Consider the following 144179-nt stretch of genomic DNA (forward strand, 5'->3'; position numbering starts at 1 on the left):
TTTACCTAGAAGTGCCTCAGGATAGAGAGAAGCCTAGCAGGATTTTATTAAGCACCAAGGTCCAGATTCTTAAAAGATATTTAGACACCTAATTTCCACTGAAATCACTGGAAATTAGACACTTCAAATTCTTTTGAGTTGAAATAGATACAGAGCTTGCCCTTCTGTATCTTCAGGTACCCAAATCTCTTTAAATCCAGGCATCCAAATCTCATTTAAAAGTATTCCATGTTTGTTAATTACCCCGCCTCTTCAGCATGAAAGGTGCAAGTTCTTTGTTCCACCAGTTTAATTTCCTTCCAACCTCTTCCCATCCCTTGGAAGAATATCTTTCCCTCCCCTGCATCTGTTACCTTCTACTGCATCTATATTCTCTCCTACAATTCTCTCCCCTGCTCTTGATCCCACTGGTTCTTGGCTATTTAGGTAATAGTTCCATGGAACACAGGCATTGCTGGAGAGGATGTTCATAGGTAGGTTCCGCTTTTTCCTCTGACAGTACCCAGCCCATTTTTCATCCTAGTTATGAAGGGCACTACAAATAGGATCCTCCTCATTTTCTGTTGTATGAAGATATATCCTGCATTTAAGATGCACCACTCCTCACCCCTTCAAAATGGGTAATATTATGAGAGTTTTTAACATACATTTAATTGAATTTTGGTCAGGTTTTATTTCAGTGATGCTAATTATTGTTAACTACATATGCTGTGGTGTACAAGATGCACTTTAAACTCTTTTCAGGAGAAAAAACACATCCTATGCACAAGATAACATGGCATGTTGTTTCAGATAACATAACTAGCAACCTAATACCTGTATTGATTAAGGATTCCCTGTAAGAACCACTAGTTAATCATGATGTTCTGAGTTTTAGAATGCTAGATATTGCTGCTATGTTTCATCCAACAGCCACCAGCATCCAACCAAGAGGAAGCCATCATCAGAGCTGGCTGAAATCATCACAGCACAAATGTCAGGAAGTAAAAATCAGGATTTGTGAAGTGCTCAGATTTCCCTTCTGAAAGGAAGTGCAAAAATGTATTTACTATCATCTTTATGGGTCTCACCAGCATTGAAGAAATTATTGTATATGGAAGCAGTGGTAAAAGTGGCCTGGCTGTTCTGTTATTTCTGTTCCTTGGAGACCGCTAGCTGTAGTGTTGCTAAAATCCACAGCAAACAGATAAAGCAAATATGCACAAAGGAACTGATGCCTGGAACAATATTCCATGAGGTGAGCTGTGCTGCCTCCTAGGGCAAGGGGACATTTTATTGTTTGTATATCTGTAGTATTTAGGAGACCTAACCAGAGTTGGGCTTCATTCTTCTAGGCATCCTACAAACATAAAATGAGAGACAGTTTCTTCAAGATCTTACAAGCTAAAAAAAGAAGACAGACAGAAGTGACTGTCTGAAGTGCAGAACCACAGTCATCTAATTTTCCCATCATAACATATGGTCCCCCCTTTCAATGAGTTCAGCTACTAAAGCTAACATCCTTTTCTGCCATTGTTCACCACAGTCTCTCTTCTCATCCCCCTCATCCCAAGCTTCACTTAAGGAAGAGACAGGATAGTATTTATTTTTTTCTTAACTTTTTTTTCTTCTTGAAACACCTCTAAACATATCTCAGAACCACTTCTCTTTCAATGGTGCAGGATACTATGAATTCCCTGCCCCAAACGAAAATGCTAATTCTCATGAAGCTTCAAGAAAGTCCATGAAACATTTTCATTTAAGACATTTCAGATTTATTCGCAACACACTTGAAAACTTAAAAAGCTAAACCATATGTTCAAATATTTATGTCTGAGACTATTAAAATTCCCAAGGCTTTTCACAAAATAGGTCATCATAACACTGTCTGAACATACAGTAGGCTGGTGTAACTATTTATTGATACTCAACATCACAAGTGTTAGAAATTGTACCACTACAAAACTGTCTCACAGGCTTTGAAAGTGGATGAAAAACAACATTTTTTGAATATTTCTTCTGCATTTCCTGTATTATTTGTCTACTTGTAAAAGTCATACCACTGGATAGATGCACGGTAATTTTAACTGCTGAGGTTTGTTTTCAAAGCACCGTGATATTATTTTATGCGAACTACTTCCTCTGACAGGGGAAGCATAGATAGAAACAATTATTGCATTTATGGCTTATTAGTACTAATGTTTGTTGTTATCTCTGATCAATCTATGGAATGAACAGGAACACAGGAATAAATTCTATATTCCAGGTCATTTTCTTGTGGATTGTAAAGTCACTGCTGCCTATTTTAAGCTTTTTCTTAATAAAATGTCAAAAGAAGGCATAAGTTCTCTCACTGTAGGGATACCAAGATCTCTCAAACTATAGAAACTGCATTTGGGGGTGACTGAGTGTTCCAACTTTTCCTTCTTTAGATCTGCTCTATCCTACAAAATGAACATAAATAAACCATGTTTCTTTATTGAGTTTAGCAACAAAGTAATTTTGTCAAATTTACATGTATATAGGTATTTGCTTAAATTAATCTCCAAAATGGTAAGCTGTCTAAAAGAATCATACAAAGCAGTGAATCATATCCACTTGTGCAATCCATTCAGAACAGTTCGAGAAAAAAAAAAGGGGAGGGGGGGGAAGTCGTTTTACACTAGTCAAATGTTGTTCTTTACTTTCTCTTAAAGATCCCAAAGAGAGTCTTATAAAACTACTCTCAGGTTATATCTCACAAAAGCAACTGCCAGTTAGGAAATCTATGTTGAACGATGTCTTCTTTTTGAGGACTGACGCATCTTCACAGCCCAAAGATTAATGATATTTTTAGCTTGTAACAGAATGTATTCACCTTTCTTATCGTTTGCTCGATCTCTTTTCGTACTTCTCCTTTGTGTGCCGGTGCGTGTGTCGATGGCTGGAAGGAGAATAGCTGCCTCTTCTTCTAGCCTGAAAGCTGGGTTTGTAGGGATGAATTATGTGTTTCTTTGGTTTTTCTTCCTTCCTGCTTTTGCTTGGCTCGGGTTCTTTATCAACTTCCTTATGCTCACATTCTTGGTCTGGTTCTTTTTGGGTGGGTAATGTGTTCTTAATAGTATTAATGAGAAATCTTTTGTTTGTAGCAGCAAGAGGGCATTTCAACCTGAGAAAAAAAATTGAAAAGTAAGTGTAAGACCAGATGAAATACCCTGGTACTTACATAACAGTGTAAAAGGAAAACCCAAACTATTTTAAGAGGGACACAAGTTTATGATTTTGGCTTTCCTTGCATGCCACCTAGTGTAAACTCTGAGTACAGAAAAAGACATTCAGATGTTCCCATTCCCTTTTGTCTTAGTCTTAAGATTAGAAACAAAACAGCTGTGTTATTTTAGTAGGGGGGAAAAAGCAGATTTGGAGTGGCCCATGTTGGAGTCCTCTATAACTGCATAGATCATTTTAATAATTTACGCACTGACAAATTTCTAAATAGCTGATTCTTGAATAGTTATAAATATTCCACTTCTGTTGACAAAAGGCTGCATGATCTTGTCTCATTGTAGTTGGAGTTGTCCTTTATTTTTTAAAATGTTCAGCTCATTAAATAAACATTTTGCCTCAGGAACACCAAGTACTTATAGTAATAACACACACAGGCATTTTCCAACTCGCATTTAAATTTTTTATTCCCAGCCTACAAGATTTTATTTAAATTGAGAAGAGACTCATCCCGTTTTTTCACTTCCCTCATTTGTCTTTTCCTGGGTTTTTCCCTCTCTTGCTTTTTATGCAGCAATCTATATCATACTCTAGCACAATCAGTTCTTTCTGGTAACCAAATATTTTATACTCATTTAACTTTTCCCACTAGGAATAAAATCTCAAAAAATCTTTATTCCCTACCTGTGTTATCTATTAACAAAATAAATCCAAGACTTGTTTAGAATCTGATTTAGTCCTTTTTTCTCTGTTTAGAGAGGAAATAACATCTGGAGATTGTTTACTCTAGTGAGTGCACTGACATTTTTATTTGTTTGCATTGGGTTTATGTGCAGGTGGTCAACTTTCAAAGAATTTCTCTAAAAGGCAGAAGTGCTGATTCAGTAGGTGGAACTCTACCCTCCAAGTACTGAGTCAATGAATGACATGCCAGGGACCAAATGGTGCTGGAGGCAGTGTCTTTTGCACAAATGTAAAAGCTACATCAGCTACTTCTGCAAAATTTTGACCATTAAACCCCAGCTTAGTAGGTGAATTTTAACCATATAATTACACTGCTCGTTTGGCATCCTCCATTAGTTTTGGTTCATTATTCATTTATCCTAAAGGAATTTGCACAGTTATTGCTAAACAGGTATCAAGCTGCAGCCCAATAGAAGCTGCCAAAATAATTTAAGCAGCACAGTTTTTTTAGCAATATCTTTTACTGGCCCAAACACAACTTGCTTCTTGCATATTCCCTGGACTATCATGGCTGCTATTCAAATTATTTTATAGCTTTAGAGCATAAAAGAAACATGGAGCAGGAAGCGTCCTCCTGGACTAGAGTCCAGTTCTCTGTGTTTGCAGTCAATCATTAATTCTAGGAATCTCTCAAATCACCATTTCAAACTCTCACTCACAATGACAATGAGCACTTATTCATGAAAGCTTGTGCACCTCTGATTCAGTATGTCTATAAGATGCATCTCTATCCTGCCTTCCACCTGATTTCAGACTAACATGGTTAACTACCTTTTACAATGACAAGCCACAGTCTGTGACACATCAAGAATACCCTAACATGCCATACGTAAAAGCAAGGAAGAAAAGAGCACTACCAATGTCCTGCCAGTGCATAAACAGGGAAGGGGTTCATAAATCCATAGAAGTTAGGGACTGGAAGGGACCTCAAAAGAGCATTAGGTCCAGCACCCCTGCTCTTATGCAGATTAATATATGCTCAGGGGATCCTAGGAAAAGGTCCATACTTCATGCTGTTAAAAGGTAAAAACCCCCTGCAGTCTGTGCCAGCTTGACCTAGAGAAAAATTTATTTCTAACCCTAAATTTGGTGATCGGTGTAACCCTGACCAAATGAGCAAGATCTTCTAGCTAGGAACCTCTGTGTTTTTTAACTAGCAAGAACATAACTGTACCCACTGAAAACCACCCAACCTTGTGTGTCTATGTCCCAATACCTCAAAGAAACAGGAAATAAAAACCAGCAGCTAACAGCACTCACAAGGGGGAAAAAAAATCCTTCCTGGTTCCAACTGTAACCATAGCCTGTAAGTCACAGGACTACCAGACACCTTCCATACAGAAAGAGCTGTCTTTATACCCCAACCTGAGCACTGGAACACATGACTCTTAAGCTAAAACTACCTGTCCTAGTAAAACATCCCTTCCAAAAACTTAGTTAGTTCTGTCTTAAAATAATTTGGGTTCCTTGCTCTACCAATTTGCTTGGGAGGACAATGCAAACTTTCAGCTGAAAAAATAACTGCCAAAGATCTAGAGCAGATGATAGTATGTGGTGGCATACTGATTGGATTTGCAAGAGCTATGGACAGTTACTCATGTATTGAGCCTCAGAGGAATTTTGTTACTGTAGAAGGGTGCATCTCTATCCTGCCAATAAGGCAGTCAGACCATCATGTTTATTTTAATGTGGGTTCTCAGAATAGCAAACTTTAGAATTTTAAAATTTTCTTAGAAAATTATGAGGGGCAAGAATCTCTTAGGGTGATATCTTTTACAGGATCAACTGTCTCTTTTTAGGTTGTGAATTTTCCACTGTAAGCAATGGATTCTAGTATCTTTCATGTTATGGTATAGTAGTATAAGAGTGATGTTGTAGCTGTGATGGTCCAGGAATAATACAAGGGGGATAATTTCTTTAGGGTGAGATCTTATTAGACTGACTGCGACCACAGTTGGTCCAGTAAGGTTCTCACCCTAAGAAATCCTTGCCTCTTGAATAACTTCTGGATCACCATGGCTACAAGATCACTGTTACCCTACTCTTAGAAAAATAATTATTTTTGCATCCCTCTGCAGGTCAATACCAATCGTTTAAGCGGGCTGCATTCAGATGAAATAGAAAAGAGTATAAAACCCCTAAACAGTGGTTCCATAAATGAAGACCATAAGATTTACACATTTAATGCTAAGTGACTGAAAAGATGGGATTATCTGTTTTCCAATGAGATAGTGCTTTCATTTCAAGAGCCCTCAGTTAGGGAACATGTTGACAAATATGTTGGGGACATAAAATATGTTAAAACACGTAATACAGCACTGTACGCATTTACTCTCAGTAATCCATGCTTCTGTCCTGACCCAACAGTTGAGAGAGTTGGATAAGTTTAACCAGACTTCTTGGGTGCTTACAGACTTAGGGAAAAACAAAACGAAACAAAACAAAACACAAAACAAAACAAAACAAAACGGTGCTTTACTTTCAGCTTGGTGCACACCCATGCTGAGCACAGTGCATGTCCAGAAGAGGAATCGCATCAGTTTGACCCGGTTCACCCAGCTTCTATATAGCTCATGTGCTTCAACGTGGCTTTTTGGTCTATGGCAGTTTCTCAACCCATGGATCACAAGAATATATGAAAGGGCCACAAACAAACTTAAAAAATGTATCAACAAACTTTAAAAATGGATTCTCCTTTAAAGGAAAAAAATGTGGGAAGCCATGGTTTTTCCTCTGCAGGCTGTCAGAGTTCCAGCTTGCAACGGGCTGCTTGGGGCCACCCATACCTCACACATCCCTCCTGCCCCACACACTGGGAGACTGGGGCCTCAGGGATGGGGGCAGTGGGTTGGAAGTGAAGGGTACAGGGTCAGGACTAGCCACTGATGTTTACAAATGGGTCCTGGTACAAAAAAGGTTGAGAATCACTGGTTTATGGAGCCCAAGCCCAGATTTATTAAACTGCTGACTGCTGGTGAGATGGACAAGTGCAAAGTCCTTTTCAACACTCCAAACTCCTGCTTCAAGTAGTTTTATCATCTCCCTCAAAACAAGAACTTCTCACACCAGCCAAAACAGCACTGGGAGTTTAAAGTCAATCTTCAGTCTTGAACAGTGACTGTTAAATAGTGTCCTATAACCTCATAAACTTAAAAAATGAAGGTTGGAAGATTTATACGAGGGGCGTCAAACTTGACCAACATCCTGTGTTCTTTGCAGCCTGGACTCAGATTATGGGTCTCTTCATAGGCCAGATCCAGACCAAGTGATAGGGCAAACAGTGGCAGCACAGGGGTTAACACAGTTGTTGCTCACCCTTCCACTGACAACACATTCCCAATGGGGCTCTGCACCTGGAAATTCAGTCGCAGGTACCATCCCCACTCACTCCGCCCTTGAATTTCCAGTCCCTCCAGGAGCCCCGTGGACTGGCTAAAATGGCTCCTCAAGGCAGATCCAACCCATGGTTCATATTTTTGACATCCCTGCTTTATACCACCAGGAGAAATAATTTTTACACAGAAACTGGCTTCTAGTACTAGAAAATTCCAAAACACCAGATTTTTAAAGTCGTGACGTTCTTGCTTAGAAAGAGCTTTTTGCTTGTTGTAAAGAGGCATTAAGTGAACTAGTTAATTTTTTTCCTGCCTTGCTTCAGAGGAAAACAGAATAACAGAGCTGTATTTATAACTAGAGGATCTGCATAGGTCAGTGCAATGGGCAACTGACAATGGACTGGAAGGAGCTGGGCTTGATCCCAGGTGAGTGGTGGGCTTCTACTCATCATTTCCACTTTTAGCATGACCCCTGAAGCCCACCCAGCCTCCTATCCAATTAGTAGCAGGAGCTCCACATGGGTAAGGGTGGCTGGAGCGTGTGTTGAATACAACACCTCCTCCTCATGCCAACGTTAAAGACGCAGAGAAGCCCTGCCACCAATGGGCCTCAATGGCCTGTAAATAGCAAACCTTTACATTTACTCACAACTAAACAACATGGTCTGATAGACTGAAGAAAAATATAGAAATAGTTCCAGGAATGCTACTAAAAGCTTTTAGCAAGATATGCGGCAAGTACAAATGCACATCCCTCCATGTTTACACCATACAGGCAATGTGGTTCAAAGGTTTTTAAAAAATAATTATGCATGCTCCCCAGAGCCAAAAATGAATATATTTTATAAATCCACAAATAAGCTATCTTATACACAAGGATACATATCATATATATCTAAGTTTCTTGATTGAAATTTCATATATTGGCCGTTTTGACAAAAACCTGTGCGTAAAACAAACAACACCAATTCTCCAGCTGGGAATATCATCAATTCAGTGCTTGGTACAGCAATCTTCAGTCAGAACTTTAATTTCAGTTATGAAGATACAAATTAAAGAAAGATTTTGCACCTCCAGTTAATGAATAAGATATATTTTAATGTGATGCTATTAAATCAAACATTAGAAGTGAAAACGTTACCCTGCTTTATATATAATTTTTTATCATTTAATTTGTTTACACAGGGTTTGGTGTCTATTTTTTCCTTCCAATAATACCAGTATTTAAAAGGTAAAATAGGCTTTGTATTTCATTTGCATCATAACTTACCAACCCATAGCTCCCATTGTTTCAGCTCTAGTTCTCCCACGTTTTGCCTCTTTAAGAAGCTCTTCTACTGCCTTCCTAGACATGAAGAGAGGAAAATATATTAAACTTGAACATTAAGATACAAAACAGAACACCTGGAAATTTAGAAAAGTTGGTTCACCTGATAAGTACCAAAACCAATCATTTGTTTAACCAAGCACTTCACGTGGAGGATGGGCAACTGAATGTATTATGACATTTGGACTATAGTCATAGTCCAAATTTCTACCTAATAAGGTGGGGGGAAAAAGAAATAAAAGCATGAAGATAAGCAGCTGTACAAAACATATATTTTACATCATTCCTATTAAAAGCCACCAGTCATTAAAGAAACATAAACACGTTTATTTAAAATTCTTGGTTCAATTTCCAGAGCAGACAGCAAGGTTGCTCTGGAACATTAAACTGAAAAGTACAGATCCCATTTCCAGTTATACAGAGCACCATATTTACATGGATCAGCATGCGTTGGTCCTTCAGTATCTTAGGATGCTTCGTTTCTTGCTCCCCCCTCTTTCCATGGCTGCAGGGAGTTTGTCTGGCACCCCAAATTCTACTGCCCCAGGGAGCTGGAACTGGTTATAGACTGAAAGAACAGCACAGGACTCCACCTCCTAGGCCCTCCTGCTATGCAAAAAAGAGCTATTCCCATCAGGTCAGCATCTCTGGTGTTATCTATAAGCCAGGCTGGAGGAAGGGCACTGAGCAGAAACCTGTGTGTAGTTAAAGTTGTGTCTGGATCCCTTAAAAGTTGGGTACTGGGTTTTACAAGTGGCAAAGGGGAGACTCTTCAGCACCTCTCCAGAAATGGAGGCAACATCAGACTCCTACAGGGTAGAAACATGGCCAGGAGTTCCATGTGTGCATGGTGCAGAGAGTGGCTGGTGTAAGTTGTCTGTAACATAAAAACTTAAAAAGGGGTATGCACCCAAGAAAAGAGAAGAGAGTCCTTGTAGGTGCCCCTCCTGAAGTGAAGCCAAAGTCAGAGCTTTCACCTATCACTGACCTCTTGCAGGTTGATGAGGCAGGTGGATGATCATGCCAACAACAACTGGATAGTCAGGCACACTTCCTGCACTGGCTCTCCCACTGTGGACATGCCTAGACCAGACTCGTTGGTGAACTGGAGGTAATATGACCAAAGCCTTGGCTGCATCTGTATCTGTCCATGGTGCTGCACACCAGCCCTCACAGGAACTGAATGAGCTCTTAAAAGAAGTAGTGGCAAACTGACTGTGCTGGCAGGAGTATGGCATAGGACTTGCCAACACTAGTTTTAAAGAAATTCTAGGTCTTCTCTGCATACATTTCCCATAATTCCTCATTCCAGATGACTTCACTTAGTTTGTCAAAATGAAAAAAAGGTTGGAAACCACTGCTCTAGGACTTCTATCTTTTTGCTACTAGTAGTTAAACTGCATCAACTGTAGTGCAACAGTGGAAGAAAAAGCTCACTGATACAACTGTGACCTGTTGTATCTCCAAATAACTGTTTGATTTCAGTTTAGATACATAGGTCCTAGAACAAGAGTGACCAGGCTAAGGATAAACTATTTAAGGATTTCTCACATCATAGCTCTGTCCTTGTTCTGCAAGCAAGATTAGTATGTGGAAGTTATCAATTATAATTTATGTCATTTCAAATTAGATTTGCTATTATTAAGTCAAGATAACTTTAGTTCAGTTAATTTTAGTCATAGGTTACAATAAGGTAACTGTTCCCATTAGTAGGAAAATAATATATGGGTGATACAAGCCACTCTCCCATCTTCTATTATAGATCAGTCAAGTACAGTGCTTTCCAACATTTTTGGGTGTATTTTGGATACACCTTTCCTAAGTCTGTCATACCATGGTATACCTCTATGATTATGTTACAGACAGTAAATATGTCACTATAACTCATCTGCAATCACTGCAACAACCTAAGAGCTCTTCGTGTTTTCCTTTTTTCTTCCCTTTCCTCAATGTATATTTTTCCCCCACCCTTTTCTAGTCCTTCCTCTTGTGCAGCCACAAAGATTGATGCATATCCTAGCTATATGCATACTCCAGTTTGAAAACCATTAATCTAGTATAAGCTTAACAAGTTTGCTCCTTACAGAGGACTGCCTTACTATTCTGGGGTGTGAGCCAGTTATGTACAGGGAGGGTGCAGGTGTGTCTGCAGGGGGTGGATAGGTGTGGAGGGTGCGGTTGTGGGGTGAGGGAGCATGCGCGCGTGCGTGTGTGGATACGTGGGGTGTGGGGTTTGTAGCAGGCTGTGTATGGTGGGGAGGGTGGCTGGTGTGTGTGAGGGAGCATGGGTGTAGGAGTCTATGCATATGGCAGTACGGGGGTGTGTGGGTGCACATGTATGGTGGGGTGTGTGGGGTTCACCCTCCCCCTCACTCCACATGCCCACAAACCCACAGCCCCCCACAACATACAAGAATAAGACTTCATTTTAAGATATTATATATAAACACCTCTATGTACACTACACAAATATATGTAAATCAGGACAAAAATATTTTTTTGAAATCAAATTAATTAATGTTGTAGATGTTCAATTTTTAGAATATAATTTGATATTTTCTGGTTCCAAGATAGCAAAACCCCTTGCTGAAAGGTGTACTTCCAGGGGCAAGAGGAGGGACTTCTCATGGCAGAGGTTAGGGGGTGGGATTACCAGTCACAAGATAGCAACGAGGGGGCAAGGCACCTGTCAAGGGGCAGGGCTACCCATGCAGCCCTTGGCAGCTTGCCAAAACTCAGTAAGCAGCCCTCCACCTGAAATAAATTGCTTGCCCCTATGATAGTCAGTCCTAATAACTGCATTTCCTTCCGTGCCACATTTGCACAGCAGGATGCACAATTCTGGGATCAGGGATTGGATGCCAACTGCACCATTAGGATCTTGGGCTTCTCCTGCACTAGCAAGTTGAAAGCTGGGTCAGCTGATTGTCCACCCTAGCCGTGGGACACAGAGCCTCAAGCCCTGGGATGTTAGCAAAACATGTGATCAACCCAGCTTTTTTAAGGTCCCAGTGTGCCAGGATCCTGGAATTAGGAGGAGGTTCCTCATCCCAAGGTCCCTGTGGCTGGGATGTCAACTGCTTTGCTCTTTAGCTCCCGTGGGATCTGCAAAGTCAGTCAAGCACTATGCTAGGTCACAGGTAGCCTCACAGCTCTCCACAACCCAACATCTTGGCCTAACTGATATGCCTGCTAACATGGAGCAGCTGCCACCACGCCCTGCCATGCAACTACCATTAAGCTGCATGGCAGGGCTACCTGACACAGATTCAATTTAAGATGCAATGAAAACCAGCCACAAAAATATTATACGTTTTGTGGAATATTTTTGTGGCTAGTTTCCTGTTTTGTTATGCTATTAATTCCTTGAATGTGTGGTAGGGTTACCATTTATAGCGAGATTAACAGGTTAATCATGTCTTAAATGTAATGTCTCCCAGGGGCCTCAGGGGCCTACAGTAAGTCTTTACTATTTCCCTTTAGACTATTTATAAAAAAAAACAAATTTGTTCCTCTATAGATTTTCATCTGCTAAGCTCGTCTTCCTTTTCTCAGTTTGTTTTATCAGGATTTTTCAACATACATAACCTTTGCTCTCTATACTCAGGATACCTTCTTTACTTGTTTTTTTTAGTGATAGAAAAAGTTGGATCTTGCTGCTAAACAGAGTCTGTTAGAATAAATTACATTAATCAGTTACGTCCTGGTTTAAAGAGCACCAAGAAAGTTTATTTTCCTTAAGATTCAGGATTTTGCTATGCCCTCTGATATAGTAATCACTGAACCATTTCACCACAGACTCATTTCCACCAAGCAATGTTCTCATAGATTTCACAGACATTAGGCCTGGAAGGGACCTTGTAAGATCACTGGGCCCAGCCCCCTGCCCAAGGGACAGGAAGTCAGCTAGGGTCAAAGAATCCCAGCAAGATAAGCATCCAAATGTTTCTTAGAAGAGTCCAAAGTAGATGCTTGCACCACTGCTGGGGGGAGTCTGTTCCAGGTGCTAGGGGCTCAAACAGTAAAGAAGTTTTTCCTTATGTCCAGCCTAAAAGGGCCTTGTAGGAGTTTGTGACTGTTGGACCTTGTCATCTCTTGGGGTGCTCTGGTGAACAGCCATTTCCACAAATCCTGATGCACATCCCTCATGTACTTAGACTAATAAGGTCTTCAGATTCAGTCACTAGTATTTAATTTTTTATCACTGCGTTCTCTTGGACTGAACAGTACACTATGGAAAACAATTCCTACCACAAAGCTTATTGTGATATATGTCAGACTGGTAACCTGGGAGAAAAAAGGTTCATTTTTCAGGCTTAGGTTGCATGTAGAACCACAGACTCCAAGAAACGCTGGAATGGAAGGGACTTCAGGAAGTCATCTAGTTTAGCCCTATGGCTCAAGGCAGGATCAAAACTATCCAAACATTTGTCTATCCCAGGGGTGCTCAACCTTCCAGCCCTGAAAACCAGAGGAGTGCCAGATCCAGTGTAGGCTCAGAGTGCAGCCCTTTAAGCCAGTAGCTATCGAGCAGGGGAGCTGTGGATACAGCCTCTGAATTAGAACTTCTTTGACCTTAAATGCTGGAGGCTGAGAGTGAGAGAGGAACAGTGGGGAAAAAAATCTGGTCATACCCTGTTCACTCTCCCTTTCATCATCTACTCTCTGCCCCCGTGACACAGACCTTCTGATATGCCATTCCAGAATGTAGGCCAAAGCCCACCAAATAGAGCTATACACCCCCCTTGATTGGGGGGGGGCACCAAGGATTTATCATTGGTTGCTTGGGACAAATAAAAAATAAATTAGAGACAGGAGTGAAGGTCAAAGGTTCAAAACAAGTGCAACAAGGAGGGACCCTTGTGTGACAGGATACTGGGCAAGATGGGCCGATGCTCTGACCCAGCAAATGGCAATTTTTATGCCTTCTGCAAACTGCAACAATTAACACTGCCACTACTCTGCCACTGGCAATCTTCCAGACTTGTGAGGCATGAGGAGCTCCCTCCTCACCCCTTCACGTTATGTGGAAACTGTAAAATACGTGACATCAGAACATTCTCGTTTATATCTATAAGTTATATTGGTTGCCTCTACACAAGACACTGACTGCATAGTAAGCCACAAATACTGCACAGTAGCGTCACATGTCAGGAAGCATGATGTGACACTACTGTGCATTAGTCAGCGTCACAAAAGAGCCGTTTCTTGGCACAACTGCACAGTAACTCTGATTACCATGCAATCATTTAGTACTTTGTTTATACAAGTACTAAATGACTGTGCAGTAGCAACTGCACAGTCAGCGTCTTGTGTAGATGCAGCCACTGTAAATCAGATTTGTTACAAGTAGGGATTCTTCTCTCTCTCATTCTCGCATTTCACCACATCCTTGTATCCTTTTGTAATATATCAACCTGTATTGCACACCTTTAAAAAGCTGTCCTAATTTGCAAGGATTAGGAAAAGCCAATTGCACAAGAGTAGCATAAAAACGAAAGGAAAACACTTAGGAATGTCTGCTTATTGTTTTTCCACACACTAAACATATACTCCCTAAACAAATCAGACAAAAGCTTTACAACTATGCAAACAAGGTTTTTACATGTGCTTTTAAAAGACACTTGGGACTTAGCACTCTTAGTTGTCTTTGCTTTTATAGCTTGAGTACAAAACAAGCTCTCTTGCAACTGCTAAATTCTAGGATTGGAAGAGCAACAGCAGAATATGAGAAAAAGGAATTGGCTAGAGTATAACGGTCAAGGCCTCTACACAAAAGGGCGAAAGCACATATAATCAGCAGATCTGATGCTCAATTCAGTCTCAAAGGAAAACTACACTGAGACAACCACCCAGTAGTTCTGGTGTCACTTATACCTTGAGTAGCAAGTGGCTTTCCAAACCTGCTGTGGCCATGCTTCAGAACAAGCAGAGAATCCCCCCCCCCCAAAAGAAACCCACCCAAAAAAACAAAAAACCCTGCAATGAAAGCAAGTTACAAGAAAACATATTTTTATCTTTACAAGAAAGAATAGTCTGGAGTCTAATTATATTTGTGAATGACAGGGGCTCTGTATTCTTCATTATCATCAAGTAAATGTATCATATAAAGAACCTCTCAAACTTCCATTTATATGATGCAAAATAGATTGCTAAAAGCATGTTGATGCTATGAAGTCAAGCAAAACTTCCTAAAATATTAAGCTTGGCACGCACAAAAAATTAGTCTGAATGTGTTTGGCAAACTGTTAAGCAACTGGAAACTGGGAAGGGAAGCAATTAGGTTACTAATTACAGGTGTTGCTGCTGGCTCCTATAATATCATCTTTCATCAGAGAGGGTCTTAAAGTGAATTGAGTAACAACACACAGGAATTGTTCCATGGCTGCAATGCAGCTGGACAGGGTGAAATGCCCTAGTCAGATTTTTGAAAAAACAAAAACAAACAAACAAACAAGCAAACAAACAAAACAATGAGTGCAGTATCCTGCACAATGAGATGTTTCATCCAGGAACAAAGGAACAATGATCAGATATGATCAGAACAATTTGTCTTCTGAAAAACTCTGCTGCTGAGATGCTATGTTCTCCAGCATCAACTGTAGTATTAGCTTGATATTTGCAGAAATATTTTCATCATTGGATCACCCAAACCACTTCCCACCTGCACTCTAGATGAATTCAAATACTGACCAAGATCTAGCCTGTATTTTTTAGCCAGAGCAGAACTCAAGATGATAGGGCTACAGATTCTATGGTTACATGAGGGCAACTGGAAATGAAGACAGTTGTTTTGAACACATCCAAGAATTTTGACATCTGATTTGACAATCTGGTCATGTACTGAGTAGTCTTAAAACTGTCAGTTCTGGAGTCAGCAGGAAAAAATAGATACCTGAAAATCAAAAATATTAACAAGAAAAATCAGGATATAATATGAAATTAAAGACATTTATATGGAAACTGATGAAAACAAATGTAAAAAATGGAGCCTGAATCAGGATTAAAAAACAAACAAACCCATGCACACCACCACACAAGAATCTTATGGAAGTAAAGTAGGGTTGGAGTGATGCTGCAGTTGCGATAGTCCAGGAAATATGAGGGGCAAGGATATTTTGTTGTTATCTTTTACTGGACCACTACATAGATGTTCCAGTAGAACATAATACCAAGAATCCTTGCCTTTTGTTTGATTTAGATTTCTATCATGTCTGAATAGCCAGGGTTTGGGGGCTGTGACAAAGAGCCCCCATTTTAAAAGATCGTTAAAAAAACATATCACATACTAATTCCACCTGCAGTCTGATTAATAGGGACTTCACACCTATGGCCATGCTCAAATTTTGACCATCCAAAAATTCATCATCTCTATATAAGGTGACTTGGTATGTAACATTGGCAAGGTTACCTACAGAGTGATTCTGTGATTTCTAGGACAATATTAAGGGCTTTTTTCCCCATTGGTTTTAATGACTAAACTATGCTTCTACTCTGACATATGATTTTTATACCTTAAAGAATTATTAATTTAAATTAAACATGTACATTGCAAGTTAGACTCCATTCTCAAAACTCTATTGTTTTTACAATCAAATAAAGTGTTTATTCCAAATAAGGGCCTTAATTCCTTAGGACACCAAGCAATTTCCCAATAGTGGAGTCTCCAAATTAGGCTTGGAAGACCATTCTAGTAAGTGACAGTACTCCCAGATCATATATTTGCTATTTTGTTATTATAAGACCGTCCTGCTTACATTCCCCATAAATGGCACCTCATATTATTTGCTTTATAACCATCTACTCAAGATCCCTTGGAACATAACTTAAACTTGCATTATTCATCAGGGGCGAGCAATTATTTCGGGCAGAGGGCCGCTTACTGAGTTTTGGTAAGCCATTGAGGGCCACAGCCAGGGGCAGATAAATATTGATTTTCTAAATTTTTTAGGGGACCCACAGCCAGATAGAATGGCCTGGTGGGCAGCATCCAGCCCGCCAGACCATTTTGCCCACCCCTGCATTAGAAATAACGGTCACAAGCTGGCAGAGGGTAGATTCAGACTAGACATCAGGAGGCGCTACTTCACAGTCAGGGTGGCTAGGACCTGGAACCAACTTCCAAGCGAAGTGGTGCTGGCTCCTACCCTGGGGGTCTTTAAGAGGAGGTTAGATGAACACCTTGCTGGGGTCGTTTGACCCCAGTACTTCTTCCTGCCGTGGCAGGGGGTCAGACTTGATGATCTGCTCAGGTCCCTTCTGACCCTACCAACTATGAAACTATATGCATTACATTATATTTGAATTTGGGCTAGTATCTTAACAAGGATGTGAAAGGTTTCAGATTTATATTCTTGATTTTCTCCTATGCAATTAATAGCCAAATGTTATTGGAGAAATGCCAGGCTGTAATTTTCAGCAAAAAAGATTTACTAGGGGAAAAGGATGGGGAAATTCACCGGATCTTTGCTACAGATAGTAGCAGAGGTGAATGGGAAATCTGAGTTAGTTACTACCTGGGGCACCGACTGTTGTCTTTCCAGCTTTTATTGCTTTAAATGTGCACAACAGTCTCATAACAGGAAGTGTACAATTCAGCATCCAGCTTTAGTGGTGACAGTGGAACTTTAATTTATGTTAAAATGAGCAAAATAATGAGACCAACTGAGAATCAGACAGAACAACAGGAAAATAAAAAAAGATAAAACCTGGCACAATAGAACAGAACAGAACAAGCAGAATGTAGAAAACTATCCTTAGGTGACCACAGCAGCGACACTATTTCAATTTAATTTGCTTGAAAGAATGAGATCACAACCAGAAAATTGGAACAACTAAGTTTTCTCATCAAAACACCAGACTGAAAACTTAACTGCCTGTGGACAAACAATCAGAACTCTTTGCTCCCTCCCTTCCTTCTCCTCACACTGAGATTTCCAGTTTCCCAACAGGATTCATCATTTACCCTAGACCCAAGAGAAGTGCGTATCACAGACTTAAGTTAATATTTAAAGATATTGAAGAAACACATTAAGTCATTTTAGAAATTTGTGCAGTTGGACTCTAAGACACCTGGCTTCAAAGGTAGAAAATATTTAAAATACTCTTTCAAAACATTCCTAGAACAGCTTTTCTATAACATATGTGGTATACAAAACAAAACTCAGGATGATGCAACTTGTATCCACTACTGCTAAATAGTACAGCCATCCCAAACTCAGACTATTAAGGTTTTTATATTACCATAATGCATTTTTTATCCATATGTATAGTTTGACATTTCAAACCTATTTTTTTCAAAATCACGACAGAGAAAAGTCTTACTGAAGAACTATAAAGCTCAATGGATCAATAAATTCTCTTGGTTGCAATTACCCTCTCAGAGCTATCACCACAACACTGTTAACTTTCTCCCGCCTATATTACTGTATCTATTGGAGGCAGATGGTAGGAGCAACAAGTTATTTTCTATAGTGGAATCACGAAGGCCTTCAAGTGCAAGTTGTGCTTGCAGGGCAGTGAAGGAAGCCTGCATTGCCCCGGACCATGCTGTAATTGTTTTATGACGGTTAACAGGAATATCATTAGACTGTCATCTCAGATATGATTCTATCATATTCTGCATAGCTGTAGTGTTGATAACTTGCTGTAAACTATGTAGTCTTTCTTCCCAGGCAATCTCACAATAAAGTGTGTAATGCCAACAAGATTCACCAAGGAGGTAAGCGCATGCAGGCTGCTTCCAAACCAAAAAGTAAGAGACCTATTATGACTGGATAGTCAAATAAACATACATTTATATTCAGTGCACTCTCTTGGAAGTGCCATAATTCAATATGTAAAGCAGAATGAATATCTCATCCCAACCAAATGCAGAATAGCAGTCACTTTATTCTCTGATAAAATGACTGCAGTCAATTTTGCCACAACACTATGACAGGGTGACATTAACTATCTATTAGCGCATCCATCAATAAAAAGTCAGGGTATTAGGCTTTTTTTTTTTTATTTGAACTAAAAAACCCGAAGCTTATTTTCAATCTGCATTATGATCAATTAGATTTCCAAAGCTTGGCTAGAACAGCTATCAGTATGCATCACTAGTATTTTACAGTGAACAGAGAAGACATCCTTTCCCCGTTTTTCTTCATTCTGTATGGAGGTTTGATTTTTATTTATTCATTGTACAGGAGTACATTTCCTCAACGGACTAAAAATCTCTCTCTGCGCTGTATTCTTAATGCACACATGTTTCTTCATAGACCCCTCAAGAATAATATTGCCAAGACTAGTCTCCTGTGCATACCTCTCTCACCTTTGATGGTTGTGTTATTTTTGCTAGATCACAGAGAGGTACTTGTACTTAGACATGTTACTGTTAAGTCAGGTAGATGGCAGAGTAGAGCTAATTACACCAGAGATGCATAAGCTTTCATAAGCTTGAGCATACTTCATTAGGTGCTGTGAAAGGACATGCACACAGCAGTCTATGTAAAAATAGTGAGAGTGATTTGAATACAAAAGGCAGGGTAGATTTGCACCTTATAGACTAGAACAGTTAGTCTATGAAGTGCAAATCTACCTTGTCTTCTGCCTGACTTCAAACTAACACGGCTAATTACCTCACTATTCACAGGATACAAGACAGAGAATGGATAGAGTAAAGTGGGGGTAGATAATAGCTAGGGACCTACTGAATTTGTGGCAGTTGTTATCTGATTTTGCAGTTTGAGTACAGGGCCAGGCGCCATTTCTGCAGTGCCACCCTCCACCCCGTATTCCTCTGATTGGCCAAGGGGCCCTGGAAGTCCTCTTGCTCCTGAAAATTGATAGATGGCAATCTGTTAGTCTCCAGGACTGCCAAGACTTCCAGGGCCCCCTCAGTCAATCAGAGGCATGTAGGGGGCAGCAGCCCACCACACTCCACTGCAAAAATTTCCCCCTGCCCCCCCACCCTGCTTCAGGATGCCAGGGCTTCCCGCCCTTTTCTGGTTTTGCAACCGCCCTCCCCCCCACCCCGCCCAACTTGCTGCTGATTTTGTACCTTTTCTCAGTCCCTGTGCTTTTTCACGGGGACCAACTGAATTTGCGGTTTTCTTGAAAATCCCGAATTCAATAGGTGCCTAATCATAGCCAAGCCAGGGAATCAGGATCAGGTAGGTGGAGTGAAACAGCCCTCCAGGTAACACAGGTCACTTCTACAGTCAAGTTCAGAATTCAGCAATATCTTTTTCTCATTAAAAACCTGAATGCCCTCTCCAATACACTGCTCTCCAGAATGCAGCAGGATAGATAACAAGCGGGCTGCCTACAGCGAACTCACTTTTAGGGTCAGGACACCTGAAGCAGCAGCTCTCAACCTTTTTAGACGCAAAGAATCTCTCAGAAAATGCCAACGCTTATGTTCGCATTCTTTGACTACAAAAAATAACAGAGCCATTTTTCTACTGCAAAGACCATGATGACAGGGCAGAACATTTCCTTTCATTGTGGACAGCTGGATAAAAACATCAGCTTGGTGCCATCAAGAAGGCAGACAAAATGCGAGGGATTATTAAGAAGGGAATTGTAAACAAAACAGAAAGTGTCCTTATGCCGCTTTATAAATCCGTGGTGCATCTACACCTTGAATGCAGTGCCCAGTTCTGGTTTTCACACCTCAAAACGGAGGCAGAAGAACTAGAGATGGCCCAGAGAAGAGCAATAAGGATGGTTAGCGTATGGAGGGGCTCTCCCAAGGGGGGAGACTACAGAGCCTAGGCCTATTCAATTTAGAAAAGAGCTGGTTGCAGCAGGGGGCACGAGAAGGATTTACAGACCAGTAAATGGTGAACAGACAGTACCAGGGACAGATCATCGACTCTCCCGAGACAGGAACTAGACAGTCACAGAATGAAGCTAGCAGGTTGCGAGTTCAAAACCAATTAAACCAAGTTTCTTTTCACACAGCAAGTCATGCAAGTGGGAACCTGCTGCCCTCACACGCGGGGGAAGCCGACAGTTCAGCCACATTCACAAAGGGCCTGGACAAATTGTGGGAGGAAAGCAAAGGGCACCAGGACCAGGGAGCGCGGGGCCCGGCCCGGAGGCTGCAAGGGCGACAGGAGCAACCTCGGGCAGACGCGGCCCGCGAGCCTGTGCCGGCCAGGCCGCTCCGCACTCCCCTGAGGGAACCTCCACCTCCCCTCGTGCCCTCCACGCCCAGCCGCGCCCGCGCGCAGCAGGCCTCGCTGGTCTGCGGAAGACACAAACAGACAGGAGAAGGCCTCACTCGCCCGGCGGCACAGGCCGCGGAGCCGCCGGCCCCGAGCTGCGGCAGGCCCCCGCGTCCGCGGCGGGCCACACGGGGAAGGGGAAGGGGAAGAGGACGGGGCCCCGCGCCAGCAGGAGCAAGGCCCGCGCCCGCCCGCCCCCAACGCCGCCTCTCACCGCTCCAGCTCCGGGTCCTCGTCCATGGCGGCCCTTCCCCCCGCGGACGGTTGCAGCACCGCGAGGCCGGCCGGGGAAGGGGCGGGGTGCCGCCGGGCCACGCCCCCTTCCGCGGGCGGGGCGACGCTGCCACGTGCGCCGATGGGGGCGGGGCCCGGCTGTCCCCGCCCCCCGGTGCCGCCCCCGGCCCGTCGGCTCCTGCCCGGGGTTCGCTGGTGGCCGGGGCTCGGCGGCGGCGGCTCCTCCCCCCCACGCCCTGGGGCCGGGGCCGGGGCCGGGGCGGCCGCGCAGTGCGGGACAGCTGCCCCCGGGCCCGGGGCGGACGAGCCATCCGTGGCGGTGAGTAACTTCCCGGCTCGGCTTAGGGCGTCTTCTCCCGCCCGGCCCCCAGCAAGGGCATCGCCCTGGCCCGCGCGGGGAGGCCGGAGCTGCCGGAGGACCGCGGGCGCTGCAACAAGTGTGGGGCGGGCAGGAGCATGGGGCGGGCTCGGGCGCAGCCAAGTTTGCTCTGGAGACCGCGGTGCGGGCAGGGGCAGGCGGCTGCCGCCGGCGGGGGGAGGGCGAGTCCCCTCTAGGCACCTCCGCATGTGCTCCCCGAGCCGGAACCCTTCCCACGCTGGGCTCCGGTCAGGGGGAGAAGCCCTGAATAAACAGGACTGCCTCCCTGTTGTTTGCCAGTCTGACATTTAATATTGTGCCGGGAATAAAAAAAAAAAAAAAAAGTCCCCCCCCTTTATTTTGCATCCCTGACCATTGCTCCAGGCGCAGTCAGCATCATGGTTGCAGAGGTGTGAGGAGAAAAAAGGGTTCATCCTTTTTTTCCTAGCCTATTGCCATTCCTCCTTTCCAGCACAGAAATGAGGTTTCTTCATGGTGGTTCTGGTCCTGCACTTGCTCAGAGGGAGGGGAGTGGGTATTTGCTGGCTGCAGCTGCAGGCTGGAAGAGCTACAGCTATTCTTTTCCCAAACCTGAGCTGTCATTATATGCTGAAGGCTGCACTGAAACCTAAATTGCATATGCAACAAAACTGATATTTGTGTTTCGGCTTGTGTACGAGGGATTGACTGCGGATGTATTTATTCAGCCTGTTACTGAAATACGTGTATGCCGCTCGGATGTAATTTTATGAAAGAGTTCTAAGGGCTGAGGAGGAGTTGAATTACTGTGTGTGTGGGAGGAAGAAAGAACAGCTGCAAGCAAGCCCCTGTTATAGGAGTTGGGTTCAGGTTATGTGTTTCACAACCCTACCATAGCAAATCATAGCTAAATGTACACCTCGAAGCATCTATAATAGACAGTTATTTCAGAAGAGTAAATTTCACTCTCTCTTCTCTAACAAAGGCCCTATTTTTTATTCATTAGTTTCTATCTGTGAAAAATCTGTAATAAGGGATACTTCAGAGTCATTCTTGCTCTTGATGAAAAGTTAGTAATCAGCAGTGTAGCGAACTGGTAATTTTGGATGTGCCCATGGCAAATATGACAGTCCTCTGTGACTTTTTTTACTGTGTTGCTAATGTATATACCATTGGATTGTTTACTTCAGTAGAAATCCACTATTAAGCAGTTCTGAGCCTTGTTTAATTCCTTTTTTAATTACATTACAATGTGGGTTTATTTTTGTCTTTCTACAAAGTAAAAATGTCTGTTACGGATTAACCCCAGGATATGGTTGATGATAGTGTCTGAAAATAAATGTGTGTGTTTGGCCTTCTGTTAAAAAGGGAAATTATTCTGAGCTAGACTCTTCATCTCATTAAATAAGTTGATTGATTGATGCTTATGCCTCTTCCCACTTCTTTTTGGCTTGCTGATGTTTTACCCTAAGCATGTAATCTGACAGCAGATAAGGAGGCTTAGGAAGAAACATCAGATGGTTTGAGTTAGCATCCCTACCCACTTTCAAAATAAAGATGCTGGTGCCATATGTTGCTGTGCTTTGTTAAAACAAATTTCCTCAAAATGGAGCCAAGGTGTATACATCTCCTTTCAGGAACATTAGTGTGGCTTAATAAAGCACTACTACCATAACTTTTCTGAGGAGTAGTAGTGGGAGTCCTGTCTCCCTCTACTTGGTGCTGTATTAGCTGATGAAGTATTTCAGGAAAAGAAGGATTGGAATAGGCTTACAAGCAATTATGGAGGAAGTCAGCTGGTTAGCACAGAACTGTTAGATAAGAAAACATTGCATGGTGAACTGGAATGATTTATAAAAATAACCTATTTGCCTTTTTAAAATTACTACAGCCCACTGATATAATTAGTAATTACAAATAAATTATTTAAAATCAATGCATCTAGTAATACCTTCCTAACTTGCTGAACAGTTCATCCTTTTTTAGGCTTTAGTTGCATCAACTCAAGCAGGCCAAACCTTGACCCTTGAATTCAGCCCCAGCTAGAGAAGTCAATAGAATACTTTCACATGTCCTGTCAATAATTTACAAGCCTAATGTCCATTTAAAATGAATCAATGTGTTTTTCAGTGAAACGGTAACAATTTTGCAAGAGGATTAGGCACCACATACTGGTGTTTGTTGCGGAAAGATGCATTATGTTATTTAAATATGAACATCTTAATTTTCATTTTTCAAAAACACGGACTCTGATACTGCTGACTGTTCTCACAGGTGCAGGGGTCTGCTCAGAGAAGTCCGGTTGATGTCAGTGAAGGTTTACCTGCCCAGAGCAGCCTGTGCCAAGACCCTGATGCACATACTTGTATATTTATATCATGAACTTATTTGCTAACCCCACCCCATCCCCAAGTTGATTAGCTTCTGGTGTAAGCATCATTGTCTAACTGAAATATAATATGCTTCAGAAAGCAAGCAAAGTAGGTCAGGTCCCTAAGTCCCCTGCTAATTTTTATGGCTTCATTTTCTCACACTTTTAAGAAATGTCTTCCATTGTTTGAACCTGACAGTGCAGAAGGGAGAGCAGTATTGATAATCTCCCTCCTAAACTAGAAGTGGAACATATGGAGATTGTCTGTTTAGTCACTGGATAAAGCTAAATTAATTTCAGGAATCTGTAAAATGTAGCTCTTGTTAGGAGTTATTAGATGTTAACATCTGTAACTAAAAGGAAAGCAGCACTCACTTAAAGCAATGCTCCCATACTTGGTGTAGAAGATGAGAGGAAGCAAAAATTCCAGCCTTGTAACCAGTGAATTGCCTTTGATATTTGAAAGCTTCATAATGATTGTAAAGCAATTTGTTAATATGATATCATTGAATTATATGCTGCTTAATTGCTTTATTAGGCCAATAGAGCTTGTTGTTTAGAAAGTCTACTACCTTTTTTAAGATGCAATCTGTTTAAATGCCACTATGTAATTGTTGGGTCATGCTTTCTACAGTGCGATAGAGAACTATAAAGTTGTAATGCAGGATTTTTATGGCTTTAACTATAAATATTTATATATGCACTTAAATTTAACTGCATTTTTTGTTGCAGTCGGTGGGACTATTTTTGCATTTCATTTTAAGTTTGTGCATACATATTTGCAGATCAGGATTTATATCTGTAAAGTTTGAGATTAAACACTTGCGTGTTTTGGTATTAAACATTTCATGTTTTTTATGAAGTGTGCGTTCTCTGGTAGGGATATGATATGGATATATAACTTCTGGTTTGGAATCGCATTGGTTAATGTGAATGCCAGTGCCTAGATCAGTGCTTCCCAGACTCTTCCTCAGCATGACCCCACTCATGGCCCCATTTCCTCAACATGGCCTTTCACTCTCAACCCACAGCCCCCCACCCTCATGACCCCATCTGATGATGTTGCAACCCCATTTGGGGTTGTGATCCGCAGTTTGGGAACTGCTGGCCTAGACGCTTTTCCAACTTGCAGCTATGCTCTGGGTGGTATTAGCTTAATTCAGGCAACATTCTGGCATATGAGCTGACATGGTACTTTCAGGACTTTTCTCAATAATATGAATGTCCTGCTCTTTACTTCAAGTGTTTTTGATATGATCTAGCTTACGTTAGAAATAGTTACAATGCTTTATTTTTACATATATTTTAATTAATACCATTATTTCCCCAGATAATGGTGGTTGGTGTTAATCCACGTTTTCCTTACAGGAGTTTTGGTGAAAAAAAGATGTGCGGTTGTTTCTTTCAAGGAAGTAGCATATTGATCTGGGGTGCTCAGTTTGCTCCATCCAGCTAATTACACAGTAGAAGAACTAGGCATTTTTAAAAGTTTTTATGGTAATCTATATTTCTATATGTCAAACACACATAGTAAGGTTCTAAATTTTCATATAACTTGTACATTAGATAGTAAAAAATGATATCTGTATGGGTATAATTATGCAGGCTGGTGAGGAGAAGCGTATAGCATGTGAGGCTTCAGATGTAAGCTATACTTTGCATTTCTGTAACTTCAGTTCACAGAACTTCATGTTTCTGTAAAAACACTTTAATGACATCTTGTACTACCACTCTTAAGTAGTTGTTTCTCTCTCTCTTTTTTTGGTCAATATTTTAAGAAAGTGAGACCAAAACAAGTTGCAATTCTGTTCTCTACCTATTGTAGTCTGGTTAGGGGAGCCTGAATTTTCTTATTGTGACGTTGAAGGTAAGATGGTAAAATAAAATATATTTGAAGCAAGAATCTAGAACCGATTCTTGTACACAGTGATTTGCTCTACGTTTCATAAAACGTAAACTTATTACTTCTTTACTGTACCTGAAAAGACTGATTATGTATTGGTCTCCAGTGTCAATTGGATCTGTTTCATTTATTAAGGAATACTTTGTTTTACTCTTTCATGATAAAGAAAAATTTAACTTTTCCTTTGAAGACAAAAGGGGGAAGCTGTATGGAAACTTGAGGTTTTAAATAACTGCTGGTACTCTCATTTAAATGATATTTTTAATCTTTAGGTCACCTTCTCAACTTTACTTGGCAAACATTTTTTTCAAGATGCAGTAAAAAAAGATTCCTAATTCACAGAATAGAAGTTGTCACAATCACTAAATCACTATATCCTGTTTAGACAGAAAGTTGTCTAGGATGGAAAGGCTTTAGGAAACAGGCTAACATAAATAAGAGGCTATCTAACCTGCAATTTGGTACATTTCATCTTTGCCCAGGGGGTAAAGTTAATTGAATTTGGGATAGTAAGGTAAGCAATTGATTTTTGCCTAACAGCTCTTTGTTTCTTCTCCTTCCCCTAGAGAAGACCAAGCTACTTACACTTCAGTGCTGAGATTTGTGAACACTTAACTAATGATAGAAGTGGACTGTTGAATGTAGTGCAGAAATAAAGACTGCATCTTTTGCATGACCAAATACCATTTAGAGGTCTAAAACTGAATGTTTATAAATGATTGGACACCAGAAAATAACAAGGATACATGCTTTTTATGATGTGCTTGTGCTGACCAGACTTGTAGCACAAAGCTGCAACTGAAAAGGGGTGGGCATTAAGTGTAAAAGTGTAATAACTGTGGTGAGAGAGAGAAAAAGTAGCAGTTGCAGAAGGGCAAAGCGGTGCCTTTGGTTTATGCTGGCTCAGGTGATTTGGGTTTGTCAGATATTCTCCTTTCTGTATTAAATTAGGAAAAATGAATAGTGTTCTACAGATTTGTACGCTCATGTACAGAGAGGAACATTTATACTGGGAGTAATTTTGAAGTATCTTATGATGGTGCTGTTGTTCCTAAAGATAGCTGTGAAAATATGAAACCTCAGTGTGTTATCTTCCAAGAACTTGTAAAAAAAACCAACCCCAAAAACCCAACAGAATCTGTCAGAATGTCTGTTATACCTCTCCCTGTACTGCTTGATCAGAAGACAGTCCTGGAAAAGGAACATTACTGCTACTGACTATATGATGTTCAAGTCAATTTTATTCTTTATCCTAGTCCACTTTTGCAGCATCTTTCAGTATTGCTCTACTTTGGTTCCTTCTTTGCAGATATGCTTTGCACTACTCCAGCTTGTATGCACAATGTTGAGCCCTCAGACTCCTTAGGTATGGACAGATATAACAATAGAAATGTTTCATATGCCTTTCAAGAGTTTCTAAAAGCCAGCTGTACAAATGTATAAGCCCTTTTTGAAAAGGTCCAAAAACAGCTGAAATGTTTCAAACTAGTACTTCCTGAAATCAATTACTGTATTTACTCAAACCCAAGATGCATTCTCCCTGCCTCCTTCCTCTCCCCCGCCCCCATCATTTAATTTGTGGAAAATGCCCTGTCTTGCATTTGGGTGCAAAGGTGGTGGAGCAGTTGCGGCCCTGACCTGGACTTGCTTGCAGCTGCATTCGCTGCCACTAGGTCATCTGCCCTCTCCACACTGCTTCTGCTTCCCCCTGTGGCTATTCCTCCCCCGCCCCCAACTGCTTACCCAGCTCCAGCTTCAGGCTAGGGCATGGAGCACTTGGTTGCTGTGGCCCCTGCCCAGTCATGCGGTAGTGACTTCTGGCTCTGGGGCTGGGGCCAGAGCTGCTGGTTCTGCAACAACTGCTGCATGACTGGGCGAGGGTTGGAGCAACCATGTGCTCCATGACCCAGGCCAGAGCCGTGCTTTGCATGGGGGTGGGGCAGACAGCAGGAGGGGTCAAGTGGGGAAGGGAAGCAGAGTCTTGGGAGGGTAAGAAGGGGGAGGGCAAGTGGCAGGGGGCAAGGTACAGAGGGACACAGGTAATGAAGATTCATGCACTGCAAGGAGGCAAATGTTGGGGGGGTGGCATCAGGGCATGCATGCAGCTTGGGGGAGACAAACAGGACAGGGGCAAATGGTGGGAGGGACAGGTCACTTGTCTTCCCCACTGCCTTCCCCCCTACAGCAGGTGGGAAGGACAAATTTAAGATCTCTCTCCAATAATTAGATTTTATACATGAAAAATCATAACACACATCATTTGTCTTAAATTTGAAGTTGTCTTGCATTTGGGTAAATACAGTTCTACTTTGGAGTTCTACTTTTTATGTCTGCACAGAGGGAGGGACAGAGAGCAGGACTGACAGCTTGCCATCAGGTCCTGGGGCACTGCTTTCTGCTGGGACTTCCACCCCCATCAAGTGCAAGCCAGGCTCCCCCTGTAACCCCTGGCAAATCCTAAGGCCCCCACTGGAGTTCTCCCCTTCAGTGAGAGAAGAAAAAGAGAGGGTTGGGGCTCTAGTATTAGAAGTCTAGCAGGGGGATTTGGGAATACAGGTAAACCCAACTAGTTCGGGTAAAGTACTGCTGATGTGATACTGATATGTATGCTAAGACCAATTCATGAAAATCAATTGGTGATGGATGTTGCATTGTGCTTGATATCATGTGTTCTATGAAAGGAATTAATAATTGAATTAGAAAGGGAAGCAGAGCCCTGGGAGGGTAAGAATGGGGAGGGCAAGTGGCAGGGGGCAAGGTACAGAGGTAGTGAAGATTCATGCACTGCAAGGGGAGCTTTTCTCACGTGTAAGTGAAATAATGGTGTCTAATTTCTGTAAGCTGTAGTTGAGATCCTGAAGTAAAGTCCAGTCCCCACTAGAAAAGGTTTACTGGTGTAGCATACCCATAAACAATATTCATGTCAATGCAGTCTGCGCTGGCATATGCGTGCTGTTTATTGTCCCTTCGTGAAATAAGCTGTAACCCCAAAAACATGCTTATGTTGGTAGAACAGCACCTATTTTAGGGATTTTACTGGTATAGTAGTGACACCAAAAATCTCTCCCTTAACCTGCATTGCTGTGCCAAAAGAGGTTTCTTAATATAGGCCTGGACAGTCTCTTCCTTGTTTCTCAGCTAGACTGTTTCTCACTTAAACTGGCTGCATTTTGCTTTTGAGGCAGACACTCCTTCCCACTTTATTCACAAGTAATATGTGCACAGACCAATACTTTGAAAGCACTGTTATGCCTTTATTTTTCTTCCAAGCAATGTGTTATGTGATGACTTTCCCAGTCAAAGAATAGATGCTGCAAGGTGATTGTGCAGTAATGGTACGTGAGTCAGCTTCTGGCTCTGTAGATAGAGTAAATCAGATTTCAGGGAGGCCTTCAGTGTGAATAGGGCATTGAATAACCACAGTACGTTAGATGCTTAAGTAAGGACTATATTAAGCTATTTCTAGCCAATAAGAAAAATCAAAGAAACAGCTATTGAGCGAGTGGCACTTAGTCCTGATGGTTTTTTATCTTCATTTCAGACTTACTGTAAATTTATCTATAGCCCATTCTTCTATGGGCTCTCATACCTACTTAATAGCTATTTCCCTACAGTAACCATGTTGTTCTTCTGTCTTAGGAAAATTTTATTTACTTACCAACTTTTTGAGACTTGAATCAAACTAACATCATCGGAAGAGGCGAGGGTTTCTTAGGGTGGTATCTTTTATTAAAGCTCATGAAGCATGCGCTGCATTCGAAAGCTTATCTAACTCCATTCCAACTATGCAGTTGGTCCAATATATCACCCCAAGAAATCCTTGCCCCTCACATAGTTTCTGGACCGTTACTGCTACAATAGCACTTACACTACTAATTTATTATTATTTATTTAGCGAGTGTAAATCCGCGGTGCCAAGCAATAGCCTAGATCAATGTGGGAAGCTTCAGCCACAGCACTCCAGACTTCATCTCTTGCCCTGTCATACTCAGCAGCAGAGTATTGTGCACCTGACTGGTGAAAATCATCACATTCACATCTTGTTGACACTCAGCTGAATGCAACCATGCATATTATAACTGGAACCCTCTGCTCAATTCCCCTCCCCTCCTTGCAAATATAATTCCCCCTACACATCTGTCGTATGACGATGACCCAAAAGTTGGTTGAAACCATTCATGCTACACCTTATCTACCACTTTATGGTGACCTGTTTAATCAATCCAAGGCCTGCTTTCCTTTGCAATGCCCTTTATGGAGCAACCTTCCTGACCAGGATCTGTTTACAGAAGCCCTCTGGATCAAGGAATGGGAATTGCGGGAAGTCACAGACACTACTTATATCAATGTAAATTAAAAGTAGATGGGCATCCCAAGACCCCTGTAAGATGCTGGCAAAGGTGCAATGGGATCTGAGGTATGATCCACATGGTCACTCTACTTGCCATGCCGTGAGTGCATGGCAGGAGGCATGGTTGTGGGATCTAGCATCAGATCCCATCACGCCTTATTGCCAGTGCAGAGGGAGCCCGGGATCACCAAGCAGCAGGCTTCTGTGGCTAGGAGTCATCAGCTGTCAGGGTTCCCAGGGGCAAGGACACACCATGTGCTCCTGCAGCTGGGAGCCTCATGGTGTGCCCCGACAGCTGGGAGCTCCATCAACTGACAGGGCTCCCAGCCATTAGGGGTGCACCTAGCCACACGTTCAATTAATGACATGATGGGAACTGGCCACAAAGATATTACACTTTTTTTGTGGAATACATTTGTGGCTTATTCTGTATTTTATGATGACAATTGCTTTACTGTGTGGCTGCATTATAATTTAAGATGTGATTACCTTGTTAATCAAGTCCTAAGGGTAGTGTGTGATAGGAGCCTGCTATGCAACAATTTAAGATTCTTCTACAGGAATTTTTTGCTTAAGGTGACATTTTCAGAGTTATCTATGAATAGGGACGTGCTCAAATCATAGAGCTAGGGGCCAAATTGCACAGGCTTGCTGTGGTCTCCAATTTCACAGGGAAATCATGGCTGTCCCCCACTGCCTCCCTCCCAGCCCATGCCTGGCAGATGTGGGGTGCCACTGCCCAACTGCCCCCTGGCCTGGCTCTGCTCCCTTTCCAGTCCTGGCCTGCATGGGGAGAGAGGAGGGGGATTAAGTCCCCCAGCCCTTCCCCAGCCCCTCCCAAGCATGGGGACAGGCTGCCCCCTCCCTTCCCCAGTTGCCGTGGCCCAGCTTTGCTCCCCTTGGCTGTGTCTCCCATCTTCTGCAGAGCCTGCTTACTGCAGGATGGGCCCAGCTGGACAACTGGCTGCCAAGTGAAAAAGCAGGGCTGGGCCTGGCCCTGTCTGCCCAGACTGCAGGGTTGAGAGGCTGAATGAGGGCAGCCCTCTTGCACAATCAGCAGCCAGGGCAGAGACACTAGCCATTTTGGCTGCTGCCCAGCGGGGGAGAAAAAAGAAAAACCTTTTGTTTTTATACAGAGCCCCGCTTTTCCCACTTTTTTTGTGGGGCTCCTTTTTACGCAGATTTATTTGACAGAAAATGCCTGATTTTGCAAAAATTGCAGAATTGTTGTACATTTGAATGCAGGAAAATTTCTGCGCAATTTTTGGTACATCCCTACCAATAAACCTTGGTCCTCTATAGGCATGTAGATTCAAACTCCACACTTAATACATTGTGTGTATGCACTGACTATGGTTCATACGTGTTTCCCTTCTTGAGGTTACCTTTGCCTGCCGTTGAGGGAACAACTTCTAAGACGCTACTGTACTCACGAATGCAGGTTCAGTCCCCAGGCTTCTTTCTGGGAAGGCTGATCTATGTTTTTCCTTTCAGAGCCTTTCTTCCCATCTTTATTTGTTTTTTGCCCAAAAAGAGCTTTTTGGTCTTTTAGGTTAATGAATGCAGCTAAAGAAGCCTGCCTATTCTGTTTGAGTGAGTTAGGAGTACTGGTCTGTATCCCTGAACAAGATTTTGGTCATGTGTTTCATTTATATTGTCCAGTATTTAGCATACAGTAATTACAAGGTAACTTCCCTGAATTAGTCATCATTAAGCTCTCCTACCTGTTCATACATTAAGCATGTCTTTTGCAAATCTAACATAATTTTCTGGCTTGTAGTAAGGATGCTGAAAACATTGTTTCTTTAGTCTGTAATCCTTCAGCATTTCCTTAACTATTTAAATGGCACTACAATGCTAATACCATCCAATAATTTAATAGGTGCAAATGCTTATTTTGATTTTGCAGACTATTTTCTATGCACTTGAATATCTTTCTGCCACAAAAGAGGTTCAATTGTAGCAAAAGATATGCATGTTAAATCTATGTTTTTATAACTATTGATGCTCTTTTATTTACAGTGCTGTTTTATTTATGGCTTCTTGGGCTTTGGTACAAACACTTGGTAGAAAGAAAATAATTTGAATAAAGAACTGAATTTGTTTGCTTTAACCTCATAGATACAAAGATAAAAAATACCGTTTTATTTAGCCTGGCAAAATAATGACCAGGGAGCACCTGATACTTGCACATTGTCTCAGAGTGCCTATTCAGCTGTTATATATTCTATTGCACCTGGTGCGGGTGACTACTTTTACATGAAAACTTAGTAACAGAAGTAGTCTTTACTGCATGTGCAGCATAAACTGTCTTGGAATACTTGTATATTTGTAGGTATGGTACTGCATTAATAGTATTTTAGGGTTTTTTTCACTTTGTTCTCTTTTAACTGATTGCTGATGACTTGCATCTTTGGTCAGGCTCTTCTACTTGATGTAGGAAAAATAGCTTTCCACTAGAGCAAAACCATAGGTGATATATTAGTTGCAAAAGGGGGAATCAGCAACACAGCTTGTCTATGAATTTGACCTAGGATGTCTTGCCATGTAAGCAGAAAAAGAGAATCTGTGGGAAGATTAACACTGAAGTGGATAGTAATGCAGAATCTTGGATTACTAGTGTGTGAAATGAAGCAATGAATGGTATCAAGCTGTATGTGCCATTCTAATGGAGAAGTGCTATGAAAGTACAACACTTTGATAAACAGTAGAACTATTTGGAAAGTACTAAAGCCAGTAAATATTTTTTAGCAGAGTGCCACACCATCAAGGTGATTGAGGAACTGGCAGATGCAATTTGTTACAAACGCAAAATAATTCAGATAGTATGCTGGACAGCTATGAATCTTGAAAGCTAGTCCCAGGTTTATTAAAGGAAGTTTCTCAATGCTGTGATGATGTGAAGACCTAATGATGCCAACGTCGCTCTGAGTTTGGTCTTGCAGGACAAAAGAAGAGTTCATTTCAGTTGTTCATCTTGACCAGGATAATAACTTACACTTTTATATTTTAATATTAATACTTCATAATAACTGTTACAGATGAGGCAGTATTTATTTTAAAACCTTTTGAACTGGTTAGGTTGAAACTGGGGGGAGATGAGTATACACTAAAAGTGTGTGCATATGTGGTCCTGTCTATGGTAAATATTTTTAGAAACTGTCATCACATCCTTTATGTCCTAGTCAAGATAACCCTAATGCTTGAATGTGCAGTTTTATCTGCAGAGATTAGGATGTGTGACCTATCAGATTTACAAAGTTATTACATGTAAACTCCTCAGCAGGGATCTTGGTGTTCTCTGTTTAAAAATAGCAAATTCCCTGATTTAAAAAAACAAAAAACCCTCCGCTTTTTAAAAATCCCAAATTCACATTTCCCTGCGATTAAAATGATACACCATGACACACGTATGTATGTGTGTATAATATTTATCAATACTTTTGATTTTAGTTTTTATCATGGAAAATCAGAGCTCCCTGTGCCCTTTTTACTCACCGAGATGTGGGTCCAGCTGTGGCTGTCTCCCCCTTGTTGCTTTGTGGCAGTGAACAGCCCTGTTATGCCATGCCGTGCCGTGCCCTGCCGCTGCTGCTGCGCATGCCATTGCCCCTTATTCCCAAGCCTTAACTCTTGCAGCCCTGGTGATGCTCCTCACTCCCAATGGGTCCTCAACCCCCACCCCCTGTCCCCATCAGTGCTCCTCACTCCTGACCTGCAGACCCCAGCCCTGCTGGTGCCCCTCATCCTGATCCACAGCCTCCTGTCACCTCCGGTGCCCCTCTCTCCTGACCTGCAGTCCCCTGCCCGCCCCCCCCCCCCCCCCCAGTGCCCCTCTCCCAAGCCACAGCACGCCTGGCCCATCTACTGCCCTTCACTCCCAACCTGCAGTGCCCCCAGGCCTAGCCTGGCCCCACATGAACTACAGGATGGTGGTCTGTTGGGACATGGTGGGGACGGACTCCAGCATGAGGTTCATGCCGTGCACCTCATGCAGAACCACAGACAGCGGTGGCTGGGGCACCACAAGCTGCCCCGGCACTGCTGGCTGGGGCTGCGGGGTGACAGGGAGGACCAGTGCCACCATACTGTGAGGCAGCAGGAGGAGGGTGAGAGGCTCCAGTCCCCATCCTGCCTGTGCCAGAGTGCAGAGGCTGCTTGTGTGGCAGCAGCAGCGTGTGTGGGCTGCAGTGGATTGAGTCTGGCCTTGGCACAGGCTGGAGGAATGAGGGGATGCCTGTGGCACCCCTTCTTCCACCCTAGGTTGGGGCTCTGGAGCTGCGCCAGGCAGCCTGGCCACACAGCCTCCGCTCCCCACACCAGGCAGCATCTCTTAGCTGCCCTGCTCCTGAAAGCACAGGTGCTAGCCCCCGGTGCTGCCAGCCCAGCCACACAGATGCCCTCAACCCCCTTCCCTTGCTGGAGGGACAGGGGCCTCCAGTGGACCCTACTGGCAACAGCTCAGAGCTGGGCACAGTGGTAACACCAGGTGCTGCTTCAGCCCCCCTGCCCTGTTGCAGCCCTGGCATCTGGACACCTTCCTCTCCCCGCTTGCACTGCCCTCCCCCCCCCCCCCCCCCCCCCCCCCCCAGTTGCCTGTATCCAGATGCCAGGGCTGCTCCCACCCACCACCCTGCCTGGCTGTATGCCAGCCAGTCTTATTCCTCTAATCGCCCTTCTCTTCCTCCCTTTCCCACCCCCCCCTCCCCCCAGCAGCTCCTTGCAGCTAGCTGGAAGGCTGCCAGCTTGCAAGGGAAAACCTGCAGTTTCTCATAGTTTTCCCCCATTAAAGGGGACAATCCATGATTTTCTGCAGCTAACAGAAAACCTGGATCCTGGAGCTGCTTCCTGCTCCTCAGTTACCAATGTTGCCTATGCAGGTAAACAATGCAACTAATTCTGCATTGGTTTTCTTGTGTCAGGGAAAAAATGAAGAAAACATTAAATAGATATGAAAATTAAAATAATTTTATAACATTTGGTGTTAACTGAAATCTTTTCCTTTTTAAAAAAAGGTTAGATGGTTTCCCAGAATATGAAATAAAGCCATTTTAAAGAGAGATTTCTGCAAATCTCCACACTACTGAGGTGTCTGGCTTAAATGTGTTTTTTGAAATTCTTGAATGAAAAAAAAAAAAGAGTTCTTTTATAACAAATGAATTGGGAAAGGATTAAACTGATTACAGCATCTTTTTGAGAAACATGTTTTTAAACAAGCTTTTGATGTTAAAGTTTTCTTCTTTCTTCCTGAGCGTGTTTAAACATGCAAGCTGTATTGTGGAGCAACTGAAGCTGTTAATATGATTATCTCTAAACTTTGATTGTGTATAGGGGGATTTTCCAGATTATTACATCTTTTATACATAAATCCTACTCTGTGATGCATATTATCAATGCATATATTGCATGCTGTGGGTAAGGCCCCAAACTTAGTTGGCTGTCATAACGACATAGTAGTCACAGTGCCATGGCTGTTATGGTCCAGGCATATATGGGAAGCAAGATTTGTTTGAGAACATCTTTTGTACTTAGTCCAATGAAAGATATCACCGAACAAACCTTGTTTATAGCAACTTATGTCACATTTGAAGATCATTTAACTGTTGTCTTCAGGCTGTAGGATAACATGGTGTTTCATGTCTAAATAAGTTTTGGGTTCCTGAGACATAATGCTGTGAGGATGGGCTAGTGTGCCCTGAACTTTTGAGCTACTGTAATTGAAATACAGACAGATAACTTACTGGCGCGCACACAACCTCCAGGATATCAGGTCCAGCATGAAACTTAGGTAATACTGGATTGACACCTGGACCCCAGCTCCATGAAATTTAATTGACAAAATGTTTAAAATCTTGATGCTTATATCTCATCTTTTAGCAAGGCACTTAAGATCCAATGGTCAACCTTTAATCTGGCACTTTCCATCTCTGGAGCATTTAACTTTGCAATCTAAAAACTATTATTTAAACTTTTTGGCATGCAATTTTCTATAATAATTTTTTAAAATGAAAAGAGGAGAATATTCCAACGGTTACTAGTTACCTCCCTTGATGAATCATCAGTATGGTTTCAACCCTGAACTCCTAATGTTGTTTATACTAAATGACTTACTGTCAGAAGAAGATTTGTCTGAAAGAGAGAAATGAGCTTCTGGATCTAAAAGGTAGGATGGGTTGGATGAGTTGAACTTAGCTTGGTTTCTTCGCTGTGGCCACCTGGATATACCCAACACAGCCTGCTTGTGGTAGCGATGTTGCATACTGGTAGTTGTATGGACTTAGCCTAGAATATCATGCTCAGCTATTATCTTTACAAGCTGCCTAAACACTCCTCTGAGTTACACAAACAAGATAAATGAAATCTTCAGCAGTTTGTTGCTACAAAACCCAAGGAATTTCAAGGGATAGTGCAAACAGTGGGGGTGTTTAAATGTTCATAAAAAAGATTGCAAGAATCTTTTGTAATGCAAGATGTCAAACAATATAAATATAGCAGTTATTGCCATCTTCCCCTCTAATACTTCTTTCTTTTCTTTTTAAAAGGTCCTTATGCCACCATGACCCACATATGCATAAACTCCAATAAAAGTATAAAAAAGCAATAAGCAAAGCAAACATATCTTCTGATTACAAGCGAGTGCAGTGATAGCCCACTTTACTGGCAAGAACCTGAGTAAGCAGATGGGTTTGGCATTGGGCCCTGGAGGTTAATGTACTTGGTCTCCAAGCCACTGGGAAGAAGTTTAGACCAGAGTTCTGCTAATAACTGCAAGACACACATCACGTGGAGACTTCTGACAGCAGTTTGTCAGTTAATCTAAAGTTGTGGGGGAGAGAGGTGGTATGAAATAGCTAGAAGCAACATGAGGTAAGGTGAAAAAAGTCAATATGTTAATATTGAAATTGGATTTGGAAGCATATGGGTGCCAATGTAGGCTGTCTGTTGTGCTAGTGGCAGAGTTTTACTTAGTATTTGTATTGTGGTAATACTTAAAGGCCTCAAGGGGGAAGATGTTGGGGGGCAGTGGGGAGGCCCCACTCTGCTTGACTCTGTGCCAAAAAGCTCAGTCTAGTGCACTTCTTGCTAAGTAGCTGAGTTGCCCCTCTCCATACCAGATGAAGTCTCCTATTGGCTTTTGAGGGTATGATTGTAAGTAATTCCTGTACTGAAAAAGTATTGTTAAAATTTTTAGCACTAATGCAGGAAAAAAAAACAACAACCTGAGGGAGCAGAAACGGGCAGTGATATTCTTAATTTTCCAGGCTGTTGATATTTTATTCTCATCTGTCTCTAGGTACCCTTGCCATTTTATGTTTCCTCTCTAATGGTATGTACCAAGATGTCATAGTATCCAAAATCAAATGTACCAGAAAATATAATAAATTAGAGTCAAGCTAGTGGAGTAATTGAAGAATAAACTGAATTTTAAACAACACAGAACTGTGTTATGGGCTGATTGCTATGCACAAAATGTGCCAGAGGAGTGTGACTTCATGTGATTCTACTGTGGATGACAGCATTTCTTAGATTACCAGTGGTAATAAAGTAAAGAAATTATTTGAACTTTGAGTTAGTACCGCTACATGACACTGTAACAGGGAAGAAATATACTATCCCTGTTACACTGCAAATCAATTTTGAGATGGAAAATATTTCCGTAAACTTTTTTGGAGAGATGTAGTCTTTTGGAGTAATAATACTGAAATGTATAAAGCTTAAATGTGAATGCAGGATGGAGGGGCAGGGGGAGAGTCCAAATGTGTTCTTCACTCCTACACAGTTTTTATATAAATAGTTTTAACACATGTCAGTGCAGTGGATTTTTCTTATTTTGGAAAAGTAAACTTAAGGGAACTTGGTGTGGATATTGAGGTCTCCTAAAATTAATTTTAACTGTTTCCCTTACCATTAACATATTGCATCAGTTCATCAGTATTTGTATTTTTAGATTAATTATACATCTGTGTAGAAATCCTTTACATCAACTGTATTTTAAAATCTACAGAAATAGAGTCCAGACTTGTTCCAGCTAAAGTTGCTAACAGATTAGTCCAGTGACTTCAATGACAGCATTCTGTGTAGCCTAAGAGGGGGAAAAAAGTTGCTTTTTTATGAAGTGCCTTTCAAGAGCCAATATTTTGTGGCTTAAAAGTGGAGAAGTCTCAATATCTGTTATGTAGGTTTCATTTTAATGGAGAAGCTTAATGGAGAACCTCCCTCACATTCCTGATCCCATTCCTATGACATCTACAGCAGTTGCCTAGTATAAATAATATGAGACTATTTAATCTATTTTTATTTCTTTTCAAATATATTATAACATTTACTACTCTGATTTAACGTCTTATTGATTTTTAATGGTTTACCTATAGCTGCTTTTAATAAGACTATTGGGGGTTGTGTTAATGGATCAAGGCTCAGGTTTCAAAACAGTGGGTATCTTGAGCATGTCTAAGGTTTTTTACTAAACCCAGTCTGTGTACTTGCTCTGCAAAAGTGAAGGAAAATATTTATTTTAAGTATGTTTTTAAATCTTTAGCTTCTTGCGTCTTCAGGAGGTCAAAGGAAACCAATTATTTAAAATAAAAAATTAGTTTTAAAAAATTTAGATTTTTGTTGGTCTTTGGCTAGGTATTTACTTAAGGTATTGCCAGAAAATCAAAGCAGCTTAACAGTCAGCTCACTACAGGCCAACTAGAAACAAGGATCTTTTATTGGATATCTTTTTTGCCTAAAAGTTTGTCTAATGTCTCTCAAAGTTATATAGTCAGTCCAATAAAAGGTATCACTAGAAAGGCCCTTGGTGCTCATATTCCCTGGACCATCACAGCTACAACAACACTACCATCCCTACTTCAGAACAACTGACACTTGGTCATTGAAAATAAATGAGGGTAGCTTTTAGGGGTGCACTGATAGAGATTTTGGGGGCCTGATAGCTGATCTTTAAGGAGGCATATTGGTCGATACCGATCTGATTTCCAATACAGATGCATGCAGCTGGCATGTGGTGGAAGCGGGGAGAGGGAAGGGGCATGGGAGGGCAGATCAAAGCTCCTGTGGTGAGGGAGGGAATGGGCCTGGGGCTAGGGCAGGCGCTGCCGGGCTGAGATGGGGCGGGACACGGGACAGAGCTGCAGCTTGTCTGAGGGGCGTAGAGTGGCTCCCGCTGCTGTGCGCACCACAGGAGGGCACAGGGGGTGTGCGGCCCTGGATCTATGTAGGGCAGGGGTGGGGTGGGGTGGTCTACAGCTGTGGGCTGGGGCTAGGCCTCACCAGGCTCTTCCCAATGCGTGGGGGGGTGGGGATGGGCCGGGGCTGCACTCGGTGTGGGTGTCAGTGGCACTGGGAGGGGAGCTACAGGGGTGGCTGCAGTCACTCCAAATTTTGCTTTCCCTCCCCCCTTTTTCTTCCCCCCTACAGATGCAAAGAATGGAAACTAGGGGAATAGCAATAGTGGTGTCACGGTGGGCGTCTGTTAGACCACCAAGCCAGGCAGATGAAGAGAACAAGGCTTTTTTTTCAAAAAAGAAATGAAAGTCTCCAAATCACACGATCTTGTGCTAATGTAAAACTTTAATTGCTATGGCAGTTCGATTTTTGGTACTGATGGTGGAGAAGCCAAATATGGAGGAAGCTCTTTTTGACTTACTGCTCACAAATAGGAAAGAATCTGAAGGTGGAAGGTAACTTGACATTGACCGTGATATGATAGAATTCAAGACCCAAAGAAAGGGAGGAAGGACAGCAATAAAATGAAGACCCTGGACTTCAGAAAAGCAGAGTTTAGTAAACTTGGGGAACTGGTGAGCAGATCCATGGAGGCCAAGTCCTAAGGGAAAAGGAGTCCAGGAGAGCTGGTTGTACCTTAAGGAGATCATAGGGCACTAGAGCAGGCTATCCCAATGTGCATAAAGGATAGAAAGTACAGCAAAAGACTGGTTTAGCTACACAGTGAATTTATTAAAAAGTTCAAACTTAAAAGGCATCTTGCACAACTTGACAATTGGCTATATTACTAGAGATAAATATAAGAGTGTAGCATGGGCATGCAAAGAGAAAATCAGGAAAATGAAGTCACAAATTGAAATTCAGCTAGTAGGGGGCATTAAAAGGCAGCATAAAAGCGTTCTACAAGGATGTTTGAAGTAAGGGGAAGACCAAGTAAAGGAGCAGGCAATCTAGTAAGGGATGATGCAGAGATATCAGATATTAAATGTCTCTTTCTACTTCAGTCTTCATGAATAAGGTCAGCTTTCAGACAGTGAGTGCAATAGGCAGCAAGGATAGGAGGAGATAATTGGCCCAGAGTAGGGGAAGAACAGGTTAGATATTACTTAGAAAAACTGGATATTTTCAAATCATCAGGGTTAGATGAGATTCATCTTAGAGGACTCAAGGAGTTACCTCAGGTAGTTGCAGAGCCATTGGCTAGTCTGTCTGAGAAGTCATAGGCTGTGTCTGCATGAGCGTGGATATTAGTTTCCTCAGGGACACCTGTGCCACGTGTCCTCTGATGTGGGGTAGGGGAGGCTGGGGCCAGCACTGGCCTGGCCCCAGCAGCCTTACCTGGCATCCTGGGGGCCTCTTGGAATTGCAGCAGCATCTATTCTGCTGATCAGAGCTTGGCTGGCAACTGGAGAGGTGGCTCTGGCTGGCCAGGCTCTGGTTTTAGGTGGTGCGCGCTGCCCCCTTGTGTGCCACACTGCTCCTTTTTTTTTGTGCAGGTTTTTTTGACCCTGGGATTCCCCAAGATCAACCCCCCAACCCGCACCGCTATCTTGCAGTGTGGAGAACAGTTGAATGTGCGGTATGTGACATCTGCGGCAACACACACTGCACAGCTGCACTCATCTGGACATGGCCATAGAGGTTGTGAGGTCCTAGACAACTAGAAAAGGGCAAATAATAGTGCCAGTCTTTAAAAGGGAAGAAAGAGGATCCAGTGTCATATAGACCAGTCAGCCTGACCTTGATGCCTGGTAAGATTATGGAGCAGGTCCTCAAGGAATCTATTTCTAGGTATACAGAGGATAACAAGGTAACCAGGAACAGCCAACACAGATTTGTCAAGAGCAAATCATACTTGACTAATCTGATTTCCTTCTACAACAAGATGACAGGCTCTGTAGATGGGGATAGAACAATGGATGTGATGTACCTTTTTTTTTAGTGGGATTTTTGACACTCCCATGACATTCTCATTAGTAAGCTTAAGAAAATATAGGGTAGATGAAAGTAGTGCAAGGTGCATGTCTAGTTAGACCATCTTGTTCAGAGTAGTAGAGTGACCATTACTCTACAGTCACTAGTAGAGTGACTGTTTTTCCTGCGACAGTCCCAGATTTTGGAGGCTGATCCTGGGTGCAGGGTGCAGATTAAAATGAGCATCCTGGGAGCTGTCTGATAGGGAAGGGAAGTGGTGTGGTGCCCCAGGAAGGCAGCTTGGTACACTGCCTGTAACAGCATGCTGTTCCACCTCTGCCTTTCCCTACGGTGGTCTGCTGACTTAAGGAAGGGGTGGGCGACAGTGTCCTAGATGTCCTGTCTTTCAAACAGGGATGGATGGTCACCCTAGAAAGTAGCTGTCAATGGCTCAGTGTCTAATCAAAAGGAATTTTTGAGTGGGGTTCCTCAGGGACCTGTCCTGGTCCTGGTATTGCTTAATAGGCCTGTGCGAACTGGCTAGTATTTGCTTTGGATTCCGCTGATTCAGGGGACAGTGATTCGATTTGTTGATTCGAATCATTGTCCCGAATCGATTCGGCCAAATCTGATTCAGAGATACAGATGCTGTCAAATCTCTGAATCAGCCAGGCCCATTTCCTTCCCCCCCCCCCCCAGCCTGGCAGTGGCTGCCCTGCCTGCCAGAGCTCCTGGCACTTGTTAAAAAATAAAAATAAAAAAAATCCCCAACCCACCAGGTGCTGTTGGGGGGGGGGGGGAATATCCCTGCTGTCCCCGCATTGCCCCACGCTATGTGGGGGGCTCTGCATGAGCCCCCAGCCCCCCCATGGCTGTCCTGCCCACCATGGCTCCAGCCCTTTAAGAAAAAAAAACAAACAAGAAAACCCTGGACTCACTGCTCCTTTCGGCAGGGGGGTATCCCTGCATCACATGGGGGGCTCTACACGAGTCCCCCCCTCCCCCCCCAAGCCCCAAGGTCACTGCAGGAGCGGGGAGTCCCGGGGGGGAGGGGGGGTTGGGGGGGCTTGTGCAGAGCCCCCCCATGAAGCGTGGGGCAGTGGGGAGCACTAGGGATTGCTCCCCATGCCGGGCAGCACCCAGTGAACACGAGGCTTTTCTTAAAAGGGCTGGGAGCTGGGGAGGGCAGGGCACCACCCATGGGGGCCTGGGGGAGCGGGCGGGGGTTGAGGGGCTGGGGGAGCAGGCAGGGAGTCTTCTTCCCCCTGGCCCAGCCCCGCCTCCCCTGCCCCTAGTACTTACCAGCTCGTAGTGGCTGCAGCTCCCTGCTGCAGCCACTGGGGACTGCCCGAATCATCTAAGCTCTCCGAATCTTTTCCGAAGATTTGAAGATCTTTGAATCGATTCGGACCTTTTAATTGGTCCCCTGATTTGATTTGGAGTTTGGCCACCGAATCAAATCACCACCAAAGCTTCACACAGCCCTATTGTTTAGTATCTTTGTTAATGATTTGGGGGATGGCATTAAGTGCATGGTTAGCAAATTTGCAGATGACACCAACTTGGGTAGAGTTATAGACTCTGTGGACATGGGAGTTAGGATTCAGAATTTCCTGTACAGACTGGGAAAATGGTCTGAAATTAATTGAATTAAATTCAGTAAGGACAAATGCCAAGTCCTGCACTTTGGATAGAACAATCAAATGCACAAATACAATATGTTGGATATTAGGAAGTACTTCCTTACTATGAGGGTGGCTAAACATTGGAGCAGACTATCTAGAGAGGTTGTGGAATCTCCATCTCTGCAAAATGTTAAGGACAGGATAGATTGGTGTATACAGGGATGATCCTACCTTGAGCAGGTAGGATCTTTTCTATGATTCTGAATGGGGGGGGGGGGGGAGGGGGTGGAATGGCTAGGCTGCAATACTGCAGAAGAGGAGCTGGGGGTTATAGTGGACTGTGAACTCAGTATGAGTCAACAGTGTACTCCTGTTACATAAAAAGTCAATACAGAAGTGTCACCTGGAAGTCAAGGGCAATTATTTCTGGCATTCTGCCTAGCTGTGGTGAGGGCTCGCATGGAGATTGCTGTGTCCAATTTTGGGACCTGCATTTCCAGAAAGACCTAGGCGAATTGAAAAGGGTCCAGTGGAGATCAAAAACATGATTAGAGGTTTGGGAAACATGACTTAGGAGAAAAGGTTGAAAGAACTGAGATTGTTTTGTCTGAAGAAGAAAATATTGGGTGGGGAGAGGAGCAGGATTTGATAACGGTCTTAAAATTCCTGAAGGGCAGCCATAAAGAGGCTGATGACAGGCTATTTTCTGTGGCTGATGGGGACAGAGCAAGAAGTAATGATGTTAAATTGCAGCAAGGAAAATTTCGGTTGGCTGTTAGGAAGAACTTAGTACCTATAAGAGTGGCTAAGCATTGGAACAGATTATGTAGATGGATGGTTGATTCTCCATCCTTGTCTAATTTGGTCTTAAAATTTTCCAAACACTTGCATGAGATGGTTTAGACAGGGAGGATATTGCCTTGAGTAGAAGGTTGAACTTGATGACTAGATCTGTCAGGGCTTGCAGTATCTGGTGATGCTGTGGTTAAGTTATTTTCAAAAAGTATTTTGTGAGTACATGTATAAGTGTTATATATGTAGGACAGTGATTCCCAGCTAAGGTGCAATGGCACCTTGATATGCTTTTAAGTATGCTGTGTGGTGCTGAACAAACGTTAGCACTGTTGATTCAGAAGATTAATCCAAAGTTTTTAAATGCTGACATATTATGGTCTTTCGGAGTTCTCTGCAACAGAAGAGTTACTCTGTTATTTTCCTATAGTCAACAAGTGAGTGAAAACAACTCACATTTTCCAAGGAGTGACTTGAGTCTATAAAGGTTGAGAACACTGGCGTAGAGTGTGGGCCTACTGCATGCAGTACCAGAAGTACTGAGAAAAGCTGTTTGCTTTTATGACAGCATGACTTTTTTTTGTCCTGTTCACTTTATTACAGTTGGTAAGACTTAAAGTTGCAACTGTCCTGCAGTTTGTTTTGTGACACCCAGTATGAGTAGAATGAGAGCTTGCAAGAAAAATATCTATTCTGATGGAGTATTGTATGGCTGTTTTGCACAGCCTGCATTATTTTACAACAACCACTCTAGAGCCATCATACTGAAAAAGAACAGTGGCTGCATAATTGTCATCCTCACAGAGGAATGTTTCTAAAGTTAACCTGAAAGCTTGTTTGGGGGAGGTTAAGTTATTGTCAATCTGTAAAGAGTATAGACATCATTTTGACTCTTGTTTGTCTGGAGATTTGATATTGGTTCGAACTGGCATATAGAAGAATTATTCCCAGTATTTCAGCCCATAGCCATGGTACATGATTCTGTACAGAGGAATTCATGTTGAATGGCAAAAGCTACTAAAGTATAGGGAAAAATCTTGAAAACTTTGTATGATCATGCTTTATTAGCCTTGTTTTCTACTCTCACTTACTTTTGAATATACAAAAGAGATTTTTGCTGGAATGACATTTCTGTCAACAGTAACTCAACTGGAAGTCAAGTTGCTTCCAATTCAAAAGTCATATCTATTGAAATACTTAAAAATGGAACAACTATTCGATTTTTGGGGGATAGAAATATCTTATAAACATTGTATGAGGGGAGGGAAATAAAGGAATCATTTTAACACTGAAGGAGCTTTGCAGGGATGGATTTTGTGCCATTTGGAATTTACACATGAAAAGTTTCAAATAAAAGTATAATTTTAGTATTTATCTGCAGTATGGTTGTAACATTTAAATAAGGTAATATACCAGCAGTGGCAATACGTCAATTTTAAAATCAAATATATAAGTTAGTTGAAAAATGTTGCTTACTATTTTACATTAAAATTTGATCCTATGGTGCATCTGTATTAAACTTGTGTAAATCATTTTAAGTCACATAACTCAAATCACACCACCATTCCTTCTGCGATCTGCGGCTGGGAGACAGCAGTTGCTATGATAACTGCAGCTGGGAGATTGCATCAGTGCCCCATGGCTGTGGGGGTTGAGAATCCCTGCATCTGATGGGGCTCTTGGTCTTGGTTGCATCACATGTGCAGCTGAGTCCTGCACCTGGTGTGGGACACTGTCCTGGCTGCCCATGTGGTGCAGCTGGGACTGAGAGCCATGTCAGGTGTGGGACGCTCTGTCCCAGTTGCACATGGTCCCCACAGCTGAGATCCCCTTCTCCTGAGGGGGCTCCTACCTGTGGGAGCATGCTTCTTGCTAATGCAGGGTGTGCCCAAATTCAAGCTCCCCTTATAGCAGTCATAAAGTGCGATTGTATCTAATGCATGATCCCACAGTTGTGCCTCTTCCCATGCCACACCTGCAAGACGGGAAACATGATTGTGTGGATCACTCATTAGATCCAATGACGCATTTACCTAAACGTGTAGAGGGGGCCTGAAATTCAGTTTGGTGGGGTTTTTTTCTCTGAAGGAGGTGCTCTTGTTCATTTAACCTTGGGACACATCAGTTTAAGTAATTTTTAGATATTTGTAATCTTATACTTCATTATCTTGTAATTATTTTCAAGGAATAGTTAAATAAAATGACAGGGGGCAACTTTACCATTTTTAAAGAGATTTTTCTTCCTGGCTTCATGTGTAAGTTTTGTGGAAATGCTGTTAATACAATTGCTTCAGTTTAGTGGGCCAGATAAGCGCGCTTTGTAATGGGCAGTTATCTGACAATGTTACGAGATGTAACATTGTTAGTCCTTTAGCAATGAATATGAAGGACAGATAACTTCACTGTAAAGATTTCACTGTTACATCTGGAATAGTTGGATATAAACACTGCATGTAACCATTAGACGTAATGTACAATAACACTACTGGGAACAGCAGTTAGTTTTACAATTTGTATTGGGAAATGCCTTTTCCTGTAGTGGATAGGAAGAGTGCCAATTATATGTAAAGGTATTTATATAATCTCGGGGCTGCTGATAGAGGAGAACAGGTGGGACCCAAGATCCCTAGGCACTAATTTACAAGGCAGTAGCAGATGTCCTTGCATACCAGTGTTACTGCAGTGACAAGCCACAGAGGCTTCTCTTGATAGCCATGTCATAAAGACCTGTAAGGAAATGCTCACTAAACTACAAGCAACTTTTTGGTGGAGGCAGTTATGTCTGAAGTTCCCGCTCAGTCTGCTTTTTAAATTATGCATGCCCCATAGCAAGTATGAATGAATGTTTTGCATGAGGCTTTTAGAAAGAGAGATGGACAGCTTATAAATTGAGATGTTATTCTGTTTCATGTTCAGCCAAATTGATTTTGATAGCTGAACGTAGGAGCACAAAGTTATTGGAGTTTTCCAAATGCAAGGAGGAATGTCAATTGAAGGTTTGGTCTTATCACTGAGAAGTCAGAAGATGAAAAATGAGGTGGTGCCATGCACGTATTTTGTTACGTTATGTTCTAAGTGTGTTAAAACCCAGTTCTTTTCAGGTTTGCTGAAGAATGCAGGGGCTGCAAGGAAGTCTTTCCCACGAAAAGGAAAACATGGAGAGTATAAAAATGCATTTGAGCATTTCTATATCAGATTTAACAAAGTACCTTATTAGGGTATCATTTTGGATTAAGGCAGGAGATGGGTAAGGCTAAAGCAAATTTTTGGAGAATGCAACATTTTGTTTGAAGAAACATGATTTAAGAGTATATTTTGGTCTGGTTCTGTGAGCATGGTCTAATGCAGTGGTTTGCAAACTTCCAAAACATGCAAAACCCTTTCATAGCCTTTCTTCTGCCATGGAACCCCTACCCCTAGCTCCTCAGACTGTGAGAGCTGATGCAGAACCAGGCGACCCAGCCCTGAATTGGTGGCACACCACCTCCTGGTCTGCTCTGCCATTACCCCAAGTTTTTTGTTGAACCCCTGATGTCCTGCGGTAGAACCCCAGAGTTCCATGGAAAGCAGTTTAAAAACCATTGGTCTAATGATTAAAGCACAGGACTAGCAGGCAGGAAAATTTGGTCTTAGGTTTCTTCCTCTGATCTGATGGGAGCCTTTGGATAAGTCTCTAAACTTTTGTGTGTTAAAGTTATCCTTGTGTGTAACATAGCTGTCATCTGGGAGGCTTTATTTAAAAATTGCTAAGTGCACTGAGAGCCTTAGAATGAAGCAATATTGAAGTGCAAAGCATTATTAGTATATGATGCTCATTGCACTGTTCTTTGTGCTGTCTTTTGCTGCTGCTTCATGCTTCGCAGCATTTAAAATACAACAAGTTTAAAACATTTGCCTTGCGTTTAAACACCACATCCAACAATGGCACTGTTCCTCAGCTGAATAAACAGGACTTTGATTCAATTATAAGGTGCTGTTACCTTTGTGTGTTCTTGTCATTTATGAAATCAGCAAGCTCTTAATTGAATTGCCACTTTGGGCTCATTTAAAGGCTGTGTATTAATTATATTTTAATGATAGCATGCAAATCTCAACTTTTTAATGAGGGTAAATGTTCTTTACCTCTTTCCTCCCTTAGGAAACAGTTGCATTTCCTTGGGATTGGTACCATGTTATATGCTTTATAAATAGAGGCCTGTTCAAGCTGGACATTATTGCTTTTAATAACCTCTAGCTATGGGCAGGTATTACATTTGTTTTGAGAAAAGTGCCTTATTTTCTGGCACAAGTAGCAAACATACTGGCATCTAAGCTATTTATAGTGGGGAAAGCCTAGCTCCAAAATAACTTTTCTATTTTCTAGCACCATATGTAATGCCTTTTCAGTTACAGGTAGCTTGATGGAGGTCCCTAGGACCTCCAGTATCCCACAATCCTCTGCTCTCCCCCCCCCACAGGGGGAGAGGGAGGGAAAGTGGCTGGCTCTTTGCCGGTCTGCCCAGTGGGGAGCTCTCATGGAGCCCTGTAGAGACCTTGCAGCTGTGACTGCTTAAGCAGTCCCAGAGCTCTCTAGAGGCAAACACAGTTCCCAAGAATCCCGATTCCCACCACCACTCGAACAACCTTGGACAGTCCCAGGGCTGCTTAAGTGGTGTTGCCGATTCTTGCAACCCTTTTAACAGTCCTGGGACTGCTGGCTGCCCACTGCTACCTTTCCTGTCATGAGAGGAGAGGTTCTCAAAGATTGGGCTCCCCTAGGAGCAGGTGACCCAAAGAGAAACTCTGTCACCCCTGGCTGGAGAGCTCACCTTTGTGGCATCTATGTAGCTCTCCAGCCAGGGGCTTGGAATGCCTGTACCTCCTCTTTTCAATGTATTTCCCTAGTGCTAAGAATTCCTCAGAAAGGAAGCTTTATTGGATTAGCAGATGTTAGTTAGGAGTGTGATTACTTTCTGTTCGTTTTGTTTTCTTACTAGAAATTGTTAGCGCTGCAACAGAACATCTGTCCATAGTCTCTGATCAAGTGGGATGTTTGCTCTAAAATTAATTTTAACATCTTTCACATCTAGGCCAAAAAAGAATCGGTAGTACTGCATAATTCAGGTACTAAGCTCCATGCTGATGGAGAAAATTTTGTCACTTAATGCATCAGTCCTTTTGTCCAGCCAGGAATGTCTTGGAAGATAAAGCACTAAAAAAGAAGTTCTGGGATCAAAAACTATTTTTTGATCAGATTTAGGTTTAAAGAAATGCCCTGATCTTCAAGATTAAAACAAACTACCTCTCTGATAGCATCTGTTTATAATGGTAGTGGGTTTGTGGACACTGCTGTGTAATAAACTTTCCACAATATGTGTTCTCTCTAGAAGATTGAATTCAAGAGGCAGATGAACACAGACCCTGGAAAACAAAATGAGGGGCAAAAAATATGTGGCACCTTGGAAGGGAAAATGTTATAAACAAATGACTTTCTCCTATGCTTTCTGTTCTGGCAGTCTTTCTTTTATTTCCCCTGTAAACTCTCTGGTGGGGCTGAACTGCCTACAGATGTTGCTACAGTACTATTTTTATGGCTTAGCATTCTGTGAATAACCTCCACTGAAAGGCAGGAAGGGGAAGACAGATAAGTCCTACCTGTCTGTCTTTTGCCTCAAATGACGGAAAAAGAGCTCCCATGTTTCATTTGATATTTTTGAGGAAGTTTCTACCATAATTCTGCTTGCACGAGAGGAGGCAAACTTTTTAGTGGGGGATCACATATATTTTATTTTTTTTATGTGGGGGTGGGGGGGAAGAGGGGTTATACCAAGGTCCCAACTTCTGCTGGTGGCATCTGGTGTCCAGCAATGGTGGGCGATGTCTTACATGAGGGTGTTTTTGTGTGAGATTAGCTCTGTATTGGAAACTTTGCTAAATGAGTAGCAGCTAATTAGTTAAGTTTGTTGTTGCTTGGGTTTTTTGGGTTTTTTTTAAATGGCACTTTCCTAACAGAAGCCCAAACATAGAAGTGGCTTACGTTGACAAAAGCATGCTTCAGTTGATGTAGCTTTATACTGGCCCCCTGAGTGAAGTAAAGTAAACCAGGGAAGACTATACCTCGGTTGCTTGGGGCTGCAGGGGGGCGGTCAGGAAGGCCAAGGTGGAGATGGAACTGGGACTAGCTACCCGGGTCAAGGACAACAAGAAGTCCTTTTTTAAATGCATAGGGGGCAAAAAGAAGGTACCTGGTAACGTGGGGCCTCTGCAAGACACGCTAGGAAATCTGGTTGTCGCACCAGACGACAAGGCTAACCTATTTAACGATTCCTTGCCTCCATTTTCCTCAACAGGGACCAGATCAGCCCGTCCGCTGGGACCCCCGTAGGCCCCAGGGGAGGCGCACCCAGGCCTAGGATCAGTGAGGATCTAGTCAGGGAACTTCTGGAGCGACTGGACGTATTTAAATCAGCTGGTCCTGATGATCTCCACCCCAGGGTGCTGAGGGAATTAGCAGAGGTCATTGCAGGACCCCTGGCACGGCTTTACGAGCACTCGTGGTGCTCTAGTGTGGTGCCAGACGACTGGAAAAGGATCAGTGTGGTTCCCATTTTCAAAAAAAGGGAGGAAGGAGGACCCAGGGAACTATAGGCCAGTTAGTCTTACCTCAATCCTGGGTAAGCTTTTTGAGAGAGTTATCCTGGCGCATGTCCACGAGGGGCCAGCAGAGAAGACTATGCTTACGGGCAACCAACATGGGTTCATTAGAGGCAGGTCCTATCACACCAACTTGGTGGCCTTCTATGACCAGGTCACAAAATCCTTAGATGCAGGGGTAGCAGTGGACGTAGTCTTTCTGGACTTCAGGAAGGCCTTCGACAGTCTCTCTCACCCCATTCTCATTAAAAAAAAACTAGAGGACTGTGGCCTCGACACCTACACAGTCAAATGGGTCACTAACTGGCTGGAGGGCCGCACCCAGAGAGTGGTGGTGGACGGGTCATTTTCGACCTGGAGGAATGTGGGCAGTGGGGTCCCCCAGGGCTTGGTCCTTGGACCCACGCTGTTCAACATCTTCATCAGTGACTTGGAAGAGAGGGTAAAAAGCACCCTATTCAAATTTGCTGATAACACTAATATGCGGGGGGATGTGGGCACACTACAGGGGAGGGATAGGTTGCAATTGGACCTGGACAGGTTACAGGGGTGGGCAGATGAGAACAGGGTGGGTTTCAATACTGACAAGTGCAAGGTGCTGCACCTGGGGGGGGAGAACCAGCAGCAGACCTACAGGCTTGGGAACTCCCTTCTTGTCAGTGCAGAGGCAGAAAAGGATCTTGGAGTCATTATTGATGCCAAAATGAACATGGGCCGACAGTATGGGGACACGGTCAGGAAGGCCAACCGTACCTTGTCATGCATCCACAGATGCATCTCAAGCAGGTCCAAGGAGGTGATTCTCCCCCTCTATGCAGCACTGGTCAGGCTGCAGTTGGAGTACTGCGTCCAGTTCTGGGCACCGCACTTCAGGAGGGATGTGGACAACATGGAGAAGGTCCAGAGGAGGGCCACTCGCATGATCAGGGGTCAGCAGGGCAGGCCCTAGGAGGAGAGGCTAAGGGACCTGAACCTGTTCAGCCTCCACAAGAGAAGGCTGAGGGGGGATCTAGTGGCCTGTTACAAACTAGTCAGAGGGGACCAGCAGGCATTGGGGGAGTCCCTGTTCCCCCGAGCACTACCAGGAGTGACAAGAAATAACGGTCGCAAGCTGGCAGAGGGTAGATTCAGACTAGATATCAGGAGGCGCTACTTCACAGTCAGGGCAGCTAGGATCTGGAACCAACTTCCAAGAGAAGTGGTGCTGGCTCCTACCCTGAGGGTCTTTAAGAGGAGGCTGGATGAACACCTCGCTGGGGTCATTTCACCCCAGTGCTCTTTCCTGCCATGGCAGGGGGTCGGACTTGATGATCTGTCAAGGTCCCTTCCGACCCTACAAACTATGAAACTATGTAATGCACTTTTTTTTAAAACAAAAAATGGATAGAAATGTCACATTACAATTATTTTCCTAATGGACATTATCACATGGGCGACCGTTTCTAGTGTAGAGCAGGCCTAGATCTATGATGTATTATCCCAGTTGAAGCACAGGGGCTTCTTACTATCTGTGACTTACCTTGTGGGAATGAAAAGAATCACAGTTTTTAGCTCTAATCCTGTTTTTCAGTTGCGACTGATGGCTTCTAGAGTTGATGACCAAGAGGGTGTCATATCTGGGCTGTGCAGTCCCTTTCTAACAGCTTGAAAGAAACTACCAGTCTTTGCTAGGACAGCTCCTCAGTGGCATTCCTGTAAATCGCAGCCAAGCAGAAGGGAGTAAGAGGAGAAATTTGGTGTAGCTTTTGGCATTAAGAGAAGCCTTGGCAGGGAGAGAGAAGGTCTTATAGTTCCCAAAGTCTTCAGCTGTCCCAAAGACCAAAATGGAACCCTTCAGAATCAGGTTGTATTTTGTAGCTATCTGGTAATTTTTTCACTTGGTGGACTAAAGAATGTCTGTCTTAAAGGTAATAGTAAATGTCATATTTAGATAGCTGTAGAATCTATTGCATATAATTTCTCTGTGTTCATCAGTGTATTTATTGCAGTACCTGCAGAGGCACTAAATTTAAAAAAGTGGGGGCTACTGAAGTCCAAGAACAAAATATTTGGCATTATAAAAGTAGTGGCTAATATAGTAGGAGGCAGTGGCATGTAGTTAACAGCTGTAGTCTTCAATAGATCTTGTTTGAGGAAAATACAGAGCAAACTGTTTTAGGTAACGATGAGCCCTTTTTTAACAAGTAGAGTAATCCCTGGGTGTATGGCTGAATTTTCATAAAAACTTACCCCACTGTAAATAGATATTGGAGTTAATGGGCTCCTATACACATGCAGGGAGGCTGCTCTGACATGCTGTAATTGCAGAGCATTGGAGCAGCCTCGATCTGCTGTAGCGTGGTAATTTACCATGCTCCAGCATCATGGGTATCGGTGTCCCCATGCTGAAAAATGGCAACGGGGCACTTTTTAAAGCTCATTTGATGTGCTTTAGTTCAAAGCACCCTGGCACCATTTTTCAGCGTCAGGGGCACCGATACATGTGACACTATGGGCACTTTAATTAGCGTGGCTCTTAGAGCTGCACTGATTAAAGTGCCCCCCTCCCCATGTCTCCCAGAACATATCTATAAACACCCAATGATGATATGTAAGACAAGACTGTGATGTTTTCAACACCTGTGCATAGCTGTGGGAGTATTTTAATATTTTTAATTCCCTCTCTTAATAGCTGTTTAAAAAAAAAAAAGAGGGGGGGGTGGGAGGAAGCAAATGTTTTCTAATCCAGGTTGATATGTGGTGGTGCTGGAACCATTCTGCTGTCAAGCAACGTTTTATGCAATAATCCTACATCTTGTGCATAGTGTGTGCAGTAGGGATTCAGAAGTATGTTATGCATATTATAAAGCATATAGAATCTATTAAACTGTTTTTGCTGTATGTGGTACATGTGTGATCACTGTGTTTTAAAAATGCTGCACTCTGTATTTTGCTTGTTTCATTACATATTCATGATAAATTGGTGACTAAATGTTTAGCCGGAAGCTGATTTTAGTGTCCGATTTTTTTTTTTTCCCCTCCCCCCCCCCCACTTTGGAAAGGCCCACATTAAATGTAAATACTTACAAAGATTTTTTAATTGTGACAGGTGCCACTAAGCGTTTACTGAGCCCTCGCCCTTGAAGCTTCACATGGGGCTAGGAAATAAGATGATTTTACAGCTTTAAGTGACTAAAAGCCCTTGGTAAACTCCAGTGGTTATAGATGAGTTTAGTCCCATCTTAATTACCCACTGGTATATTCATTTATACCAGCATGCTGACATCCTTTTCCCTTGAAGTTCACTGTTGTCATGTGATAGCATCCTCCTCCATTGGGAACAACCATGTACGTTCTTCTTTTCCTTTATAATGTGCAGGTATGTCGTACTTCTTTCTAAATTCTAGCATGAAAGGCTGAGACTGTGTGACTAGAAGAAAGATGAAGGAAGGGGATTGGCGTGTTTTATGTTTGCAGTTTTTGCAATAGATCCTCTCTGCTGTCTGCTTTCCTGTCTGCAGAGGATTCATGAGGAATCCTACCTGGGTGTTTCCTGTGATCTGCTCTGCATTTTTAAAGATGTTTGTGCTTTAGAGATTGGGTTCAGATTGTTTAATTGCATATTGGAGCCAGTGACCATCTTTACAAACAAGAATCAAAGGAAATCTTTTCAAAGCCTGCTTGCTTCAAATGCACAGAATAATTTAACTCAAACCTACACAAAATGGGTCTGTTTCAAACGAACTGTTTTATGCCTTTTTTAATCTGTTTTTTAAGATCTCATCCTAAATTGTTTGGCTCTGTATGTTGTAATGTAGAGTCTGAGCTTGCAAACAAGTGTGGTCAGTAGTTGGAATGTAGACTGAATTAACACCAGACCTCTGTGGTAATTTACACAAGGCATCTTTTAAAGACAAGTCACATTTTTTTAGAAAAGCAAGGTGGTTGGGTTTTTTTCTTAATATTTTATGAAACCAGAAAATAGAGATTTCTAATACTTGTGTAACTGGGAGAGGCTGGAGGGAGGGAAAGGGGATGAAATACAACAGAAATTGAAATACAGTCAGCAATAAAGAGAAGTTTATATGCATTCTGGCCCAAATAAAATAACAGCTTCCTCCTTTGTCAAGGCTACTTGTTTTATTTATAGATCTGTGTGATTTGTATTGGGTGTGGGGGGGAGTGAAAAATAAGCTTTTAAACATGAAAGCGCTTTGGTCTCCTAGGATACATATACAGTAATAGTTTGTACAGTTATCATAAGGTTTTCCAGTAGCTGTCATAGAAATACAATTTAACTTCTAAGTAATGACTACATTGAACTACTTTGTAAAGAGCTTTTGATTTTATTTGCTGTTAGTTGCAAAACAACTGCAAATATTTGATGTGAAGAACTCCCTTCTAAAGGCTTCACTCAAAATAACGCACTTGTCTTGATTTACTGGTTTTTAATATACATTTTGAAACAAAGCAGAATTCCTGTTTATATTTCTTTTCCTTTTATTCCTTCTGTCCACTTACAAAACTTCTGCTAGTAAAAGTGACAAGTGGGGAGATACTGTATGGGTATTTTGAAGCAATTAGATTTGATAGTTTCATGGGAGATCTTTTCTGCTAGAAGAACAGTACATTTTTTTTTCTTTTTCTCAGTGCTCATTGTGGAAGAAACTGTAGAAATGTAAAACTGCACAGGAGGTGGATTTGTGCTCTAAAATTTAATATTATTTATTTGTTAAACTTAATATGACGCAACAGTGGTATATTAATTCATATGAAGCAGTGTTTCATCTCTGATCTTTGTTGTCGAGGGGGGTGGGGAATGGGTTCCTTCAGACTGGCCAACTTGAAATCTCTCTGAGCCAGAACATTCATTCTCTGTCCTGTTGTCTTTTTTGTTTTGAACTCTCTTCAAAGTCAACTGAACACAGTCAAATATCAAGATCAAGCTTGTCAGAATCCCAGGGATCATGCCTGGACCTATTCCAGTTTAGAAAAGAATAGTCTGTGATAGCTCTACATGAGAGAACTGCAGTGATTTAACTTAAATCATGTTAAAAGAAATGATTGTGCACCTTTTGTACTTTTCTGTGTAGGCCTTGTTTTTGAAGAGCATTAGTTTAAACTGGTAAGGAATCAGTTTAAACTAAATTGATTCAACCCACTCTCCATAAAAAAGATTTAATATAATATAGATTTAAATTCACTTTCAGTTCACCTGGTCTATGTAGACAAACCACTGGTCTGTGTTTGACAGGTTTTCAGATTTGAAGTTCAGAAAAGGGAGGTGGTTTGGCTTGAAGGGGCAGTTCTAGCATAGTGTACTATTGTTCTGTTACAGTGGAACTTTCTAACACAGTATTCATGTTCCATCTTAATGGTAATTAACAGTGAAGGCCTGTTAAGAAACCAGCATTTTTTCCTAACCGCAGGTAGAGTAGGATGCCCTCCCAGCTGCCTCTTTTGCGTAACCACTGGAGAGAAGGTGGGTTGCCTGATGATATTTTTTTAATTCATGTTTTTTTAATACCATGTACTTGGAATTGGAAGCAAGGTACAAAGTGATCATGGTAGTTAGATGGTTTGCCTTGGTTCACCGCAGAGGTAGTTGGGGATCTTCTGGAAGGGCTGGACATTTTTAAATCTGCAGGTCCAGATGCCTTTCACCCAAGAGTGTTGAGGGAGCTAGCAGGGGTCATCATGGAGCCCTTGGCCCAGCTGTATGAGCATTCGTGGTCATCTGGCCAGGTGTTGGGGGATTGGAAACTAGCTAATGTGGTCCCCATTTTTAAGAAAGGGAGGGAGGAAGGACCCAAGTAACTATAGGCCCGTAAGCCTCACCTCAGTGCTCGGGAAGATCTTGGAGGGGAATCATCAAGGAGCACATCTGTGGGGGGCCTGCAGGGGAGATCATGCTCAGGGGCAACCAGCATGGGTTCATCAAAGGCAGGTCCTGCCTGACCAACCTGATTGCCTTTTATGACCAGGTAACTAAATCATTGGATGATGGTGTCACTGTGGACGTAGTCTTTCTAGACTTTAGGAAGGCCTTTGACACTGTCTTTCACCCCATTCTCATTAATAAATTAAGCGACTGCGGCATTGATGCCTACACAGTTGGATGGGCAAAAAACTGGCTGATGGGGCGCACCCAGAGAGTTGTGGTGGACGGGTTGTACTCAACCTGGCAAGATGTGAGCAGTGGGGTACCCCAAGGGTCAGTCCTCGGGCCCGCACTGTTTAACATCTTCATCAGCGACTTGGACGAGGGGGTGGAAAGCATATTGTCCAAGTTTGCTGATGACACTAAGATGTGGGGTGAGGTGGGCACACTTGAAGGGAGAGAGAGGCTGCAACTAGATTTAGACAGACTACAAAAGTGGGCAGATGAGAGTAGGATGGGGTTCAACATAAATAAATGCAGGGTGCTGCACCTTGGGAGAAGGAATCCACAGCATACATACAGGCTGGGGAGTTCCCCTTTTGAAAGCACAGAGGTGGAACGGGATCTTGGAGTCATTATTGACTCCAAGATGAATGTGAGCCGCCAATGCCAGACTGCAGCCAGCAAAGCCAGCCATACCTTGTTGTGCATCCAAAGATGTATCTCAAGCTGGTCCAGAGAGGTGATCCTCCCCCTCTGTGACATTGGTCAAGCCGCAATTGGAGTACTGTGTCCGGTACTGGGCGCCGCACTTCAAAAAGGATGTGGCCGTCCTGTAGAGAGTTCAGAGGAGGGCCACCTGCTTGATGAGAGGGCAGCAGGACAGGCCCTACGAGGAGAGACTGTGGGACCTGAACCTGTTCAGCCTCGGCAAGAGGAGGCTGAGGGGGGAGCTGGTGGCTACCTACAAACTCGTGAGGGGAGATCATCAGCAAATAGGAAGAGCCCTTTTCTCCCCAGCACCACCTGGGGTGACGAGGAACAATGGTAATAAGCTGATGGAAAATAGGTTTAGGTTAGAGATCAAGATCAATATTTTACAGTTAGGGTGGCCAGAATCTGGAACCAACTTCCTAGGGAGGTGGTCCTTGCCCCTACCTTGGGCAAATTCAAAAAGAGTTTAGATGATCACCTGTCTGGGGTCTTGTGAGCTTAGCATTCACTCCTGCCTGAGGCAGGGGGTCAGGCTACATGATCTGATCAGGTCCCTCCTGACCCTAGGTATTATGAAACTAAGAAGGTCCATGCACACAGATCAGTTGAAAAACTGCAGAACCTGGTTTAAGATGAACTTGGATCTATGTAGCATCAGACTCGTTTGATTTAAGTCAAACTGGTGCATGGAACTTCTGTACATTTCCCCTGAGCAGCCACTGGCCTCAGCCCCGGGGCTGTTCTTTTTCACACCCCTCTTCCCTCACAATTAAATTTTTTTTGTTCCCCCAGGCCCTTGCTCCCCACCAGCCAGCACTTTTAACCCCCACCCCACAAGCCACTCCGGGTGCAGCTGCTTTTATCAGCATTTGTTACTGCCAGAGCTGAGCAAATAAGTCCCAGTGCAGAGATGCAGAGAGGGATGGGGAGGGTATAGGTTCACTGTAGGGGAGCCCACCTACGGGTTGTGCCTGTCCCCCCTGCCCTCCATTCCACCTGCGAGTTACACCTGCCTCCCTTACCTCTTGCGGGTTGCACGTCTTCCCCTGCTCCACCCATGGGTCACATCGGCTCCCCCCCATTCCCCAGTGGACACCTGATCCCCTTCAGCCTGCTGGACCCCCAGGCCCCTGAATATTTCCCCCCCCCCGACTTACTTGATACTGGGCAGCCATTTTGAATCAATTTAACTTCCCTGTAATACCCTCGAATGTCTGTACTTGGCAGAGGCGTAACAATGTGGAATCACATTGCCCTGTGTCTTAAAGTTGACCATGAACAGCCCACCTCTCAACATGAAAGTTGTCCATTTCCCATAACCAGTTATTTCTTGGCCTTTTTGCTGAGATTGCTTTGGATGAGTTGTGGTGAAAGTTATGACCATGAGTCTCATTTCATCTGAACCCCTGACTGCAATGAAATGCTGGCAGTTCTTAGTCATTATCAGGGATCTGGGATTTTTGTTTGCCACTGTAAACCTGAGATTTTCTCCTTTTAAAGCAGAAAAACTCAGGAAATGGTAGGTTTCCCTTTGCAGGTTGGCAGAGTAGCAGCCTGCAAGGAGCTGTGGGGAGTGGAAAGAGGGTGGTCAGGCAGGGGGTTCCATGTGCGTGTGTGCATGTACACATGCACATGGATGCCAGGCAGCCTGGAGAGCAGCTCCTGCAGGTAAATCTGGCATGGCAGGAGAGTGGGACAGGAATTGAGCCCTCCATAGGGAGGGAAGGAGTTGGGCTGGGGCTGGGACTGCTGCCCAGCCTGGGCAGTGCATGGGGCTTGGAGCGCAGTGTCCAAGCGGGGAATGGGACAGGGCCACGGGCAGCTCGTCTGGGGGTGGGGAGGGGGCTGGGCCCTACCACTGCGCACACTCCAGATTTGTGTACGGAGTGGAGGTAGGTGCAGACGGCCTGCTGCTGGCTCAGGCTCTCCATCCTGCTGTCCTGCCCCTGGGGTCTCCGCAGCCCAGTGTGTGGGAATTGGCACAGCAGGGCAGGGAAGCTCAACGCCTCTGCTGCTGGGAGGCCCGCATTGCCAGGGTGAGCTGCCCCCTGTCCACTCAGCAGCAGTGGGGGCAGCAGTGCAAGGCTCGCAGCGATGGCTCCTGGCCCCGCTCTGCTCTGCTGCACTGGGTCCCACGCTTGGGCTACAGCGGCCCCAATGGGTGGGCAGAAGTGCAGGGAGCCCTCAGCCCACACCCGTCCTGCGCACAAATTTGGGGGGCATGTGCCCCCCCATTCCCACTCTGGGAGTGCATGCAGTGGTGGGGAGCCAGACCCCTCCTGCCCGAGCCCACAGCAGGCAGCCTACATCTGCCCTTCTCCCCACAGGCTCCTCTTCAACCATGCCGTCCACGGGGGAGGGGGAGCCGGGTTTTGTGTTTTGCTCTGCCACAGCAGCCACCACCTCCTGCAGGTGGCAGCTGGGGCTCAGGTGCTGCTGCAGGGGGCAGGGGTCTTCAGTCCTGTGTCCCTGGCCCTGTAGCTCTGGCAGCTGGGGGCCCTCCAGCCAGGTTCCTGCTGACAGCCCCCTTCAGTGGAGAGTGAGGGGCACCAGCAGGGCCAGAGGCTGTGGGTAGGGAGAGAGATGCAATGGCATGGGTAGGGCACCAGCATATCAGGGCTGCTCAGTGCCACAAAGCAGCTGCAGCTGGACTCTTGTCCTAGTGAGCAAAGGGGCAGGGGAGCTCTGATTTTCCATGATGAAAAATCCCAAATCAAATGCCAAAATGTATTGGGTATTTAGAATTTATTTTATTATAGTGATTGAGGCACTGGTAGGCTTCCAAATTATTTTAAAATTGTAAATATATCAAGAAAATATTGTGTTCAGCTGAGACCTATGTATATAGTGATCTTCCATTTTAATTGTGGAAAAATGTGGATTTTGGGATTTTTAATCCGAGAATATGCCTATTTTGTGTTCATCAGAGAATTTGCAATTTTTAAACAGAGAAAACCAGGACCCCTGATCATTACTGACCAGATCTACAATTTTTTTCTCTGAACAGTCCATCTACAGGTAAAAAGCTCTGTTCCTATTGTTAATCTTTTGAGTAATAAAGCCTCCTGCAGTTTTTCATAGCAGCAGAGAAGCTTGAAACTTAAATCTTTTATTACCAAACGTTCCATTACATGCTCATGCTGATATATTATGTTATCAGAGGCTTACTAATCAGTGCAGGGCTGCTGATAGTGGTTTTGCTTTTAAAAATATGGGCTAGTGATTACCGCAGTGGTACTGGAATCTATAAGTTTAGGCTCCATTCTGAAATCTGTCATTGTCATCTTTGTGATATTACATAAATCACTTGCCTCATATGGGAAATGGGGTAAACTTTTCTGTTGCAAAGGTGTTAGACAGGCTCTTTGGGGCTTCTTATTGTTCTGTGTTTCTGCAGTATCTAGCATAAGGGGGTTGTGGTCTGTGACTAGGGATCCTAGGCAGGATGGTAATTCAAAGAGTAAATCATGTTTGTAAAGTGCATTCTCACTGAGGTCTCAATTGAAATGCAAAATATGTGGTGTCTGTATAACAGTTTGTTTAAATAAAAACATATTGAAACATTTATCTTGGGATGGGATGAAAAATTCTGGAGGCCTCAAATCTTCTTCCTATCCCATCAAGAAATGCTTAAAATGCCAACACTGCAATGTCTCGCATGCAAGTAAATGGGTGTTTCCAGTGATGGAATGTCACATCTCAAAGAACTTGGGTCAGAAGTATTGCTTACTGAAGTAATATCCTTAAAGAGCTAATTGAGTACCAAAAGAGGTATTTGAGTGCTTTCTTAAGTATGAAATAAATAGCATAGGTGTGGAGGTGTAATTTGAACCAGCTCTTTCAAATTTGCAAGGCTAAATTTAAATGTGCCTATAAGAGACTGGACCCTAGGAAGGTGGTGATAACTGGCACAAGTGGCATGATTATTTTTTCTAATTAATAAGGCCTGGAAGCATGTTTATACATGTGCTTCAGGAGTGCGGGGGGGGGAGGCGCTTTAATTAGAGCGGCTCCGAGCTCTTGAATGAGCTTTATTTAAAATGCTTCTGCCACCATTTTTCAGAGTGGAGACACTGCTGCATGTGATGCTGGAGTGCTGTAATTACAACACATCAGAGCACCCTGCTGCATGTGTATAGGCGCCTGAAGTTCCCATTGCAGTGGTTGTGAGCAACAGATTCTCAATACAACGGAAAATTGGGCCATGTAGACTTAGGAACTTAAACATAATTTCAGACTGCCATTTTTAGGTACCCCTTTCAAACCACGGTATTTGTTTGACTAACACTAATGTAAATATTGTTATATTACAATACATCCCAGGTTCACCAAACATTGTAGTTGTAACTCAAACCAGAGCCACTTGACTCTTTTCTTTGTTTACTTGTGGTCTGAGTAAGTATACTTGATGCAGTGATTGCTTTTGCACCAATAATTTGATATAGCTAAAGTATTCTGAGAGTTCATTAGACAGTAGTACTTTTCTTTTTTTTTTATAATTCTACCGTTACACAGTTTTTGCGTAGCTCTACCAGTGTCTTGGCCTTTTACATAGGCCAGACTTTTTTCTGAACTGTACTATTCAGTTACAAGGTTTACTTTTCATTTCACTATTTCTGTTTTCTTGAGAAGCCAGTATCTGTTTTAACAAGGGAAGGAGTGAGATTGTCAGGAAAATTGAGCAGAAATGCTGCAGCAGCCATGCAGGACTTGCTTTTTTTTTTTTCCCCTGCCTTCAACATCTTTCATTCCATATGATCAAGTGGAAACAAGATGCTTAACATCTGGCCTGAGGCTGTCATGCAAGATTAAATCTAGATTGTATATCCAAATGTGCTCTATTAAGTCATTGTGTTGTGTTAACACTGTACATCTTGGCTTACAGTTACTTAAACCCTCAACTACTATATTTCAATAATCCTCTTTGTCCCCATGAATATTCTTAGGGGATGCAAGGGGTATACTGTGCTGGACAAACTTCCTACCTCAGGGTATGTGCATGTTAACCCCTAGCAGACCAGTGATAGAACCTCACTATTCAGTAGATCCTAAGGACCCCAAGAAGATTATTTCACATGCCACAACACCAGATGGGAAAGGGACTGGCATGGGGTGCAGAAATAAAAGGCTTAAGAATATATTCAAAGGATCGAAACAGTTTTTAAGAAAAATGGTTTTGTCTGACAAATGTTCCCTTGCAACTCTTCAGTGTATTTCACGTTTGTGGATTTATAAGGATTAATGTAAGAACATGTATTGTTTTTGGCTTTACACTGATACAAATGCAGTGAGTTTTTTAATTTGTATTTTCTTTGTCATCTTCAGATATTTACATACACAAACATGACTTCACATAATCACTTAAATGGCTACTTCCCTCTTTAATTCCTTTCCGGAGGCTATTCGTAAAACCTTGGATCAACTGCTGGTACAAGTCGTTTGTGTGTATATATAAGGAGCTGTTAATTTTTCTAAACATGATATTCAAGGCAAAATTTTATGGAAGTCACAAATTATTTACTAAATCTTACAAGGTATTCCTCAGATATAAGGCACTGTTGTGCAGACCTCATTGTTTTCAGTGTCTGCTGCCTAAGTTTTATTTATTTAAGTACCTGCAGTGTGCGGGGGAGGAAAGGGGAAGTGTCTTTGTGAGACTGAGGAAATATGGGGGGAAATCAAGCCCATGGAACCCAGTGGGGAATTCACCCACTAATGTTTCCACCCTTGGGAAAGCCTTTAGGCAGAGATCAATCTAGAGGCCTGATGCTGTGCCAGCTTCCTTGGAGCAAATAGCCACACCTGTGGAATTGGAATTGCACACCTGTGGAATTGGAATTGCACTGTTCAATTCAGTGAGACCACAGTATGCAAGAAGGGCTCCACTTGTGTAGAGCTCCATGTATTGGGGCCCAGCCCTACTCCTGCTGGCAAATTGAGCGTTGCATGTCTTGGAACTGGATTGGCCCAGTAGTGTAACTAGGGGTGGGCAATTGGGATACAAACTCGGGGTGCTAAGGAGGAGTGGCAGAATGATGGCAGGGGGCTGGAGGCTCCAGTCAGATGCAGCAGGGACAGGAGTCCCCTTGTCAGTCACTGCTGCCCCCCACTTTCCTCAGATGCCCCTGCTGTAGGGACTGGTGTCAGCTGCTGTGGGGTTAACCCTCAGCCATTTGGTTTGCTGCTGAATTGGGTATATAATTCTGTGGCAGCTTCTGTGTTAACCCCATAGCTACTAGTTGTGAGTGAGGCCTCTGGGTTGGGTCTTTTAATCAGTCTATATTGAAAAAAGTTTATAATATAGTTTCTGTCACTTGTATGGTTACCCCATGTTTCCCCATCTACATCTACATCAGAGGCCACAGTTGGGACCCTTTTTGACAAGCACCATATAGATATAGAGCATGTTCACCCTGCAGAATTAACATCAGTGTTTGGCTCCCAGGTGTGAGTGCAAATGGCTCCCTAGCTCATATACAGGTGCCCAGAATAGAAAGCCTCACTCTAATGTCCAAGCTAGTGTGTACTCACTCTTGTAAAGCAGTAGGACATCTAGTGGCAAACTCCTGCTTTCCAGTGATGTAGGAGCTGAGCTTCTGTGGCTTTTTTCTGGTCCATTGTGGAACTTGACTCTTCTGGGTAGACTTGTTTAATTCAGGTTATTTCCACCAGAATTAACTCCTCTCAAGTTATCTTGAGTGAGAGCAGCCTCAATTTAATTAACACTTGAGCTACACAGGAGTGCTTGGATTAGCTGCAGAGTGATTCAATTTAGTCTGCATTGTTTTACTAGGTGATAATTTGTGCCATCTTCAAGCTGTAGTTAAACCCCCTGGTGAGCCAGCTAATTTATGAAGGTGTATACATTTAATTCTATTCCCACTCCACCATGCAGAAACCTTCTCTCCTTTCCATGCACCACTGTAGGTTTTTCTTGTATTTTACTGCATGCCTACCCACAATTTAAACCCTGCTTAATCCTACACTGGGAACAGATTGCCTAATCATTATAAACAAGTAAATACAACCTGTTCTTTCAAATTCCTGCCAATAGATTTTTTTTTCCCCCACTTAACTGCGCCCGCAATTTTTTCTGGGATTTCTCTGGTTAGTTGGTTGGGTGGTTGTGAGGGCTTTTTGTAAATGGTATAATTTTTCCCATGTATTAAATATGAACAAGCTGACTGTAGGTATGCTTGCTGCCTCCTTCTATAAATATTTCTCTAGTGTCTCCAGAATGCAGTCACTAGGCCTCCTGTGTTAGTCAGATTTGCTTGTTTATATTACTCTTGTGCCAGTAATTCCTGCATTATGTACCTTCTTGGAAATGAATTGCTTTTAAGTTTAAATTGAAAGTTCTACATATGCTAGTACTAGTATATTAATCTGAGTTTCTTGCACTTTCCACCTCCATTGAGGCCAGTGTGGGTGGCATGGTGAAGGAAGCATTCATAATTTTGGTGATAATTATCAGGTAAGGTGAGGCATTTTTACATCAAACAGATTTTTTTAAAACCCTTTTACACAATTTCCCCCCATTTTCCCATGGAACTGATTTATCTTCTCCACTGTCACTTTTTGTGTCATCTTGATAGGTCTTTAATTTTCTTACTTTGCTGTGTTTACTATTTCAAAACAGAGTACTGCTTATCTTCATTCAAGATGACTTCTCTTGTCTTTTGTCTCCTTTTCTTTTGGTCTGGGATTTGTCTGTTTATAGTCTCTGTTTCAATAAACTAGATAGAAGCCTCTGCAGCACACTAAAGCAGAGGTTTCCAAACATTTTCTTTTTGCATACCCCTTCCAGGTTTACCAGCTGCCCATGTACCCTACTAGCATCTGCTTTATATTGTTACCCCTTAAATGCCAGTTACTGTTAATTACTGTTAAATGCCAGTTACTGAAAATTAAATCTGTCATTCATTACACAATTTCTCCCACATTCCCCCCAGAGATGTCTTGTGTACCCCCAGGGGTATGCATGCCACAGTTTCTGAACCCCTGCTCTACAGGGTAGCAATCCTCTTCTCTTTTGCTTCTATTAAGCTTTATTTGACTGGATTACAGCATTTATAGCCTACTGAGTCACAAGTGGAAGTGGTCTGCTTGTGTTCAAGATGGCCACCTGATCTTCGTGCACTGTGACCAAACCTTTCTTGCTAAACATTTGGTCTCTTGAAGTTGATGCTGAATTCACTGCAGTTCCCTTCTGTTCAACTTGTGTATAGAGCAGCGGAGTCAGACACCCCAGATTGGATCTAGACTGTGGAACTCCTTCTAGGCTGGATCCATGGGTCCAGTGGCAGGGGTCTGGAGATGCAGGATGAGCAAAACCTGTATCTGCACAGACCTTACTTACCTTACTCACCTTCCCCCCTCCCCCCATGCTGTTGACAGCCATGTCCATTAGGGCCCAGGGTCCCTGAATTCTGCAGCAGGCGGGTACCCCCACAACTTGCAGGAGCCAGCTGGGTTGCCAGAGGGCCAGATAGGATGGCTTGGCAGGCTGGATTCTTGGTACACACACATACAGCGCCCATTTTGTTTAATGCTCTTGTAGAATATGGTCCCTGCTGAGACCAGAGTTGGGATTCTCTTGACCTTATATTTACAATAGCACGTTGCTGCTCTTTCTTGTGTAGACTGATACGATCCAAGCAGTGTTCTTGAGAACAAAAAGACACCCAAGCGGCAACTGGGTCAGGGAATGTAACAGTACAATGCTGTTCCAGTGGTCTGATGATTCCACCGTCTAATATTAGCTTTTCGTAAGAAAGCATACAGCAGGTGTCCTTGAGAGAGACCCCTGTTTAAAGTAGCGGCTGTAATTAAAGCCTGTAGTTTCTTGTTACTATGGAAACGTAGCACACCACAAATATTAAACACACTACAGTAGCATTAATTCTCCCATAATGTTCTGTCTTCACCAGATTTAAGGGAGGCTTCATTTCTCAACTGGTAAAAATATCTTCTTGCAGAAGTACCTGGTGGGTGGGTGGGGTTGTGTGTGTGTGTGTGTGTGTACCTCATGGTGGCGGGGAGGGGGGGTATGTTTGGTTGTTTTAGGGATAATGTTCCTGAAATGTTTAAAAAAAAAAAAAAAAAGAAAAGCATTTTCTACAGTTCGTTACTGGAGTTTTGTGAGGCTAGATATTGATTTTTCTGTCATTCTGTGAACACATTTTAATTCATATTGTATGTTTATTGTATAGCCATTGGTTTTATGAAATGCAGAGATAAGCATAAGGAAAAAGATAATGTAGACAGATGACTGGAGTTTGAGACCAGCGTTGTTGAATTCTGATACAAGTTTGACCAAGTACCAAACTTATCATTGGAATATAATTTTATTTGCTTGAATACAGAAGTCCCTATCATTCTAGTGAATTTAATATTTTAATTTTTCTGTATCAGACAGAGCTGAGTGGCCTAATAAAACTTGCCTTGGATAAAAAGAATTAAATAAAACCATTGCTATTTTCTTGACAGAAATATATTAGGACTCTAGTCTTAGTACTCCTGCCTCTCCAGAACTGTGCAACTTTTCAAATGCCAGGCCCCTTTCTTTGGCATTATAACTTTTTAATACCCGAAGTTAGAAGTAGGGAGCTTTTTTTTTTTTTTTGTATTTTTAAAAAAGAAACCTTACAGTTTTATCTCTATCACCAAGTTGCATTGAAATCTGAATTTCCTGCATATGACACTGAAGCCCAGGTATCTGTCATTAACACGGATGTTATGAAGCCAGCACAGAATATTGTTCTAGGTCTGCTTCGTCTGTTGTTTATTATTGTAATTGTATAGTAAGCTGTATCTCTTGAGGCAGGTCACATTTAATAGAGGATGTAGACCTGGAAAGCTGACATAGAACCCTGCATAGGTTCTTTAGCATCAGGAGTTCCTCATGAGAAATATGATGAGATTAAACAAGAGATTCTCCTGCCTTTGATAATCCAGCCATGCTACTGCCTATTTAAAACAGCTAGCTGAGTCATAAAATTATATATGGTATTTACTACGCAACATATTAGACTGAGTACTGAACTAGGGCCCAGAAATTCCTACTTTTATTCTAGCTCTGCTTTCATTTTAGGCAAGTGATTCAACCTCTCCGAGTTCCCCATGTGTAAAATAAGGATTATGTTCACATACCCTGTGTGGATATTATGAGGTTTAGTTTATATATGTTTGAAAATGTAAAGGGCTGCATGATTTTGATGAATAAAAATACTAATTACCAGCTTCCTAATATGTTTAGCTATCATGGTGATCAATACAGTTTGAAAACAAGAATAGATTTCAAACATCTTTAAAATACCTTCTCTTACAATACAATGTCAACTTAAGTGACCTGCAGCCCCAGTGGTGATGATGATACAGTACTTTGGGCTATCACCTGGGCTGGGTTAGAGATGCTGTGCATCTTCCTACTGGTAAAAAATCTGCTCATCCAGCTAAGGAAGGATTCCTTCTGTTTAGGTGCTTTTGGACAGTGTAGCACCTTTGTAGTAACTCTGAGCTCTGTCCCCCACCCCATGGTGTAGGTGCTGAGGAGGGGCATGGCTGGGACATCATTATAATTCAGCAACTGTCAGCTACTGAAATAATTTTTGCAGATGTTTTAGCAACCAGCACAATTAGAGTACCATGAGGCTGAGAGGGAATGAATCATCACAGAAGAACTGTAGATGGGGGTGGAAATTAAAATAGCTGTTCTTTAATCTTTTTTACACTAGATAGTGATTGTGTGTGTGTGTGTGTGTGTGTGTGTGTGTGTGTGTGTGTGTGTGCATATGTGTATATAATGAAGAATGTCTAACATAAATCTGTTGTTGATGTAACAATGAAATCTAGATTCCAGCAGTCTTGGAAGGAAATTGAGAACATGCAAGGCTGCTACTGAGGACAGCAGAGGTGCAAAGGAGTAGCAAATGTAACTAGTCATAATTGGGAAACTATTTGGGGGTGGGAGGTAGACAGACAAATTTAAACCTGATAATGAGTAACATCTCGTTTTTCAGTATTTGAATGTGAGATTTTTGAGTATGGCTTGCTAAAATGTCTTTGTGCATTCATATCAAAATGCATTATTATTTTTTCCTTCAAACTGGAGTTAGCATTTGTTCTTTATGGTACGTGTGAAGAGAACAACAAACAAGGGGCCCTGCTTTCTCTGTACGTGTTTTTAACTTAATGTTCTTTCTTGACGGGCAAAGTAAAAACCATGGAACTTTCGTGCACTAAAAAATGGACATGTTAAGTGTGTCAAGGAATTTGTGCAGACTCACGGAAGAATTTTAGTTGTCAGTAAATCGGAACTATAAAAGGTCTACATATAAGACCAGTTTTCAGTTGAAAAATAATCTGCTAATTCTTTTTTTTTTGCACAGCTGGATATCTAGTTATGGCCTGTTGCCAAAGGGACTATAAATTAGAAGGGAGACAAGGGCATTGCTGCACTATTCTGCTGTCATAATAAAATCCCAAGAGACTTATTTTCCAGTGAATGATGCAACTTGAAAGACAGACTCCTAACACTACTTTTTTTCTACAGGTTGTTTTCACTTCTTTACAGTTTTATTTAGCTGATACTATAATTCTAGCACTGTAGGCACCTCAGCAGTTGTATGCAGTCATGCTGGATACAGGATATTAAATAAATAGAGATGAATTCTCAAGTTATAAATTTTGAAGCACTGATAATGTAGCAGAACTCAGATACATTTCTGGGTTAGATTCCTTGCTCCCTTGAAGATAAGGGATTGTGAACTAGCTGAGGGGGAATATAAGGCTACTGCACAGGACCACTCAGGTTCTTCAGCTGTAGTGTTTTGTTTTGTTTTTTAAATGTGTATATATATTTCAAAAGAGACTGATTCTCTGATCAGCTGTGTGGGGCTACCAATTATCTCCAGCTGAGTAGAGAAGCAGTGTTCTTTGAGATGAAAGCCACAGCAAACAGGTGAGCAGTATATCTTTAATTTGGTGACCCACGGCACACTAAACAGACTTACTGGCAGGACTCTGCTCTCTAAGCTGCCTGGCTGCATTCTTGTAAATTGGCTATCAAATCGGTATTGGCAGATATAGTTGGTTAAAAATCGACTATCGGTATTGGTCAAGAAAATCTTTATCAGTGCACCCCTATTACAAAGCTTCACATATTGAGCATCCGTGTTTTACCAAAATTTAATATTGCAAAATGACTACAAAAGCATATAACTACGTGTTAAACCTTTAAACAACATGCAGCAGCTTCCCACAAAAATCCCGTACAGAACTCCATTTCTTCATACAGAACCCCATGAATTTAAAGTAACCTCCCTTTAAAAAAAAAAAAAAAAAGAAAGAAACCTATTACCTCAGTAACTGTGTGAAACTCTCTGCCTCTCCTATCAGTCTTCTCTTTTGATTCAGTGAAACAAGTGTGTCCAGTCTTTTTTCCTCCACTTCTCTGCCTCCTCTGCTCCAATCTCTTCCTTATCCCAATCACTGCAGTATTTCGGTTTGTAAAGCCCCAGCTTCAGGCACTCCTTCAGTGAAAGCCAACCCCTTCAATACCCAGAGGGTTTTTTTACTTTCTATATACTAGTTTTAACACTTACTAACAGTGCCCTTAATACTGTTTCCTGAGGCCCCTTTGGTATGAGCCCATGCAGTACCATATCCCATGTTAAGGACTGGCTTATTTTTGTGACACTCAAGAAACAACATACTGTTTCCTACACAACCTTTGCATATATATGTACACTCCCAAAACACACCCAACCATTTCTTCATCCCCACACCCTCTCTCTTGGAAACATTGCTGTTTTCGCCAAGCTCCATCTATGTTGTGTCATTGTCACCAACAAGATACTTTGTATAATCAGCCATGCTAGATCAGCATGATTCCCTTTTTCATCTGTCAGCCACCTCCCTCCACACCTTTTTCACTTTTCCTTCTGTAATGTCCCCCACTGATGCTATCCTCGCTCTCTGATTCATTCTTTTAATTTTTATCAGTCTCTTGTGTTCTTTCAGGACCTCCAGGCCCATCCCTCCTATTTTGTACATCCTTATAAAACTTTCCATTCTTATGTAATGAACAGGAGGTTGCCATGCCCATGGCTTCTTCCAAGAGCCCCCATGCATTCCACATCTTCTCAAGATCATACCTGCCAAAAATCAGGTAGAGCATGCTGCATTTCCTTTCCCTGTTATTGCTACTTTACACCCTACACTTTAGATAGTTTGTGTAAATGAACAACTTTATGCCCAGCATCCCCCATTTCCCTATCTCTTTTGCTTTATACAGTTTCATTCTGGCTAGCTTTTCTCTCTCCACTTTTGAAAAGAAAAGACTTATTTCCCTTTGTACTTTTGCTAGCTGCTGCCATGATGATGGAAACACAGTTCCGATATACAAAATTATTAGCAGTAGCACCGCTTTAACTGTCACCACTCTTCCAGCAAAGGACAGTGTCCTTCCCATCCATAATACTTGTCATACCTTTGCTGTCACTTTTTCCCCACACTTTTTATTTCTGTTCCCTTTTGTCTTAATTGGAATCCCTAAAACTTTGATCTCTCTCTCTCCATGACTTCTAGTCCAAGCTTCTCTAGGTCCTTCCAGTTTCCCACTGTCATTATAGTGCTTTCCATTTTGTTTAATTTAGACCCAATTGCTTCACCATACTCCATAGCATGTTTTAGTACCCTTTCAATTGATAATTCGTCTCCAATCACTGCATTGTCATCATCCATATAGAGTGCACAATTTTACCTTTCTCATTCCCAGTATCATTACCCTAATTATGATTTTATCTTTCCTTATTCTTTGTGCCAGTGGCTCCATTGCACATATGGACAGTATTGGTGACAGTGGACACCTTTGTCTTACCCCTGTTAAGATTTTAAAGGCTCTGCTCAGATGTCCATTTATTAGCACTTGGCCATGTCTGCCTCTCTATATAACACACTTATCCATCCTATCAATTTCTTTGGGAAACCCATTTTCCTTAACACTTCAGACATAAAATCATGTTCCACTCCATCATATGCTTTCTCCAGATCCAAATTTGCTATTGCTGTATTTCATTTCTTCTCTTGAACATGAGTCTGTGTATCTCTTATCAGCTGGATCAAGTCAGAAATTCTCCTGCCTGGGATTGTGCAGGTTTGATCTTCTTGTATTTTTTATCAGGTTCTTCTATATTCTCGAAGTTGCTGTCTTTGCCAATAACTTGTAGTCTGTATTTAGCAGGGTAATCAGTCTCCAGCTCTTTAGAAGCTTTCTCCCCATTCTTGAATAATAAAATTGCTGTTCCACTTGTAAAGCCCTTCCCTTCCTATCTTTTTTCCACTATTCCTTTGAAAAACTCTACCATATCTGTCCATGGCCAGAATGTCTCATAAAATTCCATGGGTAGTCATCTGTTCTTGTCAGTTTTCCTCTCTTACAAGTTTTTAAGCATTCCTCCACGTTAAACCAGGGGTGGGTGAAATACAGCCTGTGGGCCATATCTGGCCCACCAATTGATTCTCTCCAGCCTGTGAGCGGGCATCCTGGGTGGAGGCTCTGGCCTCTGCTGGTGCTGTGGAAAATGCTGGGTGGAAGCAATCCTGCCACCCCCTGCCCCGCCCCTCCAGCTCCATGCAGTAGGCCTTGGGTAAGCCACGCTCGGATGGTCCTGCAGCCTGATCTGTTGCAGCATGCTCTTTGCTGCTGGCTCCCTGCCGTCACCACCGCCGTCCTGCCTCTGCACCATCCACTCGGCCTGCGTAGCTGCAGCAGAGGCTCTATCCATGCCTTGGTATTGGGGAAGCTGGGGGAGAGGGGTGAAGGGTTAGGAGGGGTCACCCCGTGCAACAGACTGAAGTGAATCATTCTGTGGCAGCCCAGGGAGAGCAGGGCAGTTGTGGTACCAAGCGTTCCAGGATCTTGTCACTTTACTTGCTCACCACCTTTTTAATAGCAGCCATGGCAGCCTCTGAGACTGCCTGGACTTATAGTTCCCCCACACTGTGCCCTGCTCTGGCCCGGTTGCCCCACCTTGGGGCCAAATAAGAGGGAGGGAGGCGCCATGGGTGCAGGAAGGCATGCATTGGTGCCATGGGCCCATGTCCATTCTTCACCCTCCCACCCCTCTGCGCCCCATGGCAGGAAGAGCTTATGTCTTCCCACCAAGGGCTTGGGAGAAGGGAGGGAGTTGCAAAGCTTTCTGTAGGGAACCCCCCTCATATTCCCCACACAGCATGCACTCCGTGTACACACCCTCGCACACACCCTACCCACATACACACCCTCTATATACTACTTGAACAAAAACATAAATAAGACACAAAAAATTTTGAAAAATATTTTAATTTTATTATAGTAGATGCTTGATTTATTTTTTAGCATATGATTTGCTTTTTTATCTATAATTTGGTAAAATATCTTCATTAATTGTATTTGTATGGCCCCCAACACCTCACTAAAGCTCATTAAGTGGCCCTCCAGTCAAAATAATTGTCCACCCCTACTTTAAAACTTACCTTTTATTTCATCTTCTGTATCACCTCTTCCTTTAGTTTTTCTTCAGTCTCTTCCAGAAAATTCTTCATTTTCTTTCTATTTCCTTCTTCTAGTACAGTTCTTCATAGAAGCACCTCATTGCTCCCAGCATCTCCTGCTTTTTTCTGTTTGGGCTCCACCTTTTATCTGTACTGCTTTTAGCCCTCTCTTTGCCGCCTTCACTCTGGCCAAAATATATCAGGAACACACTTCATTTTCTTCCACCCACGGTGCTTGTGCTAAAAAGATTTTCTTTCCTCTTACTGTTAAACCATCTTTCCAGCTCCTGCTTTGTCTTTTCCAATTCCTCTCATACCTGTCTTCTTTCTCTGGCTTTGTTTAGCAATTCCTGCATTTTTGTTTGCAGCTCTCTCAGTTCTTTAGTTCTTCTAAGGTCTTCAAGGCCCCCACAATGAGGGTGGGAGTTGGGGCAAGGGTAGGTGCTGCCCAGCCCAGGGCAGTGAATGGGACCCCAGGGCTGGGAGCCCCTCCCGTAGCCATTCCTCCCAGTGCCATTGCTGCCCATTCCACCCCAGCCCGCTCCGCCTCTGCCCACTCCAAGCGCAGCCCTGGCTCAGCCCCACCACCAGGAAGAGGCAGGCACTGCCCCTGGCCCTAAGCCTGCAACTGGCAGCCTTCCCTCACCTGTGTACAAATCTGGGGGGCCACATGCCCTCCATGCCTTACCTGAGGGTTTATGCAGCAGCAAGGAGCCACCCTTATTCCCCCTGGATGAGCCACCTGCAGCTCTGTCCAGCTTCTGGCCCTGAGGTCCCATTTGCTGCCCTAGCTGGGTGGCTGCCCCTGCCCCACTCCTGCCCCTGTCCCACTCCTTCCCTCTCTGTGGAAGCCTGAATCTGCCCCTCATCCCCCTCCCCTCCCGTGGCTCTTCCCCCACCACAGACTTACCTGCTGGATGCTGCATTCCTGTAAATTGGGTAATATGGCTGGTTAATAATTGGCTATTGGTATCAGCCAAGAAAATATTTATCAGTGCACCCCTACCAAATAACTGCTTTCAATAAAGTCAAAAGCATCCTGCAGTCCTTCCTACCTCACTTTTGGCCAGGGTCTGTTGGAAAAGTTGTCGAGAAAGAAGAGCAGCTGATTTTCATGGAGCTGAGAATGCTACTAAAGAAGTATGTAAAGCCACCTCCAAATAATGCTGTTCAACCATCTACGTGTGTCAACAGCACTTTCTGATTCATGGTGTTGGAAGCTGCTAACACATTAGTATTTAGCATTTAGCAAATACTAGCATCTTTTTCTCTGTTAGATCACCTGCCAGCACAAATTTTGCCATCTTTGTCACAATTAAAGCTGAAACTCAGATGGTAAAGATATAGATATTGGAAAAAGTTGATTCTTTGAGATTTGTCTCATGTCCCTGTCTTTCAGTAACCTGCTCCAAAAATGGAAAGATTTTAAAACAGCAGTTGATAAGATTAACATCAGGTGAGGTCACCTTGAACCAGTTCCTTCAGGAACTGACTACAGATTTCCTACTATAACCAGGAGATACCATCTGCCAACCACATATCTAGACACTTCCCACTGGCTTTTGCTAGTAATGGAGGGAATGGCTACATCTAAGACTGAGAGGATCTCATTACCAAAGTTATAGATATTAGGTAAGGAAGAAGAGCCTGCTTCCTCCTTTGAATCAGTTTTCATCATTATATCACATTCAATTCATTATCTGATCAGCCCTAGCCACAAAACACCTTAAAGCTGGTACAGAAACTAGAAAGGATAATCGATCGGGTAGCCCTGTCCCCAGAACACTCTGTATTGCAAACTTAGCAGTACTCTGGCAAAGGAGTTAAAGGCTGCTAGTCTCTACCACAGATCACAAATCCTTGATGTTGTAATCAAATATATCCAGTACTGTTGCCATCCTTGGCTATTTTCAAAGGGCCTAGGCAAAGCTGTGTGGCTAAAGTAGAAGGCCCAAACGTCTGAGTTAACTGTATATTAAACCCATTTGCAGACATTATAACCAATCTGGTTAGCAATATAAAGGAAGCAATAGCATGTCCAGTTAAACCAATAACTAGATCAAATTAAATGGACCACAAGGCCTGGAAGGAAACATTATGGAAGAATTGACCTTAAAGTAGGTAATCCAAATATTATATCATAGCTTTAGCTTTAAAATGTTAATAGTAGTGATTAATGTAACCAAATATATTATCTGTAATTTTTCTATAATAAATAAATCTGTTAAGTTTCATAGATAAATTGTAAAAAGAAAGCAGCCTTGTCAGTGAACCAAGGTGGGGGAAAAAAACCCAGGGTGGTGGCAACCAACTTTCCATGATGATGAAGCAAGGGCATAAAAATCCTCCCTTCCAGAATTTGTAATTTTAATTGGGACATAAAATAATTGACATGTTCCATGTCCACAAGAGAACTGGTTTATTCCAGTTTCAAAAGTTTCAATAAAACAAATTAGAATGAAAACCATTATCAAATAATATTTATTAGAACAACCTATCTATAAATATAGAGGATAGACTGGAGAGAAATGTGAAGAACTCAGCAAATTCAAGAAGTCTTCATGCCACCCACATCCCCACTCCTGGGTCTCTGCAGCTGGTATAGGTAAGGATCTGTATATCACTGTTCCTGGTAGCTAGATGGACACTGAGATAAGTATTTGTGCTTTGAGATGTAAGCAGTAAAAGGTCAGGCTGTAGACCTGTCTCTTGCCACTTTTAGTAGTAGCCAACCTATCAGTTAACCTGTAATTCAGGCAACACTACTTTTCTCTTGCCACCAGTCCAATCCACTCGTGTACTGTCAAGAGTAAGCCACGATGTCATATGAAAGATGCATAGGACAGGCTGCCCACTTGAGTAACCATGTACAGCAAATTAAAGAACAGTATTATGATATTCAGATAGCAGCACTGTTAGGAATGATTTTATCCTTCACAGTCCCCTAGGCAATCATTTAATACAAGTACCCACTGGTATTCAGGTGTGGTTATATCTGCATAACTTCTATAAGTAATGTTGCTCTCTAGGCTTACCTAACATTTTACATTTTGTAAAATGAGATGTGATGATTTTAAACATCATGCTGAACACACACATACCCTTGAACTTTTCTTATTTTACTTTTTTCTTTTAAAAGTGTTTCATCTAGTAAGAATCATTTTTATTGCCCTGTATTTAAAAAGCTGATGTTGGCACCTTTTTTTCTTATACAGTACTTCCCAGGCACATATCTTATATGATGCCACATTACATTCTGTAAAATGGGGGTGTCAGACATGGCCCACAGATGTGGTTTGTGGAGCCCCATAATCTGACCCCCTGTTGACCTATGCACTGTGGTGGACTGGGATGTGTGCTCCACCTGTGGCACTCACTGAAGCTAGTTCCCGGGCTGCGCTGCCCATGGTGCTCACTAGGTCTGTAGTCAGATGTACTGGATGAGGCTTATGGGAGAGTGTGTGTGTTGGGGGTGGGGGAGCATAGACTGACCTCATGCCACTCATTGAGCTCATGGGGTCGAGCGAGTTGGACACCCTTGCTGGAAAACAATGATGTTCAAGTAACTTGCCTTTAAAAGACTCCAGATGTGATTTTTTTTTTTTTCACCTGTTCTTTTTGATCATGACTCCTGGTAGCTAGACTTTGATTTTTTGAGTCAATAGGACTAAACTACCAAACAGATCTAGAGAAGTTAATTTAGCAAAGCTGATTGCTGTGTTTCTTGCTTATTATAGTTTGAATATTTTAGAAATAAGGGTAGTGTCGATTATGGTTAATAGCTGGCGTGGGCATGACTTTCAGATGACATCCCTTGAAAGTGGCTTTACTGTTTTTCTCCTTTTGCCCCTGCTGGGCTAGTTTTGTCTTTTTTAACATTCCAGTGAAAACACTGAAATAATAGAACAAGCTGTACCTGATGCATTCTGTTCAGATGTGCCTGGGACACAACACAGTGAACAATAATCTTGTAATGTCCAAATGCTCTTTGGAAAAATACTTACATTTTCCTAGACACAAAAAAAAAAAAAAGACTAGAACTCTTGGTTCCAAAATGATACCTTTTATTAGACCAACTGGAAAATGGCAAGAAAATTGCTTTCGGGATCAAAGTCCCTTCGTCAGGCTCTGGGAAAAGTGTAGATGGTACAAGATGGTAAAAAGTCCCCATAGGTAGTAAATAAACTTCATTTTTGCACAGAGGGAGCTGAAGATGGAAACCTGTCCCTCTGGGTCCATGAGTGTATTTGTGAGCTGTGTTGAGTAGTTCTTTGATGTGTTGATTAGGTAGAATTCCTTCCCTGAAGGTGTCAGATGGCAGGCAGGGAGGTAAAAAAGAACTTCCTTGTAGTTCTGCAATGAAGTTTAAAATCCAAGATCAGCTGAAATTCGGCATCTTCCATGTTTCAGGGGTGTACTTGGTATCTGTGTTGGTCTGAGACAAAAATACATACACAAAACTATTTTGGAACCAAGACCTCTAGTTTTTTGTATGTCTTTTTGTCTCAGACCAACACGGCTACCAAGTACATTTTCCTAGAACACTTATGCTTTGATTGAGTTTCTGGTGTGAAGAGCACTCTTCAGGAAAGACATGTACCTTCATGTGATTGACCAGCACAGCATAAACGTGCAGGTTAGAAATTCCGTTGTATCCAAAGAAAGAGTCTTGGCATTAGGCTTCTAATCTCCTTTTCAAATCTTTGGTTCCTTAGATAATATATTTAAGGCTATCTTCCATGTAATCTGCTTTGGGGTTTCATTTGCATTCATTTTTAACCATTAACAAAGAACTGCTGCTCTGTTGCCTCACAAAATCCTTTCCAGAAGGTGAACATTATCTATTACAAGATAGGGCAATGAGGAGCATCAGTTTCCTCTGCGGTATGGAATCCAGGATTACAAATTACTATTTAATCCTTTCTGCGTCAAAGGGTATCATAATCCTTGGAAAATGTGCTCTAAGTCTTGTGTTAAGCTCTGTGATGTTAGAGAAAAAAAGTACAGGTTTTATTAGGAAGTGTAATGCATGGTAAAATTTGTACACTCCCAATGAATTTTAAAATGCATGTATTTATAGCTAAATTTCAGTATCTAAAAACAAGTATGGTGTTCTTAGATTAGCCACTTCTACCTATGAGATATGTAGTTATTTTACAGAGATCCAGTAGCTTTTTCATATGACCTAGTACCTGCCACTTCAAATTTTATGTAAAAAAAAGTTAAAACAGACATCTTTAATTAACAGCAGTACAAAGAAACTTCTAAAGAACTAATACTTATCCAGAGAGAAAACAGCTAAAACATGTTAGATTTTTTTCCCCTGCTCAAACAAAAACATTCCACTTGCAAACAGTAGTCATTGTACAGTTTTGTAAGGGGAGACAAAATTGGAATAAGATGCGTTATGTAGCCAACCACTCTTACAGATTTTTTCTGCTGCAGAAATGAAGTTTTTGTGACAGGATGGCTAAGTTGTGTAGTTTCTGACACTGGTTCTTGTTGTAACTATTCAAGTTAGCATGTGTATGGGTTACAAGTGAAGTATTGTAATGAGGGAGGATGGAATGTTGGCTCTGACGTATAACAATCCTCACGGGGTGCAAATTCTTCCCATGTGTGTGCCATGGGCTTAGCATTGTTAGATGTAGGAGCAAACAAGTCTCCTGGAACAAATGGAGCACAGTGTATGATCAGTTTGTATCAAATCTTCTTTCTGACTTTTTTCACCTTGATATTTTTAAATCAAACATTTCATTTTGGGTAGAATCCATGGGCTACTAGTAGGGGGTGCATGGGGGTGCAGTGCCCTCCTCCTCCCCCCCCGAACAGCCAGCACTGATACTATTGGTAGGGCTGGTGCTCCTCTTGACAGGGCCGCCACTGTCAGCAGCTTCTGCGGGTACCCCCCTTCTTCCCCCCCGCCTCAATTCAGGAGGCACCAGTCACTCATGGTAGAATCAGTGGCAGAATCAGTCACTCAATGGTAGAATCAGTCCTCTTTTAATGTTCAGTAATCTTCTAAGGATGGTGTGTGTGTGTGTGTGTGTGTGTGTGTGTGTGTGTGTGTGTGTGACCAGAGTTCATATTCTTTATGGGATGTCACACACTGAGCTATCACTAAAATTAATTTTAAGAAGTGGTATACTTTTAAAAGTTTTCATGTGTAGCATAAGTCTTAAAGAAAAGAAAGAAACAGGACCAGAATGCTGAACAAAAGCACATTAGATGGTACATTTGATTAATTGGTCACATAACATTTATTCTACAATGGGATATTTTTATCTTCGTCATTAATTACTCACTTCTAGAAAGGTAGCATAACATAGTATTCCTGCTGTTAACATGGAAGTTCTTTTGTTAGGTATAAGCTTTGCCATGTAACGCCTGATGGCAATAAAAAGTTTATTTTGTAAGACAAAATCAGTATTACAGATTTTTTTTTCCATTTTATTCTCTTATGATTAATTTTCTAACTGGAAAAAAAATCCATTAATCTGATTATGGCATTTGAATATATTTTTTGTAACCAAGAGCAATTTAAGTAGTTCTAATCATAGTTTTCATATGTATACTGCCTGAATAATTTTAATTTTCTTGACTTGCAGAAAATGACACTTCATGAAAGAATACAAGTCATGTGTCTTTAGAAAGAGAAAAAAAAGACTACCAAACAAGTCTAGCAAAATCTGCCCTTGTTTGGTACAATGGGTACCACAAATGATGAAATGGCTTCAGTGGAGCACAACTCTTCCTTGAACCCTCTGTGCTTTGAATGCGGCCAACAGCATTGGACAAGAGAGAATCACTTGTACAACTATCAGAATGAAGTGGATGATGACCTGGTCTGCCATATTTGCCTTCAGCCCTTGTTGCAGCCACTGGACACCCCTTGTGGACACACATTCTGTTACAAGTGCCTAAGGAACTTTTTACAGGAGAAAGATTTCTGTCCATTGGATCGAAAAAGGCTCCACTTTAAGCTCTGCAAGAAATCCAGTATCCTTGTTCATAAACTGTTAGACAAATTATTTGTTTTATGCCCCTTTTCTTCAGTATGTCAGGAAGTAATGCAGCGATGTGATCTGGCAGCACATCTTAAAAACAGGTGAGCAGTGGAGGAGGGTGCATAGTACATCTGTTGTCTAGAAAAGATTTTGTAGGGCTTTTATATACAGTTGCATTTTATCAAAAATAATTGGTATGTGAGATGTTTACTAATTATGCTCCTTGAGAAGATCAACAGCTCATTGTGCTTTATTTTATTTTAAGGGGGGTAAAGATTCCCCTGATAAGGCATTTTTTTCTTCCTTCAACTTTAATCCTGTTTAGAACACTGCCATCTCCTAGTCTAGGGACAGACATTCAGAAAGTCTGAGCCTGAATTGATTCAATCTTTGCAGGTTAGTTTAACCTGCCTAGGTTGAACTGGCTCGCAACTATAAAGACATTCCCTCTGGACTGGAGAAATACAAGCACATGCCTGCAGTGGCTAAAAATAGAAGGTCAGGGGTGCTAGAGCATCCCTCTCTTCCCATCCATGGTGCTGAGTTGAGGGGGGGGTGTGGCCAAGCCCCAGCAGGACACTCTGATTAGGGAGTGGTGTAAACTCCACCCTGGCCTGCATCATCCCAGACTCTTCCCTGCTCAAGGGGCAGGAGTGTTGCCAGCCCCCAGCCCCCGGCTACCACTCTGAGGCAAAGGGCAGGTGTGCAGTGCATGCATCTGTTGATGATGCTGAGCTTTTCAATCTCCCTCTCCCTGCTGCTTCATACTGGCTGCAAACCTGACAGGGCTGCAAACCAGTATTGGGCTGATAACCAGGGATCCTGGTTTTCTCTGATTTAAAAATTACAAATTCTCTGATTTAAAAACCCCAAATCTGTGATAAAAATTAAAGGTCTCCTACAATCCCCACCAACACTGCTGATACCCCGCACCCCCCCCATAGCCTCAACAGCCCTCCTGATGCCCCTCACAACAGCCCCCCAGACCCGCAGACACAGAAGCGCACGTAGACACTGCACCCACCCCAGCAGGTAAGTGTGTGTGCAGGGGAAGGGACAAGGCGGGTAGATCAAAAAGTGGGGGGTGTGCCCCTGTGCCTACTCCCAGGAGCAGGGCCAAGGGGTAAGGGCAGGGGTGTCACTCTGCGGGCCACACACATGCTGGCCGGCCTGATGGGGTTCGCACACAGAGGCTGCCACTGCACTCTGCACTACCATCCCACAGCCACCTGTAACACTTTGTGGGCAAGTGGTACTGGGTGCAGCAGCAGCAGTGCTGTGGCAACCACTGTGTGTGGACCACATACGTGCTGTCCAGCCGGAGGGGTGGAAAGGGGGGCTTGCAAGCAGCGGCCACCACTGCACTGCTGCTTATGCCCTGAGACTGGCTGCACGGCTCTGTGGCAGTGCAGGGTGGTGGCAGCTGCATGCTAGCTGGGAGGTCTTCGCGGGCACGCGCTGTCACTGCAGAGCTATATCCTTCGCCTCTGGATCCTAGAGGTAAATAGGGCTTGGGGCTGTGGGGCAGGGCTGGGGAAGATGGTTGGGGGCTGAGGAAGCAGGTGGTGCTGCTGGCCTTAGGTGGCACACCGCAGCCAGAAGCAGGGCCAGGGTGGTGAGGGCAGGGGTGCCCCCCTGCGGGGGGACTTTGTGGGCAAGTGATGTGGGGCACAGTGGGGTGGTGCCTGCCATATGCAGGCTGCACACATGCCCCTGGCTGCCTGTCCAGGGGAGGGGGAGGAGGAGGCTGGCATGCAGCCGGCTACACATCTCCATAGCCAGCTCTGCAGCGGTGATGAGGGCGGGTGGGAGGCTCACGCATGGCAGCTGCTGCTGCTTACCTGTAGGGCTATGCCAGTGGTGGTGGCCGCTGCCTACAAAACCTCCCCGCACTGCTGCGGAGCTGTGCCTGGAGCTGTGCAGCCAGCTGCAGGGCGGCACACAGCCATCCCCACCACCATCCTGTGCCGTGGCCACGGTCATCACCACACTGCTGTTGCCACCCTGCGGCCAGCTCCACATCTCCATGGCAAAGTGGGGAGGTTCTCTACGCAGCAGCCATCACCGCTGGCATGGGTGACCTCACAGGTAAGCAGCAGCGGCCATTGTTTGCCAGCAGTGATGGCCGCTGCATACAAAACCTCCAGCTGCTGCCACGGAGCTGTGCTCAGAGCTGTGTGACTGGCTGCAGGATGGCAACGGCAGTGTGGTGGTGGCCATGGCTGCAGCGCAATGCAGCACGGGATGATGGTGGGGATAGCTCTGTGCTGCCCGGCCACCACCACACTGCTGCCACCTCCCTGCAGCCAGCTGCATAGCTCTGGGCACAGCTCCGCGGTGCTGTGGGGAAGTTTTGTAGGCAGATCTCTGCCTGCTCGAGTGGCTTCCTGACAGCCGGGAGCAATCCCAGCACACTGGGCTGCCTGTTCCCAGAGGGGAACTCTTTCTCTTCCTCCCTCTCCACCACTGCTGCGGGGCAGGGAGGGGGGGTTCTGTTCGGTGTTGGGGGGACTCTTCCCCCTGCTTCTCCCCCACCTCTACAAGGTGAGGAGGTGGGGCTCTATGCAGTGCTGCCCAGCCTCAGAGGGACTCTTTCCCACCACTCCCCCCCTGTGGGGCAGGGAGTGGGGTTCTGTTCAGTGCTGAGGGGAACTCCTCCCTCCCCCCCCCCCCCCCACCATGCTACAGTGGGGGGGGGGGGGTGCTCTGTGCCGCACTGCCCGGTCCGGCCCAGTCAGGGTGCAGGGATCAGCTATAACGGAGCCGCAGCTGCTGAGGGTAGCCCTGCCCCCATGGCCTGGGCCAGCCTCACTCATCCCTGGCTAAGGCAGCTGTACAGCAGGGCCAGATGGGGCTGCAAGGGCAGGACCACCCCTGGCAGGGACAGCTTGGTGATGGGGATGCTGAGCCCTGTCAGCAAGTGCAGCCTGGTGGATGTGGTCAGCAGCTGGCTGGGCTGCAGCTTACCCAAGCTGGGTTGGAGGTGCTGTGGGCCAGGAGCCCAGCAGCTGCCCAGCACAGAGGCTCACTGAGGCCCCACGAGCCCCCGTGGTGACTTCAAGCAGGCCTAGACAGTGCCAGAGAGCCCCCCATCCCCACCCTGCATGGGGAGGAAGAGCTCCCCTCTGGGGCCGGGGCTGGGCAGCCTCACACAGAGCTCCTTCTCCCTACCCTGTGGGGGAGGGGGGAGGGGGAAGAGGACCCCTCCAGCATGGAACAGAGCCCCTCTCCCCACCCTGTGTGGAGGGAGGAGTGGGGAGAAGAGGACCTCTCTGGGTCTGGAAAGCATCGAATGGAGCCCCCCTCCCCACATCTTGGCAAAAGAGGAGGAACACAGGGAAGAGGGGAGGGGGCTCTATGTGAGGCTGCCCAGCCCCAGAGGGGGACTTTTACCCCCTGCTCCTCCCCACCCCATGGAGGCTGGGCAGGGAAGGTGGAGAGCTCTGTGCGGTGCTGCCCACGTTAACCTAGCCAGGACATGAGGAGTGGCTGTAACTGAGCTGCAGAGGGTGAAGAGCGGGGGAAAGAGTCTCCCACTGAGGCCGGGGCCAGGCTGGGCAACCTCGCATAGAGCCTACCTCCCAGCCCTACAGCACCAGGGTAGGAGGAGGAGGAATCCCCCTCCAGCACCACACAGACCCCCTCCCCCCCCCCCCGGGTCCTGGGAGAAGGAGTGGGGGGAAGAGTCCGTCTGTCCCCCCCAGCACAGAATAGAGCTCCCCTCCCCGCCTCACGGGATAACCGTCCTGGCATGGCCCTGTTAAGGTGAAGGGGGCAGGGAGAAGGGTTCATTCTGGTCCCTTCTGCCCTACAGCTGGGGTCTGCCAGCCACAGGGGCTACTGCTACAAGCCTCTCCACTCTGCTCCCTGGCAGACAGGCAGACCCCCACTGTGGTGGGGAAGGAGAGAAGAATAAACCCCCTCTCTGCCCACTTTGCTTTAAAGGACTATGCTAGCTGGTGTCTCGCCATGTCCTGTCCTTTCTCAGGCTTGAGAACAGAGTGGGGCCAGCCCTGCTATGGAGCAGAGAGTACAGGCCCACCCAGAGAGCGTGCTGGAGGGCTCTGGTTTAACTTAAAACAGGAAGGGGTCTGGGACAGACGTTGCGTAAACCGGTTTGAGCTCAAGCAGTTACGTCTGATACTACATTCAACCAGGCTTGTCTCAAACTGGTTTCAGCCATGTTGAAGCTGGTTTATGTGCACTGAATGTCTGTTCTGTTACAGGTTTAAACCAGTTTCTGATCACTTAAACCAGTTGGTGTGTAATGTCTGTCCCTAGCCAATAGGAGTAAGGCACGCTGAACTTTGCATGATTGGGTGCCTTATGGGTAGCTGTGAATTGTGCTGTTACATAGTGGGACCCACCTGTTTGGCCAGGGTGACCATACATCCTGGCTTGGCCAGGACGGTCCCAGATTCCATAGGCTGGTCCCAGCCGGTTGGTTAAAAGTCCTGGGCTGGAGTCCGGTGAGGCATGATGTGGCAGCAGGCACCACTGCTGTTGTGCAGGATCAAGGAATGCAGGGACTTTGGCTATGCAGCATCTTAGGGGGTGCTTGTAGGTGTGCAGGGAGGCTGCTGCAATGTGCTGTAATTACAGCGTGTCAGAGCAGACTCAATTAATTGAGTCTCCTGGAGCACGCTAACAAGTGCACTCCAGCAGCCTCTGTCTTGTGTATCAGTGTCCCCACACTTCAAAATGGCAGTGTGGGTTCTTTAAAGCTCATTCAGTGAGTTTTAAAGTGCCCCCATTGCCATTTTGAAGGATGGCGATGCTGATACATGAGACACAGCAGGAGCTTTAATTAGAGTGGATCTTGGAGCTGCTCTAATTAAAATGCCCCTCCTCTGGAGAATATGTAAAAATGCCCACTGTGACCATGTACGCCCACTTTGCTCCTGCAAAGCCGCAGCAGTTCATGCCCACCCATCTGTCTGGTACCATGCTACTTTGCCTCCCCGCTGGACTCCAGCCCAGGACTTTCAACCAACTGGCTGGGACCAGCTTATGGAATCCAGGACTGTCCTGGGCAAACTGGAACATATGGCCACCCTATTTTTGATCGGCATGAGCTGCATGTGGTGGCAAGGAGCAGAGCCAGACCAGGCCACCTCTATCACATGGGGCCCCCTGCAGCTCATGTGCAGCTCCCGGTACTTGCACCTGCCACCGAGGCAAAGCTCCAGGCGATGGAGCTGGCTGCCTTCCCTGCTGTGCAGGGCCTGGGACTCCCCCAGAAGTTGAGGGGAGCCCTGTGCCCTGCTTCCCAGCAGAGTCCCGGAACCTGCATGTGGTGGTAGGGAGCAGGAAAGGCAACTGGCTCCATCATGTGGAGCTTTGCTTTGGTCGTGCGTGAGCGCCAGTAGCTGCACATGCGCGGCAGGGAGCCCCATGCATTAGACGTGGGCCAGCCTAGCTGCACTTCTTGCTGCCACATGCAACTCTGGCAGAGCCATGCACTGACAGGCAAATGTGCCTGCATGACTCTCAAGTTCTCCAAGGTCCTGTTACCTGCTGCTGCTGCTGCCAGCAATGGGGGCTGCCTGCTTTGGGGGGACGAGTGTGTGGGGGAGGGTCCCCACACCCTACCCTCCTTCACACCCACACCCTGCCCACCTGAGCTCCCTGTTCCCACTCAGCTGCAGCTCTCTCTTTCCCCCTTCTTGCTCCTGTCACTTCCCTGCCTGCTACCCAGAGTGAGTGCTGGAGCAGGGAGATGAGGAGCCGCTGTATGCCAGGGAAGCTGAGCACGTCCCCTTGCGGCTGCAACGCTGGCAGCAACAGCCCCACCTGGAAGCTGTATGCTGGCTGGGCCAGGCTTTTTCGTGCATGAGGATGGGAGCGAGGTGTGCAGGCTGGGCAGGGTAGAATTAATTGGTGAATGCCCACAGGCTGGATAAAATTACCTGGCAGGCCATATTTAGAGGGATTAGTGAAACAAAATGGGTTTGCATGAAAACTGTAAACCCTACCATGCTGCTTAAACAAATACTGTGTTCTTGGTACTGATGAAGCAATGGCCCGTGTGAGAGATTCCTTTGCGTTCTTGGTAAGATGCTAGCTATGAGTAAATGTTTTTAGGGCTTTCTGTTGCAAAGATTTAAGACGAAACTGATTATGTAATTTATGGTCTCCTTCTTGTCTGGCACCCAATACATTACAATAGTGGTCCCCTGGACGTAGTGAGCAAGCAGTGCACTCAAGGTTACATCCTGTTTTGCTCTTATTGTCAACCTCAGTTTTAATTTATTAATTTCCTGTCACTGTGAGCAGTGTTTGTTGCTGAGGAGCTATGATTTGGGGACCACTCTTTTATGATACCAATAGAAGGACATGATACAGGAAAAAAGAAATAAGCCACCAAATTCAGATGAAGTAAATGTTTATACTTCCCAATTTCTACTGTCCATGCAATGGAGGAAAATCTAATTCGAAGGATACCGGTTTATGTTCAGCTAGAGTGAAAATGTCACTAGGTGCCTTTCATTGTGTTGTTTCTAAATAATCTGTGGGATACTTTCAGGGAATAAGTAGGTGTCTTTAAATAATTACCATTGTGTGACTACAGTGTGGCCAAGTACTGTCAAATCTGGTTTATGGACAGAGTACAGCAAGGACTAAAATGTATTTGCTGCAAAAATTAAAATGTAATGATATTTATGAACCAGTGTGCAGAAAATGGGAAAAGGAGTCTGGCTGCTGGTAAATAGCACATTTGAGTGCTTGAAAATTTTCAGACATAAAATGAAGAAAGGAAAATAGGCAAGGGCTAAGAAATGATGGCTGTAAAGGAAAAATCTGATGCCAATTTTGTTTCCACACAGAACACAATATATTTATACCTGTCTGTTTTGTCTTTAGTTTAGATATCCTTACATGTATGTTTAATTTTAAGTGTTTTATGTGTATTGGGTGTTCCAGTAAAGCCTTCACCTTTTTGTCTATAGAAAGGCCTGAGAACTGCAGTGAAATAAAACTTTTCTTTCTAATTCTTGGCAGCAAATTTCATTGGGTTTTTTTTTTCCTTCACTTGGGATGGAGTCGCATCTAACTTGCATGCTGGTTTGGAGAAAAATCTTGTATGGCTAATTTAAATATTTTTTTAAATGGAGAATCTGGCCAAATGCATATGTTAAGGGATATGTCACTGTTGCGCTCATGCTTTTGCACACTTTCCCTTCATTTGTCTTTGAATTAAAGTTAGGGTAGATGCCTCATGACAGGGGTTTGCCCTATTTGTCTACAAAGTGCTATATAGGCACACTTCAGAGCTATATGAAGTGGTCATGTGTCTGATGCATGAGTCATTGCAAGATCTCACTTAGCTGAGTCATTAGTCCTATTTATCAGTTTGAACCAGAACTTTCAGTTGCCTCACTTTGTACACTTTGAATTTGTTCTGTTGTTTTTTGCCATATTGATACAGCTCCTATTTGAATACATGCTAGAGTTACTTTTTTTCAGGGTAGTTTATTTGTAAACATCTGAACACTTTATGTAAAGTACCTGCAGTGGCATATGATGCAATAAAATGTTGTTTGAATTTTATTTGTGATACACTGGTAAATCCAGTAAGATCCTACTACTGATTATTAAATATTGGGGGGAGAAATGTAAAATTCAGTACTGTTGTCATCCGTGGCATAGTTTTATAAGCCAGCCTCAGTGAACACTCAGATGAACTTTGTTTCTAAGAAATGGACTATGCTCAGTTAGGTTTGCCGCTAAACATTCAGCCACAGAATTTCCAGTGGTTTAATAATCAGCTTCATTTGAGCATAAAAGCTTAAAGAATGTCATAATATCCGCCAGGCAACTCCAGAGTGTATGGTTACTGCAAGCTACTCTGTCAAGGAGATTAGAAGCATGAGGCACACATTTTATTTCATGGTCACTAACCACGCCCCATATAACCTCAGTGCTTAATTAGAATCCCCTTGATTTATCAGTTTTTTTGGGTTCATCAGATTCACATGGAAACCATAAACCCATACAGTCAATAGTCAGAACTTGCTACTTGAATATAATAAACAGCCACAGGGCTTTCTTGTACTTCATTTCCTGAGCAGATGGTACTTGGAATTCTTGTTAATGTTGAAATTAACCAAAAACTTGCTAGGCACAACTCCAAGAAAGTCTTAACTAAACTTCTTTTCACCATTCCATTTAAATTCACTGTACACTAATGCCAGGAGCATGGGGAACAAGCAGGAGGAGCTAGCCCTCCTACTCTCCAGTGGGCATTATGATCTAGTAGGGATTATGGAGACCTGGTGGGACTCCTCATGTGATTGGAATGTAGCCACAGAGGGCTACACCCTGCACATAAAGAACCAAGTAGGGAAGAAAGGTGGATGCATAGCTCTCCATGAGGAAGCAGTACACCTCCTTGGAGGCCAACATCAGCTCCAAAGAAGAGTGGCTCAAAACCCTGCAAGTCAAACTACAGGGGAGGGCATGGTGAGAGAGACCTAACTGTAGGTGTATACTACAGACCACCAAACCAGGGAGAGGAGCTTGATCTGGAGTTTGCTTGAGAACTGGCAGAGGCCATGCACACATGTAACATGATCATGATGACTTCAATTACCCAGATGTCTCTTGGGAGGAACACTCGGCTAAGTCAGATCAGTCACATTGCTTCCTGATCTGTATCAAAGAGCTCTACATGACCCAGGAAGTGCATGGGCTACTCGGAGGTAACGATCTCGTAGACTTGGACTTAGCCAAAGGAGATAATCTGGTGAGCGACTTCAATATAGAGGGTAGCCTGGGCGGTGACAGTGACCACAAAACCATCATGTTCAGTGTCTCAAGGCAGGTAAATCAGATAGCAGGGTTGAAGTTTTGGACTTCAGAAAAGCGAATTTCAACAGGCTCAGGGCAATAGTAGGGGAAGTGTTGTGGAGCAAGGGACCAAAAATGAAAGGAGTGCATGAAGAGTGGTCATTCCTCAAGGACGCAATCCTTGAAGCACAAAAGAAGTCCTTTCCCCAACATGTGGAGGAAAGGTAGCAGAAGGACTGGGAAGCCCTCTTGACTTAATACGGTTATTACGGTTCTCTTGAAAAAGAAGAAAGAGGCATACAAACAATGGAAGCTTGGGACAGTCCCCAAGGAGGATTATACAACGGTCCACACTTGTAGGGAGCAGATAAGAAAGGCTAAGGTGGCAATTAAATTTAAACTAGCAACAGAAATCAAGGACAATAAGAAGTCCTCCTTTAGGTCTGTAAGAAACAGGAGGAAAATAAATGGAAGAGTGGAGCAGCTGCTTAACAACTCAGGATAGCTGGTTACCAACACTCAGGAGAAAACTGAATTCCTGAATGACAACTTTGCTTGGATATTTCACCAAACTAAGACGAAAATCATACTAGGTAAGGTTAAGAATGGGTATGGTGGGAACGACCACCTTCCTACATTGAGCTACTATGTGATCAGTTAGAAAAGTTAGACATTTACAAGTCAGCATGACTGGATGAACTTCACTGAGAGTGTTGAAGGAGCTGGCCAAAGTCATCGCAGGACCTCTGGCTAACTCTTCTAAAATTTGTGGTAGTCAAGGAAGGTCCCTGAAGACTAGAAGAAGGCCAATGTTGTGCCCATCTTCAAGAAGGGGAGGAGAGAGGACCAGGGCAACTATAGGCCAATTAGCCTAACATCTATCCCAGGGAGAACCCTGGAAAAATTCATCAAGGAGTCTATGTGTGATAGGATTGCAGACAGTAGGATTCTGAACAACAGCTAGCATAGCTTCACCGCAAGCAGGTCTTGTCTTACCAATCTCATCTCCTTCTATGATCACGTAACTCGCCACCTGGATAAGAGAGGGGAGGTCAACATTGTGTACCTAGACTTGCAAAACACCTTTGATCTGGTATCCCGTGATATTCTCATGGGAAAATTGGAGGATTGTGGGCTTAATTGCTCACCACTTAGGTGGGTAGGAAGCTGGCTGCGGGGTAGGACCCAGAGAGTTCTACTGAATGAATCTGTGTCGTCCTGGCAAGAAGTGGCCGGTGGTGTCCCTCCAGGGGTCTGTGCTTGGTTCAGTGCTTCTCAACATCTTTATCAATTATTTGGATGTGGGGGTGAAGAGCTTACTGCCCAAGTTCATGGATGACACCAAGTTATAGGGGAGCATGGTCATGCTTGAAAATGGTCTGCCTGTATCTGCAGCCTTAGACAGGCTGGCAAGTTGGGCAGATTGGGACCAAATGAAGTTCAACACTGAGAAGTGTAAAGTGCTCCAGCTGGAGATGAACAATCCCCAACATACCCTAACCCTAATCACTACCACATTTTCATCATTTTGTGATGTTGAAGGGCATCTGGAACGCTCATCACTTTCAACCGATGATCGTCCTTTTTTAAACTGATGATACCATTCAAAAACTCTTGCACAGCTCATAGTGTCATCATCAAATGCTATTTTAAGTAATTCAGATGTTTCACTTGCCATTTTCCCAATTTTTCATGCAAAATTTAATGCACATGTTCTGCACACTGACATAACAGAAGGGGATGTGAGACCCAAATGATCTTAGTTCAACCGCGGGCCACAGAAAACTGGGGAAGCACCATGAGCTACAAACCTGTCTAGAGGAGTCCCAACATGCCCAGACACGTTCAGCAAAGCCATGCCCCCCACCCAATACTTTGTACCAAAAATACATGTTCAGTGTCTATATTTTTTTGAACAGACCTTGTACTTACAGGCTCAGTGGTGCCATACTGACTAGCACCATGACTGAAAGGGACCTAGTGGTAATAATAGACCACAGTATGAATATAAGCTGTCAGTATGATGATGTAGCCACCAGGGCAAACTATACTCTGGCATGCATCAATCAATGCATCTTAAGCAAAACTAAGGAAGTGATTCTTCCCCTTGACTTGGCATTGGTGAGACCACAGCTGAAATACTGTGTCCAGTTCTGGCCATCACACTCTAAGAAAGACATGGAAAAGCTTAAGAGAGTCCAGAGAAGAGCCACCCATATGATCAGAGACTTGCAAGGCAAGCTGCATGAGGAAAGGCTGAGGGACTTGAGTCTCTTCAGCCTGAAAAAGAGAAGGTTGAGAGGGGAGTTGGTAGCAGCTTACTGCTATATCAGGGGAGTACATCAAGGGTTCAGCAAACAACTGTTCACCAGGGCACCCTTGGGGAAAACCAGGAGTAATGGCCACAAACTTCTGGAAGACTGTTTTAAGCTTAATGCTAGGAAAAACTTCTTCAGTCAGGGTGTCCAGACTGTGGAATAAGCTCCCTCCAGAGGTGGTGCAGTCACCTACCCTGGAAATCTTCAAGAGGAGACTGGATAGTCATCTTGCTGGGGTCACCTGACCCCAGTTGTCTCTTCCCTGCCTAGTGTGAGGAGTGGGGAGGGGATGGGGGATGGACCTGGTAATCTTGCAAGGTCCCTTCTAGCCCCTTACAATCTATGAATCTATCTGAATTCAATTTGCCCACACTGCAGTTTCCAAATTTAGTCAAATCATTTATAGATTTCACATGGTTTTAGCCTGATTTATGGATAATAAATTATTAGATAAATGCAAATATGTAAAATGAAAGAAATCCCAAAGGATATTTAATTGTTTTTGCCCTTGGTGTCAGAAAGTTCTTTGCTTTTATACGCATACTCACATCAGTTATAAGTTCCACCCCTAGCATATAAGATTGATAAAATATCCTATAAATTTAGCCCTTTGCCATAGTTGACTGCCATGGTAGAGAAGGGGACTAGGATTCCAGCTAGGATGCTGTCCTTGAACCCTGTTTAGGATTTTCATCCTCAATATCTGGTTCTATCTAGTGAGCGTCTGGTACATTCAAAGCCTCTTCAGCCTTTCTCCCATTTCTGGGAGAAGAAAGCGTTGAAAGCTTTTGAACTGCTGAGAAGGAAGGGTTGTTCCGCACTGCTATCCTGTCCTCCAACTTGCTTAGATGCTGCAAGAAAGGGTGATGTGAAAGACAGCTCTATAATTAAACCCAGCTTTCAGAGGACTTTTTGAGTCCACTCCACAAAACTATTGTAGCACCACCCTTTGCTTCTGGCCTGTTGCTCTTAGCTTTCCAAAGCTACTGTGTGCAGCTCAATATTGAGAATAGCTGTGATGCAACTGCTCAGAGCCCAGTAAGTGTCACTTAACTTCTAGGAAAAGCCATGAGCAGCAGCTGAGGCATTTTAGTTGGGTGCACGCCTGCTGTATTTACATTCAGTTCACATTTGGAAAGTTATTAGGAGAGCTCAAACTTGTTTTAATTAAAAGCTTTCATTGTGCAGAAATTGATGGTTTAGGCTGTGATAAAATTCTCCTTCACCACTGAGTAAGCAAATTAATTTCTCAAAACCCTAGTCATTAGTGTTGTGCAATATACCCTGAAATGAGTTTAGTTTTGCACCTGTGCCCTTCTCTGCATTCCTGCCACCAGTGGCTTCAGTTTGAACATCCAAAACAACCCCCTTTCAAGTTAAAAATCAAGTAAATACATCTGCAATAAACTCCGACCTACAATCGGTCCCCACGATATTGATCAAGTAATGTTGGAACTGAAATTTATATGACCTCAACAGCTAAGATTAGGAATAGCATAAAACAGGGTTGGAAAGGACCTCAAGGTTCATCTGGCTCAACTCTGCATGAGTTCCACTCCAAAATCATCCCTATCCAGTACTATCCATCCTTCTTGAAAACCTCCAGTGTAGGGGATTCCAGAACTTCCCTGGGGAGGCTGTTAATCTGCCTCACTGTTCCAAATAAGGAAGATCTTACTGACACCTAATCTATAGTATAGCTTCAATAGATGTCACTTGCCAGAACTAGCCATATCCTGGGAAGTCACCACTCCAAGCTTTCTAGTGATAGGTAGTATTTTTATTTGTTTATTACAAATCCTGAGGAGCACTGACCATTTTCCTTTATACTGCTGACACTCTGCCGTATACAAAAGCTACTTTAGATAATTTTCTGATGTCCTAAAAAACATTGGTATTAGTAGTCTTCTTATTACTGTTAACTAAGGCATCCTGACAGTATGAAAATTAGTACCTGTAGAGTGGTTGAAAGCCTTGACCCTCTCATAAAATCACGAGTTGCCAAAACAGCATCCTGCAGAGAGATGTAAAACAAAGATTCAGACCTAATTGTATGCGACAGGCAGTAAGTTAAATGGAAGATAGCCATAAATGTAAAAATAGTTGTTTTGTGCTTAAAATCCTCCGACCATGCACATAACACGTGGAACACACTCAACCAAAAAATAGTAATAGTATTAGGGATGTTGTGGAACAGTTTAGTGGCTTGTTAAAAGACAATTATAACAAGAAGCCTACTCAGTGCTGAGAGAGGGAAGAATGTGCATGTCCAGCCCTGGCAGAAGATCAGGAAGCAAAAGAAGAGCCAAAAAATGGGGAAAAGAACCCTTTATAGTGATTAAAGAGGAAACTGCTAATTAAGGTCTGTGTTTTCCTTTTATTGTTCTTCCCTCATACTGGAAGTTGCTTGTTACTGGTGGGCTTTATTTATTTCTTTATTAAAAATATTGAGGAGAACCTGGTTCTGATTCCAGATGCTGCCCTGGGAGGAATGGAGGGAGGAAGGGTTACAGTTCTCAGAAAAGGGTCACACAAGTGCTGATAGGATATAGTGTTTTCATTCTTTTCGCTTAACTGTGGCCATAGTCCTCCTATAGCTGTTTCCAGAATAAGGGTCAAATTATGATTAAGACATGCATATTGATCTGTTACCTACTCCTGGCAAGGCTAGTGGAGTGGAAGAGGAGACATGGTGGAAGGAAAGGGATTGAATGGGAGCATGGAGAAGGGAAGTGCAGTGAACTGAGAGGGACGTGGAATGAAGGACCTAGAACTGTGCTACCCACCCTTGGGGAAGGGGAGCCATCTGAGGAAGACGAGGGGAAGAAGCAAGGGGCTGGTAGAACTTGGATTGGGGTGGAGGTGAAGGTTGAGATGAGAATCATGAAAGTGGTGGGTGCTGGAGTTCATGGGGTTGGGGGAGTTGCAGGGAATTTGAACAGTGGGTTGTAAGACGACGGCCAGCAAAGGCATGGATGCTTACACCTGTTGCATTGTAAAGCTTGACATTTTCTAAATAGATTCTTCCATCTCTGCCAAAAGGAGACTACTTCAAGGGGCCTAAAATCTCTTGTAGCAAGACCCCTCCTCCATAGACCTTAATACTAACCTAGTTTTACTTTTTTGTTTATTCCAAACACTGGAAAATTCATTTAAAATATTTTAAAAAGAAAACTTTTCAGGGTTTAGCTCCATAGTAGTATTATAATACTTCTCACTTGACAGGAGGGAAAAACTTTGTAGAAATGTTACAAATAAAGCAATATGATTTGGGAGCTATGGCTTTTCTGAATCAAATTTTTGCTGTGGAGAAGTCAATTTTTGTTTTACTGAATTGTTCAGGCCCACTGTAATTCCACCTCTTCATTCCTCTGTATGTGGATGCAGCATATCTTTTCTTATCCCTAGATGTCCCGGAGCTTCGCATCGAAGGGTTGCACTGGAGAGAAGGAAGACAAGCAAACCACAGTCAGAAGCTGAGAGTGAAAATGGGCATTGTGTAACAGATTGCCCGGGCACTGTGTCTCCTGATGCAGACCAGACTGGGACAGGAACAGTGCCAGTGGAACAGAACTTTACATCCACTGCTCTTCCTCTGTGGACAGATGAACCTAGCCTTGACAACCCTGCTTATGAAGAGAGTGCCATGACAGACAGTATGTCAAGCTTATCTTTTTTAATTCCCTGTCTAGACTAAGCCTAGAAATTTCCAAATAAGCTTCTCCTGTAAATAAATAATGATTTACACATCTCCAGTTATGTATGTCCCCTAGTAATTCTTAATTTACCGCGGTGGCATCATGGTGCTATGCCACAAATCTACCAGGCCCTGTAGTTCATGTTAATCACCCTACTAGGAATATTGATGTGGTAGCTGCATTGAGGCAATGCATTTTCTGTAGAATTGCTAAAGCTAGTTTCTAAGATGAGATTTTTCTTTTCCCCTCCTGGATCAACAGGCTTCCCACCTATGGAGTATTGTCCTGTTCGAACGAAAAGGCAACTGAGTAACTCCTGCATTCATCTGCATCGAACTAACAGTAACGCCTCTAGCATCTGGGATTTTAGAGAGGAAATGCTCAGCCTTACCACAGAGGAAGGTGGTTCTTCCCCTTCCTTTTCCTGTTGTAGCCTATGCCCCCTACCCCCATTTGTTAGCATCCTCCTCTTTCATATTAGTTGTCTCTGTGTGTTGTGTTTGGAGATGCTTGCTACTACCCTTGACCTGGTAAACTGACAGTGGCTATTAATGTAGTTGTTAATGTAACAGCCAGTTAAGGAAGAAGGCTAAAGACTGTTTCAGTGGCTTGGGACAGGCCCTAGGTGTTGTTTCTATTTTCTCTTATCACTTTATATTGAACTTTTGATATTTGCCAAGGCTAACTGAGAAGAAAATGTTGGGAAAACCAGATAACTATTTTTAAAGGGCAGGTCCCCTAGGGGTCAGAATTTCCTCTTTCTTTTAAAGTAATACTTAACTTTCTGAATGGTGTGGGCCCTGTTAAATGTCTCAAGGTCTTTTATACTAAGTAGCTATTCCAGAAAACAGTTTAGGCAATCCAATTTTTGTTTGTCATTTAGTGTTGCCTATATTGTCATGCAAGAATTTGCTGTGTTGAAAATGTATTGAAGTACAAAGGTTCATCTTGTTTTGTTTTGTTTTTTTAACCTGGCAGCAACCCAGCCACTACCTAGCTTGCCTGAAGGAGAGATCACTACAATTGAAATTCACCGGTCCAATCCTTATATTGAGCTGGGCATTAGCATAGTGGGTGGCAATGAAACGCCATTGATCAACATTGTTATTCAAGAGGTGTACCGAGATGGGATCATTGCCCGAGATGGAAGGCTCCTTGCTGGAGACCAGATACTTCAAGTATGGAATCTAATTAAATACTTTCTCTACTTGTATGCACTCAGTCATTGCAGAACTGTATGTTAAATGACTTTGGAGATGTTCTTCTGGTAGTCTGTGGTGTGTAAATGTTAGCTTTGCAATGATTAGTTGGAAAAGAAATTATTATTCAGAGCAGGGTCTGTTATTCCAGTACTGATGCCAATGATTTACGTAGTTCATGGAACCCAGCCTCCTATAATTATTTCTCTCCTATAGCTTTAAAATGAATAAGACAAACTAAGAGTTTTGTTTTCAAATAATGTGGGGTTCTTTCCTTTTTTTTTAGCTTTATGCACAATCCAAAAAAGCAAAGATTATTTTTGGCTAAGAAGTTAGTGTAACAGGGAGCCAGGGGCTCCTCATTACTTTAAGGGAGAAACAGCAGGCAAGAACAGCCCAGGTAGAAGAAAACAGGCCCTTGAGCTGGCTGCAAGGGAATAGGCAGCCAGGGCCCACAGGCTATGAGTAAGGTCCTACCTAATTTCACAGAGGCTGGCTCTGTATTTCATGGTCCCAGCGTGTCAATCTCCAAGGAGGGGCAGGACTTCCAGGGCCCCTCGGCCAATAAGAGGCGTCGGGGGCGGGGGAATCCGTCTCATTCCACCACAAAAATCTCTCCCTTCTTTTCTTTCCCTCCCCACAGTGCTTCAGGATGCCAGGATTTTCTGCTCTTTTGTTTTTGAAGCATTTGCTCTCTGTCTGTCTGTCTCTCTCTTCTTTTCTTCCTGGTTGCTCCTGACGTGGTGCTTTTTCATGGGGACTGGGATTTTTCATGGGGAACCTACCAAATTTGCAGTTTCTGCAAAAAGTGTAAAATCATTAATCTGGTAGGTCCCTAGCTATGAGTGCCCTAGTATTTATAATTACATAATTGTATTAATAATACAATAGAGGAGAACCCTGTTGGGGTGACAGTGGCACTGCTACAAGTGCTAGATTAGAGGCCAGCCAGCAAGCCCCATTAGAAACACCTGCAGGTGGTTGGGGATGCATGTGACCAGCAGGGACAGTGCTTGGGAGGCGTAGGCCCAGGGCTTGAGCCAGGGCAGTCAATCTGGCCCAGCAGGCTGCCAAAGAGGGAGTTCTGCATTGAGAAGACTGACAGTGATTTATTTCGATCTACATGCAATGAAGACTGCAAGTATGGGACTGGCAGCGTGCAGGGTGGAGTCTTATACAGCCAGCAGGCTTGGTGTTCGTGTTGCAGCCAGTGTGTGTACGTTTCCATTATAGTCACAAACCAGTGGATTGGGCTCAGCATAGCAAAGGGGTGATGAGGAGGCTGCGGTGGGACACCTGAGGAGTATACTGCAATTTTAGTGTCTGAGAGGCACATGAGGTCTGGAACCCTGCCAAGGGTGGCGCACAGAGCCCAAACAGGCAGTAGCAGGCCTGAGGCCGAGGGGATTGGAGCACAAGCCAGAGATGGGTGGAACTAGGGCCAGGAATCCATAGCCCAAGAAGGCAAGAAGCCAGAGAAAACAAATACCAGGTCCAAGGACTAAAGCCCAGGAAGAGGTGAGAAGCCTGAGAAGGCAAGAGCTAGGGCAGGGGCCCAAAGCCCAAAAAAGTGGAAATCAGACTTCAAGGGTGAGACCAGGGCTGAAACCCAGGAGTCTGGCCTGGAGCACTGGGCGGAGGCAGAAAGGGGCAGAAGCCAGGAAAGCTACGGCCCTAACAAGGTTGTAGAGGCCTGAAGTGCCCTGCAGTTGACTTGAGGGCAGAGTGCCCCACCTAAGTGTGAATCAGTAACATCTGTGAGACCTGGGCATGGCTGTAGAGGGGGGGTCAGAGACCATGAATAGCCCTTAAGGCAGTCAGCATGCTGGAAGGTGAGGATGGGCCAGGAGGGCCAGAATTAGTGCCTGAGGACAGAACAGAGGCAGATGGAGTTTGCCAGGTACCAGTAGATTTGAGGAAGGCAAGGGCTCACTCTGGGACCCAGGAACAGCCTTCCTTTTTCCTAAATAAAATATTAACAGCACGGTGTGGCAGGAAAGAGCAAAGAGGGATGGTACCCCGAGAGCCACAGATAGGCAGGATTCATGAGGCCAGTTGGAGGCATCATGGTTGCTCCTGGGACTCAGTCCTGCTACAGTTAGCATCAGTTGCCCTGTGCAGTAGACTTGAGTCATGGCCTTGTCTTTCCCTTGCTTGTTGTGCTTCCCAGTCTGTAATATCATCTTCACTTGCATGTATCCTTGCATGTCTTATTGATTTAAAGCAATAGTGGTTGTTTAAAAACAAAAATGTAGATCTGTCCTTAATTGGCTTGATTTTTGCTGGCACACTTCTGAATATTAGGGTTATTTTTGTTAACGTTGTGACCATTACAACTACTTTGGGGGAGGGTTGATAATTTAAAACTGATTATATAAATTCAGAAGACTGAAGAACTGGAAGAAAGTATTAGTAGCTCAGACCTCTTTGCTTCCAAAGGATTCATAAAAGAGTTGAAGACTAACATTTTTAAGAAGGTAGAGGCCATAGGAACCTGTGTTCTGTAATAAATTCCTCCTCCTCTCCCGCTGTAGACCATTCTCCCTGGTACAAACTTGTTCCATTAGTCATTTCAACTTGACTTTAATAGAATCATTAGTTTATTCATGTTCCAGTAGACTTGATAAACTGACCTTACACTGTACACACACATTTTAAGGAGATGGCTAGAAAATGTTTGTTATCCTTTAGATAAAACTGGCTTGTACTTGAGAAAAATCACATCTGATATCAGCGATACCCACCTTTTCACTCCTTGAATCTTTAGGGGTCTTGACTTTTCAGTGACCCAAAAGCTTGCCCAAATCTTCCTATTTTTGCAGGCAATTGCAGGTATTTATTGGCTGCTCTATCCTGTCACTAATCTTAACGTTTCGTGAGCGCCCTTTCAATAATTAGTGGCTGTTCTTGGCTGCCTGCATAATGGATCTTTCTCTGAAGCTGTTGAAGTTCATTTAATTGCGCAGCTCTCAATTATAGTTCCAAAAAATTGTAAGTAATAATAAAGTGACTTAAAATGAGGGAGAACTTGTAACTAGAGCATGTAAACCCTATTGACCTAGTCCTATGGAGGCTAGGCAGATTCCTGGAGCATGTTCAGGAGAGTCCTTTTGCCACTGTTCGGAAATGGATATTAAAAGCAACTTGTGGGAGACGTTCTCAGCCAGGGTCCCATAGCACCCTGGGGTGCTTTGAAATCCTTTCAAGGGTGCTACAAGGTGCCACACAATGTTAGCACTGTTAAGTGTGCAAACAGTGATCCATAAGAAAAACCCAGAGATTTCAAGTAGAAATCTACAGTGTTAAAAGCATTCTGTCCTGTTATGGTCTTTCTAAGTTCTTTGCAACAGAAATATTGCTCTATTATTCTTCCATAGTCAAAAAATGAGTGAAAACTGAAAGTTGGCATTTTCCAAGGGGTGCTTCAAGCCTAACAAGAGGTGCCTTGAGTCTAAAAAAAACATTGAGATCCACTGATGTAGAAGATGCGGAAGAGATGAGCCAGGGTTCAAGCAGTAGCGTAATAAAGCAGGGTCACCAGGGCAACAGCCCCAGGGGAGCACAAAAATAGCAGCTGCTACCACAGCCACATGACTGTGCAGGGAACACAGCAGTAGCCAGAGGCTGTCGCTGCCTCATGAGTTGCAGCTGCCCTGGGTGCCGAATTGCCTTGTTATGCCTCTGGCTCTATGGAAGATTTTTGAGCTTTTTTGCATGGATTTGTCCTCTGCAGGTGCTAAGCTAAATCATAGGTTTTACTGGGCTTGGTCTCTGCAGATCAGAATTAAAAATTGAATTGCATTCAGCTGTATTTGTTTCTATTTTGTTTGCATATTTCTGAAGATTTCTTCTGGGAGTCTTTACATAAGCAGATTAGAGAAGCCAGGAAGGACTGTAAAGTGAACCTTAGCTGCTCTTGTTCATCCAAATTGAATTGTTAAAGTTAACTTTCAGCACTTAAATGAAGGGCATCATATTTAATATCCTTGTGCAAAGAGCATGGCAAGTATGTGACTTGACTTGGAATCCTATCTTATAGATTCTAGTCAAACATTTACTATTTGCCCTTTTTTGTTAATTCTACCTTTTTGGTCATAAGATTGGTACAACAAGGTGGTGGTTTTATTTATAGAGACTACAGGATATGACTGTGGCCTTCAGAAATGGGTCTGCCACAGAAAATATTCTTGTTGGATCAATATTCTTGTTGGATCAATGCATATCAAAGTAGAGGTCAGCAGGACTGCAGTTTGTATAGTTTAGAGCAGTGGTCACCAACCCATTGATCCTGATCGACAGGTCAATCCCAGAGCCTCTTTTAGTGGATCCTGGGTGGGGGGCAGCTGGGGGCACGTGTGAATGCACCTCTTTCTAACCCCCCCCCCCCCCGAGCAGGTCAGTCTGTGGGGCAAGGAAGGGGCGGGGGCTAGATCGAGGCCCCCGCAGTGAGTGATTGACCATGCAGCCCAGCCAGGAGCAGGGAAAGGTAGGTGGGGGCCCCAGCCTGGACAAGTGGTGGGAGGACTGGAGCCAAGGGGGCTCCTCCAGAGGTGGCTGCCACTGCACCTCGAGCCCTGCTGCAAGCTGGCCATGTGTGGGCACAGCTTAGCTAAGCAGCAGACACTCACATGGGGGCAGCCCCAGCTCAGCCAGGTCTAGGAAGATTTGGTTGTCCAGGGATGCATGGTGGGATGGCTCCTGCCACTGAACTCAGCCCAGGAGAGGCCCTGGGAGTCTATTTACCTCTCCCACCTGTGCTCCAGCTGCAGTGGGCAGCCCACTGCAGCTGCCTGCAGAGTATACTGCAGTGGTCTGGACCTGCAGGGAGTGAACTCGAAAAGCCAAGGCCACAACTGAACTCCATCTGGCTACACGAATCTAGGACAATAAAAAGTCCTTTAGATATGTGGGGAATTGAAAGAAAAACAAGGACAATATTGGACCCCTGCTAAGCCAGCTGGGCTAGCTGACTACCGACACCCAGGAAAAAGCCAATCTGCTTAATGATTACTTTGTGTCGGTTTTTCACCAGCCCAAAGGGACCACCCTGCTGTACGTGATGCAGGATGACCAGGGTGAAGATGTATATATGCCCACCATTTGCATGGATCTTGTCAGGGAGCATCTTGAGAGGCTGGATCCCCATAAATCAGCTGGTCTGGATAGGTTGCATCCGAGAGTGTTAAAGGAACTGGTAAACATGATAACGCAGCCACTGGCGAGGATATTCGAGAACTCGTGGCGCTTGGGCAAAGTACCTGAAGATTGGAAGAGGGCCAATGTAGTGCCCATCTTCAAGAAAGAGAGGAGAGATGGCCCAGGAAACTACAGGCCAATCAGTTTGAACTCAATCTCTAGGAAGATTTTGGAAAAAATTATCAAAGAAACCATTCTTGACAGGCTAACAGAACGCAACATCCTGAGGGATAGCCAGCATGGGTTTGCAGCGGTTAGGTCTTGCTTCACCAACCTCATTTCCTTCTATGACCAGGTGACATATCACCTGGACAAAAAGGAAGTGTTTGATGTCATATATTAGGACTTTAAAAAAGCCTTTGACCTGGTGACCCATGATGCCCTCATGGAAAAATTGGGCAGCTGCAGCCTTGACTACTCCACAGTCTGATGGCTGGGGAACTGGCTCCGAGGTCGGTCCCGGAGAGTGGTAGTTTACAGAACTGAATCAACACGCCACTGTGACTAGTGGTGTACCCCAAGACTCCGTTCTCAGACCCTGTACTTCTTAGTGTCTTCACAAACGATCTGGACACTGGTGTCAAAAGCGGACTGGCCAAGTTTGCTGACGACACCAAACTTTGGAGAAACGTGTCCACACTTGAGGATAGGCTGGTGATCCAGGCCGATCTCAATAGGCTTGCAGGTGGGCAGATGAATATCTGATGGCATTCAGTACAGAGAAATGCAAGGTGCTCCACCATTCCCAAGGTCACATTTATAGGCTCAGCAATGCTACATTCACTAGCACCGTGACTGAAAGAGACTTGGGGGTCATGACTGACCACAAGATGAATATGAGCCACCAATGCAGTCACAGCTGGCAAAGTGAACAAAACTCTGGCTTGCATCTACCAACGCATCTCGAGCAAGATCCAGGATGTCATCCTCCTGCTGTACCTGGCCTTGGTGAGGCTGCACCTGGAGTATTGTATCTAATTCTGGGCTCCACAATTCAAGAAGCATGTGGAGAAGCTTGAGAGAGTCCAGAGGAGAACCACGCACGTGATCAGAGGGCAAGAGAACAGGCCTTACGAAGAGAGGCTGAGAGCCATGGGACTCTTCAGCCTGGAGAAGCATAGTCTCAGGGGTAACTTGGTGGCAGCCTATAAGTACATAAGGGGTGTGCATCAGGATCTGGGGGAACGCTTGTTCACCAGAACACCCCAGGGGATGACAAGGTCCAACAGTCACAAATTCCTGCAAGACTGTTTAGACTGGACATAAGGAAATATTTCTTTACTGTCCGAGCCCCCAAGGCCTGGAAAAAAATTCCCTGCAGAGGTGGTGCAAGCACCTACTCTGGACACTTTTTCAAGAAACATTTGGATGTTTATCTTGCTGGGATCCTTTGACCCTAGCTGACTTCCTGCCCTTTGGGCAGGGACCTGGACCCGAAGATCTTACAAGGTCCCTTCCATCTGTAATACCTATGAATCTATGAAGTGGAATCAGGCCCTGGCCTGATCCAGCCAGGTCTGGGACTCTTCACAGTCCAGGGGCGTATGGGGGAGACTCCTGCTGCTCGGCACAGCCTGGTGGAGGCCGCAAGAGTCCATTCCCCTCTCCCACCTGTGCTCCGAATGCAGTGGGCAGCCTGCAGCAGCAGCCACCTTGTCCTGAGCATGGGGGGGGATGGGCCCCCAGGGCCTCCACTAGGCTGTGTCCAGCAGTGGGAGCCCCCCACAGTACGTCCCTGGACCATGGAGAGTCCCAGACCTGACCCAGCCAGGGCCTGATGCCATGTTCATCTAGCCATGAGGCGGACATGGCTCAGTGCAGCAGCAGCACAGAAGTGGGATCAAACCCTGGCCTAGCCGGGTCTGGGAAGATCTGGTCATCCAGAGGCACGTGGAGTTGGGGGACTCCCTTCACATAGAGAGCTACACCCCTGCCCCTTTCTTCGACACGATCTTTCCTGTATAAGGTATAGCCATTTATACCGGTAGTCCAGTCATAGGAGTCATCCCACCAGGTCTCTGTTATCCCTATGAGATTGTAGTCATTTTTGTTTAGCAGAAGGACCACTTCCTCCTGTTTATTCCCCAAATTCCTAGCATTAGTGTACAGGCACGTAAGTGTGCCATTAGAGGCCCTAGACTTCCTTGTACTCATGGAGGAGCTCTGTTCCTGGGCTGGGGTATGAGTGGGTTCCCTTGAGCATCATCCTAACCTGCTGGTTTTGCAGTTGATGCTTGGTGAGCTTGCTCTGGAGGTTGTCCGCCCATCCCCTGGTGAGCTTAGTTTAAAGCCCGGTCAAACAAGTGAGCCATTCTGTGCTGCATCTGCGCTGAGCACATGGAGGGGTGGTCCACAGGCCCCTGGGGCCTCTGCCAGGCTGCACCCAGTGGCAGGACCCTTCCTACCCCCAACACACCCCTAGACCGCGGAGACTTCCAGACACAGCTGGGCCGGGGTTCGATGCTATGTTGGTCTTTCTGCCAAGCGGGCATGGCTCAGCGCAGCCACAGCACAGAAGTGGAATCAGGCCCTGGCCCAGCCAGGTCAAGGACATTCTGCAGTCCAGGGGCGCATGGGGCAGGGGGTGGGGCGGGTGGGGGGAGGTAGATCCTGGGGGTGTCCTTTACTTCCAAAAATTGATCTTTACCATAAAAAGGTTGGAGACCACTGGTTTAGAGTTTGGTTTGATTTTAATTGTTAAAAAATAATAGTGCAGTTCTTTTGTTGTTAAGAACTCAGAAAAACTACATTCGGGTGGAATGCTTTTGATTCTATGGATTCACATTTGGAATGTATAGGTTTATCTTGTGAATTATGTGTAGGTATTTGTACATCTAACAGTGCTGATATTGAGCAGCACTCCACAACACTGTTAAAAGGAACTCATGGCAACCCAGATTGATGCTATGCCACGTTTAAGAATTACTGAACTTCAATATTTCCAATATTGTTAACAGACTTTTAAGACTCAAGGCTACTATTTTCCAAATGTGAATGCTTAATGTTAGTGCATTTCCATTTCTGAAGTCCATTTCCAACTTTAGGTGCCCATTTTTGAAAATTATGGATTTAGCTTCACAAATATTTAAGAACTATTTAATGACTTTGTACCTCACCCAGAAGAAGTCTGAGAAGCTGTGTCACATGTTACTGCTAATATCAACAATTTCTGTTTCTACTTCAAAGAAGAGTTATAACGGCCCACTTGAATTGAAGGATGTTGCACTTCGTGAGCTCTAAGTCCAATTCTTCTTCCACTTCGTTGTGCCAGGATCATCTTGAATGTTGAAACAGGAACTACACAAGACAGCAGCAGTAGCCTGAGACTTAAGGGTCCTATCACCTTTTTCCAGGAAAGGAAGAAAATGAATCACTTTGACCCATGCACAAAAACTTTTTCTGTATATTTACTGGCTCATTCCCATTCCGTCATGTATTGCTATTCTTGCCTGAAGAAGAATCCCTTACATATGAAAGCTTGTTTAGCTCTATTCCAACTATGCAGTTGGTTCAATAAGAGAGATCATCCAAAGAAAGCCTTGCCTTGTTGCTGTTCTGACATTTATAACAGCATTCCTGATAGTGAGCCTGGTATGTAAAAACCATGAGATCTTGAAATCACTTTTAGAACTAGAAATAATGTCATATAGTTCTCAGTTGCAGGCAAGTAAAATCAGAACCAAACTGAGGTGGATTTAAAAAAAAAATATTGATAACAATTGGACTGAGATGCATTTATTTTAATATTTTGTATCTTGCAATCCAGGCTTTGAATTATTTGACTCTAGCCCAAACGTTTATCATCGTTCTGATCAGAAGTGATACCAGTGGTGGTGATTTGTTTCTGTCTTTAATTCTGCACCCTTCATTAGAGTTCCTAAACTGGTTTGGGACTTAAAATAGGAAGTCCTGGATGTGAGTCCAAACCAGCATCTATCTCTGCTTTTTTGTGTAAATATGAGGCTGGTTTCTTATTCACAGTTCTGGGCCTGAGTTGCAAGACTGCAAATTAAAGCTGAAAGTCTGTACAGTGAACAGCCTGCACTGCAAGTGCTATTCTCTGGGGCACATTAAATGGTCCAATGCAGTTTAAATGAGAAATCGTCATTGAGCAGATGTGTTCATGGCCTCGTAATATTTAACAGTCATCATTGTCATCATCTCACCTGTACATGACACCTGATTTGGGAGAGTTGTAAATAACATAGAAACTAGGTCAGAGCAGTCTAGATTTGTTGGATAAACTGAACTCGAACAAGCAGTGTGAGCTTTAATATGGCCAAACAGTGGCCCTGTTCTGGGAAACAATGATTATGAAAAGGACTTGGGACCTTCTAAAGGACCATCTGTATGAGCATGGTGCTTTCTGGTTGTATAAACCATGAATATGGGTATAATATAAAGTGCACTAATATATGAAAAAGCAAATAGCATAAACATGAGTTGTGAACATGAGTTACCCAGTCACTAAATCGGGACAATCTGAGAACCATTAGTTCTGTAGCATTGCACATGCTACATGCCATGGTTTAGATTTAGCGTGACGCTCAGCCACTCTGGTAGTCAGCTTAGTTGAATACCTGAACCTTTAGCTCAGTAACTGTTGCATAGATTCATAGATTCATAGATGTTAGGGTCGGAAGGGACCTCAATAGATCATCAAGTCCGACCCCCTGCATAAGCAGGAAAGAGTGCTGGGTCTAAATGACCCCAGCTAGATACTCGTCTAACCTCCTCTTGAAGACCCCCAGGGTAGGGGAGAGCACCACCTCCCTTGGGAGCCCGTTCCAGACCTTGGCCACTCGAACTGTGAAGAAGTTCTTCCTAATGTCCAGTCTAAATCTGCTCTCTGCTAGCTTGTGGCCATTGTTTCTTGTAACCCCCGGGGGCGCCTTGGTGAATAAATCCTCACCAATTCCCTTCTGTGCCCCCGTGATGAACTTATAGGCAGCCACAAGGTCGCCTCTCAACCTTCTCTTGCGGAGACTGAAAAGGTCCAGTTTCTCTAGTCTCTCCTCGTAGGGCTTGGTCTGCAGGCCCTTGACCATACGAGTTGCCCTTCGCTGTACCCTCTCCAGGTTATCCGCATCCTTCTTGAAGTGTGGCGCCCAGAATTGCACGCAGTACTCCAACTGCGGTCTGACCAACGCCCTATAGAGGGGAAGTATCACCTCCCTGGACCTATTTGTCATGCATCTGCTGATGCACGATAAAGTGCCATTGGCTTTTCTGATGGCTTCGTCACACTGCCGGCTCATGTTCAACTTGGAGTCCACTAGGACTCCAAGATCCCTTTCCACCTCCGTGCCACCCAGCAGGTCATTCCCTAGGCTGTAGGTGTGCTGGACATTTTTCCTCCCTAGGTGCAGCACTTTGCATTTCTCCTTGTTGAACTGCATCCTGTTGTTTTCTGCCCACTTGTCCAGCCTATCCAGGTCTGCCTGCAGCTGTTCCCTGCCCTCCGGCGTGTCCACTTCTCCCCATAGCTTTGTGTCATCTGCAAACTTGGACAGAGTACATTTCACTCCCACGTCCAAGTCGCTGATGAAGACATTAAAGAGTATCGGTCCAAGGACCGAACCCTGCGGGACCCCACTGCCCACACCCTTCCAGGTCGAGACCGACCCATCTACCACGACTCTTTGGGTGCGACCCTCTAGCCAATTCGCCACCCACCGAACTGTGCAGTCATCCACATCACAGCCTCTTAATTTGTTCACCAGTATGGGGTGGGATACCGTATCGAAGGCCTTCCTGAAGTCCAGGTATACGACATCCACCCCTCCTCCTGTGTCCAGGCGTTTCGTAACCTGGTCATAGAAAGAGACTAGGTTGGTCAGGCACGATCTGCCCGCCACAAACCCATGCTGGTTTCCCCTCAGCATAATTTGTCCTGCCGGGCTCTCACAAATGTGAGCCTTGATAATTTTTTCAAATACTTTACCAAGGATGGAGGTGAGACTGACCGGCCTATAGTTGCCCGAGTCCTCCTTCCTCCCCTTCTTGAAAATGGGGACCACGTTAGCCCTTTTCCAGTCCTCCGGGACTTGGCCCGTGCGCCACGAGCATTCGAATATTCCCGCCAGTGGCTCTGCAATGACGTCGGCCAGTGCCTTCAGCACCCTCGGATGGAGCTCATCCGGGCCTGCCGACTTAAAGGCATCCAGTTCTTCCAAATGACTCTGCACCATCTCAGGGTCTACGCATGGAAGTCTGGCGCCTTGCTGCTGCCTCTCTACAACCCCAGTGAGAGACTTGTCGTGCCCCTCGCTTAGGAACACTGAGGCAAAGAACTCGTTGAGGAGTTCAGCCTTGTCCCCTCTATCTGTCACCAGTTGCTTCTGCCCATTTAGCAGGGGTCCTATTCCTCCCTGGGCCTTCCTTTTACTCCCAATATATCTAAAAAACAATTTCTTGTTGTCCTTTACTTGGGTTGCCATCCTCAGCTCCATGGTAGCTTTGGCCCGCCTAACTGCCTCCCTACAAGCACGAGCAGAGGAGGTATATTCATCTTTAGTGATCTCACCCTGTTTCCACTTTTTATGTGCTCCCCTTTTGGCCCTTAGGCTGCCCTGGATTTCTCTGGTCAGCCATGGAAGCCTCCTGGCCCCTTTCCCTCTTTTGCCTCGCTCGGGGATCGTCTTGCTTTGTGCCCAAAGGATCGTTTCCTTTAGGCACAGCCACCCTTCTTGGGCACCCATCCCATCAAAACTCCTACTCTGCAGTGGTTCCTTGACTAATCGCCTGAGTGCAATGAGATCAGCTTTCCTAAAGTCTAGCACTTTCACCCTACTAGTTACCTTACCCACTCGCCGTCTCGCCGTCTTATGTTGAACTACTAGTTACCTTACCCACTCGCCGTCTTATGTTGCCTGTCATGCTAACCAGTTTTTTGTATTTTTCTCTGTTGCCTTTCAGATTTAAACCAGTAGTACCCAACCTTTAGGGCCCACAAGCCAAATGAATGGTGCAGGGCCAGTCCATGGGCTGGATTAGACTCTGTGCCACCCATCCTTGCATACCTTGGCATCATGGGATTGGGCCCAACACTATCCTGTGCGCTTTATTTGCATGTAGGGCCATGTTACCTGGCCCATGGGGCTCCCCTCAAGTCTAGAAATTTAACAGCAGGGGAGCTGCAATTAATACTGCCACCACTCCCCTGCCATCAAATTTTCAAACCATGGGGGGACCCACAGGCTAGGTGACATGACTCGGGGAACTGGACCACAGCATGTCAGAATGTTTTTGAAGCTATGAATTCCTATGTGAAATCTTACTGTTTATCTTGTGAATCCTGCGTAGGTGTCTGTACACCTATTAGTACTATAGGGAACTCTGCAGCACCCTTAAAAGGATTGCAAGTCATCCCAGGGTGCCACAACATGCTGATGGATAACCACTGCTTTAAAGCAGTTTGTACATGTGTTTTTTCAAAACTCTTATTTTTAAGTTGCAACAGAAATCCTGGCTCTATAAACACTTGAACACATTTTGCATTAGACATTTTGCTGTTGGGATTTTTTAATATTAAGGATCTATTTTTGAATCCTATTGTTGTGTTCAGCTCCTGCACTAAAGAGAAACCATATGAAATATAAGGAAAAGTAGATACAAATATAGTGAAACTGTGGGGGTGGTAGTGGGTAGGTAGTGGATTTTTTAAATAACTGCAGTGAAGATGGTATCATGTTGATGTGAGTTGGTTTTGCTGAAGTGGGTTTTCAGTAGAGAATTGAATGCATAATGGCATAAGTAGGTCATCCCGGGTAGTGGCTGTCTGTGGTTTGTAATGGGGTTGTTTGAATGCTAGCTTTGCAGGGATTTTAATGATATATCCAGAAACAAAAAAATGCAAATGACAATTGTTCTAATTCCTGTTTTCCAGGTTAACAACTTTGACATCAGCAACGTGTCACACAACCATGCTCGTGCTGTCCTTTCCCAGCCTTGTGTGGTGCTGTACCTCACCGTGCTCAGAGAGAGGCGCTTTGGAAGCCGTAATCACAACCACACTGACAGCAGCACCTCCCAGAGAGAGGACAGTTTCCAGGTGACACTGCATAAGCGTGACTCTAGTGAACAGCTTGGCATTAAACTAGTACGCAGAACAGATGAGCCTGGAGTTTTTATTCTCGACCTTTTGGAAGGGGGATTGGCTGCTCAAGATGGCCGACTCTGCAGCAATGACCGAGTCCTTGCAATCAATGGGCATGATCTGAAGCATGGGACACCTGAACTTGCTGCCCAGATTATCCAGGTAAATTGTATTCCCCACCTGGCAGGCCTTCTTTTACATGAAACTGTAAACGCCTTGATAGGTTTAAAAAAAAATTGCAGATATAGCCAGAGGTCACTGAAAAACTATGGCATGTTGCAAGATAGAATGACTTGTGTATTGTGCCCATGCACCATAGTAATTCCAGCTCTTGTTGTTTAGTATTGATTTTAGTGCATGATACATTAAACACCCGCCCCCTTTGGCATCTGGGGATTGAATGCAAGTGAGCAGGCGTGTCTCTCATTGCTTGCTTGCTTAAGGTAACAGGAGCAAGGTGAGCACAGCTGAGTCTGTTGTCTGAAACAAGAAAAGTCAGAATCATGTTTTGTACATATTGCCTTTCTTCCTCCAAGCTCTCACAAAGCTTTATGAAAGTGGACATTGTTATGTCTTGTTTCATTGCACAAAACTGGGGATTGAAAAGGGAATACGACTTGCCCAAATTTACATACTAGTCAGTAGAGCTGGGAGTAGCAAACAGGACTCCTGATTCCTCCTCATGGTTCATAATGTCATGTGAACTTCAGTGTTTTCCTTGTGTACGTGTATCCCTCAGGCTAGTGGGGAGAGGGTGAATTTAACAATCTGCAGACCAGTGAAATCGCAGGCCGTCAGTATTCTTCGAGAAGCAGGGACTCATGCCAGCAGCCAGCACCAGTCCCAACAGCTGTTTCATAGCAGACCCAGTTCACATAAGGTTGGTGCTTTTTTTCTGTGCCTTAATAGGAAGTACAATAGGACTTTAATGTTGTTCACATTTATTGGCTACAGCAGCAAATGTGGGGCTTCTCCCTGAGATAAAATTGTAGCTTAAGGGTATGAAAAAGGGGGAAGCGTAGTGTTACTGTGTAGGAAGATTGCATCCAGGTGACCCTCTGCTTTTCTGCTAAGCAAGCCACTGGACAGCAACTACCTGAGATTCAGTGTATAATTCTCAAACCTGTGAACAGACTGTGGTTCTTAGGAAAGAGTTACTCTGCAGGAGTCACTGCAAAGCTATCATGTACTTTATATTTTGTCTGGTAGGGGTGAAAGCATAATGTGAATGAAGGCTTGCATGAATCTAACCAAAAGTTGAGTAGACCTACTATAAACTTATAATATTGCTGTGCCAGTGTTTTCAATGTTTGATAGTTCCAAAAATTCAGCTTTGGTTCTTCAAATTTCCTACATCCATATATTCTTCCAGAGTGCTGAGCTGTAATAGACCTCCATTTCTCTTTTCAATAAACGCATGCTGTGTGGCTCACAACTCAGTGCCACACTTTTAAGTTCTGAGGACTTCTGAGCATTTCTTTTCCCCTTTTTGGGTTTTCTTCCAAAGTTTCAGGTTTCAGAAAAGGGCAAGGGTGAGTGTCGCCATGTAGGTCATCTCCACTCCCCTCTTATCTAAGGATAATTGAGAGTTGATTCTCAGATTTGGTGGCTGAAAGAAAGCCATTTGTATAGTTGTGCATCACCAGTAAGTCAATGGCTACAAAACCTGAAGGAATTAAATATGAACTGCCTTTATCTGGTACAGTGCACATCCCAGTAGTATATACATTATGGCAGTATGCCAGCTGCTCTATTATACTAAACATTGTCTGACATCCTGGAATACAAAAATATAGTGCTGCATTGTTCCACATGGAAGGGGGGACAGTGACGTAATTGCAGTTGGAAGGCGCTTATATAATTTCTTTTCTGTTATTTTAACTTCCATCTAAACCTCCAGTAGACTGGAGATGATCAGCAAAGGTGAATGTGGAATGCTTTGAAATTATCACTAAATATCTAGGGGACATGGGCTTTAGTAAATACAGTGCATCTTAATTCATGTTGAAACCCTCCTGATAGCATGAAGCCCAGCTCAGGTAAGCCAGATTCTTGATCATCAAAGGCTTAATAAACATGAAATATTCTCACTTTCACTTCAGGTGTGGAATTGTCATTAAAATCAGTAGGGGACTACATTAAAGAATCCGTTACCAGAATACACCCCCAGGGGGAGGGGAGGGAGGTTCATCTCTTCTTTTTATATTCTAAAGAGATTCTGGAAACAGGCTGCAAAGGCAAAAGGAAAAAAATGCATAGAAAACAAATACACTGTTTTACAGGGGTATCTCTTCACATGGCCCTTAAGGTCTATCATATATGCACTTTCATTTCCTATTGGTCCTACAGAAGGCCTTTGGTCCATACTCTGCTTACAAAATGATGGACTTAATAACTGTGACTTTCACCAAAATTACAAAAGTCCTTGGTTATGCAGTACCATTATGCCAGCTATTTGAACAAATAGGTTTTGGTAAGTATCAGTAGATCTTACGGAGCTTATTTAGAGCCTACCGTTCCTACTAAGTTTAAAAAACCCAAGCTATTTTGTTGAAGTACCTAACTATAGACCAGGAGAGTTTATACATGTGCTCCAGGAGGTGGGGCAGGGAGGCGCTTTAATTAGAATCTCTCCACTCTAATTAAAGTGCTGGGAGTGTGACATGTATCGGCATCCCTGTGCTGAAAAATGGCGGTGAAGGCTTTAGTTAAAGCCATTTTCAGCTCAGAGATACTGATGCACATAACACTGGAGTCTGCTGGAGTTTCATAGTTTCATGATTTCTAGAGTCAGAAGGGACCTGAACAGATCATCAAGTCCGACCCCCTGCCCTGGGCAGAAACAAGTGTTGGGATCTTAATACCCCAGCCAGATATCTATCCAATCTCCTCTTGAAGACCCCCAGGGTAGGGGAGAGCACCACCTCCCTTGCGAGCCCATTCCAGAGCTTGGCAGCCCTAACCATAAAGAATTGCCTCCTGATATCAAGCCTGAACCTGTTCTCTATCAATTTGTGGTCGTTATTCCTTGGTATCTCAGGTGGTGCCCAGGGGAACAGAGCCTCCCCTATTTTCTGCTGGTCCCCCTTGGTGAGTTTATAGACAGCTACCAGATCCCCTCTTAGTCTTCTGTTATGGAGGCTGAATAGATTCAGGCCCTTCAGTCTATCTTCATAGGGCCTGGTTTGCTGCCCCGACCATGCGAGTGGCCCTCCTCTGGACCCTCTCAAGGCTAGCCACATCCCTTTTGAAATGCGACACCCAGAACTGCCTGACCAGCACCGCACAGAGGGGAAGGATCACCTCCCTGGATCTGCTTGTGATGCATCTGTAGATGCATGACAAGATGCAGTTAGCCTTCCTGACCGCTTCCTCACATTGGCAGCTCATATTCATCCTAGAGTCAACAACGACTCCAGGTTCCCATTCTGCCACCATGTTGACAAGAAGGGTGTTCTCCAGCCTACAGGTGTGTTCCTTGTCCCCAGATGCAGCACTTGTCTGCGTTGAATTCCATTCTGTTCTCATCCGCCCACTTCTGTAACCTGTCTAGATCTAGCTGGATTCTGCCGCCCCCCCCCAGTGTTCCCTCCAAGTTGCTGATTAAGATGTTGAATAGCACAAACCCGAGGACTGAGCCCTGGGGAACTCCACTGCCCACATACCTCCAGGTCAAAAATACCTGTCCACCATCACTCTCTGGGTGTGACCCTTGAGCCAATTTGCCACTCATCTGACTGTGTAGGCATCAATTCCACAGTTGCCTAGTTTTTTTTATGAGAATGGGGTGAGAAACTGTCAGAGGCCTTCTTGAAGTCCAGGTAGATGACATCCACCTCAATGCCACACTTCAGCAGACTCAGTTAATCAAGTCTGCTCCAACGTGTCAGGGCAGCCTCGATGTACACGTATAGGCACCTTAGGATCCTGTTAAGCTCCTCCCCCTGCCCCTCTTTAAAATTAATTTTAACGATATTTTGTTATCTTCTTGTAGGACCTTTCACAGTGTGTTACATGCCAAGAAAAGCACATTACCGTGAAAAAAGAACCACATGAATCCCTTGGGATGACAGTGGCAGGAGGCAGAGGCAGCAAAAGTGGTGAACTGCCAATCTTTGTCACTAGCGTGCAACCCCAGGGCTGTCTTGCAAGAGATGGCCGGATCAAACGAGGTAGGGTTTGGTTCTAAGTGGGGCACCTGTATCATTCAATTCTTCTGTGGATGACCTTGTTGTCTACATGCAGATGGTATCAGAGCTTCTAAAAGCACTGACAAATGATTCTCTCAGATCTCACAAACTGGAATGAAACATATAGTACCATGCTTCCCCCCAGGTTAGGAAATGGATGTTTAGACAAAAATAGGTAGGGTAGCTTGATGAGATCAGGAAGTCATGGGTTATGAGTGGAGGATCTGATCTTGCACTTTGTTTTAGCGCACATATCCTGTTTTGGTGTTTGACTCTTTTTTTCCATAGGCTGGTCCCAGCATTTGAGGAACTGCCTCTCCCCATGTGTGATATATGAATAGGTGGGTTGAGGGAAGAAAAAGAACACTTTAATATGGAAAAAATGGGAATAAAATCCTTTGTGGTGACCAGAGTCACCCAGGGGAAGTGATGAGAAAGATTCAGTGTTCAGGCACATGGACTTGAACCAAGCCCTGGAGGATGTGCTGTGGAGAGTAGTGCTGCAGTGGCATCAGGGTCTTTCTTCTACAGCATGCAGTAGAGAAGTGTGGATCACAAGTAGCACAAGTAGCTTCTATGCATTTTACACACTGTTTGGGGAGCGAGCAGGGAATACAGCAGTAGATAGAGCAAGGGATCAGCTAGAGAGCGCAGGGCAAAGTGTAGAAAGCAAAACAATAGATTGAGCAGGAGACGGGAATTGGCAGGCCTAGGAGGGTGCAGGTCTTAACTTGTGGCACAGCTGCCAGAAAGATTGGCTTTAACTCTTTTACAGTGTTGATGTTTAAATGGTAGTTATGAGGCTTCCATGTTAGAAAGTTGCAATTATCCCTCTGAGAATTATTGGTTCAGACTGTCTAGGCTTAGAAGATAACCTATTTGAATGATGGGTGAGAATGCTTTGAGTACTGGCTATGTTTTTTCACAGGAGGATGACTCTGAAAATCCACATGACTTATGCTCTTGTTTGTGCCTTTAAACAGGTGATGTGCTGCTGAATATTAATGGCATTGATCTGACCAATCTCAGTCACAGTGAGGCAGTAGCCATGCTGAAAGCCAGTGCTGCCTCTTCAGTTGTTTCACTCAAAACGTTAGAGGTCCAGATTGTTGAAGAACAATCCCAGGCTAATGAAGAACAGCCAAGCACAATCAGTGAAAACGAATATGATGCTAGTTGGTCACCATCCTGGGTCATGTGGCTGGGCCTTCCCAGGTACTAATGACTGAATGATGCATTTAAATGCAGCTTGCAGCTGCTGGTTTTCTTGCTGTTGTAATAATGATGAATCTGTGCTATGTCACTCTCCTAACAGTGTAGCTTACTTGAAAAATGAGTGAGAGATTTTCTTAGGAGCTGATGCAACTTACATTTTGCTTTTTTATATACAAGTTCAGACTGAATACCAATATTTTCATTTACTGTAATGTTTTCTGCTACTACACTTCAATTAAATGAAAGTGATAAGGCCACTTTAAGCTTGAAAGCAAAGACCATGTTATTTACAGCACCTGCTTCACTGTGTACTTAACAATTGCAGCAATGTTCAATTTATAAGGATTGTATAGAAAAAGTATTTGCTTTGCAAGCTAAAAAATATGAAAAACTGGTGATCTCCTTATGTCCCTGTTCCAATTCTCAGCAAAGCCTCTTACTTTTCAAAACTTTCAGCATGGCTGTTGCCATATGATGTTATTCTGTCATGTTATTCTTCTTGCTCTGGTAGCTGTACACGCAAATCGTGGACCACATTTTGGTAGCCCTTATTATCATCCGTTCCTATTGCCTTGCACACTTGTGTAACCTTCAGTCACACTGTGCATTACCTTTTAATAGTAAGGATTTCCAGGGTCAGCCCCAAAGTTTGCAGATGTTGCTACAGTGAGAATAGAATGTAATGGTAGTAGGATGGAACCTGAAGTTAATAGAGCTACATACAATTACAAGAATTTTTCTTGGTAAGAAGCTCTTTAAGAATTAAACCCTCAGTCATATTCTTTAGGCCTTGCTGTACATTATGTTTGATAGATACTATTTTACAGGAAAAAAGTTGCATTTGAGGAATAAAAGCCCTGTAAAACTGCTTTCTAGTCCGTTAAATGCCTCTGCTTCACTGAGCTGGCAGTGAACAACCTCAGGTTATTTCTTAATTATGTCTGTATACTACAGTGTATGAATACTTTACAGAAGCATGTAGCCCTGACACAATTTTCTAGTTTTTCTGAATTGAAAAAGGATTTTCTGGGGGAAGAAAAAAGTTCTTTAATTCAGCATTCCTGTGTGCACAAAACCACTTTAACAGACTGGTGCAGGCTCTTTTTTTACCAAACAGCTCTTCTCTGTATGAATTTGAGTCATAGGCCTTTGTTTCACTGACTGTGATGGTTTCTCTGATTGCCTTAGCTATCACCTCCTGTGTCGATTCCGACTCTCATCTGCCACGTCTTGATGGATTTTGATGTTATTAATCGGGAGGTATTATTTGCCGCAGTAGGCTACTGGCAATCTCTAACCATTTTTATCAGTGGCCCCACCTTTCCACTGTTTTTCTTACCTGATGCACAGATCTAGGTTAATACTCAAACCACAGTCTGCTGTAGTGAAACGATTCTCTTTATTGTCCTTTGTGTTCCTTCACACACACAACTACCACAAGACTATTATATTTTTTATATTATATTCTTTTCTTTATTGATATACAGCTTAATCAAATTAACTTTCAAAGCTGTGTCTTGAATCGTCCCAAAATTTTCACTTTCAGTGCTACTTCCCCTTTATTTCTGTAAGTACTCACACGTTCCTCCTTGTTTTAGCCTCAAACCTCCTGAGGAGCAGTCAATAACTTCAACAAAATCAAAATCAAAGCCAAGGTCTCCCTACGTGTTTGTTGTTTTTCCTTTCTTACTTTCTCTTTTTTTTTCCAAAACATCTCCCCCCACCTCTGTTTCCCACAGCTTCTCCTCTTCCCACACCTCTATTTTTCTTTGGTGCAAATCCTATTAAAGTTCACTCATGTCCTCCGGAGCCACCCAGCTCCCTTCCTTCGTCCAGCCCTCTCTGACATGCTGGACCAACCTCCAGAATCGCCCCAACTCCACAATCTTCTCTCTGTTCTCTCCCCCGGAGGAGATGCCTCTTGTTCCCGTCTCCTCCTCTGTGCTGTGCGGCCCCGCCCCCGGGCTCTTTTATACGCAGGGAGCAGCTGCTTCTGAGTCGCTGCTCTCCAGGCTTGATTGTTTTCTCCACTCCTGCATCCTCATTTTGTGTTAGTACCTCTTCACACTGACCAAAACATATTGGCATTCCTGTACATACCTAGTCCTCGCAGATACTGGGGCATGATCTGGATTTTTTATATTATGCATCATCAGTAAAATTGTCAACTGATTGTAGTGAGTATTTCTGGTGATGATATACCAGTAACAGACAGAAAAGAAAACAAGCGCATTTTTAGAGCCTAACTTAATTTTTAAGCTCTTCCAAATTGATCTAGTCTTGCAAACTAAGCCCATGAGATAGGGAACCTCTTGGAGATCAAGAACAAAAATGAAACCCCACAATGACATTTTAGAAGTGTCAGTTTCCCAAGCTAACTGATATTTAAGCAATAGCTCCAACAATGCATTATTTGGGAGATTGGGGTGGGGGGCAGCAGGAGCAGGGCTTGCCTTCAGAATTGTGGCAAAGTTAACCACACAATAGTTGAAGTTATTGAAAATTTCCAGGTGACTTGGTCAGGAAGCACAGTATTAATTACTGTCTTTCTCCTTTTTTTATGGCTGTTGCAATGATGTGATGTTGTACACAATATAAACCTACTTATGTGTTCTGTGTGCTTTCCCCCTACACACTGCACTTCCCTCCCATAGCTGCCTGCATAGCTGCCATGACGTAGTGCTGAGGAGAAGCAATCTAGGGAGCTGGGGCTTTAGTATCGTCGGTGGATATGAGGAGAGCCACACAAACCAGCCTTTCTTCATTAAAACGATTGTTCTTGGAACTCCTGCATACTTTGATGGAAGATTAAAGTAAGCCCTAATGCAGTTTTTAGAATAATGTTGTAAACAGCTGTGCAGACTGATAAAGCTATTTCATTAAGTGATTAATTACATTAATAATCTGTATGACACTGGCTATTGTCCAGGTGTTCCTTGGGGGCTGGCCAGCTCAGTCATGTTTGACATCTGTAGTGACTTCTGTGCAGGGAGGTGTTTTAGCTAGTAGGAAGTGGTATCAGTTGCAGCTCAAGGGTGGATCCAGGTCTAGCACTTCTTGCTTCACCCACCTTTGTTTGGAAAGGCCTTCGGCACTCAGTTGGTGGTGCTGATTTGACCTACCTTCTGTAGAAAAAGTGAGAGAAGTCTCTTTTCTCCATCTGTAACATGAGTATTGTGCTTGCCTTTTTGTAAAGGCTTTCTAAAATCAGTTGACAAAAAGCCTTTATGAACATGCTCACAGAGCCATCAACATTCAATGCCCAGCTCTTACATACAACACTTTAATTGGATCCCCAACTCTGGCATTTGGATGTTTGGGGTTTTTTGTGTGTGCACCTAATTCAGCATCCATCTCTAGATACAAGATGTGAAACTTCCCTAGTTCATAAACTGAGCCACATGAAAGCTTGATAACAGACTCTGAGGCCAGCTGCAGTTGGAAGAATCAGTTCGAGAAAGAATCCTACTTAGGCTCTGCCCTGGAACATGCTATTGGGCTGGAGGGAATCAGTCCAATGATGGATAAGAGCTGTGCAATGATGGAGCTTGCTCAGTTCAGAAAAAAAAAATCTAGAGAAAATTTAGCTACCAAACTAGTCTCTACTCGGTATCAAAAAATAAAGTTTATCAGATGTTCAAAAATTGACCAAATGTGAGCAAAATTTTTACAGGAAAGGCATAAAAACACCCTTCAGTGTCATATTTTAAGTGTCTACTTGAAAGGAAGGAGTTGCTAATGCTCCTCAAGGAAAGAGCTACAAGAATTGTTTTTAACTTGGAGCCTTGCCACACATTCAAATTAAAGCTGGATAGAAACCAGCTATTAAGTTGTTACACATTTTCAAGCACTAACATTGTAGCTGGTTGGCTCTCTTTATACATGCATGGACATTTTTATAGCACAATAATTATAATATATGTAATGTGGCAGGACACATGCAAAAAACTTTTTTTTTTAATCCCTAAAACCATTCTTGGAAACAGTCAAACTATTTCATTCTGAGGCAGACACTTAGTATAGGAAATGTCAGCCCAGTGGTAAAGTTTGGGAAAATTGTAAGCCTCTGAAAGTGTGGTCTTGCGCTGGAAGGTGTTGCCATCCTTAATGATGAGTTTTTCTTGCATACCTATAATGAATACAAATTCTGACCCACATTAGTATGTATCTGTTATTATCAAAAATGTGTGTTTACGTATTCTTATTGTCTCTCAGTGACTTTATTAAATGATCTTTCTCACTCTGGCTGCCTTCTCACATCATTCTTGGTATTATCCTGTAGACAAAGACTTAAAGTTAGTGTTGGAATTATCAGGGATTTAAATCCAGGGGTCCATGAATTCCCTGTGCTCCTTTCACAAGAATGTCAGATTTAACCTAAAGCAGTGCCTCTCAAATGTCTTGTCTGCATACCTGTTTTAAGTTTGTTATACTACTGGGTATCCCCCTGATTCTGTGTTACGGACAATTCCCTATCCCCTGCCCCCAACTATCAGTATCACTAGAACCAAACTAGCCTCTCTGACAACACAGGAAATGGTATTGAGGTGTTCTCCATTTTTTTTTAAATTCCTTTTCCTCTACTTACATTCCCCCTTTCCTTGCTGCTTTTGTATTCCTTCATCTCACCTACCCTCTAGAAGTTTGCCACATAGTCCAGGTTAAAACATACAGATTGAAAGAAACTGAATTCCTTTCAGATCCGCTGGAAGAACTAAAATCCGGTGGAAACCCAAGGCCCTAAATATGACATTGCTTTTCCTATTTGTGGCTGTGTGAAAGCTATCGTATACCAATGCTCACTAATAGGCTTTCTGTTTGTTTTTTTTTAGATGTGGGGACATGATTGTTGCTGTAAATGGACTATCAACAGTGGGTATGAGCCATTCTGCACTAGTTCCCATGCTGAAGGAGCAGAGGAACAAAGTCACTTTGACAGTTATTTGCTGGCCTGGAAGCCTCATATAGATTTGCAAGTGTTTTGGTTCATACAGCTTATTTTTCTAGATGGCTGGTAAAAACTCTAGTTTTTGTTTTGTTTTGATTTTTCCTACTGACACAGCTGGTAATAAGCAGGGCCAAAACTGCTACGTTTATTTTTTTCCAAGATTCAACCTCACTGTTTGTATATTTCTTTCATCCTGAAACTGACCTTCCTACCAAGTTTGTGTTAATTGTTAAAGATCCCTCCCCCCCCACACACATTTTTGTTATTAAGCCTTCCCAGACGGGTAATATTCTGGCAGGTTCAACAGGAGAACTCTTGTATTTTTGGTTTCTCTTTCTATTTTTCCAGATTGAAATGTTAAGTAAGCTTTGTACACACTCTTCACAGAGGGAAGGTTTATGTCAGTAATGCACTCGCAGATCTTTCTCTCTGCTACTGTGAATCAAAATCAGTTTCAAGAGAAACACCTTTACCAATTTTGTAAACCTTTTCATTTATTCCATGATTTCCAAACCATTCAAGGACCTTTGTTACTCCTAAGAAAATGTTTGGTCCCGCAGTTTTTCTTGCAGGGCATTAGTGCTTAGAAAAGTAGGACAAAAGCCTGATATTGCTGGAATTTTTATAAAGTGCAATAATTGGACTCTTTGTTAGAAAATGATTTAATATATTTCAAAGTTTGTATCCTATAATGAAAAGGAATATGGAAATAATTAAAGTCACAATGCTGGCAAGAGCAAATATTTAGGGGTCACCTTTGACGGAACAGCTTGAAGACTTAAGTTTACTTTCCAAATGAATGTTTTGCTATGTTAGAAAATTTTGATGAACATTTTTACTAGAGCCATTTTTACAGTTTATATTGTGGTTGTCAGTAACTCTCCTTATTCCTGCGTGGAAACGTTACAGTGACTCAAACCTGTAAATTAGAGAAGCATATAAAAATAAGATAGCTGTGTTATGAAAGTGTACGTTACTAATGGGAGGCCAAAGGAGAGGCTTTTTCTATTTGGTTGCCACTGCAAAATTTTATCCATTTTCTGTCACCTGCTGATAAATGCCCAAATGCCTTCATATAAGATGCTGAAGCAATCTGTCTTGTATTTGAGAAATCATTTTGGTAAGCACCTGCTATTCAATTATCAGTAACAATAATATTTTATATCCGTGATTATGTTTAGTATTTTTACACCAAACCTATAACTTGTCAGGTTTCAGTTTGTTCATGACTTATGCAGGCTGAGCATTCTTTTGTGAAAGCTTACAAACCTTTGTGCTGACCTGGAGCAAAACCTCTATGTTAATGTTCTGCATACTTGAAAAAAAAGTTTCATGTAGAAACTCAGTTCAGGTTCTGAACTGATCTTACAAATGACCTCTGTATTGTCATGATATTAATTATCAAGAATGTATTTCGCAATCACTAAATATTTCAATTGTGAAGCATGAACTTCATTTTCAAACTTAGCAATTACAGTATTGGGGCATATCATCGCATGTCACTGATTCTAGTAGCTTTGTTTAAAAAATAAAGTTACTCTCTTTTGCAAAAAAAATGTAAAAAGCTATTATGGAGGAAGTAGTTTCATTCTTTGTGGTAGTATATGATGTTTGTTTGCTTTCATACTATCTGGATACAGAAGAATGTCTCATACAGTATATTATTGTATAGAGAAAATTTGTTTTTTGAAGCAGACAAGGAACTGGCTGACATGAGAACAAATTTCCTCCTCTCCAAAAATGTTGTTGAACTACATACTTTGTTTATAATGCAAACTTTTGTAAAGTACATCTTAGTATAGGCTTTAGGAATCATATTGACAGATGTGCTGAATTTGAAGTATTTCATTTGACAAGTGACATAACATTCAAAAACCTGGGCAAAAATAGCATTTTTTACCTTGTTTCCTTTTCTTTGTCATGAAAGCATGAGTTAACTTAAAATGTGTTGTTTGTTTTGTTCCAATAAGCTGTCGCTTTTAATCAGAATGTCTGGTGATGGAAGCTTATTCTGAATGGATTCCTTTCCTTGAAATACTGGGGTTATTTTTCTCTCTCTTATGGTCTTGTAGTTGCATTGTTTGGTTTGTTCTTTTGTGCCTTCTGTTTAAATTATTTCAAGATTTTTCAGCTGTTGCTACCTAATTGTGTGGTATTAATGAAGGGTGACTGAAAATAAAAGTCCTCTCTACCCATTGTAATAACTCACAGTATTGTGTTACTCTCTTTACAAAGACTGTAGATAAATGAATGCACCCACTGATTTGAGATATTTCTCTCTGTAGCTAATCACAAGTTACAGTTATAGAATGTTATAGGACAATCTGAGACCATAGTCATAAGAAAATAGGAACTTAAGACTTACCAGACTGGAACACACAAGTTGTCTAACTAGTACTGTATTTACTTGAATACAAGATGAGGAGTTTTCCCCTCAACTAGGGTGGGGAAAAAAGCCCTTCGTCTTATAATTTCATACAAGGAAATCTCACTAAATACATTGTCTATCATTAAACTGCTGCCAAAAAAAACAAAAACCTTCTGCTCAGCAATGGAAATCAGCTATAAAGTTGATTAAATGTAGCTGTCACTGATCATGACTATAAAACACATGGCCCACACTGGGCAAATGTGCTGATAAGAACCTTTTTGTCCTATTTAATCAGAATCCCTCCGCCACCCCATTAAAAACAAATAAGTTTACATCAATGTGCATAAAAACTTTTCCCAAATTAACATCTTTTACATCCTTTGATATCTACTGTTTCTTCCATCTGCACACTTCTTATCCGTTGGCATTATTTTGCCTCTTATTTACATATAATTTCAGTGAGATACATCCCTCCTCCCCTGATTTATCCATTTTAACTGAACAACGTTGCCCTTTATTTCATACCATATTAACATTTCTTTACTGGCTTGCATGTAACTGCCCAGCAGGCTTCCCTTACTACCCACATCTCTTCAAATAGCATTACCTGTCAAGCTTTAATCAGTTTTCTCCCAAACCATTCTGTTATTTCCCCTGCTCCCCCAACCTCCATCCAGAATCTTCCTGGAATAGCGTTTGCCAGTCTTTTAATCTCCACTTGTTGCTCCCAGCTCCTCTTCATCTCTTTCAATACACATTCACAGTTCATGCATGGGTAGCTGCATGCATTCTCGTGGTGTAAAGAATAGTCCCTTGCACACCAACAGGGTCCATGTCTTCCAGATGGCCACTCTCACACACATTATCAACAGTCTTATTTGCTGGCTCATTTGCTTTCTTTGGTCCAGTCTATACATTGCCATCTCGTATGTTAATACATTAGTCCATTGGGTTCTCCTCACAAACTTCCCCACCCTCTTCCACACCTTCTCTGAATAATCACACTCCCAAAACAAGTGGTAAGTTGACTCTGTTCTCACAGTTTTCCCTTGGGCATTTTTCTGATCTGTGCAATCCCCATCTGCCTAACCTCTCCCTTACTGGTAATACATTCTGTGCCGTCATCCACACAATTTCTACATGTTCCCACTTCACCTGTGCTTCCCACATACCCTTCCATACTTTGGCTAACTATCTCTCAGTCAGGTTCCCCACTTCTGTTATTCTGTCTCTGTCCCTTATTGCTTTAGAGACTTCTACTATTTTCCCATTTCTTCAGGCTCCCTTCTAACAACGCATTGTACCAGCACACATTGTACCGTGTGCATATTGTACCATGAACTTCTACACTCTTGCATAGTGGCTTGGGCAGGGGGTCCAAGCCCAAGGCTTTTTCCATTCCTCCTTCCCTCTTTCCCATGTCCTCAAGACTTTTCCAGCTAAGTACTGGCAAAAACCCACCATTTTCCCTTTACCTCCGTCATCCACATTCTTTCGATTTAAATTTTGTGCAAATAAACACCTCTGCTCAGCATTCCCTATCCTCCTACTTGTTTTCCCTTATATCTCTCGCCTTGCCACCCACTTCCTTTTGCTGCCTCAGAAAGAGGTGCACAGTTCTCTTTGTGTCCTTTGTTCTTGTCGCCATGTTGGGGGAAACACAGTTCCTACATGAAGGATCACTGGTAATAATACTGTCTTTATCAGTTCCACTTTGCCTCGTTTAGACAGTGTTCTCTGTTCCAGAGACCTGTTATTTGCTGTACCCTGGTGATTGTCTTTTACCAAGCCTCATCATCTTTTCCTTTCGTGTCCATCTGTACACCTAGGATCTTCCTTCTGTCTGTTTGTAGCTGCAAACCAGTCTTCCAGCCCTTCCCAATTCCTTGTTACCATTAGCATGCTCTTCTTTTTGTTAATTTTTGCCCCTGCTGCTTCATCATAGTCCATTGCGTGTTTCAGTACCCTATCATTTGACAGTTTGTCTTGCCCTATTACCGTGATGTTGCTCATGTATAGCATGCACTTAATTTTTTCCCTGCCAGGGATTTTTACCCCTGTGATCAGCTTGTTTCTTCTTATTTTCTGGGCCAACAGCTCTGACACATACGAAAAGTCCTGCTGATAATGGGCAGCCTTGCCTTGCTCCAGGTCGTATCTCAAAGTCCCAGCTCAAGGAACCATTTATCAGTATCTGGCTCTTGACCTTCCCATACAGTAACTGTAGTGCCTAGACCATCCTATTTGGGATGATTGCGGTCCATTCTTCTCGGGACTGTGAGCACGATCCCATGCTCTACTCAGTCATGCTTTTTCCAAATCTATATTCATAACCACTGTGTTTCTCTCTCTCTTGCACTTCTACCAGCATGTCCCTTATTAACCATAATGCATCTGTGATCCTTTGTCCTGGTGTGACATGGATCAGTTGTTAAGTTGTCTCTTATTTTTTGGGCTAATGCTTTCGCAAAAATCATATAATCTGTGTTTAGCAGCGTAATTGGTTGCCAATTCTCTAGTTTTTCTTTCTCTCCTTTTTAAAACTAAGAACTATGACTCCTTCAGCAAATCTCTCATCTATTTTGTTCTGCTCCCAGACTCTATTAGATAAATCTACCAGGTCCTTGCCTATACATCCCCAAAATTTCTCATAAAATGTACTTGGTAATCCATCTCAGCCTGGTATTTTCCTTCTCCAACTTTCTCATTGCTTCATACACCTCCCTCTGGGTGATTTCTTTCTCCATCTCCACTCTTCCTTCTTTGTCTATTCTTCATGCAGTTTCATCCACAAATGACTGGGCTTTCGCTTCGTCCATCCCTCTACCTTTGTATAGTTCTTCCTAGTAAGATCGTGCCTCCTCCAACACTTCTTTCTGTCCTGTTGTTCTTTTCCCTTCCACTCCCTTCACTGTCTGCAGTTCCTTTTGCACTGCTTTGAGTTTGGATGACAAGTATTTACTCCATGTTTCTCCTTCTTCCATCCATGGCAGTCAAATTAAGATCTCTTTCACTCTCTTCCTAAACAATCTGTTGATTCATCCTGTGTTCTCTGCAGTCTAGTCTCTCTTCTTCCTCTTGTGCTGTTTGTTTTAGCAACTTCCGTAATTCCTCCTATAGGGTTCCCAGTTCTCATGTTGGCCCCTCTCTCAGCCTGGCACGTATGATTAGTGTGGCTCCACCCTCCATGAGATGAAGCCAGACCAGATTACGCTGTGCCTCATCTGCACATACATTTTTGGAGCATCCCAGGACTTGTGACAAGAACACCCACTTCCAGTCATGAGTGTGAATTAATTAGCATATGGCTCCATTTGTGGAGGGGGGATGGGGGTGTATCTGGAGTACACATACATACTGAGCTGGGTTGTGACGTCACCATGGGTTGCAATGCTGTTGACTCTGGTAGGGCCCAGCCCAATGAACAAGGAGCCCCATCAATGAACATTGTGGTAAATTATAATACAATTGCTTCCCAGCCTTTTGGCCAATATCAAGCTAGACTGGGGGCATCTGAATCCCAAGGCCTCCAGGCCTGGGGCTTACACATAGGATGCCTGCCTGGATTTGGGGAATATCCAAAGCCACAGACCTGCCTAGTGGTAGAGCCGCAGAGATTTAATGATTGAGCTCAGTTCAGTTGAATTATGGAACTTGAATATTGGGTTTTGTTGAATCTGGAAATGACTGGGCACTTGAAATGCAAAAAAGTTCGTGTTACATATAAGTCAGTTTTCAAAGTGCTGCTTCTAAGAAGTACCTGTGCTAAAACATGCAGCAGCTTCAAAAAAAGGCAACATGCATCAATTGTGGATAAATGAAATACATAGGTACTATATGCAAACTAATTGCTGCAGTCATGTTTAATTTCAAGGTCGTTGTTTTCAAATTTGCTCCTCACTTCCATTTATTCAGGAAGAGCAGGGTCTGACAGTAAGGCAAGGGGGAAGGGGTTGCCAGGGGAAAAACTTGTGGGGAAGTGGAGAGAACCTTCCTCCCCGATTTATTTTCCCTGCCGTAGCAGCAGGAAGGGGACAAATTCAAGGCAGACCTCCAACAATTAAATTCTAGACTTGGAAAATGTTAAGGAATTGATACATTTTCCATATATAGAATCTAATTATTGAGGACCATCTTATAATCAGGGCCATCTTCTGTTTGAGTAAATAGGGTATATCCACCAATGGGAGTAATATCAGAGGTTTCAGAAGACAATGTACAAGTTATGCACTGAAGTACTCCACCACAAGGGCAGGTTTTCCCAGCTGGCGCTGGTCCAACTGAAGGACTCTACCATGCTATACATTTGATACAGGGACACAATTCTTTATTGGGGTGGTGGTTAGCCATGTTAATCGGAGGAAGTCGGGCAGAAGGTAGGGCAGGGTGGCACCCTGGAGACTAACTAGTTCCAAGAGAGATGAGCTTTCTTAGGCAGCAACCTGTTTTGTCACATTCTTTGAATCGGACTAGCTGTGGTTTGAGGATTGTATTGTATTATAAGTATAGAAAATTCTATTCTAGAACCCTGAAGTGTGTATGCTGGCCCATGGGATAAGGGCAGATATTACTTAAAGCAAGAGACTCAGACCCTGCTCTGACCTGCCACAGTACTAGCCCATCCTGTAGCAAAGACAACAGAATCCCTTTGGTTGCCGCTTCCAGTTTGAATACCTTAGACACTTCATTAATGACCTCCAACCCTTCCTAGAACTTGACTATTTCTAGGTAGTGGTGTGGGACAAGCCTATCTTGGCATATAGGCAGCCCTGTAACCTCAAATTACAGCTTTTTAGCAACAAACTGCCTAACTCCAACTTCAACTAAGCCACCAGGTGATGGCACAGATCTGGATGCTAGCTGTGCACCCCCATCAGCACAGACCTCATCATAGACCAGACAGCATGAATTATAATATCTGGAGTTCATTCACCTGCTCTTCCACTAACATCATATATGCCATTCCCTGCTTACAGTGCCCCTCTGCTGTCTACAGCAGTCAAATAGGGTGATCACTATGTAAAAGAATAAATGGACACTGATTCAACATCAATTCCAGTGATACAAAAAACCACCAAACCCTGTGCTAGAATGCTTTAGCTCCCTTGACATTCCATCATTGATCTCTGAATAGGTGTTCTTAAACAAACAAACTTTAAAAAACAACTTGAATGCAAAATTATGGAATAAGAAATCATCCACAGACTGGATCATGTTAACTGTGGTCCCAACAGGGACTATGGTTTTTTATCCCATTACCTGGACTAGCAATTAACTTGAGTGTCCCTCAAGGTGTTAGCTGACTTGTTCACCTCAACTGGTCCAATCGACCCATTTTTCACCCCTCCTGGCAGTGTCACCTCTTGGTTCCTTTCCATGCTGTATAGAACTTACTTTCTGACAGTCTGTTCATAGCGTTTGACAAAGTAGGTTGGTGCCTACGAAAGTCCATGCCCCTCTGAACCAGTTAATGCCTATGGTGCTACCCTGCCCTTCCTCCTTTCTGATAATCCTTTATAGCAGGGGTTGGCAACCTATGGCCCATGGGCCAGATATGATCCATGAAACCATGGATGGGGCTTTGGCAGAATTGGCAGCAGAGGGCTTCAACTGTGGGCACTTTCCCCATGATGGCACAGGCAAATGTGACTGTAGCAGCTACATCCTAGTGTGTCTGCATATCCATCCATCTCTAACACAGGGTGCATCATTCCAGGCCACAGATGGAAAAGGTTGCCCACTCCTGCTTTATAGAAACAGCACTGTAAAATCAGATCACCGTAGGTCAAATACAGTTCCCTTTTATTGCAGGCAACCATGTGATAAGTTACCATGCTCCTCCTTAAAATACCCTCTGGGAGATTTTACTCTTTGCAATAAAGGTAGAGAGGAACCCGATGAGCTAAGGTAAGGCCTCCTTATTTGTGTTGTCCGTGTTCCAGATTCTGATTCTTGATATAGGGCATGGCACAATTATTAGCAGGGTAAGGCTGCAGTATTTCCTAAAAAGTGGGGACTGCAGCATTTGCTCCTGCATGCTTAACTCAAATGTTTCCTCTAGTACATCGGTTCCCAATCTCAGGTCGTAACCCAAATGAGGGTTGCGGGGGCAATGCCGGTGGCACCACACACAAAGGACAAGTCGTGCTGCATGCCAGGAGCTCCCCTGCCCCCGGGCCACCACCACGCTGTGCTCCCAGCGGCAGGTCTCAGCAAAAAAAGGTTGGAAACCACTGTGGCTCTAGTATGAGCACTAAAAAAAAGATTCTGATTCATAGATGGATAAAGCATATAACTGCATCTAGACATGTGTGCATCCATCCCAGTAGGTCCTCCACCTAATAATCTGAATACTTTATCTCTACAGAAAGAACAGCTCCCCTTAGCTGAAGATCCATATGGTTGCTAAGAATATAAACCAGTTTGTATTCCCTCAGGGCATACCAATGAAGCAAAAACTACAGGCTCAATATTTCACTGGCTTAATTTCTGTTTGAATCAGGAACAACAGGGGAAAATTCAATATTGCAAAGAGCAGCCAAGAACTTAAAGTCCTTAGTGCACAATGCTTGCTGCATCTGTGTGCAAACGCAATGAAAATCTAACCCTGTTTCCCAGACTTGCTGTGGTATGAACAATACTGTCAACTAGGCAAAAATTGCCTCCACTTCACTTTCTTTTTACAGTCTTCCCATGTGCCTGAACCTCTCAAGAAGACTAATTTAGCATACTTATACAGTGCAAATGTTAGTGTTTTAATAGCAGTGTTCGTTCAGAAGATCAAATAAAACTAGGTTTGGAAGGGACCTCAGGAGGTCATCTAGTCCAGCCCCCTGCTCAAAGCAGGACCTGCCCCAGCCAATTCCCTCAGCACCCTCAAAGGCATTGCATCTGGCGCCATGGACTTGTACACATCCAGCTTTTCTAAATAGTCCCTAACCTGTTCTTTCACCACTGAGGGTTTCTCGCCTTCTCCCCAAACTGCTGCCCAGTGCAGTAATCTGGGAGCTGACCTTGCCTGTGAAGACGGAGGTAAAAAAGGCATTGAGTACTTCAGCCTTTTCCTCCTCATCCATCACTAGGTTGCTTCCCCCATTCACTAAGGGACCCACACTTTTCCTGACCTTCCTTTTGTTGCTAACATACTTGTAGAAAGCCATCTTGTTACCCTTCACTTCCCTTGCTACCTGAAGCTCTAATTGCACTTTGGCCTTCCTGGCCATCCCTGCATGCCTAAGCAATATTCTTATACTTCTCCCAAGTTTTGTCCAAGCTTCCACTTCTTGTAAGCTTCCTTTTTTGTGTTCAAGCTCACCAAAGAGTTCTCTGCTAAGCCAAGCTGGTCGCTTGCCACATTTGCTATTCTTCCTGCACATCAGGATGGTTTGTTCTTGTCAATCATCAAGTCCAACCCCCTGCCATGGCAGGAAAAAGTACTGGGTGTTCGTCTAACCTCCTTTTAAAGACCCCCAGGGTAGGAGCCCGCACCACTTCACTTGGAAGTTGGTTTCAGATCCTAGCTGCCCTGACTATGAAGTAGCACCTCCTGATGTCTAGTCTGAATCTACCCTCTGCCAGCTTGTGACTCTTATTTCTAGTCACTCCTGGTAGTGCTCGGGGGAACAGGGACTCCCCCAATGCCTGCTGGTCCCCTCTGACTAGTTTGTAACAGGCCACTAGATCCCCCCTCAGCCTTCTCTTGTGGAGGCTGAACAGGTTCAGGTCCCATAGCCTCTCCTCGTAGGGTCTGCCCTGCTGCCCACTGATCATGTGGGTGGCCCTCCTCTGGACCTTCTCCATGTTGTCCACATCCCTCCTGAAGTGCGGCACCCAGAACTGGATACAGTACTCCAACTGCGGCCTGACCTGTGCCGCATAGAGGAGGAGGATCACCTCCTTGGACCTGCTCGAGATGCATCTGTGAATGCATGACAAGGTACGGTTGGCCTTCCTGACTGCATCCCCACTCTATTGGCCCATGTTCATTTTGGCATCAATAATGAGTCCAAGATCCTTTTCTGCCTCTGCACTGACAAGAAGGGAGTTCCCCAACCTGTAGGTATGCTGCTGGTTCTTCTTCCCCAGGTGCAGCACCTTGCACTTCTCAGTGTCGAAGTCTGCTTTTGTGAAGTCCAGAGTCCTTACTCTGCTGCTCTCCCTCCTCCCTTTCCTTGGGATCCTGAACTCAGTCATCTTGTGGTCACTGCTGCCCAACTTGCCATCCACTTCTACATCCCCTACCAATTCTTCCCTGTTTGTGAGCAGTAGGTCAAGAGCATGGCCCCTACTTGGTCTCTTCAACACTTGCACCAGGAAGTTGTCCCCAGCACTCTCCAAAAACTTCCTGGATTCCCTGTGCATGGCTGTATTGCCCTCCCAGCATGTCAGGATGATTGAAGTCCCCCATGAGAACCGGGACCTGTGATCTGGAGCCTTCTGCTAGTTGTCTGAAGAAAGCCTAATCTACCTCATCCTCCTGATCTGGTGGTCTATAGCACACCCCCACCATGACATCACCCTTATTACTCTCCCCTTTAAGCTTAACCCAGAGAATTTCAAGAGGCCTATCTTCAGTTTCATACTGGAGCTCTGAGCAATCATATGGCTCTTTTACATGAAGTGCAACTCTCCCTCCTCTTCTCCCCTGCCAGGCTTTCTGAACAATTTGGACCCATCCATGACGGTGCTTCAGTCATGTGAACTCCCACCAACTCTCTGTTTTTCTAGTCACATCATAGTTCTGTGAGAACTTCCACTTCTTCCTGCTTGTTACCCAGGCTCCATGCATTCGTGTACAGGTATCTGAGGTGACTAGCCAATTGTCCTACATTCTCAAGAAGAATGAGGCTTCCCCTGCTGCCCCCTCCTGCTTCTGCTTCCTCCAGGTTTCCCACTTATCACTGGGCTTTGTTCTTCATCCCCCGATGAACCCAATTTAAAGCCCTCTTCACTTGATTAGCACATCTTTCTGCAAAGATGCTCTTCCCTCTCTTCATCAGATGGATCCCATCTCTTACTAGTAATCCTTTTTCTTGGAACAACATCCCGTGGTCAAAGAAGCTGCATCCTGTGTAACCATGCATTCATCTGCAGGATGCAACTGCTCCTGCCAGGGCCCTTCCCCTTGACTGAAAGGACTAAGAAGAACACGACCTGTGCCCCATCCCCTTCACCCTTGCACCCAGAGCCCTTTAGTCGCTCTTGATCTGATCAGGGTCGCCCCACATGGACCATAGCATCACTGGTGCCCACATGGATGAGCAGCATGGGGTAATAGAGGACTGGACGAATCTTGGTAATCCATCCATGATCCAGGCAAGCAGCAAACCTCCCAGGACAACAGGTCAGGCTGGCAGATGGGTCCCTCTGTCCTCCACAGAAAGGAGTCTCTAACCACCACCACCCATCACTTCCTCTTTGTGGTAGTGGTCTTGATCCTCCCCATGTTGGGGTCCCTGGTCTGGCCTCTTCCACCAATGGAATGCACTCCTTCTCTGTTGCTAGTACTCCATATCTATTCTCCAGGCAAACCACTGCACACGGAAATGATGATTTCTTCTTTTTGCCAGAACATACAAGCTTCCAGCTTTCACCTTCCTGAGAGTCCATTCCCTTTTCCTTTTCTAGCACCACCCCTGGCAGTCATTCCTCCACAGTCCTAGAGGATGTTTCCTTCAGCACTGAATCAATGAAGTCCTCATCAATGAAGTTCTTAAGGCTCCGAAGCATCCTCTGCTTTGGAGCCTTGCTACCTCCCCCTGTAGATCTCTTGCCTTGTCCCCGAGGAACACCACCAGAAGTCGCAACTAATATTGCAGGCACTCCCACACCTGGTTGAAACTGGAAGGAACCTGCAGACTGCAATCTGCTCAGCACCAACCAGGACCTGGGTGGAAGCCTCAATGGCATGTGGTCCTGCATGGACAGACACCTCACAGGTGGAAGCAGAGAAAGAGTTGGAAGTGGCAGTGGCTCTAGTATTGCAACGTCCTCCAGCCATGTCTCTGGGTCTTCTAATCTGTTGCCTCTCACTTCCTGCCTCTCTTTCCAAGCAGACTTTCTTTAGCATACTCTGTAACTGGCCTGTTTGCTGTTCCTTGATTGGAAGGGTTTCCTTTTTCCTGCAGCCTCTTTCCTCTTAGCAGGCTTCCAATAAAGGAGTGTGAGAGAGTTTCTAAGCAAACTCTCCTTTGCTCTAGACTCTAGGTAAACAAGAGGCTTAAGCTGGTCTAGCTGCTGAGTTTTAGCTGCTAAAATAAAACTATGTAGTTAGTCAGTCCTAATTACATATAAGAAAAGAATCTTACCTTTCAGGCTCCCCTTCAAAGACAGGGACATTGAACTAACTAGAGAATTGCTTGCAAACTCCTGTTTGCTTCTCCCTGGTTGCTTGGACTGCCTCCTTATATACCTCTCCTGGGCCTTGACTGGTTCGGCCCCTTTATTAGGGCCCTTTGTCACATCCAGACAGCAATCAATCAGCAAGTAGTACAGTCAACTGCTCAGAGCACACATCCAAGCACACAAACCCACCAAACAGCCCTCAGGAAGCCACTGGTCAGCTTTGCTCCCAGCAAACTGCTTGCAAACGACCCTGTTTGCTTCTCCCTGTTCACTGATTAGTTCTTTTCTATGAAGTTTCATAGATTTCATAGACATTAGGGCTGGAAGGGACCTCGGAAGATCATCGAGTCCAGCCTCCCGCCCAAAGGGCAGGACGTCAGCTGGGGTCATAGGATCCCAGCAAGATAAGCATCCAGTTTCATCTTGAAGGTGTTCAATGAAGGCGCTTGAACAACCTCCGGTGGCAGGCTGTTCCAGACCTTGGGGGCTCGGACAGTAAAGAAATTCTTCCTTATGTCCAGCCTGAAACGATCTTGTAGTAGTTTGTGACCATTCGTCCTCGTCATCCCTTGGGGCGCTCTGGTGAACAAACGTTCCCCTAGATACTGGTGGTCACCCCGATAAACTTGTAGGTGGCCATCAGATCACCCCTGAGCCTGCGCTTTTCCAGGCTATAGAGCCCCAGGGCTCTCAGCCTGTCATCGTAGGGTCTGCTTCCCTGACCTCTGATCATGCGCGTGGCTCTTCTCTGGACTCTCTCAAGCTTCTCCACATCCTTTTTGAATTGTGGAGCCCAAAACTGGACGCAGTACTCCAGCTGCGGCCTCACTAAGGCCGAGTACAGGGGGAGAATGACGTCCCGGGATTTGCTTGAGAAGCATCTGTGGATGCAAGCCAGCGTTTTGGTCGCTTTACTAGCCGCAGCATCGCATTGCAGGCTCATGTTCATCTTGTGGTCAATGATGACCCCCAAGTCTCTTTCTTCCATAGTGCTAACCAACATAGCACTGCCAAGCCTATAAGGATGCTGCGGGTTTTTCTTCCCAAGGTGGAGAACCTTGCATTTATCGGCGTTGAACACCATCAGATTCTCATCCACCCACTTGCTGAGCCTGTCCAGGTCAGCCTGGATCATCCGCCTGTCTTCTGGTGTGGATGCTTTGCCCCAAAGTTTGGTGTCATTGGCGAACTTGGCCAGTCCGCTTCTGACTCCAGTGTCCACATCATTAATGAAGATGTTGAACAGTATGGGTCCAAGGACAGAGCCCTGGGGGACCCCACTGGTCACAGGACACCACGATGAGTGACTTCCATCAATTACTACCCTCTGGGTCCGACCCCGAAGCCAATTTTCCAGCCAGTGGATCGTGGGGGACCCAAGGCGACAATTGGCCAGTTTCTCCAAGAGACGATCATGGGACACCAGATCGAAGGCTTTTTTGAAGTCAAGATATATGACATCAATCTCTTCTCCCTTGTCCAGGTGATAGGTCACCTGGTCGTAGAAGGAAATGAGATTGGTCAAGCAAGACCTACCCACAACAAACCCGTGCTGGCTATCCCTTAAGATGTTGACGTCAGCCAGTCCATTAAGGATGGCCTCCTTAATAAACTTTTCTAAGATCTTCCCCGGGATAGAAATCAGGATGATGGGCCTATAGTTAGCCGGATCCACTTTCCTCCCTTTCTTGAAGATAGGCACCACGTTGGCCTTCTTCCAGTCTTCGGGCTCTACACCAGAGCGCCAAGAGTTTTCAAAGATCCGTGCTAGAGGCTGGGCTATGATGCTTGCCAGCTCCTTGAGTACCCTGGGGTGAAGATTGTCAGGGCCGGCTGACTTGAAGGTATCCAGCTTCTCAAGATGTTCCTTCACGAAGTCAGCATTAATGGAGGGCAGGGGATCACCCTCACCCGGACTTCCCGGCCCTGTAGCGGGCACGGGCGTCCCATGGGGCTGATGAAAGACCGACGCAAAGTACCTATTTAATAGGTTGGCTTTTTCCTGGGCGTCAGTTGTCAGTTGCCCCATCTGGTTCAGCAGGGGTCCAACGTTGCCCCTGCTTTTCCTCCGGCTCCCCACATATCTGAAAAAGGACTTTTTATTGTCCTTGATGCTCAAAGCTAGCTGGAGTTCAGTTGCAGCCTTGGCTTTCCTGGTCTGCTCCCTACAGGACCGGACCAGTGCAGAATAATCCTCCTTGGAGGTGACTCCCATCCTCCATCCTTTGTAGGCCTTTCTTTTTTGCCTCAGGAGGTCTGCTAGGTCCCTGGAGAGCCAGGGGGGCTGCTGTGCCCTCTTGCTGCCTTTCCTCCGAGATGGAATAGACTTAGTTTGTGCATTGAGGATCGCTCCCTTGAGGAGCAACCACTCTTCTTGAACTCCCCTCTCCCTGTGGTCACAGTCCCTTAGGGCCTCACTGACAAGCCTCCTGAGCTTGTCAAAGTCGGCTTTCCTGAAGTCAAGGACTTCCATGTTGCTGACTGACTTGCCAGCTTTTCGGCGGATGATGAAGGTGATCAGCTCGTGGTCGCTGTCACCCAGCTTCCCATCGATCACTAGGTCGCCGACTAGGTCCTCCCCAGTAGCCAGCACCAGGTCGAGCAGCGCTTTGCCTCTCGTTGGCCCATAGACTTCTTGAGTCAGGTAGAGGTCATCCACGCACGAGAGGAAGCTCTGCGACCGCTCAGATTTTGCTGAGCGGTCCTCCCACGAGATGTCTGGGTAATTGAAGTCACCCATGACAACCATGGTCCTGGAGCAAGCTGCCTCAGCCAGTTCCTGGGCAAACTCCTGGTCTAGCTCAGGACTTTGGGTGGGAGGTCTGTAATAGACTCCCACCATTGTGTCCCCTGTGCCGTGTTCCCCACGGATTTTAACCCAGAGGGTCTCCAGCCGTCCACCCTGGTCGCCAATATCGGCTTGCAGGGACGCGTAGCTTTCCTTAACATAGAGAGCTACACCCCTGCCCCTTTTCTCTACACGATCCCTCCTGTACAGGGTATAGCCATCTATCCCCGTGGTCCAGTCACGGGTGGAGTCCCACCAGGTCTCCGTGATCCCTATGACATCGTAATTGTTTGCACTGAGCAGGAGGATGAGCTCCTCCTGCTTATTCCCCAAGCTCCTGGCATTTGTGTACAGGCAGGCAAGTGCCCCCTGGGGGGCTCCTTCCTTGCCCACAGATTTTACCAGGGCTGGGGCTGGGGTGGGCTCCCTTGAGTGCCGTGATCCGCTGGCTTTGCAAGGATTGTTCAGCGGGCCAGCAGTGGCGGTAGTCCCCCCGTCCCCCAGCGGGCTTAGTTTAAAGCCCGGTGGAGCAGGTCAGCCAGTCTGGCTGAGAAGAGCCTCCTCCCTAGGGGAGAGAGGTGGAGACCATCTCTTCCCAGCAGCTCGCTGCCTCTCTCGCCAAAGTTGTTCAGAAAAATCTAGCTAACTGCTAACTCAAAGATGTCTAGAGCAGGGGATCCCAAAGTTTCACCTCTGGGGGGCAATTTCAAAGGGGCTTGCTGGCCACATTTAATCTATAGTCCAAATTTTGTGAACCCCTGGTCTAGAGGCTTGCCAGATGTGATTCAATATTTCAGAATAGTGCTGAGTTTGATGCCACCCATGGAATGTATTGGCCCCCAAAAAGCAGCCTTACTATCAGGCTCTTTTCATAAATTCTGTTTTGAATCCCTGTATTTGGTCACAGATGTTGGACATCTTGAAGAAGAGCCTGTACAAATTGTTACCTTTCTTATTTAAAAGTAAGATGTGGCAGAAGGGTTTTTAGCAAAAGGTTAGAATCAAATGTGTTTGCTTATCATTTGATTCTGATCACTGAAAATGTATTGGCATACCACCAAAAATTAAAATCCTATGCATCTGCAGAGCTACTTATCATCAGCCTCTCCTTAAAATGCTGCCTATAGATATACAAGACGCCTGCTCTGATGTGCTGTAATTACAGCATGTCAGATCAGACTTGATTACTTGAGTCTGCTGGAGTGTGCTAATTAGCACACTTCAGCAGCCTCAGTGTCTTGTGTATTCAGTGTCCCTGTGCTTCAAAATGGTGGTGGTGCTGCTTTAACTAAAGCTCCCCCACTGCCATTTTGAAGTACAGGACACTGAATACATGAAACGCTGCAGGTGCTTTAATTACAGTGGCTCCCAAGAGCCGTTCTAATAAAAGTGCCTCCCTCCCCCTCAGAGCACATGTAAAGATGCCCTGAGATGTTTGTAAGATACTCAGATGTGGTGAGCCATGTACTTAGCCTTCACTATTTCAACTTCAATATTTCAAAAGCTGCATTTGGTCAAATATGATTTGGCTTGAGTATCTTGAGTCCAAAAACCATAGAAGAGGAGGACAGGTTGAACCAGAAGTGACTGAGTCATATACTCATAGTCTTACTCTTACTTGGACTCTTGGTACATTGTATGAATGTAATGAGCTTGGTGTTACAAGTTCTTGAAGACTAGTGGTAAATACCATAGATACGAATGCAAAATGGCAATGGATACTAGAGCTGAAAATATAATCTTACATTAACTAGTCCAAGTTGTTCCCTTGTTTATATCTTGTAGTGTACAGCTGTCCAACCTCCAGGCAGCACCCATCGTGGGCAGTTGGGCAACTCCCAGCTCACCCCTACCACATGGGCTGCCTTGGGACCCCCCCTCCTCCAGACCCCCTGCAGCATGAGCAGCTCAGCTCCCCCTCTCTTAGCCCTGCAAGCAGCACCACCCCCGCAACACAGGCAGTCAGACTTCCTGCATGCAGCACCCTCCCTGCAGCTGCTCACACCACCCCCCTGCAGTGTGGGCAGCCTGGCTCCCTTCTTTGGAACACACATACCTGGGGCACCCTAGTCCACTCTTGGCTTCCAGGACACGAGCAATTGGTGTGGGGGGAGTGGCAACCAGGTGAGAGTCCATGGGCTGCATGCTAATCTTTTGGGGACCAGTTAGACAGCCCCATTCTAGTTCATACTCCTGTCTAGTTGTAAATTAAATATTTTATATTATGAATGACATTTTATATAAGGTTGACATTATTCATGACTCACTGTAGTCAAGTGAATGAGGGTTTGCAAGCTTAGACCATTACATGCTACATAATAAAGTTCACACACACTAACCTACATGTGAATTTGCTAGTTTTTCTGTCCCAAACAGTCCAAACATAGCACTGTGGATGACTTTACTCCTTAGTTTTGATATAAAGCGATTGCAAAAAGCTACCAAAAAGAAGCATTTAATCAGATTAGAATAGACAAAGTATAACCCCTTGGTATACAATTGAGCTTTATAATCATATTAAACTTTAGTACTGGCATCAATGCCATATTAGAACAACAATGCTACAAGCATAAAATATTACAGTTCTTTAAACGTATTATGAAATGTCATCCACTAAAAGTAAAAATTCAGTATTTGGAGAAATGTGCCAGCTGGAAAGCCAAGGAGCCTGAACTTGCCTATAAATTCATAGGTGAGCTTGGCTACTACTTCCTCAGACAAGCCCTTCAGTATGCATCAGGCCACTGGACTAAGACCCGCTGTTGCTGCTCAGCACTCAGGACCGTGCCCTCATCCACAATGTTTCATAAGTGCCAGAATTAGTTTTCTTTTACTGTGAAATCAACTTGATAAGCAGTGGCTCTCAATTATTTTAATAGTGATACAACTTCAAAGAGGATTTAGATTTTACCAGTACTCCGAAGTGACAATTTTCACCCAATCTGGCTGCAGAAAGCAGTCTATAGCTGTGACCAAACACAAGTGCATGGCTGCAGACAGCTTAAAAAAATGGCTGATCTGGTGAAAATCTGACCCCTCATTGCATGGAGTATCAGATAAAGACATTTTAAGATGTAGCATTTTGTGTAACTTATGTCTGCAGAGCACCTAGCCTGTCTCTGTTTTCAGAATGGGAGGGGGGAAAGGGAGGAGAGGGGGTTTAGTCTGGGGGGGTTTCAGTCCCTCCCCCCCGCAACAATGAGGCAGATGTATTGGAGCTCCCCTTCCCCCCGCCCCAAGGTGAGGAGGCTCCAATTCACCCACCCCATCTTTCAGTGCCAGCTGGGGAGACCCAAGATTGAGCTCCCTCCACTGTGTTTCCCCCCTCCCATTCTGAAAACAGTGAGCGCTGGCAGAGCCCGGGCTCTTGCTATGGGAACCTGGCTCTAGGCTACAAGCCAGCAGATAGATTCCTCTTGCCCCTGGAACCAGGAGTGAGCTTCTGCTTGGTCTGGGGTAAGGTTGTAACCCAGAACGCTTTGCAGAAATAGTTCTGAGTTACAGATGGGAGCTGCACTTCTGTCTGCTCCCTTATAAAACTTGTAAATTTAGGCAGCCAAAAAGTGGTCTGACTTCCCAGGGCTAAGCACTAGAACAGTGATCCGCAACCAAGGTGTTGTAGCACCTTAGGATGCCTTACGATCCTTTCAAGCACTGTTAGGTGTGTAAACATAATTCACAAGAAAAACACAGACGTTTCAAATAGGAATCCATGGTGTTAAAAACATCAGACCTGCTATGGTCTTTCTGAGTTTTTTGCAGCAGAAAAACTGCTGTAAAATTTTTTTATAGTCAAAAAGCAAATGAAAACTAAAAACTAGTGTTTTCCGAGGGAGGCCTTGAGTCTAATGAAAGGGGTGCCTCGAGTCTGAAAAGATTGAGAACCACTGACTTGGAAGCTCCCATTGACTTCAGTGGATGCATCTACACATGCAAATACTCCAGGGTCAGTTTATGCTAGTGTAAATTGCTCTAGCATAAACTGACCTGGAGAGGCATCTACACATGTAGGGACAAGGGAGCAGATTTGCTGCTCATGGCAACAATCTGCTCCCATCCCCACTGGTCCTACACCAGCCCCCTGCAGCAGCTGTGGGGAGCTCTAGGCTCTCCCTGGGGGCTAGCCCAGGGGCTGGAAGGAAGCACAATGCCAAGGACATTGTTCCCTCTCCCTGGGAGCTGCCTGCTGCCAGGGCAAGCTCCACCACTGGAGCCAGGGCACAGACAATGTCCCCACTGCCCTGGCAGCAGGGAGCTCCCAGCCCCTGCTCTGTGATCTCCCAATCTGGGCCCCTGTACTGTGAAACTCAGGCTGGGAGGTAAGGATCTCCCAGCCAAGGTCCCGTGACTGCATGGCTGGGAGATAAGGATCTCCCAAACCCTGATCTGTGATTGCAGAGTATGGGCTGGGAGCTCCCTGCTGCTGGGGCAGGGGGACATTGTTCCTGTCCAGGTTACAGTGGCAGAGCCCGCCCCAGCAGCAGGCAGCTCCCAGGGGCAGGGAGCAAGCTCCCCTGCTGCCTGGCTGACCAGGAGCATATTTGCTTCTGGTCAGGGGTCTATGCATGCACTACTGCACAGTAAGTAATTGAGAGTAAATTTGCTACTTGTATTTACAGGCAGAAAATGTACTTGCGATTAGAGCAAATTACTGCACAGTAAGCATGTAGTAATTTGCTGCATGTGTAGATGGTGACACTGCGCAGTAATTTGGTCTAATCTTGAGTAAAGTGTCTTGTGAAGAGATGTCCAGTGAGAACTACTGTGGCAGCTAATTTAGGTGCCTTCAGTCAACTTAGGCAACTGATGTGTGGGAAGCCTTGAAAATTTCAGCCTGCATTTAAAATAGAATGAGCAGCTGCATTCCTCATTTGTAAATTCTTTGTTCATTTTCCCCCCTCCTGCTCATATAAAAATATTAAAAGCAAGATTATATTCAGATGTTGTTATAAATAAAGGGTTTTGGTGATATCTTTTATTGGACCCACTGTATGGCTAGGAGAGAATTTAGACAAGCTTTTAGGCATAACTTACATTCCTCAGTGCCCAACCTGAAGGGCCAGAAAGTTTGTCTAACATATCTCTCAGCTATACAGTGGGTCTAGTAAAAGATATCACTGAAAAAGCCCTTGCTTCTTGTGTATTTCCTGGATCTTCAATGGTTACAACACTCCAACCCCATGTTGAAAATACATGCTTTCAACTTTTCAAGTAGACATTGAAGTGTAGGATTGGGCAGCCAAGACAGGGGTTTTGTTTGTTTGTTTCAAAGCAAAAGGACTAAAGGAAATTGTCCAGCATTTGTCTGTTTGAAGAACATAAGGAACAGAAAGGATTTGGGGCATCAAATCCAGTCTCCAGTTTTTTAGGCAATCATACTACATCACATATGCATGACCAGGTCAAGCATATAAAAACAGGCTGTTTGCCACTGCACACCTACAGGAAATGTGTTTCAGAACCTCCCTGCTGAGATAGTTAAAATGTGGCTCCTAATTTCCTGCCTAAAATTGTTTGTGTCCAGCTTGTTCCCATTTGTTCTTTTGCCAGCATTATCCTTTAGCTCAAATAGTCCCTTTCCCTGATGTATTTATAGAGTTATCATATCCCCTCTTGGTCTCCGTTTTGCAAGACTAAATCAGACACATTCTTTTAGTTTGTAACCCACTTGCAAGGGAGGCTCTCCAGGTCCCTGGTCATTGTGTTGGCCCTTCACTGCACCTGTTCAGTTTGGATTCACCTTTTTGGTATGTGAGGGACAGACAGTATTCCAGACAAGTTCACTCCAGGGCCTTGTACAATACTTTCCTGTTTTTCCTGGAAATATCGTGACTGTTGGATCCTAAGGTTGGATACATATGAGGGCTGTTCAGCACCACAAAGTGGAAGGGAGGGGGCAGCCACAGCTGGACCCGCATCCTGGTGAACAAAGAGGGCAAGGCAAGCTCTGATTTTCTATAAAAACACCAAAATCAAATGCCAAAGTATATAGGTATTTAGAATGTATTTTATTATAATGAGTGAGGCACTGGTAGGATTCCAAATTGCTTTAAACTTGTAACAAGGGCCATGTATAGACAAAATGAGAGGCATGTGTGCACAACACTTTAAAGCGGGCTAAATGCTTTTGGGCTGCTTTAATGGTGTCAGTGTTTGCATGCCTCGGTGGCATATTGCTCCTTAATTCCAGTCACTGTAGGAAATTTGGCGGCATATGCGCTTTAAATGACTTGGGGCGCAGCAAACTAGAACGCCTTCGAGGAGTTTGCTGCCTTACAGCACCAGGCTCTGTGCAGCTCCACGGCTCTGCAGAAAGCCCTGCAGGCAGCCTGGCAGCAGTCTGGGAAAGCGGGTTCTGCCCAAGAAAAGCAGTGAGCCTGATCTCCCCTCCCTCCCCCAAAGCCTGCCTGAGCTGTGCAGAGCCCCATTGCTTCCTTCTGCAGTTGTGGTGCCCCCCAGGACCACCTGAGCTGGGTGCCTGTGGGTGGAAGCCATCGGGGAGGCCGCCGCTGCCATAGAGGGAAGCACCACCCCCCACCCGCAGCCCAGGGACCACTCCTCCCCGCTGGAGAGGCAGGCAAGTTCTCCTCTTCCATTGGTTCCTGCCACTCTAAAAACTGTTCTGTCTTGCCTACAACATTTGCTTCTCATCGAAGTCTTGTGGAGCATGTGCTAGTTACAACCTGGAGCTGATTCCAGGCTCTTCTATTCATTCCAAAGAAACCCTAAGGCCTACATTAAAATGGATAAATCAAAATGTGAAGTGGTGGAAATCAGGGTGCAGATTCTATGGGCTATAGGACCAAGGGAATTATCTAGCTCTGGCTATTTTGAGGATTGCCATTTCCATAGTCCAGGCCTCTAGGTTTGTCTTTGTATATCTGTATCTTCAGCTCTGCTCTCCTGTTCAGCTTGGCCACCACCTCATTTCTTCCAGCATTGCCTACATCCCAGGTAAGACATACAAAAAAGTAAGGAAGCTTTATATGGGTATTTTCAGCCTTGTGAGCTGTTTAGCATTTTTGCACTTGTGCTCTTTTACTGAATGGTGAATTCATAATGCCTCTGTATATAAAATATAGTAAACCACCTTCAAATGATGCTATGCTACTACTTTTATGCAACAGTTTTTGGTCTCTTACTGCTACTGTTACTCACCCTTTCCATACTGTGCATTTAGTTTAAGGACTCTTCCCTGCCACCCGCCCCCACCCTTGTTCAGACCAAAGGACGCGCTCATCCAATAAACCTGCCACTGTAGGGCTTGTTGCAGCACATGTCAAAGCCTACTGGTTCAGGATAACATCCATTTAATTAACACCCAAAGCCAGAACATGCCCCATGGGCAGCTTTGTTCCTTATGGGAAGACTTGTTTCAGAAACAACAGCCCAAAAAATTCATCAAAGCTGACTTGGGGTAAGAGTCTGGCTCCCTCCACATTCACAGCCTCTGGGGAGAATGTGTTTGGAACAAGCAGTGTATGTTAGCACCCTCTTGTGGGAGCTGAAAGAGCTGTGTTTTTTTTCACTGAAGAATATTTGCTTTCCCTGCAGCCCCATGAGTGCAGCCCTTGATGACTGCTACTGTATTGAAAAAGAGTAAGTGTCAATAGGGTCCAGCATGAGAAGGGATGCGGGGGAAAGCATTAGGATGATCCAATAGACCTGAAAAACCTCACTCTAGGGACCTGAAGGTAGTGCTTTCACCAGCTGTAATGGAGTGAAGTCCAGACCCGTCTCTAGGGACAACTGCATCCCAGAACAGAACCATATTTCTAAACTTTTCATACCACAAGTGAGAGAGGGTGTGAGAGCCGTTTGGTTACAACACAGGAAGTTTAGATTATGCAGAGCACAGGTCTTTGAATTTCTTTGTTACTGAGGCTTTTACAATTAGGCACCTTATGAATGTAGTTTTAATTACACCTTCTAAAAACTCCTCAGATCAGAAGCTTATTCTAGGTCTTTAGATGATGGGTCTTCAATTATAGAAAATGAACTGCATTTTAGCTTGCAAATGAAATTAATAACAGCAGTTCCCCAGTTGACTCTGTGAGTAGTTAATGTTAGAAACAGGATATTTTACTACAATATGGGTTTTAAAGTCATTTGAGAGAGATTCTGTATTTTAAGTAGGAAAATAATTCATACAGTGAATTCTGTGCGCCTTTTGCAAAATATCAAGGATATCCAGCTGTAAGGTGAAACTCTTTATCAATAGCCATTTCCACATACTCTCCCCTTTCAGTCCGTGTATTGGGGCAGACAACTTGTACAGACAGTAACTTTGAAAAAAGAACCTAATGCACAGTATTAGTGATGCAAAAGAAGTACTTGAATCTTACCTGAGATGCACTAATGGGTTTCCTCATATTTCTGGAAATACCCATTTGTGAGTTCACACATGAACAAAATAGCAGATAATTTCAAGACACTAGGCAATGTCCAATCCCTGTATTCCTAGGTAAATTCAGACCCTGGTAGATAACAAGGTTTCTTTTTTTTGATGATTTGCAATTTACGTCTCTGTTTTTTTAGAAGGAACATCAAAAGTGCGTTGTTCAATCTACTATTGGAGCCAAAGGCCATGTCCAGACAAGCGCGGACGTTTGGTTTCCTGGGGACAAGTAGCAGTGGCGTACCTTGTGCACCTTGCACCACAGCTACTTGTCCCCAGAGAACACCCATGCCACGCACGCTTTAGCATGCAGCAAGTTACCCCGGTAGTGGAGGCTGGGGCAGCACTGAGCTGGTCCCAGCAGCCTTATCTGGCATCCTGGGGGTCTGAGACAGAAGTTTCATAAACTGGTTTGACTCAAAGCAGTTAAGTCTGATACTACATTGTTTTTGGGGGGAGAGAAGAGGGAGCTTCCAATCCACCTGCCCCCCTCTCCCCAAGCACAGGCTGGGCAAACCCCAAATGGGGCTTCCTCCACTCCCTTCTCCACCTCCCATTCTGAAGACAGCACTGGAACTGGGAATGGGGACAGCCAGGGCTAGGGCAGATGCACACTCACTCCAAACTAGAGCTTGATCCCCCAACCCCCTGGACCCAACAGCCAATGTCTGTTGGGTCAAGGGAAATGGTGTAACTCATGGTGCTTCCTACAAGCTGCAAATTTCTCCGTGTCCAGAATGTTCAATTGTTCTTTGGTTAACTTCAGCTCAGCAGTTCTGACTCTTTCCAAAGCTGCTCATAGACTCTGGTCGTACTCTTTTATTGTTTATTCTTAGATCATAGAGAAGTAGGGCTGGAAGGGACCTTCAGAGATCATCTAATCCAACCCCCTGCCTGACACAGGATCATCTCTATTCAAATCATCCTATACACCTCTATTGTCTAACTTATTAGCAAAGCTACACAGTCAACCCTGACACAACGACAAGACGTAGCAACCTAACCTGCCACAAGTAAAGCAGGGGAACAACAGTGGCCAATGTCCTGCTACTTCAAAGGCTGTTAAAATATGCTTAAGAAATACAAAGAAGAGAGCCAAGCCCCCACTACAGAGAGGCAAAAATCCCCACAGTCAATACCAATTTAAGAGCCATGTAGTGCAGTTGGTCTGACCCTGAGCTAAAGGGCAAGACTAGGAACCTCTGGGCTTAAGTCTCACCAGGAACATTGTAACACCCCAGTCAAAATCCCCAGCCTTGGCTGCAGCCAACACTCAGTGCTTCCAAGGAAAGTGAAAAAAAACCCTTCCTGTC

The 144179-nt window shown here is 44.1% G+C and overlaps 2 protein-coding genes across 4 annotated transcripts; one reads left to right on the top strand and one right to left on the bottom strand.

Moving 5' to 3' along the window:
* Positions 1 to 1731: 1731 nt before the first annotated feature.
* Positions 1732 to 21126, bottom strand: LOC106737788 (uncharacterized). Of its 2 annotated transcripts, none has more exons than XM_014595932.3 (3): positions 21019 to 21126; positions 8533 to 8607; positions 1732 to 3127 (listed from the first exon to the last, which is right to left on the bottom strand). In XM_014595932.3, exons 1-3 carry the CDS (start codon positions 21042 to 21044, stop codon positions 2842 to 2844), a joined length of 387 nt encoding a protein of 128 aa, XP_014451418.1. In that variant the 5' UTR covers positions 21045 to 21126; the 3' UTR covers positions 1732 to 2841. The 2 variants fall into 2 exon arrangements, with proteins under 2 accessions (XP_014451418.1, XP_014451419.1); XM_014595933.3 differs by having other exon boundaries at positions 8533 to 8603; positions 21019 to 21118.
* A 126-nt stretch (positions 21127 to 21252) lies between these two features.
* On the top strand, positions 21253 to 121173 carry LNX2 (ligand of numb-protein X 2). Of its 2 annotated transcripts, XM_014595941.3 has the most exons (11): positions 21253 to 21357; positions 78915 to 79414; positions 93830 to 94077; positions 94381 to 94521; positions 95098 to 95297; positions 108403 to 108774; positions 109352 to 109492; positions 112607 to 112784; positions 113786 to 114017; positions 116672 to 116830; positions 118850 to 121173. In XM_014595941.3, exons 2-11 carry the CDS (start codon positions 79014 to 79016, stop codon positions 118983 to 118985), a joined length of 2208 nt encoding a protein of 735 aa, XP_014451427.1. In that variant the 5' UTR covers positions 21253 to 21357; positions 78915 to 79013; the 3' UTR covers positions 118986 to 121173. The 2 variants fall into 2 exon arrangements, with proteins under 2 accessions (XP_014451427.1, XP_006270537.1); XM_006270475.4 differs by lacking the exon at positions 94381 to 94521 and having other exon boundaries at positions 21254 to 21357.
* Positions 121174 to 144179: the final 23006 nt, after the last annotated feature.

The sequence above is a fragment of the Alligator mississippiensis genome, chromosome 1 (genome assembly GCF_030867095.1).
Source record: "Alligator mississippiensis isolate rAllMis1 chromosome 1, rAllMis1, whole genome shotgun sequence".
In the NCBI taxonomy this organism is placed as follows: Eukaryota; Metazoa; Chordata; order Crocodylia; family Alligatoridae; genus Alligator; species Alligator mississippiensis.

Bases quoted from the DNA above. Each gene is read 5' to 3' on its own strand.
- LOC106737788 (XM_014595932.3), bottom strand. From the start codon at position 21,044: ATGGACGAGGACCCGGAGCTGGAGCG. The intron at 8,608-21,018 runs GTGAGAGGCGGC...CTTCATGTCTAG, and splicing joins GAGGACCCGGAGCTGGAGCG to GAAGGCAGTAGAAGAGCTTC. The intron at 3,128-8,532 runs GTAAGTTATGAT...TTTTTTTCTCAG, and splicing joins ACAATGGGAGCTATGGGTTG to GTTGAAATGCCCTCTTGCTG.
- LNX2 (XM_014595941.3), top strand. From the start codon at position 79,014: ATGGGTACCACAAATGATGAAATGGCTTCAGTGGAGCACAACTCTTCC. The intron at 95,298-108,402 runs GTATGGAATCTA...CCTGTTTTCCAG, and splicing joins CTGGAGACCAGATACTTCAA to GTTAACAACTTTGACATCAG. The intron at 116,831-118,849 runs GTAAGCCCTAAT...GTTTTTTTTTAG, and splicing joins TACTTTGATGGAAGATTAAA to ATGTGGGGACATGATTGTTG.